This window comes from Triticum urartu, chromosome 5A (genome assembly GCF_056163025.1).
Source record: "Triticum urartu cultivar PI428250 chromosome 5A, HENAU_Tu73, whole genome shotgun sequence".
Classification (NCBI taxonomy): domain Eukaryota; kingdom Viridiplantae; phylum Streptophyta; class Magnoliopsida; order Poales; family Poaceae; genus Triticum; species Triticum urartu.
The window spans coordinates 515,081,563-515,225,741 of NC_141877.1; the positions used below are offsets into that span (position 1 = coordinate 515,081,563).

The window sequence follows — 144,179 nt, forward strand, 5'->3', positions numbered from 1 at the left end:
CATCTCTATCTTCTCGCAGTCCGCTTCTTCTTCCTGGTCCCTCCATCTTGCCGACTTGCGGGAGCAACCATGGCACCGATTAGGAGGTTTTCCGCAGCGGAGAAGGGAAAGACCCCCCCTCAAGGAGCCTGAGCTGCTACCACCGAAGAAGAGGTCTCGGTGCCCTCACGATGTTGGGGTGAGGTATGAGGTGATGTGGCCCTGTCGCCATGCCCCTGTCTGCCCCTGGGGCTCGTGCGCCCGTGCTCCAGCCTGCGAAGACCAAGGGCATGGTGCTTCTTAAGAGGGCGAGAGATTACACCGCCATGGATCAGTAAGTTTTCTGCCCTGATCTTCCTTCTTTGCTCTTGTCGTAGTATCTTGATGCCTCCCCTTTGAATGGCTAGGCCCGCACCAGTGGTGAAGAAGAAGAGGGTTGTAGTCCCCACAGTTCAGTAGCTTGTCACAGCCGCACCACCCCCGGGACAGAATGGCGGCGATGGCCCTCGTGATCCTGCGGCAGGGTTGTCCTCGCGAGACCTGGGGGCCCAGCCTCAGGAGGAAGCGGTCTCTGTAGCCAGGCCGACTCCGGAGGTACTCGCCCTCAGCTCGCCTACCGAGGTCCCAAAGGCTCTAGAGCCCCCGACCCCTTCTGCTGCTGCTAACTTGTCGATCCTGACGCCGGCGCAACCTCCTGCTTTGCCTGGTACTCTGGAGGAGTCCTTTTCTGCGCTGACCCAACTTCGCGACGATCTTCAAGGCACCGAGCGTCGCCTGGCGTCGGGTCACCTGGAGCTGATCTCGGGGTGGCTACTATCCGACACGTCCGTTAGGGCGGCATGGAGCCAAGCCTTAGCGGCCTCTGAGAATGGTGAACATGTTGCCGGCCTGGCCGCGGCCGCCCGCAACATGGTGTTGAAGGATGCTAAGGCTGCCAAGGAGCGCTGCTAGGTGGCGGAGGCCGAACTGGAGACATACGCAACGAGCGTGCCGCCGAGGCTCGTCGACACGAGGTGCAGGAGGAGGAGCGAAAGGCTCGGGAAGACGCGGTCGCTGGTCGCGACATCGAGCTGGAGCAGTCAGCGCGGGAGCAGGCCGTAGAGCGTGATCGCCTGGAGAAGCTGAAGAAGGAGGTGGAGGAGGAGAAGGTCCGGTTGGAGGCCAAGGCGAAAATCCTTGCCAACAACTGTGCCGCCTTTGATTCTCTTGAGGAGAGGTCCCGTAAGGCGCTGCGAGACCTTTACGGGAGGGGGTTGAAGAAGCCGCTGGTGACTGCTGAGGAAGGCCCCGCCGAGCTGCTCCCCCAGCTTGTCAAGGCGCTCGAGGGCGTTGCTGATGGAGTCGGCCCCATGGTGGAGGGGGAAGCCCGTGCGCTCTCCGCTTCCGCTATGACGTGCGTCTTCAGCCACCTCCATCTTCGTGACCCTAGCACCGACTTCGAAGCCTTGCTTGAGCCTGTGGACGAAGAGCACCGCACCGCCGCTGCCGAAGTCATGAAGGACCGAGTGGATGCTCTGCTGCGGAAGTTCCTCGCCATCGCCCCTGCACCCCCGACTGATGGCACCACCGAGCCCTCAGCGACAGCCGATGGTACAGGTGACGGCAATGTTGTCGATGACGGGGCATTCCTCGCGGGTGGTGGCAGCACCCAAGGCTAAAGAAGGAGCTTGCTGGCAGCGCTTTCCTCCATTTCTATTTCCTACAACATGCACCATGCCTCGTGGAGGCAATAAAACTTTATGTGTTTGTGCTTTTTAAGAGACAGTGTGTCTTGTAAGAATTTGCTAGGATTTGCGATTTCCTTCCCGCTTGCTTGATGTTCTGCATCGGCAGGGCCTGACCCCGCGCATACCTCAGCCGCTGTTGGGCCGTCTGTATCGCCAGGACGAGACCAAGGGGTGAGGGTCTATGTGACCAGTTAGGCTCCTGAGTCGTGATGCTCAGGAGTCACCCTTGACGTACAAACAGCCCGCGAGAAGGAGATGCGAGAGTAGGCCTTAGCGTTCTGCGTCGGTAGGGCCTGGCCCCATGCGTTCCTCAGCCACCGTTGGGTCATCCGGATCACCAGGACGAGACCAAGGGGTGAGGGGCTACGTGGCCAGTTAGGCTCCTGAGTCGTGATGCTCAGGAGTCCCCCTTGACGTACAAACAGCCCGCGTGAACGAGATGCGAGAGTAGGCCTTAGCGTTCTGTGTCGGCAGGGCCCGGCCCCGCGCATTCCTCAGCTGCCGTTGGGTCATCCGGATCACCAGGACGAGACCAAGGGGCGATGGGCTATGTGGCCAGTTAGGCTCCTGCGTCGCGATGCTCAGGAGTCCCCCTTGATGTACAAACAGCCCTTCATACCTTTTCTCACCGAGGTCCCGCTCGGGAGGGACGCGCGATGACCAGGTCTGAGGGACCTGGCAGGGTGGCGTACGCTAGGCGTGACCTGAGGGTATCCCCCTTGCCCAGCCCCCTCGCGCGACTCTCCCGAGGGGAAAGCGTTGCGACGGGGCTAGACACTGAGCCTGGCAGCTCCTAGAGGTTGATGCAGCCACGGGACTGCACTCAATTGTTTATCACCAGCGCGGAGCATGGCGCTTCCGCACTTGCACGGGCATAGCCGCTCCTTGACCGTGTCGACTGCCAGCGCGGAGCATGGTGCTTCCACTGGTGCTTGGGTGAGGGCTCCCTCTGAGTGGAGCCGCCGGGGCGTATACAGCCCCGCCCTGACACGTGGCTTGCATGGTCGGGCTAGACAAGGTCTGTCTGGGCACTCGTGAGCCAGCGCGGGACTCGTGAGGCCCTACCTCAAGACGGGTTGCGGCTAAATTTGATTCTTGACAGTTGTGATGACCCTGCGAGATGGTTAGACAACCTGCGCCGAATAAATCTCCTGAGATTATTACATGAGAAGGCTAAACACCAACGACCCCAGGAGGTGACGTGAATGAGAGCGACCCACCAAACAGAGCTCAGTCGTTTGGTTTATCGACACTGCAGGGGACGGACCCAAGCATAGACGTCGTGCCCAGTCTTCTCATGCAAAAATCCTAAAGAAAGACAACCAGCGCGCGCCTCCCGTGGTGACGAGGCACCATCTCGTGCGCCCTAACTTACCCGCTCTGATTAGCTCATGCGAGAACAAGGCACTAAGGGCCATGGGAGGTGACGTGCATGGGAGCTGGCCCGCGAGCCAGAGCTCAGCCACTTGGGTTTAGCGACGCTGCAGGGACGAAACCGAGCACAGACGCCATGCCCGCCCTTAATCATGAGGTGGTCGTGGGTGGGCTTGCAAGGGCGTACGACGATCATGGCAACAAAGTGCCGAACAGGCAGATGGTAATCATGAAATAACTTATGGAAGGAGATGATAATCATGTCCACTTATTCCATTTCTCGGTGTTCACACTTTCTCATTGTATCATCCATGCTTAGATTTATTTTCTTGCTTTCTTCTTGTGTGTTTGAAAAACATAAAAAAACCAAAAAATTAGTTGTAGTAATTTACTTTCTATGCATGCTTAGTAGTAATATTAAAAAGAAAACCCAAAAAGATTTCCTTGTTCTCCTTCTGCTTGTTGGGAGCTTTCTCGTGTAAATAGTTTTTCTCGTTTTTGTTTTTCCCTTATTTGCTTGTTCAAGAAAACCAAAAACTCCAAAAATATTTAAGTGTGTTTCTCTGTATTTCTTTTCTTTTTATTCGAGTTATACCGAGGAGAAGACCACGATGAAAATGTTGAGTGGCTCTCATATGAATAATTGTTGAACTAATAAAGAGCACATTTTACCTTGTCTTCTCCTATTGAATAAAATGTTTTGCAGATTCCAGCTTAGTCCATGGCACTCTTGCACTATTATCATTTTCATATCATTCGGTCGTGCAAGTGAAAGGCAATAATGACGATATTCGATGAACTGGGCGTGGCAGAGAGAAACTGGTATGAACTCGACTTGTTCTGTTTGTGTAAATATGTTTAACATAGTATCCATGCTTCAGCCCATTATGATTAAACATGTTTGCAATGATAATTAGAGATTATAGTTTCTCATGCCATGCATAAGTAGCTGGGGTTGATAATGATTTATCTTGGATATCAACATAGCGTTAAAATGATTGTGATGTAGTATGATGATATGGTATCCTCCTCTGAATGTTCAAGTGGCTTGACTTGGTACATGTTCATGCATGTAGTTGAATCAAAACCAACATAGCCTCTATAATATTTATGTTCATGGTGATCATATCCTACTCATGGTAGTGTCAAATGTTACTTATGCGTAATGCATGGTTATGATCGTTGTTGCTCTCTAGCTGGCCGCTTCTCAATCTAATTGCTAGCCTTCGCCTGTACTAAGTCGGGATTCTTCTTGTACATCAAAAACCTTGAACCCAAAGTTATTCCAGATGAGTCCACCATATCTACATATATGTGGTATTACGCTGCCATCCTAAGTAAATTTGCATGTGCCACCTCTAAAAACTTCTAAAAAATTATCCGTTTTGTGTGCCTGGATCGTTCATGGAACGACATGAGGTGGTCGGTATCTTCCAAGCTAAGCAGGTTATTCTCAGGTCGAGTGTTTATTCACTCACCATCGCACGAGAAAAGGGCGGTAATAGGGATGCCTAGTCCCAAACTTCAAAATACAAAAGGAGTTAATCGGTCGAATAATCAAACAAAAACTCCCAATGGAGTCAAAACCTTTACTTTTATCGCTTGAGAACCGCCACTAGCTTGTTTAGCATGGGAGATATTGATAACTGATGGTCGTGAAGTAAATGAGAAGGGTGCATGTCTCAAAATATCATTTATCTCTGTTTTAAAAATTGAGCTTTGGCACCTCTGCAAATCACTACTTCCCTCTGCGAAGGGACTTTCTGTTTACTTTTATGTTGTGTCATCACCTTCTAAAACAAGCGCCAGAAACTAAGTAGAGCACGGATGTCAAGATTTATGCATTGTGTGTAGCTAATGTTGGGTGCATCATGACTGGATCTCTTCTACCATGAATTGCAATGTTTAGTCGATGCTTGAACTTTGGAGGTGCTCTACATATATGTTTTGCGGTCTCAAAAAGGGCTAGTGAGATACCACTATTGTCATATTATATCAAGGTTGTTTTGACAACATGTTGCCGTTTGAGATATCTTATTATTGCTCGCTAGCTGATTATGTCATTGATATGAGTCATTATAATCTTTACGGGTTATTGTCGACATGGTTAGTTATAATGTTTGCTGAAAACATGGGTGCTGTTTAAGCTTATTTATGCAAACAAGAGCAAAAGAGTTCGTAAAAGTTTTTCTTTTTCACTTTCAGTTTATCAACTGAATTGCCTGAGGACAAGCAAAGGTTTAAGCTTGGGGGAGTTGATACGTCTCTAACGTATCTACTTTTCCTAACGCTTTTCCTAACGCTTTTCCTCTTGTTTTGGACTCTAATTTGCATGATTTGAATGAAACTAACCCCGGACTGACGCTATTTTCAGCAGAACTACCATGGTGTTGTTTTTGTGCAGAAATAAAAGTTCTCGGAATGGAACGAAACTTTGCGAGGATTTTTTATATCAATAATAAGAATTTCGGGAGCCAAGACCTGCAGGAGAGGGGCACCTGGGTGGGCACAATCCACCAGTGCGGCCCCCTCTCCTGGCGCGCTTAGGTGGCTTCTACCCACCTGGTGGTCCCACTGACCTTGAAACCAACTCTATAAAATCCAATTTTCGGACAAAAAAATTAGAGAGAAAGAATTATCATGATCCACGAGATGGAGCCGCCGCAAAGCCCTATTCTTCCTCGGGAGGGCTGATCTGGAGTCCGTTTGGGGCTCCGCAGAGGGGGTCTTCATTCTTCGTCATCACCAACCCTTCTCCATCGCCAATTCCATGATGCTCCCCACCGGGAGTGAGTAATTCCTTTGTAGGCTCGCTGGTCGGTGATGAGTTGGATGAGATTCATCATGTAATCGAGTTAGTTTTATTAGGGCTTGATCCCTAGTATCCATTATGTTTTTAGATTGATGTTGCTATGACTTTGCCATGCTTAATGCTTGACACTTTGGGCCCGGGTGCCATGATTTCAGATCTGAACCGTTTATGTTATCATCATTATATCCATGTTCTAGATCCCATCTTGCAAGTTATAGCCACGTACTACGTGTTATGATCTGGCAACCCCGGAGTGACAACAACCGGGCCCACTCCCGGTGATGACTGTAGTTTGAGGAGTTCATGTATTCAGTATGTATTAATGCTTTGTTCCGGTTCTCTATTAAAAGGAGGCCTTGATATCCCTTAGTTTCCAATATGGACCCCGCTGCCACGGGAGGGTAGGACAAAACATGGCATGCATGTTCTTTTAATAAAGCACGTATGAATGTTTACGGAATACATGCCTACATTATATCGATGAACTAGAGCTATTGCCGAATCACCCTAGGTTATAACTGTCACATGATGAAGATCATCCAACAAGTCACCGATCCAATGCCTATGAACTTTTCCATATTGTTTCTGCTAAGTTACTACTGCTATCATCACTATTACACTTGCTACAAAATTACTTATCGGGGGTTTGGTGCGACATATGCCAACGGATGGCTTATCATGGTGGGGGCGAGTAGAACGTCGCCGGTGCCTGGAAACGGGATGAGGCGAAGACATGCACGCCGGCGAATCTTACCCAGCTTCGGGGCTCTCTGGGAGATAATACCCCTACTGCTGCTCTGCAGGGTCTCCGCATGATCACTATGGCAAAGTGCTTACACGGTTGCTCCTTGAGCTGTTTTCTGGTGGTGGGAGAGGGCGAGACTAGCTCTCTCCCTCCTATATGATTTGGTCTAGAGCTAATGGGTTCCAACCCTTTGCATGGGTGCCCTGGGGGGTTTATATAGGCCTACCCCCCAGGGGTACAATGGTAATCCAGGTGGGCGCGGGCCCAGCCATCAGTGTCTCTGGCCTCCGTCTTCTCTGCTGACCGCTGGGGCCCGCCGACTGGCGGGCCCCGCCGACTGGCCAGGTACGGAGCCGACAGGCCACGTCCGCCGCGGGCGGGTCTTGCTGGCTGCTGATTACTGTAGCCGTACTTCTGATGACGCGGGCTTGATCATGAGGTCGTGGCAACAGCCCCGCCGCCTGGCGAGCGATCACTGTTGCCACTCCCCATCTCATCTTGATTAATGGTGCATGGGCCCCGGGGGAGGGCTCGGCCGACTCCCTCGGGCCGACTCCCGACGGGTCCGACTGGTGGTTCTCCCGCCGTCTCCCGAGGTCTCACTGACTAGTGGGCCCTGCTGCCTCCAGGCCATACAGACAAGCCATCGTGGGTGCAGGATTCGGCCCTGCGGTGCTGATATCAGGGCTGGCATGGCAATAGTGCCACGCCGCACGGAGATCTTCCGGGGTACGGCGTGCTGTGGCCATGCCTGCCCTTGGTGAGGGGCGGGGGTGGGCTTTGCTGTAGCCACGCCCCTGCCTCGTCCCCTTTGATGAGGTCATGGGGTTTGTTGGAGTCGCAGGCCGACTCCCCAAAGCCGGCTTCTCTGGAAGTCGTCCTTGGGACTCGGCCGTGAGCGGGCAGTCGGCCGCCTTGCCGTCAACTCCTCAGGAGGCGGCTCTTTGTCCTGGGGTCTTGAGGGGCGCAGCCTGCCCCGATGTCTTGAAAGGTTACAGAACTCGGGTTGGCCTACCCATGGCCCATTACTCCAACAGTAGTCCCCGAAGCTGGTGAGGCGCCGCGGACGATCGGTCGAGAAGCCTCAGCAGTTTCTCTTTCCGGGTGCTCAACACATGGTCTTTGATTGACTTCTGCTGGGCCGACTAGAAGGAGTCGGACTTGCTCAACTCGAACTCACTCAACTCTGACTCGCTCAGTATTTCAAACGTCGCGGCGGGATTTAAGTGGCGTGCTAGCTAAGCCTCCAGGCCGCCGCCCGTTTTTGGCCTGTCACGTGAGGGCACGTGGCTAGGCCGTCCTGCCAGCCTACGCAGGCAACGAGACAGGCCCATAGGCGGGGCCCGCCACTACCGCGCCTCGGCGCCCGAGGGGATCCGCTGCGGCCCCGGTGGATGGTTGGGATTCCCGTGGAGTTACTACGCGCAGTAACTTTATCGTGGATCGTGGGGGTCGTGGGGTTGTGGGCGTAGTAAATCCCCACATCCGCCCCCTCGGCTTCGCAGCCCACGAGGCTATAAGTAGGGGGAAGAGGGGGGCACGCGCGCCCCTCCTTCCCACTACTCCTCGTTCTCTTCCTCCTTGCTGCTCCTCACTCTACTCCTTCCTCTTCTCTTCTTCGCTCCGCCGCTCGCCCAAGCTCCGGCGAACGCTGCGGCGACAGCTCGCGATGAGTTCTTCCTCCGCCGCCGCGCCTCCCCCAGTGCGCTCCGGCACCTGGGACGGCTCCGAAGTTCATGAAGACCACATTGAGTTCCTCTGCCGGACCCGTCGGCTTCCCGGCGAGGATCGCGTGCAGGTGTGTCTTGCGCCGAAGGGGGTGTGTCATCTTCCGCTCGCACTGCCTGCGCGGGCTGGGGCTGCCGGCGAGCAGTTTCTTCCGGTCCTTCCTGGAGTTCTACGGCCTCCAGCCGCACCACCTCACCCCCAACGCAGTGGTGCTGCTGTCCGCCTTCGTGGCCATGTGCGAAGGCTTCCTCGGAGTCCTCCCCACCCTCGAGCTCTGGGGGAGTTCTTCTTCTCCAAGCTCGGCACCCATGTCGCGGGCGTGCCGGCTCAGTGCGGCGCTTTCATCATCGTGCGAAGGTCGGGGTCCGACAATCCCTTCCCCTCCATCTCGCTGATCAAGTCGGTGAAGATGTGGCAGAGATCCTACTTCTACGTCAAGAACGCCTCCGCGAGGGGAGACTGGGTCAACTTGCCAGCTTTCGAAGCCGGCCCGGCGGCTGGGCGACTGCCCAACTGGTCGTACCGGGCCAAGTCGCTGACGCCTGCGGGAGCCGGCGCCATTACGCGACTCCGAGTGCTGATGCAGTCGGAGGGTCTGACTGGTCTGGATCTGCCGGCCGCCTTCGTTTCGCGCCGAGTTCTCCCACTCCAAGGCCGCCCTCATATGATATGCCAGATGAGCGGGCACCGCGACCCAAGTCGGATGTAAACCAAGGACATGCCTCACGAATAGGTGGCCTTCATGGTGAACTACCTCTCGGACAGCAGGCTCCTGGAGGACTGGCGATTCGGCAAGGAGCCGTACTCCCGTGCCAACCCCCCGCCCGTGGTGAGTCGCCTTTCTTTTCTTTCTTTGGATTGTCTTCTTCTTGCCGGGTTTTGTTTTGACCAGTTGGCTTTGGTTAGAATCCCCTCCTTCACCCACAAGCCGGCACCTCGGGGCCGGCCCGCGAGTTCCTCGCCGACCGGGCGGAGAGCGACGTCGACGACCCCGATCTGGGGGCGGCGGCTCTGGAAGATGACGCCGAGGGAGGAGGAGGAACAGCGGGCGACTTCAGGCCTTCGGTCACTTTCGCCGACTGGCCTGACGACGACGCCGAGGGAGAAGTCACCCCTCGCCATCGGCCAGGAGCTAGCCAGCCTAGCGCGGGTTCTTCTGCCGCGCTGGGCGCTCCAAGCGGCGGGAAGAAGCGCAGGGCCGTGCCGACCTTGTTCGGCAGTCAGCCGAAGAAGCCCAAGGGTTCGGCTGCGGCGACCCGGCGGGACGAGGCAGCCGCGAAGGCCATCCGCTTCCGTAAGGAAGTGAAGAAGCCGCCGTTGGTCTCCTCGTAAGTATTCTGTCTTCAAAGTTTTATTCTTTCTTCGTGATTTGTCTCAGTCTCTGCTTGCCCCTCTTGCTTCAGGGCTCCCCTCTCTCTTGAGAGGGTCACCGCCGCCTCCGTCATGGGGTCAGCGGAGACGTCCGCCACCAAACGGCGGATTGACCCCGCTACTGACCTCCGGGAGGCGACGGAGCGGAATGCGCAGGAGAAGCGCAACGAAGAAGAGGCCCTCCGCCTGGAGAAGGCGGAGGCCGACAGGGCGGAGGCCTCCGCTAAGATAAAAACTAGCGGAGGCCGAAGCCGCCGCCGCGGCGAAGCAGCAGGCTGAGGAAGCCGCACGCCGCCAGTCGGCAGTGCTCCTCACCCCGTTGAACTCTGCGCCGCCGCCTCCAGAGTTCACGGGGCAGACTGGGGAAGCCGGCGAGGAGAACCCCGTCCTGGAGGGGGAGGGCGGTGACCCCAGTACGCCGGATGCGAACGTTCCGCCGCCGCCTCCGCCGCCGTCTGAAGGTGCCCAGGGCGAGCAGCCGGCGGGCCCTTCGGTGCCGCCGACCGAAGACGAGGCCGTGGCGAGGCTACTCCTCCAAGTCGGCTCGCCAACGCGCCGCCATCTGGAGAAGGCGACTTCGGTGCCCCGTCCCCTGGAAACCGGCGCTGCCAGCTCGGCGATCCCAGACGCCGAGGTGACGAGCACCGCGCCCATTGGGTGGGTGCGAGGAGGCGGCACAGGGCCGCTGAACCAAGCGCTTCTGGACGTCCAGGCGAAGCTTCGTGCCGAGGGCGACGCTCTCCAGAATTGCACCAAGGCGTACCTGGCGTCGCGGGCAGCCGTCCGGGTATGCTTTTCCTTTTGGCCTTTGTTTTTCTTGTTCCTCTCTGTGGGGGCGCGCCAGTGCACCCACTGGGTGTAGTCCCCGAGTTTCGGGCTGGCTGCTGAGCAGGCAGCCCGGAACTCCAATTAATGAACTTTGGGTATTAACTTTTTGTCTGAAACGTTCGTCGCAGGATTACCACAACCTCCGCGTCACTGCCTTCAACCGTAACGTTGAAGAGCTGGGCAAGCGGACCGCCGATCTGTCGGAGAGCCAGAGTAAGTCCTTTTCCTTCTTCACGGGGGCGCGCTGGCACACCCGCGGGCTATAGTCCCCGAGATTCGGGCCGACTGCTGAGCAGTCGGGCCGGATCTCCCCGGTGAGCTTATTTACTGGTGGCTTGACGCCTTCTTTCTTCCTTCTTCTCAGGGGCCAACGCTGCTCTTCAACAGCAGCTGAGCGACGCCAACTCTGCTTTGCGCGCCAAAGAGGAGGAGTGCAGCAAGCTCACCACAAAGCGTGATCTGCTGGCCACTCAATTGGCAGCGCAGAAGGAGCTGCTTGTGAAGTCGCAGAGGGAGGTGGAGGAGACGGAAACCGCCCTCTTGGCCGAGTTCACGAGCGAGCGCTCCTGCTGGTCTGACAAGGAGGCGCTGCTGTCCTCCGGCTTCCACGAGATTGAAGACATCGTTGATGGTGAGCCTCTTTATTTTCTTTCTTCGAGCTGCTGATTTAAGTCGTGACGACTCCTGGTTTTTGACTAGCTTCTTCGTTTCTTCGCGTCTTTGCAAACTTCTTCCCTGGGCAGTCACAGGCCGCCATCCAAGCCATCGAGGCTGACCGTGAAGGTCGGAGGGCGGAGGGCGCAGAGATTGCCACCGATGCCCCCTGAACTTTTGATGAACACATCCTGAGCATCGAGGCTCGCCTCCGGCCGGCTCACCGGATGCTGCGCCGGCTTCAGCGTGTCGGTGCCCAGGCGATTGCCGCCCTGTGGCCGGATATGCAGGCTCCGCGCACCCCCAGCCTGACGGCCGACTGGCTGGAGGTCGCGGCTGGTCGTCTTGAGGCCTGGAAGGGCTCTTCGGCCGAGATGGAGCGCGCCGGGCCTTGGAGTTCGTCAAGGCATGGTATCCGGGGCTGGACCTAGACCGGCTGGCCACGCTTCGGTCGGAGGCCCAGCCGGAGCTGGCGGCCGCGGAAGACGCCCTCGTCAAGCGTGCTGCGGCGATCGCCGAGTACACCGACACCAGCATCTTTGTCCCCGAGCGGTCTGAAGACGGCGAGGAGGTACCGCCGGAGTGGTTTGGGATGAACCCAGACTATGGCGAGGACTCGGCGGAGGTGATTGGCTCCAGCGTCGAGGAAGAGGGCGAGGCGGAGGATGGAGGCGAGGCGGAGGCACCAGAAGACGGAGCAGACGGCCAGCCTCAGCTCGACCGTGCCTCCAGCAACGAGCCACGTGCAACCGACCCGACTGTTGCCGGAGGCAATCAAGCCGAGACTAGCCAGCCGGCCGCCCCGACGCCTGGTGCTGGCGCCTCCTCCGACCCTCCGAGTCCGTCTGCTGCTTCCTAAGCTGCCGCTGTATCTTTGTTTTGTCTGCTTCAGTAGTCTTTGAAGAACTTTGTTAATTCACACAATTCCACCCGCGGGGTGTATTTTGAACCTCTACTCGACAATTCGGCCAAGGGCCTATGTTATGTAAATATATATATATATATATATATATATATATATATATATATATATATATATATATCTTTTCTTGCTCATTGCTCTTTTGGCTTTTTTCCTTTGCCGCTTTCTCTTAGTTGCTTGCCTTGCCAATCGGACAGCCGCTCTGCGGACTGTCGCTGGATCAAGTGCTAGGCTACTTTGGGAAAGCAAGTACTTAGCCGTTTTCAAGAGATTTTTTTTGAGCAAGTTAGATAGAAGACGGCAATCCGACTATCCAAGAGTCGGTTTGCGAGAAAGGCTGGAAGCTGTCTTGAGCTATGTTTTATGCTTTGAGTCCTTAGCCATTTTTCATGTGAATGCCCATTCTACCTTACTGCTGCCCACCGTACAGTCGCTCTGCGAGCTGCGGCTTCTGACAGGAGACGGTTTAGGCGTTTACACACTACTTGTCCGACTGCAGGAAGCATTTCATAGTGCAAGGCGGCAAGTCCCCGGGCCGACTTGTCGAGCCCAGTGCCAAACGGCATAAAAAGGAGTAACATACTCGCAGTCATATTTTTATCATACAGACAAAAGAGGGCAGTCCCCGAGCTCGCCTCGGGGGGACCCGATGTCTTGGTACTTTAATACAAGAGGTAGCGTGGTACATACTGCATCAACTGTAAAATCTTCGGAGGAGATTTGCATTCCATGGCCGCTCTGTCTCCTTGCCGGAGTTGTCCCTCTTGCGTGCTCGGGGCTTCTGAGCGTCGATCAGGTAGTAGGAATCGTTGCCCAGTACTTTGTTGATGATGAAAGGGCCTTCCCAAGGCGCCGACAGCTTGTGCTGGTCGACTGTTCGCTGGATCAGCCGGAGCACAAGGTCTCCTTCTTGGAAAGATCTTGGCCTAACCTTCCTGTTGTGGTATCGGCGCAGGCTCTGTTGGTAGATGCTGGACCGGCTGAGTGCCAACAGCCGGCCCTCTTCCAGCAGATCGACGCCGTCTTGTCGTGCTTCTTCTACTTCCTCCTCGGTGTACATGGTGACTCGTGGGGAGTCGAACTCTATGTCTGTTGGGATGACGGCTTCGGCACCGTAGATGAGGAAGAAGGGTGTGAAGCCGGTTGACTTGTTTGGAGTCGTGCGCAGACTCCAGAGGACGGCTGGCAGCTCGTCGAGCCAGCAGCCAGCCGAGCGCTCTAGAGGCTCGATCAACCGAGGCTTGATGTCGGACAGGATGAGTCCGTTTGCTCGCTCCACTTGGCCGTTTGACTGCGGATGGGCGACGGACGCTAGGTCCATTCGGATGCCCTATGTTGCGCAGATATGGGCCAAGGCGCCTTTGGCGAAATTTGTGCCGTTGTCAGTGATGATGCTATGTGGTATGCCATACCGAATTGTGATATCAGAGATGAAAGTTACGGCAGTCGGACCTTTAGCTTGATTGGCTTTGCTTCTATCCACTTGGTGAACTTGTCCACTGCGACAAGTAAGTGAGTTAAACCACCTCGTGCTGTTTTGAATGGTCCCACCATGTCTAGACCCCAAACTGCGAAAGGCCAGGCAATGGGGATGGTCTTGAGTGCAGAAGCTGGCTGGTGCGGCTTGGAGCTGAACTTCTGACACCCTTTGCATTTTTGGACCAGCTCCTTGGCCTCTTCCAAGGCAGTTGGCCAGAAGAAACCGTGTCGAAAGGCTTTGGCGACGAGCGCTCTTGAAGCCGCATGGTGGCCGCACTCGCCTTGATGGATGTCTTTGAGAATCGCTTGGCCTTGCTCTAGCTCTATGCAGCGCTGGTAGACACCAGTGACGCTGCGCCTGACCAGCTCTCTGTTGACTACGGTGTAGGCTGCCGCCCGGCGTTGTATTTGCCGAGCTGAAGTTTCATCCGTTGGCAGCTCTTTGTTCACCAGGAATTTGAGGATGGGCTGGGCCCATGAGGGTGCTGCTACTTCTTTGACTGCCAGAACTGCGACTTGGACGAGGGCGGTTGGGCTAGGAGGCGGCGGGATGGAATCAACAGCTGCTTGCTGGATTGTTGAAGTCCCCAGGCCGACTGGCGCGGTCCTTGGGACGAGTTCTGGAGTCTTCGAGTCCGCCACCGCAGTCCCCGGGCCGGATTTGGCTGTGGCAGCTTTGGGGTCTTCCACCAAAATCCTCGTTCCGGCTGCCGGAGTTCTGGAGTCGGATCCGACGTCTTCGGGAGGAGCTGGCACAAAAATGGAGCCTGATTCTGGTGAAGGCTTGATAGACGGCTTGAGGAGGCGTTGAAGGGTGACACCAGAGGGTATTGCTTGGCGGGTAGAGCCGATTCGTGCTAATGCATCTGCTTGGTCGTTGTCATTCCTTGGCACATGGAGGAACTTGCACCCTTCGAAATACCCGCTGAGTTGCTGCACGAGGAAACGGTAGCTCGCCATGTTTGCATCTTTCGCGTCCCAGTCGCCAGATGATTGCTGGACCACTAAGTCCGAGTCGCCATAACACAAGATCCGGCGAATGCCAAGCTCTTTGGCAAGCCGGAGCCCGTGAATGAGCGCCTCGTACTCGGCGACGTTATTGGAGGCGGCAAAGTGGATTTGTAGCGCATACTTGAGTTTGTCGCCTTTAGGAGAGGTGAGGACGACGCCGACTCCCAAGCCAGTGCGCATCTTGGAGCCGTCGAAATGCACCGCCAATGGGTGGAATCAGGTGCTGGAGGTAGGTACTGGGTCTCGGCCCAGTCGACGAAGAAGTCGGCTAGTGCTTGTGACTTGATGGCGGTGCGGGGCTGGTAGTGGATGGTGTAAGGAGCCAGCTCTATGGCCCATTTGGCCACTCGGCCAGAAGCATCTCGGCTACCAATGATCTCGGCAAGCGGGGCCGTGCAGACCACCATGATTGGATGCTCTTGAAAGTAAGGCTTCAATTTCTTGGCAGCAAAGTGTACACCATAGCACATCTTCTGGTAGTGAGGGTAGTTCTGCTTGGAGGTCGACAGTACCTCGCTCAGGTAATATACTGGTCTCTGGACAGGCAGCGCCTTGCCTTCCTCCTTGCGCTCCACTACAATGACCGTGCTGACTACTCGGCTGGTGGCGGCGATGTACAGGAGCATAGGTTCCTTGGGAGTCGGAGCCGCCAGGACAGGTGGAGTAGTCAACATCTTCTTCAACTGGTGAAAAGCTTCGTTCGCCTTATGGTTCCACTCGAAAAAAGTGGTCTTCTTCATGAGTTGGTACAAGGGGAGAGCTTTCTCGCCCAGCCGACTGATGAATTGGCTGATGGACGCCAAGCAGCAGGTGAACTTCTGCACGTCCAGCAGTCGGCTGGGTACCTCCATTCTCTCAATGGCCTTGATTTTTACTGGGTTGCATTCTATGCCACGTTCAGAGACCAGGAAGCCAAGGAGCTGGCCGGCTGGTACTCCGAAGACACACTTCTCGGGGTTGAGCTTGATCTGGAACCGGCGCAGGTTCTCAAAGGTCTCCTTGAGGTCTTCCAGCAGTGTCCCATGCTTTTCCGTCTTCACCACCACGTCGTCCACATAAACGTGGGCATTCCTGCCGAGCTGCTTGAGGAGGCACTTCTACATGCAACGCTGAAAGGTGGCGCCGGCGTTCCTTAAGCCGAACGTCATGGTGAGGTAGCAGAAGGCTCCAAACAGTGTGATGAAGGCGGTTTTCAGTCTATCAGCCGGGTTTAGCTTGATCTGGTGATATCCTGAATATGCATCCAAAAAACTCAACAGCTCGCATCCGGTTGTGGAGTCTATCACCTGATCGATTCTTGGTAAAGCAAATGGGTCCTTGGGGCAGGCCTTGTTGAGGCTCGTGTAGTCAATACACATTCGCCACTGCTTGTTCTTCTTTAGTACCAGGACCGGATTTGCTAGCCATTCTGGAAAGAATACTTCCACAATGAAGCCGGCTGCCAGGAGTCGGGCTATCTCTTCTCTGACAACTCTTCTCTTCTCTTCTGATAAGCAGCGCAGGGGCTGTCTGACTGGCTTTGCATCAGATCGGACATGTAACTTGTGCTCGGCGAATTCCGTCGGTACACCTGGCATGTCTTTGGGGGACCATGTGAAGATGTCCCGATTCTCACGGAGGAAATCGACGAGCTCGCCTTCCTATTTGCTGTCGAGGTTTGCACCTATGACAGCGTACCTCTCTGGGTGCTCCGGATCCAAGGGTATCTTCTTTGTCTCTTTCGCTGGCTTGAACGAACCCTCAGTCTCTGACTCTTTTGGGTTGGGCGACACCTCAGGATGCTTGCCGGCCATCGCCACAACTCGCTCAAGGAGCCGCTTCTCAGCCGCGATTACCAAGGACTCGGCCAGCCGACTGCTCTCTGTTGCGCAAGCAGACGACTTCCGGTAGTCGCCAGCCACAGTCAGAATTCCCCTGAACTGGGCATCTTCATCTTGAGGTAGGCGTAGTGGGGGATCGCCATGAACTTGGCCAAGGCGGGTCGGCCGAGTAGCGCATTGTATGCTCGAGGTCCACCACCTCAGACCAAACGGGCTCTCTATTGAAGTGATCTTTGTCCCCAAAGAGGACGTCCATCAGGATCTTGCCGATTGGCAAGCAGGAAAGCCCAGGAACAATGCCGTGGAAAACAGTTCGGCTGTTCTGAAGCTGTCTTTGCTTGATCCCTAACTTTTCCATGGTGTCCTTGTACAGGATATTGATGCTGCTGCCCCCGTCTATCAGAACTCGCGAGAAACGCGCGGCTCGTTTGTCCGTAGCAAAGGTGGCGTCCAGGACCAAGGCGTAGGAGCCCGGACTCGGCATCACCTCTGGGTGGTCAGCCCTGCTCCAGCTGATGGTCTTCTTAGACCAGTGCATGAACTCTGGCGTCTCCGACGCTACTGCATTCACCTCCTGTTGCTGCAGCCGCCTGCTGCGTCGATCATCAGCCACACTGGTGAAAACCACATAGGCTCCATGCTCTTCAGGGTATTCGTCTTGTACTGCGTCGACTGGCCTGACTGCCGGCTGTTGGGGCGGAGGCGGAGGCGGCTGCCCAGCAGGCGGGGGAGGTAGGAGGCCATCTCCCTTGGTGATCCTGGTGAGCCAGTGGCACTTCCGGGTGGTGTGATTCGACGGCTTTGCGCCGCTGTGGAACTTGCAAGGTCCATCCAAGATCTGCTCATAGGAGAAGGCCGGCAACCAGTTTGGTTTGCCGCCTTTCTGTCACTTGGGCGGGGGCTGCTCTTCTGGCTGCTGGGCTTCAACGGTCGCGACCTGCCGGCTGCTGGAAGCCGACTGCGGGGCCTTGCGCTTGTTGTCGCCCTGCTGTTGTCGCCGGCCGGCGTCTGCCGCCGGAGTTCTTGGAGCTTGAGGAGCCACTTTGCCAGTTGTGCTGATTTGAATTTCCGCCTTCATGGAGGAGTGGGCCGTGGCATACTTGTCCGCTATGATCAGCAGCTCGTCGAGGGTTTCTGGCTCGTCGCAGAGGAGCTTGTGCTTGAGGAGGGTGCCTTCCTTGCACCTGGCTGTAAAGTACCCGATAGCCTGCACCTCGTGCACCCCCTTGCAGGAGTTCCGGAGCTCGGCCCAACGCGTGAGATAATCACGAGTAGACTTGCTGGGGCCTTGCACGCACAAGGAGAGCTGACGAGGCTTGGGAGGACGCTTGTACGTGCTGGTGAAGTTGCGGACGAACGCTTCGGTGAAATCGACCCAGCTGTTGATGCTGCGGGGCTTTAGGCTGTTCAGCCATGAGCGGAACGTACTTTACGGCGACACGCTTCTTGCTGCTTGCTATGCTGACAGTCGTAGAGTAGTCGACTAGCCAGTCTTCCGGCTTCACGGAGCCGGTATACTTGGGCGTGTCTCTTGGGAGCGTGAACCCTCTGGGAAAGGGCTCGTCCCGAATGCGGGGCCCGAAACAAGGCGGACCCAGCTCGTCTTCTTCTTCCAGTGCTAAGGATCGGTGGAGTCGGTCGATCCGATGGCGGGCGTCGTTCTCTCCAACTCCCTCTCGGCGGCCAAGGCGGTCACCGAGAGTCGGATGGTCAACAGGCGGCGGGGAGACTCGCCTCTCCTTGCGGGGAGAGGGAGGCGGACAGTCGTCCCGTCGTTCCACTGCCCTTGGGCGGCCGTCTCGGTCACGCTCTATGGTAATGCGAGTCCGACTATGGCTAACAGTCGGCTCCTTGTCTCTTCTGCCTCGGCCGCCGCCAGTCGGCGTCTGAGACGTCGCGCCTTGGTCTCGGTGAAGGTCGTCATTGGGCCGTTGAGGCGCCTCCACGCGGCAGCCGGCCTCGTTCTGCGCGGCGGCCGCGTCGAGAAGCCGTTGGACTCGCTCCATCATGAGGCGGCGTTCTTCGCCCTCGAAATTGTCCAGCTCGTCCACCGCTGCCTGGGCGGCTCGGATGTTCTCTGCTGGTGTAGCGTACACAGGGCGGCTTGCCCCAAACAGGTTGGCGATGGCTACGCCGCGCTGCCGGACCGCGCCAAGGCGGCTGGGCTCCGCCGGGGCCGGCGAGCCGCCGACGGCGCGATCCATCTCCCGCTGGTAGGCTTCTGACAAGCACCTCATGCTGGCCAGCTTCTTCGCGCCTTCAACGAGCTGAAGGCGGCGCGCCTTCAACGTCTCTGTGTCAGCGTCTTCCGGAATGGGCGTAGTTAGGTCTTGCAGCGCCGCGCCGAGTGAGTCGGGCGCTCCTCCGCCGGGGAACTCGTCATGACTGATGACTAGCACCTCAGTGACGGTGCTTCCGTCGCTCTCTGCGTGGGGGAGAGGTTCGTCATAGACCACCATGTTGGTGGGGAATGCATCGAGCGACGCAGTGTCGGAGTCGACCAGCATCGGGTCGGTGGAGCCTACGGACTCCAAGTCTACAGCAGGCTCGCCGGAAACGTGGAGTTGATCGAGGAGGCCCGCGAGGAGGTTCTTGGGGCCGTCCGTGCCTGCGTTGGATGCAGGTTCGTCGGAGAGGCGGACCTCGCCGACGAGTTCGGCCAAGGAGCTGACCGCGCAGGCAATCTCAACGCCGCTAAGCGCGTCGGCGCAAACTCCATCTGGCGTGCCTGGCTGGCTACGCTCGCCAGGGAGGAAAAGGGTTCCCGTCCAGAACAGATCTCCGGACGGCGGTGCACCAGGCCCCACGGTGGGCGCCAAATGTCGGGGGTTTGGTGCGACATATGCCAACGGATGGCTTATCATGGTGGGGGCGAGTAGAACGTCGCCGGTGCCTGGAAACGGGATGAGGCGAAGACATGCACGCCGGCGAATCTTACCCAGTTTCGGGGCTCTCCGGGGAAATAATACCCCTACTGCTGCTCTGCGGGGTCTCTGCATGATCACTATGGCAAAGTGCTTACACGGTTGCTCCTTGAGCTGTTTTCTGGTGGTGGGAAAGGGCAAGACTAGCTCTCTCCCTCCTATATGATTTGGTCTAGAGCTAATGGGTTCCAACCCTTTGCATGGGTGCCCTGGGGGGTTTATATAGGCCTACCCCCCATGGGTACAATGGTAATCCAGCTGGGCGCAGGCCCAGCCGTCAGTGTCTCTGGCCTCCGTCTTCTCTGCTGACCGCTGGGGCCCACCGACTGGCGGGCCCCGCCAACTGGCCGGGTACGGAGCCGACAGGCCGCGTCCGCCGCGGGCGGGTCTTGCCGGCTGCTGATTACTATAGTCGTACTTCTGATGACGCGGGCTTGATCATGAGGTCGTGGCAACAGCCCCGCCGCCTAGCGGGCGATCACTGTTGCCACTCCCCATCTCATCTTGATTAATGGCGCATGGGCCCCGGGGGAGGGCTCGGCCGACTCCCCCGGGCCGACTCCCGACGGGTCCGACTGGTGGTTCTCCCGCCATCTCCCGAGGTCTCACTGACTGGTGGGCCCTGCTGCCTCCAGGCCTTACAGACAAGCCGTCGTGGGTGCAGGATTCGGCCCTGCGGTTCTGTTGTCAGGGCCGGCATGGCAACAGTGCCACGCCGCACGGAGATCTTCCAGGGTGGGCGTGTTGTGGCCATGCCTGCCCTTGGTGAGGGGCGGGGGTGGGCTTTGCTGTAGCCACGCCCCTGCCTCGTCCCCTTTGATGAGGTCATGGGGTTTGTTGGAGTCGCAGGCCGACTCCCCAAAGCCGGCTTCTCTGGAAGTCGTCCCTGGGACTCGGCCGTGAGCGGGCAGTCGGCCGCCTTGCCGTCGACTCCTCAGGAGGTGGCTCTTTGTCCTGGGGTCTTGAGGGGCGCAGCCTGCCCCGATGTCTTGAAAGGTTACGGGACTCGGGTTGGCCTACCCGTGGCCCATTACTCTGACATTACTGCTATCACTGTTACCGTTACTATTACTGCTATCATTACTATCAAAACTATCAAACTACTTTGCTACTGATCACTTTACTATAGATAATTAATCTCAAGGTGTGGTTGAATTGAAAACTCAGCTGCTAATACCTTCAAATGTTCTTTGGCTCCCTTTGTGTCGAATCTATAAATTTGGGTTGAATACTCTACCCTCGAAAACTGTTGTGATCCCCTATACTTGTGGGTTATCACTCCTGAGCACCTAGCACCCTGTGCCTTGTGCCCTCGTGAGGGAAGCGTGTGATGAAGCATGCCTCCATGTGGTGCCCGAGCGCCTCCCTCATGACGTTGGCTAGGTCGGAGGCCCTCCAGAAGAGAGCCCCCGAGCCCAGCCTGAGGAGGGCATCGGGCGCGCCTTCCTATGCGAGGGAGGGAGGCGCCCGATCCGTGGGCACAGGCCCTGAGGTGGTGCCGCTGGAGACTCCACTCTCCTGAGGCTCTTGGCGGAGCGGCTACTTCTTTTTCTTGGGGACAGCCCCAGGAGGGTAGATGGCGCCTTCATTGTCTGGGTCTTCAACTGCTGCAGCCTGATAGGCACGCTCGAGGGAGCACACCACGTCCTTCTCCTCGTAGGCGATCGTGATGATGTCGCGGTTCCCTGGCATCTTGAGGACGTTGTAGCCATGGTGGGTCACTGCCATGAACTTGGCCAGGGCCGAAACCCAAGGATGGCTTTGTACGGGAGGCGGATGTGAGTGACGTCGAAGTCGATGAGTTCGGTACGATAGTTGTCGCGCTGGCCGAAGGTGACAGGGAGGCGGATCTGCCCTATCGGGGTGGTGCAGCCGTCGGTCACTCCTGAGAACGGCTTGGAGGGCTGCAGCTGATCATACGACACTTGGAGGCAGTCGAATGTCTCGATGGAAAGAACATTGAGCCCCGCGCCACCATCGATGAGGGTCTTGGTGACGAGGACATTGCTGATGATGGGCGAGCAAAGCATTGGGAGCGCGCCGGCAGTCGCCGCGCACTTGAGCTGGTCGGACGAGGTAAAGGTGATGGTGCACCGGGACCACCTGAGTGGACGTGTGGCCTCGAGCGTGGGGAGGGCCGCGTTCACCTCACGCGCGAACTGCTTGAAGATGCGGTGGGAGGCTCGGGCCTGAGCGCCACCCAAGATGCAGGCGACGGCCCGAGGCTCATGGAAGCCCCCCGCCCCCTCATGCTGGTGGTGGTCTTCGTTCCTTCTTGGTGATGGCGGCAGCGGAGGGAGGCCGGCGTTGCCCTGAGGACGGTCCTCACGAGGTTGGTCTCTCTAGGCACCCTCGCGAGGCTGGCCTTGCTAGCGATCCTCACGAGGCTGGTCGCGCCACTCTTGGCGGAGGCCGCGGTCATCCCAACGCCCTCCACTTCTGCCTCCTCCACGGCCGTAGCTTCGATCGTTGCGCTCGGGGCGTCAACCGAGGCGCCTGTCGTGGATGGCCCTGAGTTCCTGACAGTCATTGGTGTTGTGGCTATGTACATTGTGGAAGACGCAGAAAGGACGGCTGCCCTTGGATGACTGTGGGTGGTCGCAGCCGTGCTTCATCTCTGGTTCAGCCACAAGCACGGCAGCCCCCTTACGCTTCACGTCCTTGGCCTTGGCCTTCTTGTCTTCTCGAGGGGAGAGGCGCCCCTCCTCAACTCTCGCGCACTTGGTAGCCATGTTGAACATTTCCAGGGCCGTGTACAGGTCCTCGTGGATGACGAGCTCCTCCTTCATCTTGACATCGCGGATACCATCGAAGAACGTCGAGATGATGGGCTCGTCTGAAACCTTGGGGATTTTGAGGCATATGCTATGTATTTCTGCAGGGTTTCCCCAGGCTGCTGCTTGATGCGCCGCGGGTCTCCCGCGGCAGGCGGGCGGGCGCGAGTGCCCTAGAAGTTGGAGATGAAACGCTCGTGCATCTCACCCCAGGAGGAGATCGATTCCGCAGGCAGATTCAGGAGCCACGAGCGCGCGCCATCCTTGAGGGCCATGGGGAACCAGTTCGCTATGACCTTTTCGTCGCCGCTAGAGGCCTCGATGCTCAGCCCGTAGAGCTGCAGGAACTCCGCAGCGTCGGGGGTGCCGTCGTAGCGTGGAGGCAGGTCAGGCTTGAACTTGTCCGGCCAGACGGTGCTGCGTAGCTCAGGGGTGAAGGCGCGGCAGCCCGCTGTGGTCACCGGGGCTCGTCGTGGATGCGGAGCCTGATCTTGGTGCTCGCGCGCCACCACTTTAGGCGGCACTCGGTCTTGATGTGGTGGTGGAGGGAGCGCTGGAGCACCTTCTTGCGGCCGCAGGATCCCCCGACAGCTTTCTTCTTCGCGCGCGGGCGCCTGGCGCGGCGGGTCATGCCGCGGAGCCACGCGTCTTGGGCCAAGGGCGACGTCCTGACTGGGAGGTGGTGGAGGCGCCCCATGGGCTACGTCGCTTGTAGCAGGCGGCGGACGAGGTAACGAGAGGAACGGTGCAGGCAAGCCCCCAGCCGCGCTGACTAGCTCGGCGATGCGGTCCAGCCAGTCTTTGTAGAGCTCGTCAACTGGGCGGTAGCGCAGGAGCTCCCGCGCCATTAGCAACGCAGCATGTGCGTTCGCCGGACCGTGACAAGCGTGGGACGACGAGCTGGCCGGAGTCAGCGACGGGGTGGCGGTGCGTCCATCCCGCCGTACGGAGGGATGCTGCGACGAAGCTTGCTGCTCGTGCCCCGCCGGGCCGGTGACGGCGTTGGCGGCATGTGATGGAGAACGACGGGGAGGTCCGCCAACGGGCGCCGTCTGGGCGACGCATGCGGCAAGAGCGGCTCGACGCTCATCATGGGCTCGGCGAGCATCAGCCATGGAGACGGTGGAGCGGCGGCGAGTCGATCGATGGAAGAGAAGCTTTGACGCACCCCTACCTAGCGCGCCAAATGTCGGATTCAGGTCTCCGTAGACCCTTGAGAGGTTCGAACACTGGGGTGCGTACGAAGAACTCCTTCTTCCCAACCTATCGGCCCAACGATTCCACAGTCTAGCTCGACGAACCCGCGGGACAAGAGACACGGCAGTTTATCCTGGTTTGGGCCACCTTGCGGTGTAATACCCTACTCCAGCTTTGTGGTGGATTGCCTCGAGGGTCTGAGAATGAACTAGTACAGTAGGTGAACAACCTCAGGAGGTGAGGTGTCCTTGAGCTCGATGAGCTAGTGAGGTGGTCAGTGTGGAATGGATCTGATCCCCTCTATGGTGGTCAAATTGTGCATCTAAATCAACTAAACTCACACGTATATACACTCCTCCACTAAAACTCACAAACCACACTATTTCTAAAGCATTTGAAATGAGCTAAATTAGCGGTTAGAGATGAAAGGATGAAGTTGCTAACCTTTTTAAAACACTGGGATAGTTGGTGCATTGCCAAACCTAGACAAATTTCGAGGAAAATGAAGCTTGGAGGAAAAACAGAGGAGAAAGCTTAAGCGTGGCTCCCGCATTTCATTAAACACCTCATGTGCATATACAGGCAAAACACAGAGTAGCCCACACCTCCACCCTTCCACGGCCAAAAAAACAAAGGAGATTGAAGGAGGGGTGGATATATATAGGCAAAACTATTGTCCCAGTTTGTGGCAAAACCGAGGCTAATGGTCTACCCTTTAGTCCCAGTTTCGTACATCAACCGGGATTAAAGGGCGACAACAACCCCTTTAGTCCCGGTTGGCGGCTGAAACCGGGACTATGTCCTAGCCGAACCGAGACTGGTCTGCCGAGGCCCGGCCGGCGTTCTAGCCTCACGAACCGAGACCGGTACTTCCATTAGTCCCGGTTCGTAACACGATCGGAGCTAATGCTCTGATCTAGCCAGGACCAAAGCCCTGTTTTCTATTAGTGTTAAAGTCAAGGTGCATTCAAATAACTGTGGCATGGTTTGTCATTTTTTTTATTTTTCTCCTAACTAATTAGAACGTGCTCGTTGGTTCCCCACATGTAATGTCTCCACCTAGATTTAGAAGGTGTGCACCATAAGAGCATCTACAGCTGCGCGTCTCAATCACGCATCATGCGTATGGGCCGGCCATCTGGTCACTAACCGGTCGCAAAAATTTAACCCAGATGGTCCCCTCAAACAACCTTCAAACACTCGGGCTAACCGGCACCGTTCATAATCTCATATCTAGGCCAAATATAGAGCGGACATGGCCACGGCGACCGGACAAGCTTCGCTTAAAGACCACTACGTTGCATGTAATGCTATTGATTTGAGATTTCTAATTTGAAATATGTGGATTGCATTTTTTGAGACGGACCGGTCAATGTCCGCGGAGCGTGCTAGGGCGTGTCTGGGGCATTTGAGGGATTGGATTTGTAGGTCTGGCTGCAGATGCTCTAAGGCCAACTCCACCGCGCGACCCCATTATGTCTGCGCGCGTCCGTTTGGGGTAAAACGGATGAACTAGACGGCCCAACGCATGGGCGCAGACGAACCAAGTTTGCGCCGCTTTTGGGGTGAAACGGACAGCACACGGACAGGCGGGCCGTCTGCGCGTGTCCTCTCCTGGCCCGCCCGTCGGTGGCACAGGGACGCCTTTTTCTATCCGCCCCTCCCTCCCTCCGGCCGCACCCCTCCACTCTTTCCCGCTCTTCCCTCACCGCCGCCGCTGCCATCCCCTTCCCCTCGGCGCCCCCGAGCTACCCAACCACGGCCACCTGATTTGCGCACCCGCCGGCCGGATCTGGGGTTGATCCGGTCGGTTTTGAGCTCGCCCGACTGTGGGAGGCCGCGTCGTGCCATGGACTGGCCGGGCACCGGGCCGGAAGGCCCTGGCAGGGCTGCAAGGCCACATGCAGGTAGTGGCTCCTTCCTCTGGCCACTCGGATCTACACCGTCAGTGGTCCGCCGGCAGATACACGAATGGCGGTCGGCCGGGCTCGGTGCTAGCCCAAAAGCTCGTCGGCGCACCGTTGGTCCTCATTAAGTGCGGCCACTGTCCAAAGAAGGTCGTGCGCTGCGTGTCTACAACGCCGGAACATCCCGGATGGTTGTTCATCAAGTGCTTAAACGATGGGGTATGTGATCTTTTTAGCTTTGGTTTGTACTCTAGATTTGACTAGTTGTGCTAACTTTAAATTTTATTGTGTAGCATGGATGCAAGTTTTGGTATTGGGAAGAAGAGTACATCGATATATTGATAGAGCGCAATTTAGTAAATGTTCGTGCACTTTTAGCAAGCATAGAGGCTATAGATGAGACTAGTGCACTTGTTGCTAGATTGGAGGCTAGACACGAGACTAGATGCGAGGAAGCAACCTCTACTTCTTTAGACTCGAAGAAGAAAGAAGCACGCAAGATCGAGCCTCCTCCGCAGATAAACAATGAATGCATCGAGAAGGCACTAATCCAACTTACAGGAGCAGTTATGAAAGTTAGATATCTTCTAAAATGTATTCTTGTGATTTTTGTTTTCTTTGGTCTTACTTTTTTAGTCTAAATTTGATCATGTATTCCTATATACCAAAAATGAATGATGAAAATAGTTAAGGGCTTGCAAAGAAAAAAAATATGTGGAGAAGATGCAGCCGGGATGCGGCCACGTGTTGGACGCACGGCCACCGCATCCAAGAAACGGTCCGAACACGACCCATTGCCCTACCCAAAAAACAAAATCTGAACAAAACGGACATCCGTCTGGAATCGCGGGATGGAGTTGGCCTAACATAAAGAAGAGTGTTGGTGCATGTCCAAGCCGATGGTATGGAGTGGAGTTCACAGCACTGTATCAGTATGCAGCCGCGGATTTCGGCACGCACGGCGCAGTGCACCTGCACGGGCATGCAGCCCGCATGACAGCGTGATGAGGGGGTCGAGGGATGCACGCGACGATCCTCACGAGACGGCACTGTCGCGACGAAAGGGGAAAGTAAAGCGGGACGATCGGGAACAGGATCCGAAGGGGCGCCGCTGCCGCTGCAGCTGCAGTGGGTGACTGCTGAGGAAGTCCGGGCCCCCAATAATGAAGCGGAAGGAAGGGGCGTCGCCTCGAGCCGTGCGCCCTTGTACCTGCCCGCCTCCCCCGAGTTGACCCCCCCTCGCTTTCTGCTCCTCCTCTCTCTCTCGTCTCGAGGCACCACCGGCGGGCACCGCGCAGGCAGACTCTCTCCGGCTCCGCGTGTCTTTCTTTATTGTGCCACGTCTGCCGCGCCTCCGGTCGGGTCTCTTTCTGTCTGCGGGCCCCCCCTGCGCGCGGGCGGCACGGCTGGGGGCTTTGCTTTGCTTGCCTACCAGCGGCCCGCACAGTGCGTGCGTGCATGCCGCGCCCACGTCCCATCGATCGACTGGCAGCAGCAGCGAGCGAGTGAGAGGCGCCGGGACGCGTGCGCCGCGGACACCGTGGAAGCCAGCCGGAGCGGCGGGCGCAACGGGACTCCGCGCGCCCCGAGCCGAGCGCGCCGCTCCGATCCCGACGCGCAACGAACCTGGCGACGTGGGGGACGACCCAGGCCAACATGCGCTAGCTAGCTGGGCGCCGTCTGCGCTGTGCGCGTATCGGGCCGGGCGTCGGCGTCGTTAATGCGCGTGGCATGGGGAGGGGGGACACGGGCGTGCGGCGTGCGGCTGCCTTCGTCCGGCGGTGCCTCGGGAGGCGTGGCCGGCTGGAGTCCAGCAGAGTCGCGGCGGGCTTTGACAGTTCCTGCCTGCCGCATCAACGCCGCGAGGGAGTGGACGGACGTGTGGGACTGGGACATTCCATTGTCTGACTTTGACATGACAGCGTGTTTGGACTGTACCCCCAGCACTTTTCAAATCGGAATGCAAGAGCATCTGCACCGGGGCTCCACAAATTCTACGTGTGGAGCGGACTGGCGTGGTCACCAGATCAAGACCCAGCCGGACTTCTGAAACCGGCCATATATCCAGATTGATCGGCACCTCATATATTCAACTCATATACGGAGGCCCGGTCGTGTTCATACATGGACCCACGTGAACACACGTCGAAACCCATTTGTCCCATGAAGGCGCATTCATGTCACTGCTCCGGCGCGCCGCCCAAGGGGCCAAATCCAGCTATTTAAACCGGACGGCGAGTCTCAACCTCAACTAGTCCCATTTTTACCCTCTGCTTTTCGTGTGTGCCGCCAATCTTAATCCACTTCGAGCTTGCATCCGCCGATGACCATGATCCGTCAGTGGTTCGGCTACTACAAGATGCTTACTGCATAGCATCGGACGGAGATCGAGGAGGGGATGCGGTTGTCTACGCACCACTCGCATTGCAGCAGTCCTGCCTTCGAACTCTCTGGATCAAGATGAGGCGAAGCACGAGGTATCGGAGCAGGGGCCGTCGGACGGGGAGACGGGGGACGAGGAGGAGGAGGAAGGCAAGGAGGATCTGGTGCCTTCTGTTGCCAGATTCGCCATGGACGACACGTTGGTCGAGTTCGAGGTCGACCCAGCAAAGGAGGCGGCGGAGCACCAGACCATCCTCGAATCCATTCAGTCAGAGCTCGATGCCGCAACAAACCACTGCTACCTTCGAGAGACGGATGTGAAGCTCGATGAACTCTTCGCGGGCGTGGAGTCCCATGAGTAACCAGAGTTGCGAGCCACGACCGACGACCAGAAGGTCGGTCGGTCTGGCACTTCCGGCAGGAGGGCATCAACATCCTCGATGACGAGTAAAACTAAGGTAGTTTGTTTTGTGTATGATATAGTATGTGGCTTAATTTTACGTTTGCATTGTGTACTATGAAAAAAAGGTGAGATTTACTTTGATTTTGGAGGTATGTGTTGTAGATGCTCTAACTATACGTTTGACCAGTCCAGCGGCACCAGTTTGTATTTTGGGGTTTAAGCTTGCAGCCAGGGCCGGCCCTGGGAAGGAGCAGGAGCGGCCGCCCCGGGCCCCCAAAGTCTAGGGGCCCCTCCCCCGAAATCACTAGTTGAGGAGTACTCGTTGCAAAGATCACTCCAACTCCCCTGGTTGCGACAAGTGGCGCACATGCAGCGCCACTTGTCGCAACCCGGAAGTTTCCCTTTTTCATAGATCCATTTATTCAAAACGTTTTATCTCTCAAACCGTGCGTCCAAATATCGAACCGCTTTCACTGTTGGATTCCTCGCGTCGAGATCTTCAAAACTTGATCCCATGTTGATAGGTTTTGACGAACTTTTTTTCACGAAAAAACCAGACGAAAAAACTGAACCGGGAGCACGGTTTTTTCCCTTTTCGAAAGAGGCACGCCCGTGCCTCTCACGAAATCACAACCGTGCCTCTCGCAGAAGCAAAACCGTGACTCTCACAGAAGAAAAAAAAGAGCGGATCAACTATCCGGCTCCGCTACCGGAGAACCCGGCCACCTCCCAGCTAACGGAGATGTTGGTCCCGGCGCCGTACTAGGCGCCGGAGAAGAAGGCCAAGAAGAAGAAGGGCAAGGAGGCCAAGGGCAGCCCCTGCCACAAGGATCCTTCGGACACAGTGTCCGAAGAGACGGAAGCCCTCTCCTCCCATGAGGGAGACGAGGAAGAAGAAGAGGAGGAGGAGGTGGAAAGCAACTCCCCTCGTAAGCGGAGGAAGAAGAAGAGGAGGGCCTCCGAGGACCCGAAGGGGGAGGCGCCCAAGAGAGGGAAGGTGATCCTCCAGGATAGTTCGGACTCAGATGCCGAACTGGTCCCCAAAAAGCCTCCTAGGGCGAAACCCCTGGCCGAATCATAAGTATTCAGATACTGACCGCTTATCTTCGGCTTTCCTATTTCCATTATGTAAGTTATTTTGCTATGTGCCTTTAAGCCCTCCCCGCGTGCTCCCGCAAACTCCGTTGTCGGAGGGGAACTCTTTGCCACCCGAGATGGCAGAGAGCGAGACGTCGCTAGCCCCCTCACCTATTACCACAGATGACACTGAGGTGTTGTCTCGAAGGACCTCTCCTGGCCAAGGGGGGTGGACGAGGCCGTCGAGAAAGTACCCGAGGTTAATACCTCGGTCGTCGAAGACCTAGGGGAGGCGAACCCTATGACAACTGACGGTGGGGACCCTCAACAATCCGGGCCCCAACCGGACACCATCTCGGAGACCAAAGCGGCTTCGGGATCGGGTGAGCAGCCCCTTTTGAAAGAGGGGGGAGGAGCATCGGCTCCATCGCGACCTCCACTAATTCGGAGGCACCGAACACTCTAGAGGAAGCACTGCAACATGCTTCCATCGTGGAGGAGCACCGCACCTTGATGGGTGCGGTGGTGGAGAAGGTTCGGTCTACAAAAAGTGGACTGAACGAAGCTTGCACCAGCCTGCTAACAGGCTTTGAGGTATGCGACGTAATGTCCTAAACATTTTTTCCGTATAGAGATATATATATATACCAGTGTATAGTCAGTACCCCTGAGCCTCTGTCCGGTTTAAAGAAACCCGATCAGAGGATCCACATAGTATTCGGGAGAGTAACATGGCGTACTATTATTGTGACAGGCTTCCCTGTTGGCAGCGACCGCTCAGGCCGCAGAAGTTTTCCAACTCAATCGGAAACTTCAGGTGGCCGATGAAGAAATCGACCGCATCACTAAGCGGTTTGACGACACGCAAGGTATGCGTATAATGTGTAAAGAGTAATTTATTGTTATATCAGAAGTGATATGCATATGTAGAGGTTAACTCATGATATGCTTTTGGTTATAATCATAGTGAGTGCGGCTGAGGTCGAGACCCTCAGAGGCGCCCTCACCTATGTTGGAAATATGCCCTAGAGGCAATAATAATTTGATTATTATTATATTTCCTTGTTCATGATAATTGTTTATTATCCATGCTAGAATTGTATTGATAGGAAACTCAGATACATGTGTGGATACATAGACAACACCATGTCCCTAGTAAGCCTCTAGTTGACTAGCTCGTTGATCAATAGATGGTTACGGTTTCCTGACCATGGACATTGGATGTCGTTGATAACGGGATCACATCATTAGGAGAATGATGTGATGGACAAGACCCAATCCTAAGCATAGCACTAGATCGTGTAGTTCGTTTGCTAAAGCTTTTCTAATGTCAAGTATCATTTCCTTAGACCATGAGATTGTGCAACTCCCGGATACCGTAGGAGTGCTTTGGGTGTGCCAGACGTCACAACGTAACTGGGTGGCTATAAAGGTACACTACGGGTATCTCCGAAAGTGTCTGTTGGGTTGGCACGAATCGAGACTGGGATTTGTCACTCCGTGTGACGGAGAGGTATCTCTGGGCCCACTCGGTAGGACATCATCATAATGTGCACAATGTGATCAAGGAGTTGATCACGGGATGATGTGTTATGGAACGAGTAAAGAGACTTGCCGGTAACGAGATTGAACAAGGTATCGGGATACCGACGATCGAATCTCGGGCAAGTATCGTACCCATAGACAAAGGGAATTGTATATGGGATTGATTAAGTCCTCGACATCGTGGTTCATCCGATGAGATCATCGTGGAACATGTGGGAGCCAACATGGGTATCCAGATCCCGCTGTTGGTTATTGACCGGAGAACATCTCGGTCATGTCTGCATGTCTCCCGAACCCGTAGGGTCTACACACTTAAGGTTCGATGACGCTAGGGTTATAAAGGAAGTTTGTATGTGGTTACCGAATGTTGTTCGGAGTCCTGGATGAGATCCCGGACGTCACGAGGAGTTCCGGAATGGTCCGGAGGTAAAGATTTATATATGGGAAGTCCTGTGTTGGTCACCGGAAAGGTTTCGGGTTTTATCGGTAACGTACCGGGACCACCGGGAGGGTCCCGGGGGTCCACCAAGTGGGGCCACCAGCCCCAGAGGCTTGCATGGGCCAAGAGTGGTGAGGGACCAGCCCCTGAGTGGGCTGGTGCACCTCCCACAAGGCCCAAGGCGCAGCAAAGGAGGAGAAGGGGAAACCCTAGGCTTAGATGGGCCCTAAGGCCCACCCTAGGGGGCGCCCCCCTCTCCCCCTCTTGGCCGCCTCCCCTTTCCCATCTAGGGCTTCCGCCCCCCCCTAGGGGTGGGAACCCTAGAGGGGGCGCACCCTCCTCCCCTTCCCCTATATATATGAGGCCTAGGGGCTGCACAAAAGACACGATTGGATCTCTCCCTGTTGGTGCAGCCCTGTCTCTCTCTTCCTCCTCTCCCGTGGTGCTTGGCGAAGCCCTGCAGGATTGCCACGCTCCTCCACCACCACCACGCCTTTGTGCTGCTGCTGGATGGAGTCTTCCTCAACCTCTCCCTCTCTCCTTGCTGGATCAAGGCGTGGGAGACGTCACCGGGCTGTACGTGTGTTGAACGCGGAGGTGCCATCCGTTCGGCACTAGGATCATCGGTGATTTGGATCACGACGAGTACGACTCCATCAACCCCGTTCTCTTGAACGCTTCCGCTTAGCGATCTACAAGGGTATGTAGATGCACTCTCCTTCCCCTCGTTGCTAGTCTCTCCATAGATAGATCTTGGTGACACGTAGGAAAATTTTGAATTTCTGCTACGTTCCCCAACAACCTAGGCCCCAAAAGAGGCGGGGCGAATAAGGCAGCCGCTGATAAAGCGGTTGCAGAACTGAAGATCGAGTAGGCTACCCGCCTCCAACACGAAGCTCGGGTCGCCGAAGTCGAGCAGGAGCTGAAGGATGCCATCGGCAAATGCAAGGCTTTGGAGGAGAAGACTTCGGCCCAGTCAACCGACCATGCCAAGGCTCTCTAAGATGCCAAGGAAGAGCGGACCGAGTCTCGGGGTGCTTGCGAAGAGATCCATCAGGCGAAGTAGATAGCGGCTGGTAAGGCCTTTTTTTGCAGAGTATCTTTGGAGGTCATAAGTATGCGTTGCTCACCCGAGTGTGGAGTTCTCTAGGCCCATTTGCAGATCTTCCGAAGAGTGCCGCCAACTCCGTGCAATTCTTCCGAGCCCAGGAAGGGAACTCAACCGAGAAGCTGTTCTGGTTGCAGTTTCTCGCGCCTCAACACCCGACACCGCTGAACGACCAGCTGAAGCAGCTAACGGAGCTGCATAGGATAGCTGGTTTGGCAATGAAGGACTTAATAGTCCAGCTCTGTCCAGTCGAGCCGATCCCTAGCAGCTACTTTGGTATGGTAAAGTGGCTGGTTGACGCGTAGCCTCAGATTGATGCTATGAAGCGCTCAGCTTGCATAGATGGTGCCCTGATGGCCTTCGCCCGCGTCAAGATGCAATGGGAAAAGATGAAGGCCACCGAAGTGGCAATCGCAGGCCCGCCCGAAGGCAAGGATCATTCGAAGCTAGAGAGATATTTCGATGACGTCCTGGAGGGAGCCCGGATATTAGAGCGCCAATGTTCTAAGGACGTCATATTTGAATAGATGTTTTCGGGTTGTAAAAACTATTTTATGAAACCATGCTTGCAATATATCTATGTGTTGCACCTTTTGTTTAAGTGATTTTTCCTCTTGTGCAGCTGTTTTACTTATAAAAGTTGCTAGTTGTCGGCTTCAGCCCCAACGTAGATGCTACGGGGGTGTTCGTCGTGACGCGTGACCACTCTTCATCCAATGTCTTGGTCCATAAAGGAGGTGTCCGCGAGGTGAACCAGGAAATCAGACTATGCGGCTTTATTACTTTTACTTAGCCATAAGAGTTTGACAGTGGGGCTAAGTACTAGCCCCTGGTGCGGGTGTGGCAATCCGAACTATAGTGCCTTTTCCACGCAGCTGGGCGAAGACCAGCCCTTCGTGTAACACAGAATGAATCGCTAACGATTTGTAGTAAGTCGCTGATGAAGGAAATATGCCCTAGAGGCAATAATAAAGTTGTTATTTATATTTCCTTATATCATGATAAATGTTTATTATTCATGGTAGAATTTTATTAACCGGAAACTTAGTACATGTGTGAATACATAGACAAACAGAGTGTCACTAGTATGCCTCTACTTGACTAGCTCGTTAATCAAAGATGGTTAAGTTTCCTAACCATAGACATGAGTTGTCATTTGATGAACGGGATCACATCATTAGAGAATGGTGTGATTGACTTGACCCATCCGTTAGCTTAGCACTACGATCGTTTAGTTTATTGCTATTGCTTTCTCCATAACTTATACATGTTCCTATGACTATGAGATTATGCAACTCCCAAATACCGGAGGAACACTTAGTGTGTTATCAAACGTCACAACGTAACTGGGTGATTATAAAGATGCTCTACAAGTGTCTCTGATGGTGTTTTGTTGAGTTGTCATAGATCGAGATTAGGATTTGTCACTCCGATTGTCGGAGAGGTATCTCTGGGCCCTCTCGGTAATGCACATCACTATAAGCCTTGCAAGCAATGTGACTAATGAGTTAGTTGCGGGATGTTGCACTACAGAATGAGTAAAGAGACTTTTCGGTAACGAGATTGAACTAGGTATTGAGATACCGACGATCAAATCTCGGGCAAGTAACATACCGATGACAAAGGGAACAACGTATGTTGTTATGCGGTTTGACCGATATAGATCTTCGTAGAATATGTAGGAACCAATATGAGCATCCAGGTTCCGCTATTGGTTATTGACCGAAAGTGAGTCTCGGTCATGTCTACATAGTTCTCGAACCCGTAGGGTCTGCACGCTTAACGTTCGATGACGATCGGTATTATGAGTTTATGTGTTTTGATGAACCGAAGGTAGTTTGGAGTCCCGTATGTGATCACGGACAAGACGAGGAGTCTCGAAATGGTCAAGACATAAAGATTGATATATTGGAAGGTCATATTCGGACACTGGAAAGGTTCCGGAGGTCAGGATAAATACCAGAGTACCGGGGAGTTAGCGGAACCCCCCGGGGGGTCAATGGGCCTTAGTGGAAATAGAGGGTAGCAAGGGAGCTGTGGGGCACGCCCACCTTAGGCCCAAACCGAATTGGTTTAGGGCTTGGGGGCGGCCCCCTCTTTCCTTCTTCCCTCCTCCTCTTTCCTTCCCCTCCTAGTTGGACTAGGAAAGGGGGAACCTACTCCTAGTAGGAGTAGGATTCCCCCCTTGGGGCGCACCCTATGAGGCTGTCGGCCCACTTCCCTTGCTCCTTTATATACGGGAGCAGGGGGCACCCTAGAACACACAAGTTGAGAATTGTCTTAGCCGTGTGCGGTGCCCCCCTCCACCATAATCCACCTCGGTCATATCGTTGCAGTGCTTAGGCGAAGCCCTGTTCTGGTAGCTTCATCATCACCGTCATCACGCCATCGTGCTCACGAAACTCTCCCCCGACACTCAGCTGGATCTAGGGTTCGCGGGACGTCATCGAGCTGAACATGTGCAGATCGCGGAGGTGTCATACCTTCGGTGCTAGGATCGGTCGGATTGTGAAGACGTTCGACTACATCAACCACGTTGTCATAACGCTTCTGCTTACGGTCTACGAGGGTACGTGGACAACACTCTTCCATCTCGTTGGTATGCACCACCATGATAGATCTTGCGTGTGCGTAGGAACTTTTTTGAAATTACTGCGTTCCCCAACAGTGGCATCCAAGCCAGGTCTATGCGTAGATGTTATATGCACGAGTAGAACACAAAGGAGTTGTGGGCATGGGTATATACATATTGCTTGTCGTCACTAGTTGATTCTTGATTCAGCGGTATTGTTGGATGAAGTGGCTCAGACCGACATTACGCGTACGCTTACGTGAAACTGGTTCTACCGACGTGCTTTGCACACATGTGGCTAGTGGGTGTCAGTTTCTCCAACTTTAGTTGAATCGGATTCAATGAACAGGGTTCTCTCTGAAGATAAAAAAGCAATCACTATACCGCGTTGTGGTTTTTGATGTGCAGGTAAGAACGGTTCTTGCTCAGCCCGTAGCAGCCACGTAAAACTTGCAACAACAAAGTAGAGGACGTCTAACTTGTTTTTGCAGGGCATGTTGTGATGTGATATGGTCAAAGACATGATGCTAAATTTTATTGTATGGGATGATCATGTTTTTTAACAGAGTTATCGGCAACTCGCAGGAGCCATATGGTTGTCGCTTTATTGTATGAAATGCAATCGCCATTGTCGGTGTCAAAACCGGCGGATCTTGGGTAGGGGGTCCCGAACTGTGCGTCTAAGGCGAATGGTTACAGGAGGCAGGGGACACGATGTTTTACCCAGGTTCGGGCCCTCTTGATGGAGGTAAAACCCTACGTCCTGCTTGATTAATATTGATGATATGGGTAGTACAAGAGTAGATCTACCACGAGATCGGAGAGGCTAAACCCTAAACGCTAGCCTATGGTATGATTGTATGTTGTCCTACGGACTAAAACCCTCCGGTTTATATAGACACCGGAGGGGGCTAGGTTACATAAGGTCGGTTACAAAGGAGGAGATATACATATCCGTATTGCCTAGCTTGCCTTCCACGCCAAGTAGAGTCCCATCCGGACACGAGACGAAGTCTTCAATCTTGTATCTTCATAGTCCAACAGTCCGGCCAAAGGATATAATCCGGCTGTCCGGATACCCCCTAATCCAGGACTCCGTCAGTAGCCCCCGAACCAGGCTTCAATGAGGATGAGTCCGGCGCGCAGTATTGTCTTCGGCATTGCAAGGCGGGTTCTTCTCCATCTTCCGAACGTTTGTAAAGCAGTGTCCGGTCCCATAAATGTTTGGACCTCTTGGCTTCTGTGCCCAATAAGGGCTTTCTCCCACGCTTCGAATGAATACGAGGCGCCAGGGCATTTTTACATTTGCCCCCCTAGCCAGATAAATAAATTGTCTATTAAAGGGATGGGGATCCTTAGATCCGATCCATACCATCCTCCCCCAGCGAGAGTCCATCAGAGCGCGTTCCGGAAAGATCCATTCCAGCATGGCCAACCTCCGCAGCTCCTCCTCCCGCCCCGAAGCCCTAAGCCCGGTGATTGGGAGAGGTGTTCAGTCCCACACAGTCGTTTAGTCGAACTGCAGACTAAGGGATTTCTCCCTCCGGCGTACATGGTGTCCGTTTGAGCCGGGCTCGCCACCTACAATGGCGGGGAGCAAGCGGAGAGCTTTCCCTGTCCCTCTATGGGGGAACGGGTCTGCCTTGTTCCTTATTTACTAAGGGGACTCGGATTTCCAATTCATCTGTTCCTCCGCAGGCTCCTGGAGTTCTATGGCCTCCAATTACACAATTTCACCCCTGCCTCCCTTCTACACATCGCCGGCTATGTTGCCCTCTGTGAGTTGTTCCTGGGCTGTGAGGCTCACTTCGAGCTGTGGAAAAGGCTATTTTGCCCCGTCCCTCACACACAGAGGGGGTCACTTTATCAGGTGGGAGGAGCCGAAATATGGTGCATCGCCGATACCGGATACCTGTCCGGTACCCCGAAGAAGTTATCCAAAGACTGGCCTTCAGAATGGTTTTATATGGAGGACGTCCCCCTTCCGGACCCTGATCGGCGGGGTCTTCCTGAGTTCAACACTGCTCCTCTGAAGAAACGCCGAAGTTGGCGCCCACGGAGCCCCCAGGCGGAAGACAATGGAGAAGTCCTCTATCTGATGAACTGGATTAAAGCACTGGCTCGATCAAGACTGACAATAATCGAAGTTATGTCGATTTGCATAATGCGGGGAGTGCAGCCACTTCAATATCGTGGGCACCCCTTGTGGTGTTATAACGGGGTGGATGACGCCACCCTTTGCGGGCATAAGGGTCCGAATAATGTTGCCGCTCTAGCGAAAATTCTGTCCGAACTGTTCAAGGGTGAGGAAGAGGAGTTCACCTGCATCAAGCCACGGGATGGATTCTCCATGTACAATCCTCCAAGCTGGGTAAGTTATATCTCCCTGCTCCCATTTTTCCCGCATTCCTTGTAGTAAGTATTCACCTTGTCACTTTGCGGCAGGAACTGCGAAAAGCCATAAAGGAGGTCAGCAGGCCTTCTCCACAACCAGAGGACCCCGACCGGGCCCTCGACTCTGGACTTGAAGAAGATTCGGTTATATTCGTGGAGCTGATAGACCGGCAGTTCTATCAGTTAAGCTGCGACGATGCCATGGTGGCCATTATGGCCGACTATCCCGGACTGCTCCCTGCATCGCAAGTAAGAAAAAACAAAAATCCCAGCTCCAAAACTAGGATCCCCTTTTATGCACTTCACCCACCATATACACATGGCATTTTTATAGGGAAGGCATTCGGGACGCCCTGCCGAACCCGCAGCAACGCGCCCATAGGAGGCGTCGAGGCTGGGTAGGCCAAAAAGGAAGGCGGTCAGGACGGAGACGCCGGCGCAAAGGTATAACAAACCCCGCTCCGTGGTCGTCGTCTTTCTCGAAATGTAATGACGCCTGTGTTTCTCTAACAGAAAAAACGCTTGCCAGAATATGTCCGGCGATGTTGCCAATCACGCTTCCACCAGTCGGGCGCCAGGACCGGACATGGAGGCAGAAGCCGATATGGGGCAGGCGCCGGATAATCCCCCTACAGAGGATGCGGATAGATTAACCGCTACAAACTCAGAAGTGGAAAGCACCATGAACCATAGGCGCCGCCGGGCCGTACTCCGTGATGCTTGTTTCTCACCAGAGGCGTTTGATGCCTTCAATTCTGGAGAGGCATACCTCCATGCTTCTCAAGATGGTCTAGCCAGAGCCATAGATCAGTATGTAAAGGATGTACGGGTGAGTAAATCTGGTGATTTATATGTAGCAGTAGCCCCTGAGACTTGAAACAGCTAGCAGAACTGATTTAAGGATCATCTTTATTGTGCAGGTTCTTACAGAGAAGAATACTAGGCTGTCACAGGAGCTGGAGGAATGCAAGACCCAACTACGGGCTGCTGTGGCCGCATTGCAGGAACCGAGAAAGTCACCTGCTGGTAACATTTACTTTAAAGAATGATGGTTACCATATAACGTGCGGCATGGCTGCAGATCTAACAGCAGATGTTGCAGATGAATCCGGAGAGAATCCGGAGGACCAGCATGTTATGCGACAGCTAGAGGCTGGCAAATGCGTGCTGACTGAGGTTAGGCAGGAGAAAAACAATCTCCAAGATGCCAATATTAAGCTGAGCGTGGAACTAAAAGACGTTCGGGGCCAGCTTGCAGACTCCGAGAAGGAGAATAAGCGGCTTCGGCGCGGCATTTTCAGTAAGTGCTTGAACGAATCCTTTTAAAGGAGTTCGGCGAAGAAGCCGACTAATAGCGTTATGTCTGTAGGTATGCTGACGGGTCGTCCCGCAGAGGAGATGCCCGGGTCTGCGGGTGATCTTTTGTCCGAGCTGTCACATCTGCACGAACAAGTTCGGCAGGCGATGCAGGGTGTTGCCCAGGCCTTGTGGCCGTCCGTCTCCCTGCCAGAGGGCGTTGCAGAGCTTGCGGAGAAGCTCAAGGGAGCACGGTGGCGCTTCCGATTATGGAAGATATCAGCCTGCCGACAGGGTGCCAGAGAAGCCTGGGCCATGGTGAAGACGCGGTATACCAAGGCAGACCCAAATCACATGGCCGAGGTCGGACCTGTGGGGCCCGACGGAAAAGAGATCCCCGTTAGCTTAGTTTATGAGCAAGTAGAATTAGCCGCAAAGTATTCTCAACAGGATTGTAAGCTAGACCGCCTGTTGGATGGTATAGAGGAGGAATTTAGTCAGTCTGCATGACTATGTAATTAAAGTGACATGTATAATGCCTTCTAGCCGGATTGTAGATCATTTGTCGTTGCGGACCTTTTCGCTTCAACCTCTGGGCCCAATAGTCCGGAGTGTATCCGAATACCCGCTCAGTTATATAAGAACCGGGGTATGCATGGAGACCAGGCGTATGGGTCATTAGTGCTTTATTAGACAAGTGCCCAACTAGTTATGTTATATTACATGGGTAGTAAGAAACATCTTCCAGGGAGAATAGTTCCGTTAAGGGTTCCTTTCCCTGGGTAAGCATGCCCTAAAGTGCATGTTCGGACTACGATAGGAAACGCAGGAAAAACATCTGGGGGCAGATATGGACAATAAATAAAAATCATCTTTTGTTCACCGGCCGAATATTCCCTTAAGAACGCTAGCTTTCGGCTTCACCCAGTCTGAGGTACACATCCGGCTGACCCGGTAGTAACAATCGCAGAGGTGCTCCCCTTATGCCCTAGCCAAATTAACGGGAACGTAGGGCATAAATACAAGAGCCAGGCAACCCATCTTGGCCAAAACTTAAGTCATATCGATGCATATAATGGTGAAAAAAGGTACATGCGGAATTATAACACATGTGTTGGGCATGAGGCCCAGATAAATAATTTAAGCTTCTGTGAAAGAAGCCCTCGGGTATGAAGAGTGCGGCTAGCGCATCTGTAATGTGCAAGCGAGGCACAAGGTGACCCTTGAAGGTCTAGAGAAATAATAAAAGGAAGAAAGAAAGAAAGAAAGAAACAAGACAGATGATGTATATGCAAAAAATGGACAAAGGGAGGGGACTAACATAGAGTCGGTGCTAGGCGTAGAATCTTCGGAGCCTGGACGCGTTCCATGGGTTCGGCTCGAGTCGACTAGTCGATGCATCCCGCAGTCAGTACGGTCCACCGGTCAGAACTTGGTCAATAATGAAGGGACCTTCCCATTTGGGCTCGAGCTTGTTCTTTTTCTTATCCGGCAGGCGTAGAACTAGTTCGCCAACGTTGTAAGTTTTGGCCCGTACTTCTCTGCTTTGGTACCTACGAGCCTGTTGCTGATAAAATGCGGAACGTGCTTTGGCTACGTCGCGCTCCTCTTCCAAGGTGTCCAGACTGTCCTGCCGATCGAGCTCGGCTTCTCTTTCTTCGTACATGCGCACTCGAGGTGAGTCATGAATTATGTCACAGGGCAAGACTGCCTCTGTGTCGTACACCATAAAGAAGGGTGTATATCCGGTGCTACGATTCAGCGTGGTCCGTAGCCCCCAGAGTACGGAGTCGAGCTCCTCTACCCAGTGCGTGTCAGACTCCGTTAAGGAATGCACTAATCTGGGTTTAATGCCGCTCATTATAAGACCGTTTGCTCACTCGACTTGACCATTGGTTTGTGGGTGATAGACTGAAGCATAATCGAGCTTGATGCCCATTTTGCTGCACCAGAGTTTTACCTAGTCGGCCGTGAAGTTCGTGCCATTGTCAGTGATGATGCTGTGGGGGACGCCATAATGGTGTACAACCCCGGATATGAAGTCTATCACCGGTCCGGATTCAGCTGTTTTAACAGGTTTGGCCTCTATCCATTTGGTGAATTTATCCACCATGACCAGTAAGTATTTTTTCTTGTGGGTTCCCCCTTTAAGGGGTCCAACCATGTCAAGCCCCCAAACCGCAAAGGGACATGTAATGGGGATTGTTCGGAGGGAGGTGGGTGGCATGTGGCTTTGATTTGCAAAGAGCTGGCAACCGGCGCAACGTTGGACCAAGTCCTGTGCGTCTGCCCGGGCCGTTGGCCAATAGAATCCTGTACGGGAGGCCTTGCTTACAAGGGCCCGGGCTGCGGCGTGATAACCGCCGAGTCCGGCATGAATTTCTGCCAAAAGATTCCACCCTTCCTCTTCGGAGATGCACCTTTGAAGGACTCCGGTAGTGCTTTTTTTGTACAATTCTCCCTCATGGACCCTGTAAGCCTTGGATCGCCGCACTATGCAGCGTGCCTCATTTTGGTCCTCCGGAAGTTCCTGTCTAGTTAGGTAGGCCAGGAATGGTTCTGTCCACGGGGCAATAATGGTCATTATTACGTGGGCTGAAGGTGTTATTTCGGTGGCAGAGCCTCCGAGTGTGTCAGAGTATTCGGTATCGGGCATTTTGGCCGGGTCCGGACTATTGTTACCGGTGTACCCTTCCCATACTACGGATGGCTTGAACAGTCTTTCCAGAAATATGTTGGGGGGGATCGCATCGCGTTTTGCGCCGATGCGGGCGAGAATATCCGCCGCCTGATTGTTTTCCCGAGCCACATGGTGAAATTCGAGCCCCTCGAACCGAGCTGACATTTTTAGGACGGTGTTTCGATAGGCCGCCATTTTCGGATCCTTGGCGTCAAAGTCTCCATTTATTTGGGATATTGCGAGGTTTGAATCCCCATGCACCTCCAGGCGTTGAATGCCCATGGAGACTGCCATCCGAAGACCATGCAACAGAGCTTCGTATTCGGCTGCATTGTTGGAGTCTATATACAATATTTGTAGTACGTACTGAACGGTATCTCCAGTTAGGGACGTCAGGACGATGCCAGCCCCTAGACCGGCCAGCATTTTAGAACCGTCGAAGTGCATGATCCAGTTGGAGTATGCGCCGTACTCTTTAGGGAGTTCGGCCTCCGTCCATTCAGCGACGAAGTCAGCCAATACTTGCGACTTAATGGCTCGTCGAGGTTTGTATGTTATGTCAAACGGGAGGAGCTCAATGGCCCATTTTACAATCCGTCCCATAGCATCGCAGTTGTTTATAATATCATTAAGTGGCACTTCCGAGGCTACTGTAATCGAACACTCTTGAAAGTAGTGTCGTAGCTTCCGCACGCCATGAATACCGCATAGGCTATCTTTTGATAATGTGGGTACCGTGATTTGCATGGAGTGAGGACAGTGGATACATAGTATACCGGCTTTTGAAGAGGGAATTTATGTCTGGCAGCTTCTCGTTCGACGACGAGCACTGCACTTACAACTTGATGAGATGCCGCAATGTACAACAGCATTGGTTCGCCAATGTTTGGTGCGGCCAGGATTGGGTTGGTTGCCAAAATGGCCTTTATTTCTTCCAATCCAGCTGTGGCAGCGTCCGTCCACTCAAAGTGTTCGGTGCGCCGAAGAAGGCGATAAATGGGTAAAGCCTTTTCTCCTAAGCGGGAGATAAAGCGGCTTAGAGCCGCCACGCATCCAGTTAACTTATGGATTTGTTTGAGGTCTGTTGGGGTAGCCAACTGTGACAAAGCTCGGATTTTGGCCGGATTAGCTTCAATACCTCTACTGGAGACAATGAAACCCAGGAGCTTTCCGGCTGGTACGCCGAAAACGCATTTTCCGGATTGAGCTTGATGTTGTATGTTCAGAGGTTGTCGAATGTGAGCCTCAAGTCGTCTATAAAAGAGGAAACGTGTTTGGTTTTGACGACCACGTCATCTACGTATGCTTCTACTATTTTGTCGATTTGTTTCTCCAGACATGTCTGAATCATGCGCTGATATGTTGCGCCGGCGTTCTTGAGCCCAAAAGGCATGGTGTTAAAACAGAAGGGACCGTATGGTGTGATGAATGCCGTTGCGGCTTGGTCGGAATCCGCCATCTTGATTTGGTGGTAACCGGAGTATGCGTCGAGGAAACACAATGACTCGTGTTCTGCGGTAGCATCAATGATTTGATCGATGCGTGGGAGAGGGAAGGGATCCTTTGGGCAAGCTTTATTGAGGTCTTTGAAATCGACACAAAGGCACCAGGATTTGTCCTTCTTTGGTACCATCACCAAGTTTGCTAGCCAGTCCGAGTGTTTTATTTCTCTGATGAATCCGGCTTCCAATAACTTGGCTAGTTCCTCTCCCATGGCCTCTCTCTTAGGTTTAGAGAAACACCGAAGAGCTTGCTTGACCGGCTTGAATCCCTTTAGGATATTGAGGCTATGCTCGGCCAGCCTGCGTGGGATTCCTGGCATGTCTGAGGGATGCCAGGAGAATATGTCCCAGTTCTCGCGCAGGAACTCTCGTAGTGCGGCGTCCACAACGGGGTTTAATTGTGCCTCGATGGAGGATGTTTTTGTAGGGTCCGTTGGGTGGACTTGGAATTTGACTATTTCATCCGCTGGTTTAAAAGAGGTGGACTTGGATCTCTTGTCGAGTTTCTCGTCGTCCCTGTCCACTGTGGAGCGTAGCGTGGTTAATTCCTCGGCCTCGAGGGCTTCGGATAATGCCTCGAGGGCCAATGCGGCTGTTTTGTTTTCGGCGCAGAGTGCTGCGTCCGGATCACTAGCGAGAGTGATGATTCCGTTGAGCCCGGGCATTTTGAGCTTCATGTACCCGTAATGGGGTACGGCTTGGAAGATTGTGAACGCCTCCCGTCCTAAAAGAGCGTGATAACCACTGCTGAACGGGGCCACTTGGAATGTATTTTCTTTGGACCTGTAATTATCCGGCGTGCCGAATACCACATCTAGTGTGATTTTCCCAGCACAGCGTCCTTCCCGACTAGGGATGATTCCTCTAAAGGTTGTGCTACTTTCCTCAATGCGGTTCCAGTCTATTTCCATCTTTTGAAGAGTTTCCTCATAGATGAGGTTTAATCCGCTGCCGCCGTCCATGAGTACTTTAGTGAGTCGAAAGCCGTCCACGATTGGACTGAGGACCAGTGCGGCTAGTGCTCGGGCTGTTCGGAATTTAGGTTCGTCACTGGCATTGAAGGTAATAGCCGTGTCACTCCATGGATTTATTGCTGCTACGTGGCCGATTCCGGCCATGCTGTGGAGTGTTCGCTTGCGCCTATTATTTGACGCGAAGGTCTCAAAGACTGTTAACACCGTATTGTTATCCATGGGATGGTGCTCTGTGGTATTCAGGAGAAGAAGATCCTCACCACTTTTGGCCACCTACCAGAGTATCCAACATGCTCTAAGGCTGTGCGTTGGTATTGTATCCGCTGTACTATGAATTTTGCAGGGTCCGTTGAGCCATCCCTCCAGTACGGTTCCATGCCCCGTAGAGGGTTTTTGCTTTTTGGTAGTTGACCCGGGTGTATTGTGATAATGCACCCTTTTATTTCGGACTGGGTTTGTATTCAGGGCCGGATTGTCCCAAAAGTTTGTTTCGGTTTTCCAGGCACTTTCCATCACACAGTACTTTCGTACTATGGACGCCAAGTCAGCGAAGCGTGTTATCTCACGGCGATTTATGGCGTTAAGGATTCCCTTGTCCGTGCAATTATTGCAGAAAAATAGGGTTGCGTCTTCCTCGCGACAGTCCTTAACCTTGTTTATTGCAAGGAGGAATCTGGCCCAATAGTGATGTACTGTTTCCTGGGGCTCTTGCCTGATGTGGGAAAGATCGCTTATGTTTGGGTGGGTGGGTGGGATTGAATCCGAAACCTTACCCGATCTGGGATCCAGGGGCTGAGGAGTTTCCAATTTTGGAAGTTCTGGTTCCGGGGTGCTACCCGATAATCCTGGCCCGCTGCCTGATTCTAGGTTCAGGGCTTGGGTAATGTCCTCCCGTAAGCGGGTATCCGGCTCGGAGAGCTCAGGAATCCGGACATAGTTAGTCCTCAAAATAGAGGAAGAGTTGCCGCATTGTTCCTCCACCACCGCAACGTGATGGGTGACCGATGGAGAGTTAATCTCCCTTTGATCGGGTTTAAGCCCAATCCGATCATAGTCCGTAGCGACTCCCAAGGCGGCGATGCGATCCAAGAGCTCGTTTAAGGAGGCGAGCTCCATTGGATCCATCTGTTCGGCGAGTGCCGATTTGACGTGGAGGCTGTTTTCGATGACCCGAGAAGTCATCGTCGGCGCGGCGGCCGAACAGGCGGTCATGACAAAACGGCCTAGCCGGAGAGTTTGGTCGACAGCCAAAGCTCCCCCAATAGTAGTACCGTCTTTAAAGACGAGACGAGACATCCTTACTTCTGGTGACGGCACAGTGGAACTCTCAATGAAAGCACCAATGTCGGTGTCAAAACCGACGGATCTCGGGTAGGGGGTCCCGAACTGTGTGTCTAAGGCGGATGGTTACAGGAGGTAGGGACACGGTGTTTTACCCAGGTTCGGGCCCTCTTGATGGAGGTAAAACCCTACATCCTGCTTGATTAGTATTGATGATATGGGTAGTACAAGAGTAGATCTACCACGAGATCGGAGAGGCTAAACCCTAAACGCTAGCCTATGGTATGATTGTATGTTGTCCTATGGACTAAAACCCTCTGGTTTATATAGACACCGGAGGGGGCTAGGGTTACATAAGGTCGGTTACAAAGGAGGAGATATACATATCCGTATTGCCTAGCTTGCCTTCCACGCCAAGTAGAGTCCCATCCGGACACGAGACAAAGTCTTCAATCTTGTATCTTCATAGTCCAACAGTCCGGCCAAAGGATATAATCCGGCTGTCCGGATACCCCCTAATCCAGGACTCCCTCAGCCATGTAATTGCTTCACTTTATCACTAAGTGGTAGCGATAGTCGTAGAAGCAATAGTTGGCGAGACGACAACGATGCTTCGATGGAGATCAAGATGTCAAGCCGGTGACGATGGTGATCATGACGGTGCTTTGGAGATGGAGATCAAAGGCACAAGATGATGATGGCCATATCATATCACTCATATTGATTGCATGTGATGTTTATCTTTTATGCATCTTATTTTTCTTAGTTCGGCGGTAGTAGTATAAGATGATCTCTCACTAAATTTGAAGGTACAAGTGTTCTCCCTTAGTATGCACCGTTGCGATAGTTCTTCGTGCTAAGACACCACGTGATGATCGGGTGTGATAAGCTCTACGTTCACATACAATGGGTGCAAGCCAGTTTTGCACATGCAGAATGCTCGGGTTAAACTTGACGAGCCTAGCATATGCAGATATGGCCTCGGAACATTAAGACCGAAAGGTCGAGCATGAGTCACATACTAGATATGATCAACATAGTGATGTTCACCATTGAAAACTACTCCATCTCACGTGATGATCGGACATAGTTTAGTTGATATGGATCACGTGATCACTTAGATGATTAGAGGGATGTCTATCTAAGTGGGGGTTCTTAAGTAATATGATTAATTGAACTTAAATTTATCATGAACTTAGTCCTAATAGTATTTGCATATCTATGTTGTAGATCAATTGCTCGCGTATAGCTTCCCCATTTTATTTATGATATGTTCCTAGAGAAAACTATGTTGAAAGATGATAGTAGGAATTATGCGGATTGGATCCGTGATCTCAGGATTATCCTCATTGCTGCACAGAAGAATTATGTCCTTGATGCACCGCTAGGTGATGGACCTTTTGCAGGAGCAGATGCAAACATTATGAATGTTTGACCAGCTCGGTATGATGACTACTTGATAGTTTAGTGCATCATGCTTTACGACTTAGAACTGGGACTTCAAAATGTTTTTGAACGCCACAGAGCATATAAGATGTTCTAAGAGTTGAAATTGGTATTCATACTCATGCCCGTGTCGAGAGGTAGGAGACCTCTAACAATACTTTGCCTACAAGATGGAGGAGAATTGCTCAACCAGTGAGCATGTGCTCAGATTGTCTGGGTACTACAATTGCTTGAATCAAGTGGGAGTTAATCTTCCAGATAAGATAGTAATTGACAAAGTTCTCTAGTCACTATCACCAAGTTACTAGAACTTAGTGATGAACTATAATATGCAAGGGATGACAAAAGTAATTCCCAAGCTCTTCGCGATGCTGAAATCGGCGAAGGTAGAAATCAAGAAATAACAAGACCACTAGTTTCAAGAAAAGGGCAAAGGAAAATAAAGAGGAACTTCAAAGAAGAATAGCAAGCAATTTGCTGCTCCCATGAAGAAGCCCAAAGCTAGACCCAAGCCTGGAACTGAGTGCTTCTACTGCAAAGGAAATGGTCACTAGAAGTGGAACTGCCCTAGATACTTGGCAGATAAGAAGCATGGCAAAGTGAACAAAAGTATATTTGATATACATGTTATTGATGTGTACTTTACTAGTGTCTATAGCAACCCCTCAGTATTTGATACTGCTTCAGTTGCTAAGAGTAGTAACTCGAAACGGGAGTTGCAAAATAAACAGAGACTAGTTAAGGGCGAGGTGATGATGTGAGTTGGAAGTAATTCCAAGGTTGATAAGATCACCATCGCACACTCCCTTTACCTTTGGGATTAGTGTTGAACCTAAAATAAATGTTATTTGGTCTTTGCGTTGAGCATTATATGATTGGATCATGTTTATTGCAATATGGTTATTCACTTAAGTCAAAGAATAATTGCTATTTTGTTTACATGAATAAAACCTTCTGTGGTCATACACCCAAGGTGAATGCTTTATTGAATCTCGATTGTAGTGATGCACATATTCATAATATTGAAGCCAAAAGATGCAAGGTTAATAATGATAGTGCAACTTATTTGTGGCACTGCCGTTTAGGTCATATTGGTATAAAGCGCATGAAGAAACTCCATGCTGATGGGCTTTTTGGAATCACTTGATTATGAATCAGTTGATGCTTGCGAACCATGCCTCATGGGCAAGATGACTAAGACTCTGTTCTCCAGAACAATGGAGCGAGCAACAGACTTACTAGAAATAATACATACTGATGTATGCGATCCAATGTGTGTTGAGGCTCGCGGCAGGTATTGTTATTTTCTGACCTTCACAGATGATTTGAGAAGATATGAGTATATCTACTTAATGAAACACAAGTCTGAAATATTTGAAAAGTTCGAAGATTTTCAGAGTGAAGTGGGAAATCTTCATAACAAGAAAAAAATAAAGTTTCTATGATCTGATCGTGGAGGAGAATATTTTAGTTATGAGTTTGATCTTCATTTGAAACAATGTGAAATAGTTTCGCAACTCACGCCATCTAGAACACCACAATGTAATGGTGTGTCCGAACATCATAACCGCACTTTATTAGATATGGTGCGATCTGTGATGTCTCTCATTGATTTACCACTATCATTTTGGGGTTATGCTTTAGAGACAGCTGCATTCACGCTAAATAGGGCACCATCAAAATCCGTTGAGACGACACCTTATGAATTATGGTTTGGCAAGAAACCCAAGTTGTCGTTTCTTAAAGTTTGGGGCTGCGATGCTTATGTGAAAAAGGTTCAACCTGATAAGCTCGAACCCAAATCGGAGAAATGTGTCTTCATAGGATACCCAAAAGAGACTGTTGGGTACACCTTCTATCACAGACCTGAAGGCAAGATATTCGTTAATAAGAATGGATCCTTTTTAGAGAAGGAGTTTCTCTCGAAACAAGTGAGTGGGAGGAAAGTAGAACTTGATGAGGTAATTGTACCTACTCCCTCATTGGAAACTAGTTCATCACAGAAATCAGTTCTAGTGATTCCTACACCAATTAGTGAGGAAGCTAATGATGATGATCATGAAACTTCTGATCAAGTTGCTACCTAACCTCGTAGGTGAACCAGAGTAAGATCCGCACCATAGTGGTACGGTAATCCTATTCTGGAAGTCATGTTACTTGACCATGACAAACCTACGAACTATGTGGAAGCGATGATGAGCCCAGATTCCGCGAAATGGCTTAAGGCCACGAAATCTGAGATGGAATCCATGTATGAGAACAAAGTATGGACTTTGATTGACTTGCCCGATGATCGGTGAGCCATTCAGGATAAATGAATCTTCAAGAGGAAGACGGACGCTGATAGTAGTGTTACTATCTACAAAGCTCGAATTGTCGGAAAAGGTTTTTGACAAATTGAAGGTGTTGACTACGATGAGATTTTCTCACCCGTATCGATGCTTAAAAGTCTGTCCGAATCATATTAGCAGTTGCTGCATTTTATGAAATCTGGCAAATAGATATCAAAACTACATTCCTTAATGGATTTATTGAAGAAGAGTTGTATATGATGCAACCAGAAGGTTTTGTCAATCCTAAAGATGCTAATAAAGTGTGCAAAGCTCCAGCGACCCATCTATGGACTGGTGCAAGCATCTCGGAGTTGGAATATACGCTTTGATAAGTTGATCAAAGCATATAGTTTTATACAGACTTGCGGTGAAGCCTGTATTTACAAGAAAGTGAGTGGGAGCACTACAACCTTTCTGATAAGTATATGTGAATGACATATTGTTGATCGAAAATGATGTAGAATTTTCTAGAAAGCGTGAAGGAGTGTTTGAAAGGAGTTTTTCAAAGAAAGACCTCGGTAAAGCTGCTTACATTTTGAGCATCAAGATCTAGATATAGATCAAGACGCTTGATAAGTTTTTTCAATGAGTACATACCTTGACAAAAAATTTGAAGGAGTTTAAAATGGATCAGTTGTCTTGCCTGTGTTGCAAGGTGTGAAGTTGAGTAAAGACTCAAAACCCGACCACGACAGAAAATAGAAAGAGAATAAAAAGTCATTCCCTATGCCTCAGTCATAGATTCTATAAACTATGCTATGCTATGTACCATACCTATTGTATACCTTAGCATGATTTTGGCAAGGGAGTACAATAGTGATCTAGGAGTAAATCACTGGACAGCGGTCAAAATTATCCTTAGAGAACTAAGGAAATATTCCTCGGTTATGGAGGTGATAAAAGAGTTAGTCGTAAAGAGTTACGTCGATGCAAGCTTTTGACACTGATCTAGACGACTCTAAGTATCGATCTAGATACATATTGAAAGTGGTTGCAATTAGCTAGAGTAGCTCCGTGCAGAGTATTGTAGACATAGAAATTTGCAAAATACGTACGGATCTGAATGTTGCAGACCCGTAGACTAAACTTCTCTCACAAGCAAAACATGATCACTCTTTGGGTGTTAATCACATAGAGATGTGAACTATATTATTGACTCTAGTAAACCCTTTGGGTATTAGTCACATGAAGATGTGAACTAATCACATAAAGATGTGAACTATTGGTGTGAAATCACACGACGATGTGAAATTGATTATTGACTCTAGTGCAAGTGGGAGACTGAAGGAAATATGCCCTAGAGGCAATAATAATGTTTTTATTTATATTTCCTTATATAATGATAAATGTTTATTATTCATGCTAGAATTATATTAACCAGAAACTTAGTACATGTGTGAATACATAAACAAATAGAGTGTCACTAGTATGCCTCTACTTGACTAGCTCGTTAATCAAAAGATGGTTAAGTTTCCTAACCAAAGACATGAGTTGTCATATGTTGAACGGGATCACATCATTAGAAAATGATGTGATTGACTTGACCCATCTGTTAGCTTAGCACTATAATCATTTAGTTTATTACTATTGCTTTCTCCGTAACTTATACATGTTCCTATGACTATGAGATTATGCAACTCTCGAATACTGGAGGAACACTTAGTGTACTGTCAAATGTCACAACATAATTGGGTGATTATAAAGATGCTCTACAGGTGTCTCCGATGGTGTTTTGTTGAGTTGGCATAGATCGACATTAGGATTTGTCACTCCGATTGTCGGAGAGGTATCTCTGGGCCCTCTTGGTAATGCACCTCACTATAAGCCTTGCAAGCAATGTGACTAATAAGTTAGTTGCGGGATGTTGCATTACAGAACGAGTAAAGAGACTTGTCGGTAACGAGATTGAACTAGGTATTGAGATACCGACGATCGAATCTCGGGTAAGTAACATACCGATGACAAAGGGAACAACGTATGTTGTTATGCGGTTTGACCGATAAAGATCTTCGTAGAATATGTAGGAACCAATATGAGCATCCAGGTTCCGCTATTGGTTATTGACCGGAAGTGAGTCTCGGTGATGTCTACATAGTTCTTGAACCTGTAGGGTCCACACGCTTAACGTTTGATGACGATCGGTATTATGAGTTTATGTATTTTGATGAACCAAAGGTAGTTCAGGGTCCTGGATGTGATCACGGACATGACGAGGAGTCTCGAAATGGCCGAGACATAAAGATTGATATATTGGAAGGTTAGATTCGGACACCGGAAAGGTTCTGGGGGTCATCGGATAAATACCAGAGTATCGGGGAGTTACCGGAACTCCCCGGGGGGTCAATGGGCCTTCATGGGTCTTAGTGGAAATAGAGGGCAGCAAGGAAGCTGTGGGGCGCGCCCCCTAGGCCCAAACCGAATTGGTTTAGGGCTTGGGGGACCGGCCCCCTCTTTCCTTCTCCCCTCCTCCTATTTCCTTCCCCTCCTAGTTGGACTAGGAAAGGGGGAACCTACTCCTAGTAGGAGTAGGATTCCCCCTTGGGGCGCACCCTATGAGGCCGCCGGCCCCCTCCCCTTGATCCTTTATATACGGGGGTAGGGGCACCCTAGAACACACAAGCTGACAATTGTCTTAGCCGTGTGCGGTGCCCCCCTCCACCATAATCCACCTCGGTCATATCGTTGCAGTGCTTAGGCGAAGCCCTGTTCCAGTAGCTTCATCATTACCATCATCATGCCGTCATGCTGACGAAACTCTCCCTCGACACTCAGCTGGATCTAGAGTTTGTGGGACGTCACTGAGCTGAACGTGTGCAGATCGCGGAGGTGCCATACCTTTAGCGCTAGGATCGGTCGGATCATGAAGACGTTCGACTACATCAACCGCGTTGTCATAACGCTTCCGCTTACGGTCTAAGATGGTAGGTGGACAACACTCTTCCCTCTCGTTGCTATGCATCACCATGATAGATCTTGCATGTGCGCAGGATTTTTTTGAAATTATTGCGTTCCCCAACAGCCGAATCGCCGACCAGCTCTCGCTTATCATGATAGTCAGGTTTTCGGCTTTCTCTACTGAGGTACTTGAACGGACGAACCAGAAATACAATTGTTGTGGTTCTCCCTTTACTACCTTAGCCGAACGAGTAGAACATAAGTTGGTAAGCACAGGAACCGGGCAACCCAACTATAGACCAAAGACATGACTCGGAGCCGATGCATATAATGCGATATCCGGGATGCTGAAGAGCCAAATACAACCCCCGGTGTTAAGGCCGGACTAAAGCACGTGTGGCAATCTGAATTAACGAGGGAATACATGTGTCAACATGAAGTAAATCAGTACCAAACGAAAGTGGTGATCAACTGTTTCCTTTATACCCCAGTTAATATGTCAAGACGTGTTATTACTGATAATGCCATATATATCGAGGCTATTTTACATGCCGAGAGTTTACACAAGGGAAGGTTTTACACGGGGCCTAAAAGTAGTGGTTTGAAGATCCCAATGATGCCCTGCCGCACGTCTGTGCCTTTTCTCCTTGGTGAGAAATCCTCTGAGAGGAGAGACCGATGGTCGTCTATAAGAAACAAGGACCTAGAAAAGAGCCCTTATACAACCATAGAGTGGGCAGGTTTTTAATGAACCTTTAGTGGGAAAAATATTGAGGTCCGAATAGGGTCAAGCCGTACTATAGACCTTTTCTGCGGTGTGCCTCTGGCGATGCCCAAGGTATTTGAAGTGCGTAATTATGTACACGCGGTATGTATGCCACAACCTTATAGGGCAATCAGTGGAAGCTAAACTGCTATTCCAGCTCCGGATCCGCCGAGCTATCGCTCTGTAATGCAGATCAGACTCGCTTAGCAGTGTCATGGGTCTTGATGACCAATGAGCTATTCGTCTTGAGGAGGCCACTATGTACCTCGGCTGCTATGGCCGCGGTGTGCTCCTCAGTACGGAGGGAGCGCTCCATATTTCCATTTACTGTTATGATGTTGCACGGTCCGGGCATCTTGAGATTCAAATAAGCATAGTGTGGGACTGCATTGAAGCGAGCGAAAGAGGTTCGTCCAAGCAATGCATGATAGCCACTGCGGAAAGGAACGACATCGAAGATCAACTCCTCGCTTCAGAAGTTTTCTGGAGAGCCAAATACTACTTCTGGTGTTAAGGAACCCGTGCAGCGGGCCTCCATGCCGGGTATCACCCCTTTGAAGGTAGTGTTACTAGGCTTGATTCATGACGGGTCGATACCCATCTTGCGGACAGTGTCTGGATAGATCAGGTCGAGACTGTTGCCGCCATCCATAAGGACCCTAGTGAGATGGTATCCGTCGATGATGGGATCAAGCACCAGGGGCGCCGAACCTCCGTGACGGATGTTGGTTGGGTGGTCCCTGCGATGAAAGGTGATCGGACAAGCCGACCATGGGTTGAATTTTGGGGCAACAGGCTCTACGGTGTAGACGTCCCTTAATGCGCGCTTGTGCTCCCTCTTGGGGATGTGGGTGACATATATCATGTTCGGGAAGAAACTTCTTCTGTCCCCCTGTGTTCGGAGGGCGGGGCTCATCGTCGTCCTCACTTTGAGGTCCTTTCCCCTTATGTTCGGTATTTAATTTACCGGCTTGTTTAAAAACCCAGAAATTTTTGTTGGTGTGGTTGGCAGGCTTGTCAGGGGTGCCATGAATCTGGCAAGGCCTATCCAGTATTTTATCCAAATTGGATGGATCGTCCCTATTTCCTTTGAACGTCTTCTTCCGTTGACCGAGTTTAGAGCCGCTGAATCCAGCGTTTACCATCGTATCCTCGGTTTCCTTGTTATTGTTCTGACGTTTATTTTTGCTGCGTTGTGGCCTTCCATTGCCATCCCTGGCCTCAGAGGTGATGGGGTCGCTGCTACTATTGCTTCTATGAGCCAACCAGCTATCTTGTCCTGCGCAGAAGCGGGTCATAAGTGCAGTACGGGCTGCCATAGTCTTTGGCATTTCCTGACCGAGGTGTCGGGTGAGCCATTCATCATGGACATTGTGCTTAAATGCCGCTGAGGCTTCGGCGTCTGGACAGTCGAAAATTTGGTTCTTTTTAATTAAGAACCGAGTCCAAAGTTTGCGTGCTGACTCTCCGGGTTGCTAGACTATGTGACTCAGGTCATCAGCGTCCGGTGGCTGGACATAAGTGCCCTGGAAGTTGTCCCAAAAAGCGTCCTCTAAGTCCTTCCGGCTGCCAATGGAGTTCTATGGGAGGCTATTCAACCAGTGTCGTGATGGTCCTTTTAGCTTTAGAGGGAGTTATTTAATGGCATGGAGATCATCTCTACGAGCCATGTGAATGTGGAGAAGAAAATTTGCAATCCATACAGCGGGATCTGTCGTTCCATCGTATGGCTCGATGTTTATGGGTTTAAACCCTTCCGGAAACTGGTGTTGCATTACCTCATCGGTAAAGCACATGGAGTGTGCGGCACCTCTATACCAGGCAACATCGCGATGGAGTTTGGATGACATCTGAGTTCGGGACTGATGGCCATCATCTCGTGTTGGAGCACGCCCTCTTGATCCATAAATTGATCGAGTCTGATCGGTTCTATTGTTCAGGTCCTGACGTAGGTCGTACGTATAGCCCGGAGCCGTTGTCTCCTTGCCTCTACGACGAGGGGGCGTAGGCTGATATTCGGCGTAAGTAGCCGTTTTGTCCCGTCCACGTGGTGGTCGGTCTTGTTGATCGGCATGGTCGTATTTTGACGGTACTGTCGCGAAGGCCTCATCACCGAATTGTGGTAGTAACCTGCGCTTTGGGTAGCTCTTTGGCGGACGCTCGGAGCCATATTCTTCGGCATCCAGGACCTTGGTCCATCTATCGTTGAGCGTATCCTGTTCAGCTTGAAGCTGTTGTTGTTTCTTTTTCAGGCTTCGCACGGTGGCGATGAGCTGCCGCTTGAAGCGCTCTTGCTCGAGAGGTTCCTCTGGGAACATAAAATCTTCGTTGTCGAGGCTAACATCCTCTTCGGAGGCAGGTAAGTAGTTAGTATCCTCCGAATCCTCGTGGTCAGCGTGTTCGGGGTTGTATTGACCTTCTTCCCTTTCATCCTGCTCGAATGCAGGCTCGACGGGGTGGTTGGGATCTTCGGCATTGTATGGAGTGTTATTATCTCCGGTGTCCATATTACTTTCCCTTGCCCGACGTGATCATGAGTGGCGCCACTGACGTTGGCTCTGTGGTGGTTCATCGATGGGCTTATCCTCATCTGGATTTTGAGGGCCATCGTCTTCCTTCTTCTCAGGTGTGTGCACAATGTATACATCGTAAGTAGAAGTGGCCGCCCAACGCCCAGTGACGGGCGGATTTTGGCCTGGTTTGGCCTCGACATCATCGTCCATGCCATCAATGTCTTCGGAGGCGTAGTCTAGCATGTCGGTTAAATCTTCAACATTGGCTATTAAGTGGGTGGTGGGTGGGACATAAAATTCCCTACCCTTAGCCCCAGCTCAAGCTGGGCGTAGTTCGGAAGTGATACTTCCGTGATGGCGAGAGATCGCATTAGGTCTAGTGTTTTGTTTAAGAGCGAAAGCTAGACGGGCGTGTGAGGACCTGCGGAGCTAGGTCCGGTAATAACCACTTGCCCTAGCTCGATGGATGCAGACCTCGAGAGTTTGGAGTTGACATCCAGAGATGAGTTCAGCTTCCCGATGACAGGGAGGGTCCCGTTTGACTCCGGGCCCGCTCGCGGCACGGTCACATCTGGTTCTCCGGAAGGAAGCTCCGTAATGGGGAAAAGTTCGACGGGGTCTATCCTCCCGTCTTCGGACAGAGCAGTCTGCCCCGGATCTAAGGCCATGGCAGGTATGAGAGTCGATCCCAAAACGGGATTTGATGATGGATCCAAGGGGCCTTCTTCATATGGGTGGGGAGTGGCGGCCGAGGCCGTGAACCCCTCAAAGATCAGATCTCCTCGGATGTCGGCTACGTAGTTCAGGCTTCCAAACCTGATCTGATGACCAGGGGTATAGCTGTCGACCTGCTCAAGGTGGCCGGTCGAGTTGGCACGTAGCATAAAGACGCCAAACATGAAGAGTTGGTCGGGAAGAAAGGTTTCTCTGAAAACAACATCGTCGTTGATGACAAGGCAAGCCATCGATCCTTCTATTGGCAACATGGTGGAACTCTCAATGAAAGCACCAATGTCGGTGTCAAAACCGGTGGATCTCGGGTAGGGGGTCCCGAACTGTGCGTCTAAGGATCAATGGTAACAAGGGATGATGGGGACACAATGTTTACCTAGGTTCGGGCCCTCTTAAAGGAGGTAAAACCCTACGTCATGCTTGATTGTATTCAATGGGTATAGGGGTTACAATAGTTGATCTACCTCAAGATCGTAATAGCTAAACCCTAGCTATCTAGCCTATGAGAATTCTGATAGCCTCTACGGACTGAACCCTCTGGTTTATATACACACCGAAAGGGCCTAGGGTTGTACAAAGTCGGTTTGCAGAGGAAGGAAATAATACATCCAGACACCAAAACTTGTCGTTCACACATACAGGAGTCCTATTCGGACACGGGGGAAAAAGTCTTCTGCTTTTATCTTCACAGCCCATCAGTCCGGCCCATATCAAATAGTCCGGACACCCGAGGACCCCCTAATCCAGGACTCCCTCAGCCCTCTCCTCCAAACCCTAGATGATAAACAAGTTTTGATGGCTAGGGAGAGAGATCAGGAGAAAATGAGCTTTAGGGCAACAATGGAGCTTGGGGGATATAGGTGAGTCTTTCTTGGGAAGAAGACCCCCTTTATAAAGTAAGACAAAAATCCAATTGTTATCTGCCCAACCTGCTGTAAAGCGGTACTACCGCTCCTAGGAGCGGTAATATTGTTCAAGGTCATAGTACCAGTCAAAAGCTAGCGAGTACAGAGTACTGGAGCGGTACTACCGTCCACCCGAGTGGTACTACTGCTTAGGGTCGCATGCCCCAGTGGAACCGCCATACTGGAGAGGCGTCAGAGCGGTAGTACTGCACGAAACGGTATTACTGCTGAACTACCGTCCTAGTTAATGTTGCAAAGGGCAACAGAGGCCCCAAAAATAAGCGGTAGTGGCAGCGGCAGTAGAATGCAGAAGTACGCAATAAGCGTTACTGCCTCTCTACTATCGTGCTACTTCCATCAATTGTGAGATGGCCAACAGAAGGCCCAAAACAAGTAGTAGTAGGTATGGGACTGGTCTGCGGTGGTACCGCCAAGAGGTACTACCGCTTGAGTGCTTCAAACTTGCCAAGCAAAAATAGTGGATTCCTCCATCTTGCCGGAATGGTTAATGGGTGCTGATGTCTACTACACAACCTTCTTCTTGTAGACGTTGTTGGGCCTCCAAGTTCAGAGGTTTGTAGGACAGTAGCAAATTTCCCTCAAGTGGATGACCTAAGGTTTATCAATCCATAGGAGGCGTAGGATGAAGATGGTCTCTCTCAAGCAACCCTGCAACCAAATAACAAAGAGTCTCTTGTGTCCCCAACACACCCAATACAATGGTAAATTGTATAGGTGCACTAGTTCGGCGAAGAGATGGTGATACAAGTGGTATATGGATGGTAGATAATAGTTTTTGTAATCTGAAATAATAAAAACAGCAAGGTAGCAAGTGATAAAAGTGAGCGTAAACGGCATTGCAATGATAGGAAATAGGGCCTAGGGTTCATACTTTCACTAGTGTAAGTTCCCTCAACAATACTAACATCATTGGATCACATAACTATCCCTCAACATGCAACAAAGAGTCACTCCAAAGTCACTAATAGCGGAGAACGAACGAAGAGATTATGGTAGGGTACGAAACCACCTCAAAGTTATTCTTTCCAATCAATCCGTTGGGCTATTCCTATAAGTGTCACAAACAGCCCTAGAGTTCGTACTACAATAACACCTTAAGACACAAATCAACCAAAACCCTAATGTCACCTAGATACTCCAATGTCACCTCAAGTATCCGTGGGTATGATTATACGATATGCGTCACACAATCTCAGATTCATCTATTCAACCAAGACAAAGGACCTCAAAGAGTGCCCCAAAGTTCTATCGGAGAATCATGACGAAAATGTGTGCCAACCCCTATGCATAGGTTCATGGGCGGAACCCGCAAGTTGTTCACCAAAACATACATCAAGTGAATCATGTGATATCCCATTGTCACCACAGATATCCATGGCAAGACATACATCAAGTGTTCTCAAATCTTTAAAGACTCAATCCGATAATATTATTTCAAAGGGGAAACTCAATTCATTACAAGAGAGAAGAGGGGGATCCCACTACACCATGACAAAAATAAGGAGGTCACCTTATCTGCCGGGAAAACCAACTAGTGGAGGCAGAAGAACTGCCGAGAATGCCTTTTGCCGGCAAATACAAACTGCCCTTGAAAGTCCCGTCGGGAAATACCATTCCCGGCAGTTATAAGAAACCCCGGCAGTACCTCTGACCTACATTGCTAAGATTTTTGCCGGCAGTTAGAACTATTCCCGGCACCTAGAATTTCCCGGCAGATTGACAATACAGGGCAGTTAGAAGAATTCCTGGCAGTGAATGTGCCCTAAAATATGTACACTGCCAACGCACAAATTCCCTTCGAATTTGACCTATCATTTCTCTCCACTCAATTGTACCATAAGCTAGAATACAATATATACACAGAACATCACACATGTAGAGTAATTAAAATTGCATCATAACATATATATCTCAACATTACATTGTGTCTGCATGCATACATATGTATACATTTGTAGGTTCACAAGTGTAGTACTGCATCACAGCATACATACAGGTTCACAAGTCCAGTACTACATCACAGCCAAAAGGACAACAATCCATCATGTATACATGCATGCATTTGTAGGTTCATGCCTCCAGTATAACATCACTAAATATAACATCTTGTTTCAGTTACAAGGTGATTCCATCCTAGAGTGCAACTTCATCAGATAGATATTAAAACCAAAAACCGAGTTAGATTCTAGCAAGAGGTCCTTTTAGATCACAAAACACAGATCCATAAACTTGTGGGTGCAAAAGCAGACCTGAAAAAAGAAGCAAACCAATTACGGCATCTTAGAAGTATTTAATCAAAGCACAACCTGGTCACTAGACTACATCGCTCCAACTAGATAGTAATTTAAGAACAACATAGTTGTAGTGATTAGCTAAGCTCTCGTCAGAGATTTTGTCCAATGGATGAAACTCTCAAGTTTAGTTTGACTTGTGATACATATACTGGTGAAATATCAACATCATCCCAAGAGACAAAAGGCAGGTTCAGTTCACAGTACAGTACGCAAGGTTAACTTGTATCACATGGCATTCATTCTCATATCTTCAAAGGGTAGTAGTTTACATATAAACTTAACTGAAAGGGTCAAAAGTTTGAAACACTTGCTCATACTCCCTCCGCCCCATAATATAAGAACGTTTTTGACACTAGTGTAGTGTCAAAAACGTTCTTATATTATGGGACGGAGGGAGTATATCATATCTCCCAGAAGGTCAAAAAAGCATCCAACATGTAGTAAGATTACCAATTAGCCATGGCATGTTTATATATGGAAATATTTTCGTCCAGCATATAATACATATAAATTACTCCCTCCGTCCCATAATGTAAGACGTTTTAGTGTCGAAAAACGTCTTACATTATGGGACGGAGGGAGCACTTATTCTCTAAATATCAAATAAATGTATTAAAAATGCCTAGTAACAGCAACAAGACTAGTACATGTACAACATGACTAGTAGAGTTTTAAAAACACACCCTTTAAGGCCTATTTCTTTAAAGCAATACACCGGGAAAAAAGTACCTAACTTAGAAGTAATTTAAGAAGCAATATTGAACAACATAGCTTACAGATGTTGCACAAAGTAACACATCCTCATTTATATTTGCAGACTATTCTTAAAAGACAAAAACAGAAATGAGTAGAAACTAGCCACTACGAAATAAAAATTACCAAGGAGCATACCAGAACACAGAAGCTTTTTGACCCAAAAGGATCTGCCAGGAGCATGAGCAGAGCACAAGCATTAGGTACCCATGCTGTTCCATAGTGACAAACAGCATAAAGTTTCCGTATGTTACAAGCCAGAGCATGAAGTACCAGTTTTTGGCATATTGTATATAGAACTATAAATGAACGAGTACCAAGATTATTGTTACTTTCAGTTTGGCATTGTTCAGCTATTTCTTAGAGAGAGCAAATACTATATGTACTGATTAGAGAACCAATAGATGTCTTTCTTAATCCTAACAAGGTGCCAAGATACTACACCACCTAGTATTGTAGTATCTACTCATTATAGAGCCAATAAAAATTAAGAACAAAGATGATAGTTTTACTCAAGTAACAAACTCACCATTTTCCTTTGGTAGCAAGCCAAGGAAGCACTCTCTTGACGGTGACCGGCGATCACATCCACTTCTGCTCTCTGAAATCACAAGAAGTTTCTTTCCGTTCTGTTTTGCACCACATCTCAGCCATCATTCACAATGCATCTCGAAAGCTTTGGACCGATCAAGTTTTCTCTACAAAGATCAATAGATTATAGGCTAAGTATAATTCTGTTAGGAGAAAAGGTGAATTTATGGCACATGGTATTCTGGTCAATTTGTTCACCCACATGTAAACTTTAGGAGAAAAGGCCATCTACAGTCATGAAACACAAAATACTAACCAGTCTCCACAACTACGAAAATATTAAAATGAATACATGTTAACACCGCTACAACTGCATCACATCATTAAAAAGCATCATCACTTTCGTAATAGCAAGATACAAGCACTCAAAAATCATGTATATCAGGTTCATAAAAGCAAAATACACAACCCAGTCTAAGAAGCATGCATGTTATCTATTCATTACCTCTTAATAGAGACATATAAATATATCTTGTTATCTGTACTAATCAAATCTATTCATTACACAATTCCCCAACTTTGTCTTGTTAAATGTAGATAATTCAATTAGACCATGTACTTTCAGGGAGGGGGCGAGCAACAATATCATATATACAAAAATCAGATATGACATGCAGTTCTCCAAGCTCCCAACCATCTTAGAAATGCAATGAAAGAAGCAAGACATCTCAGTATCTCGCAAACACACCAGGGCATAAAATGTGTGATTAAGTATAACTAAAGAACCGCATTTGAGAGCAAAATCTTCATGCTAGCTGACTCAAACTCAATTGACATGATGGCATCTAGCTACATACGCATTTGCCAGTAGCAGCTTCTAGTCAGGGCAAACCTGAGCAATGCATTACTGCACAACCCACAAAAGCCCATGTTCTGTCACTTCTATTGGCTCCCTGTATATGCAGAATTGCAAGCAAAATATTTGAACAACTAGAATGATTATTTGTTCTAAGGCAATGATGCCAGAATCAAAAGGGCCTTTTGCATCGCAAGAAGCAGAACAGAGGAACAAAAAGGTAGAAGACGGAACAGAGGAACACATGATGAGGAAAGCAGAACAGAGGTTGTGGACTCTGGACCTGCAGGTTTGCCCGAGATGGTAGTGGCACACCATAGGCAACGAGAGATGAAGGGCGGGTAGAGGGCGCCCAAGGCCAGGCTCACCACGCCAGCGCTGCCACCATGGTGAACGAATCTGCCGATGCCAACATCGACTGCGTGCTCTGGATGGAGGCCAGATCGTCAAGCGTTTCGTGGAGGTCGCCTCCGAACTCGCCGCTGACCTACGGCAGCGGCGTCAATGGGGGATGCAGAGGCGTCGTCGTGGGCGGGGGATGCGAGGGCGACGGCACTAGGCGGCGGCGTGGGCGATGAAGGGATGGGGCGGCGACGATGAGCGGTGTAGTATGGATGAAGAAGATGGGGGCGAGGCACTGGGCGGCGGCGTAGGTGGGGGATCTGGGGCGGCGGCATAGGTGGGGGATCCGAGGCGGCGGCACTGCTTGTTGTGCGAGACGATGGTGATGGTGAGTGCGGCGGCTGAGGGAAGGGGAAAGACATTAGGGTTGTGTGGCGCTTCTAGTGACTTCTACCATTCGCGTCTCCGCGGCTGTCTTGTGGGCTTTTGGGCCTGAAATTTACGCCCCTGCCAACGCGCATACCGGTAGTGCGCCCGCCCTCGTTTGCTTTTCGGGGAAGATTGCCTGACCCTAAAGATGCCGACACATAGATTGCCCTTCTAAGTTAACTATTGCCGGCAGATAGCACGCCCTGTATATTTTTTTCCGGCAGTTAAAGCTTTCCCGGCAATGTAGCTGACTCGGATTCTTTACCTTTCCCGGCAGTTAATTGCCCCCGAAGTTTTTCGTGGTGTAGTGGGAGGAGAAACATAATATCCAACTATAATAGCAAAGCTCGCGATACATCAAGATCATGCCAAATCAAGAACACGAGAGAGAGATAAAACACATAGCTACTGGTACATACCCTCAGCCCCGAGGGAGAACTACTCCCTCCTCATCATGGAGAGCACCGGGATGATGAAGATGGCCACCGGAGAAGGATTGCCCCCTCCGGCAGGGTGCCGGAACGGGTCTAGATTGGTTTTAGGTGGCTACGGAGGCTTCTGGCGGTGGAACTCCCGATCTATGTTGCGTTCTGGAAGTTTTAGGGTATATGGAGTTATATAGGTAGAAGAAGCACGTCAGGGGAGCCACGAGGGCCCCACGAGGCAGGGGGCACGCCCCGGGGGGTGGGCGCGCCCCCACCCTCGTGGGCAGCTCCTGTGTCTTCTGACGTGGGGTCCAAGTCCATCAGGTGTGTTTCCTTCCAAAAATAACTTCTCCAATTGATTTCGTTCCGTTTCGACTCCGTTTGATATTCCTTTTCTTTGAAACACTGAAATGGGCATAAAACAGCAAATCTGGGCTGGGCCTCCGGTTAATTGGTTAGTCCCAAAAATAATATAAAAGTGGATAATAAAGCCCAATATTGCCCAAAATAGTAGATAATATAGCATGGAGCAATCAAAAATTATAGATACGTTGGAGACGTATCAAGCATCCCCAAGCTTAATTCATGCTCGTCCTCGAGTAGGTAAATGATAAAAAAGATAATTTTTGATGTGGAATGCTAGTTGGCATAATTTCAGTGTAATTTTTCTTACTTGTGATATGAATATTCAGATCCGAAAGATTCAAGACAAAAGTTCATATTGACATAAAAACAATATTACTTCAAGCATACTAACTAAGCAATCATGTCTTCTCAAAATAACATGGCCAAAGAAAGCTATCCCTACAAAATCATATAGTCTGGCTATGCTCCATCTTCAACACACAAAATATTTAAATCATGCACAACCCGATGACAAGCCAAGCAATTGTTTCGTACTTTTGATGTTCTCAAACTTTTTCAATCTTCACGCAATACATGAGCGTGAGCCGTGGATATAGCACTATAGGTGGAATAGAATGGTGGTTGTGGAGAAGACAAAAAGGGGGAAGATAGTCTCACATCAACTAGGCGTATCAACGGGCTATGGAGATGCCCATCAATAGATATCAATGTGAGTGAGTAGGGATTGCCATGCAACGGATGCACTAGAGCTATAAGTGTATGAAAGCTCAACAAAAGAAACTAAGTGGGTGTGCATCCAACTCGCTTGCTCATGAAGACCTAGGGCATTTTGAGGAAGCCCATCATTGGAATATACAAGCCAAGTTCTATAATGAAAGATTCCCACTAGTATATGAAAGTGACAACATAGGAGACTCTCTATTATGAACATCATGGTGCTACTTTGAAGCACAAGTGTGGAAAAAGGATAGTAGCATTGCCCCCCCTTTTTTTGGCCTTTCCTTTTTTTATTTGGCCTTTCCTTTTTTTGGCCTTTTTTTATTTGGCCTCTCTTTTTTTTATTTGGGACAATGCTCTATTAACGATGATCATCACACTTCTATTTATTTACAACTCAATGATTACAACTCGATACTTAGAACAAGATATGCCTCTATATGAATGCCTCCGGCGGTGTACCGGGATGTGCAATGATGCATGAGTGACATGTATGAAAGAATTATGAACGGTGGCTTTGCCACAAATACAATATCAACTACATGATCATGCTAAGCAATATGACAATGATGAAACATGTCATAATAAACGGAACGCTGGAAAGTTGCATGGCAATATATCTCGGAATGGCTATGGAAATGCCATAATAGGTAGGTATGGTGGCTGTTTTGAGGAAGGTATATGGTGGGTTTATGGTACCGGCGAAAGTTGCGCGGTACTAGAGAGACTAGCAATGGTGGAAGGGTGAGAGTGCGCATAATCCATGGACTCAACATTAGTCGTAAAGAACTCACATACTTATTGCAAAAATCTATTAGTTATCAAAACAAAGTACTACACGCATGCTCCTAGGGGGATAGATTGGTAGGAAAAAACCATCGCTCGTCCCCGACCGCCACTCATAAGGAAGACAATCAATAAATAAATCATGCTCCGACTTCATCACATAACGGTTCACCATACGTGCATGCTACGGGAATCACAAACTTCAACACAAATATTTCTCAAATTCACAACTACTTAACTAGCATGACTCTAATATTACCATCCTCATATCTCAAAACAATCATCAAGTACCAAACTTCTCATAGTATTCAACACACTCATAAGAGAATTTTATTATTAATCTTGTATACCTAGCATATTAGAATTTTAAGCAAATTACCATGCTATTTAAGACTCTCAAAATAATCTAAGTGAAGCATGAGAGTTCATCTATTTCTTCAAAATAAAACTACGACCATGCTCTAAAATATATAAGTGAAGCATTAGAGCAAATGACAAACTACTCCGAAAGATATAAGTGAAGATCAATGAGTAGTCGAATAATTATGCAACTATGTGAAGACTCTCTAACATTTAATAATTTCAGATCTTGGTACTCTATTCAAACAGCAAGCAAAGCAAAATGAAATGACATCTAAGAATAGCAAACATCATGTGAAGAAGCAAAAACTTAGGATCAACCGATACTAACCGATAGTTGTTGAAGAAGAAAGGTGGGATGCCAACCAGGGCATCCCCAAGCTTAGACGCTTGAGACTTATTGAAATATTATCTTGGGGTGCCTTGGGCATCCCCAAGCTTGAGCTTTTGTGTCTCCTTAATTCCTCTCATATCACGGTCTCCCTAAATCTCAAAAGCTTCATCCACACAAAACTCAACAAGGACTCGTGAGATAAGTTACTATAAACCATTGCAAAAACCTTATCATACTCTGCTGTAGAAAATCACTAAAATTATTGTTCAACATTGCATACTAAATGCCTCTGCATATTTAATAGTCCTATCCTCAAATAGAATCATTAAAGAAGCAAACATATGCAAACAATGCAAACATAACAGCAATCTGCCTAAACAGGATAGTCTGTAAAGAATGCTACAACATCCATACTTCACTAGCTCCAAAAATTATGAAATAAAATTCCCACTGTAGTAAATTTATCAGAGATTAATATGAAAAAGGTTTCAACATTTTATCACATTCTGACTTTTCTAGGGAATTATTGCAACAGCGGTAAACTTTCTGTTTTCAAACAGCAACATGAAGACTTGTAACATAGGCATAGTAAAGACTATCAATGCCACTTTTATTGAAATAAAAGATGCAAAACATTGTTCTAAATAACAAAAATAAAATCCTAACAAAATAGATTGACGATCCAAGCAAAACACATATCATGTGGCGAATAAAAATATAGCTCCAAGTAAAGTTACCGATGAACGAAGACGAAAGAGGGGATGCCTTTCGGGGCATCCCCAAGCTTAGGCTCTTGGCTATACTTGAATATTACCTTGGGGTGACTTGGGCATCCCCAATCTTAGGCTCTTGCCACTCCTTATTCCATAGTCCATCGAATCCTTACCCAAAACTTGAAAACTTCACAACACAAAACTTAACAGAAAACTCGTAAGCTCCGTTAGTATAAGAAAATAAATCACCACTTAAAGGTACTGTAATGAACTCGTTATTTATTTATATTGGTGTTAAACCTACTGTATTCCAACTTCTCTATGGTTTATAAACTATTTTACTAGCCATAGATTCATCAAAATAAGCAAACAACACACGAAAAACAGAATCTGTCAAAAACAGAACAGTCTGTAGTAATCTGGATAAAACGTATACTTATGGAACTCATAAAATTCTAAAATAAATTTCTGGACCTGAGGAATTTATCTATTAATCATCTGCAAAAATAATTAACTAAATATCACTCTCCAAATAAAAATGGCAGCAGTTCTCGTGAGCGCTAAAGTTTCTGTTTTTTACAGCATGATCAACAAGACTTTCCCCAAGTCTTCCCAAAGGTTCTACTTGGCACAAACACTAATTAAAAGCATAAAACCACATCTAAACAGAGGCTAGATTAATTATTTATTACTACACAGGAGCACAAAGCAAGGAACTAAAATAAAATTGGGTTGCCTCCCAACAAGCGCTACCGTTTAACGCCCCTAGCCAGGCATGATGATTTCAATGATGCTCACTTAAAGGATAAGAACTGAAACATAAAGAGAGCATCATGAAGAATATTACTAGCACATTTAAGTCTAACTCACTTCCTATGCATAGGGATTTTGTGAGCAAACAACTTGTGGGAACAATAATCAACTAGCATAGGAGGGCAAAACAAGCATAACTTCAAAACTTTAAGCACATAGAGAGGAAACTTGATATCATTGCAATTCCTACAAGCATATGTTCCTCCCTCATAATAATTTTCAGTAGCATCATGAATGAATTCAACAATGTAACCAGAACCTAAAGCATTATTTTCATGATCTACAAGCATAGAAATTTTATTACTCCCCACATAAGCAAAATTCTTCTCATGAATAATAGTGGGAGCTAACTCAACAAAATAACTATCATGTGATTGAAAATTAAGATCAAGATGACAAGTTTCATGGTTATAATTATTCTTTAAAGCATACGTGTCATCACAATAATCATCATAGATAGGAGGCATGCTTTCATCATAATAAATTTGCTCATTAAAACTTGGGGGGCAAAAAATACCATCTTCATCAAACATAGCTTCCCCAAGCTTGTGGCTTTGCATATCATTAGCATCATGGATATTCAAGGAATTCATACTAACAACATTGCAATCATGCTCATCATTCAAATATTTAGTGCCAAACATTTTATAGATTTCTTCTTCTAGCACTTGAGCACAATTATCCTTTCCATCATACTCACGAAAGATATTAAAAAGGTGAAGCATATGAGACAAACTTAATTCCATTTTTTTATAGTTTTTCTTTTATAAACTAAACTAGTGATAAAAACAAGAAACTAAAAGACTCGATTGCAAGATCTAAAGATATACCTTCAAGCACTCACCTCCCCGGCAATGGCGCCAGAAAAGAGCTTGATGTCTACTACAGAACCTTCTTCTTGTAGATGTTGTTGGGCCTCCAAGTGCAGAGGTTTGTAGGACAGTAGCAAATTTCCCTCAAGTGGATGACCTAAGGTTTATCAATCCGTAGGAGGCGTAGGATGAAGATGGTCTCTCTCAAGCAACCCTGCAACCAAATAACAAAGAGTCTTTTGTGTCCCCAACACACCCAATACAATGGTAAATTGTATAGGTGCACTAGTTCGGCGAAGAGATGGTGATACAAGTGGTATATGGATGGTAGATAATAGTTTTTGTAATCTGAAATAATAAAAACAACAAGGTAGCAAGTGATAAAAGTGAGCGTAAACGGTATTGCAATGATAGGAAATAGGGCCTAGGGTTCATACTTTCACTAGTGTAAGTTCCCTCAACAATACTAACATAATTGGATCACATAACTATCCCTCAACATGCAACAAAGAGTCACTCCAAAGTCACTAATAGCGGAGAACGAACGAAGAGATTATGGTAGGGTACGAAACCACCTCAAAGTTATTCTTTCCAATCAATCCGTTGGGCTATTCCTATAAGTGTCACAAACAGCCCTAGAGTTCGTACTAGAATAACACCTTAAGACACAAATCAACCAAAACTTTAATGTCACCTAGATACTCCAATGTCACCTCAAGTATCCGTGGGTATGATTATACGATATGCGTCACACAATCTCAGATTCATCTATTCAACCAACACAAAGGACCTAAAAGAGTGCCCCAAAGTTCTACCGGAGAATCACGACGAAAACGTGTGCCAACCCCTATGCATAGGTTCATGGGCGGAACCCGCAAGTTGATCACCAAAACATACATCAAGTGAATCACGTGATATCCCATTGTCACCACAGATATCCACGGCAAGACATACATCAAGTGTTCTCAAATCTTTAAAGACTCAATCCGATAAGATTACTTCAAAGGGGAAACTCAATTCATTACAAGAGAGAATAGGGGGAGGAGAAACATAAGATCCAACTATAATAGCAAAGCTCGCGATACATCAAGATCGTGCCAAATCAAAAACACGAGAGAGAGAGAGAGAGAGAGAGAGAGATCAAACACATAGCTACTGGTACATACCCTCAGCCCCGAGGGAGAACTACTCCCTCCTCGTCATGGAGAGCACCGGGATGATTAAGATGGCCAGCGGAGAAGGATTGCCCCCTCCGGCAGGGTGCCGGAACGGGTCTAGATTGGTTTTCGGTGGCTATGGAGGCTTCTGGCGGCGGAACTCCCGATCTATGTTGCGTTCTGGAAGTTTTAGGGTATATGGAGTTATATAGGTAGAAGAAGCACGTCAGGGGAGCCACGAGGGCCCCACGAGGCAGGGGGCGCGCCCTAGGGGGGTGGGGGTGCCCCCCACCCTCGTGGGCAGCTCCCGTATCTTCTGACGTGGGGTCCAAGTCCATCAGGTGTGTTTCCTTCCAAAAATAACTTCTCCAGTTGATTTCGTTCCGTTTCGACTCCGTTTGATATTCCTTTTCTTCGAAACACTGAAATAGGCATAAAACAACAAATCTGGGCTGGGCCTCCGGTTAATAGGTTAGTCCCAAAAATAATATAAAAGTGGATAATAAAGCCCAATATTGCCCAAAACAGTAGATAATATAGCATGGAGCAATCAAAAATTATAGATACGTTGGAGACGTATCAGGTGCATATGCGTATGTGTACGTGTTGATTCTACCCATTCCTTTCCAAAGCGAACCCCCTCTTAATAGTATGGTTTTCCTACGACTCAAATCCATCGAAAAAGAAATGTGAGAAAACCGTCTTTACTCTCTATCACCGAGGGGAATAAACCGTCTTATGCCATATATAAGAATATTTGAAATGCTTAATGCACATAGTTAGTCCGCAAATAGCATTGTCATCAATCACCAAAACTATTAAGAGAAATATGCCCTAACTCTTATAAGTAAACAAATTATTAGCGCAAGCAATACCTAGCATATGCAAGGGAGAAGAATGAAACATTAATGATCTTAACACTAAGAGACGTAGCTTAGTAATATGAAGATTTCTATAACCATGCTTGCCTTGTGTAAAATATTCTCTTTATGATCCACATGCATACAAATTTTATAATCTTTCAAGATTGTGGCATTAACATCAATTAAAGTCCTGACATCTCCAAGCCTACTTTTATCAAAAAATCATAAGATTGAATATTCTCCGGACATGTGGGATTCTTTTTACCTAAAGTAGGCACTCTTCCAAACCCACTTTCAACAATTTTGCAAATATTATTATAAGTAATAGATTCATCATGAGGCTCAAATAAATTTTTAAGATCACAAGAATCGTCATAATTATCTCCCAAATCATGATCATCATAAACCATAGTAGGCATAACAAAATCATCATAAATAGTGCCTACAAGCATAGTGTCACAATAAAAAGGCGTATTTTCATCAAGTGTGTCATGTTCATCACTTGAATCATAAAGATTACCATGTTTATCCAAATCATGTTTTTCTTTTACAACCTCCTTATTAGTAGGGGGCTAAAATTATAATGTCCATCAAACTCACACTCTCCAAGCTTATAACTTTGCATATCATTAGCACGATCGATATTCATAGAATCGTACCAATATCATTGTAATCATGCTTAACATTCATGGAACTATCATCAATCACTTTATAAAATTCTTCTTTCAAAACTTCATAACAATAATCAGATTCACCATTTTCAAGAAAAACGTTATCCATATCCATACCTAATAATAAAGGGAGGAAGATTTATTAGTTCTCATTCCGTCATCCCTTTATATTCGTTAATTTTATATTAACCACAAAGATTGATGGTTGAGATTTAAAATGAGGAAGTTTTCTCTCTTTTTTCTCCTATCTATAAAAAGATATCTAAAACAAGTAATGATTTCTAATATACGTCTCATCTTTCATCAAGAACCGGTAGATGTATCAATTGATCCTTCTGATGGATTCCTTCCCGCACGTATAGATGGATATATTCATGCATCTATTCCCGCAAAAAAGAAACCCGGTCACGATCAATTTCCCAGTAGCTGCCTAGCGCACCTGCCATAAAAATTTAAAATCAAATAATAAGTCGACACATATCTGATTGATTTTTTCTTAGTGGTTACCGGTTTGTGGTGTGGAGCAGACTAGGACTACCATTTTCCTATATGCATGCATCACGAGGAGATTATACATGGCATGCGGCCATCGGCCAAGTTGTCGTAAATGGAGAGCAAGGCGGTGGTGGAGGCAGTTGCCGTGGTAGGGCACTCTGCCATCCATCAAGGCCGCAGACTGGCACAATACGACGACCTCCCGTGAGTCCGGGACATCCATGTGCGTGCTCACCTCCCTTGCCAAAAAACATGGACGTCCAAAGTACTAAGCACACACCTAGATTAATCTCGCCGTGCTAGCCAGAATTTATGTCATTGACTGAACAAGCAAACAACACAAGTGAATACACACTCGATCTGGCGCAAAACACATGCATGCAGAGGTATTAGTGCGGGGTCGTGACCACGCCACTAGTATGCTCGTCTTGCCATGCACCTAGTGCCGCTGGTGATTAGCCTCCGAACAACCCGCCCGCTATTCTGCTAGAGTCCCAAAGACGCAGCTGTTGATCGAGCGCACTCGACCTCGGAGGTGTTCCACACCACACATGTTGGTGTTTGCACTGCCGCCAGGCAATACACGTGTTCTTGTGCATGCAGACCATGAAGACATGCGGAAGTCAGGAACTGCGCGTTCAATCACTCCAACTCGCCCCACCTCGGATGAGGCTAGCAATGACAATCATGGCAATCGACACGGACAACTTGAGGAGCCTGTCTGGCGCAAGAGAAGGAGGATGCTTATACGTTTTAGTCCCATGACTAAAAGTAGTGGGACTAAAATTTGCTAGCCTCATCCATGTTTGGATCCAAATACTAAAAAGACTAAAATCAAGTTATTGAGCATTTATTATCTTTCAACCCCTCCAATCCAGAACTCGCATGTGTTAAAGGAGAGGCATTAAATGATGAGAGAGAGGGATAATACATATTTTAGTAGGTTTCTTATGACTAAAAAATTTTAGCCTCAAGACTAGTCCTAACCTCTTTTTAGTCAGGGGTGCTTGGAACTTTAGCCTCTAAAAAAAACTATTTTTAGTCAGACTAAAAATAGTCCTTTGGATCCAAGCACCCTGGAGATCACACCAATGTCAGTGTCCTCGGCTTGTGGGTGGCGTCTGAGTCGCAATTCCATGTGCGTCCAGAAGTTGTGGTTGATGTGGCATCATGGGCCTCGAGGAGGAATGTGCTGGACAGGGGTTGAGGGAGGATGGGAGACTGAGAAAGAGGGAGCCTAGGTGCTGGCTGTCGAGAAGGAGGAACACGGGCTGGCCACGGACGTTGACGATGATCTTAGTGCACCTATTAGGTGTTGGACCGACTTCCAACACCAAAATTGAGGTAGAGGAGGGTTTTGATCGATTGCCCAACATCGGTCTCCACTTTAGTGTTGAGGTAATTGATGATTGCTCCGTAGGGAAGCACGGGACTATCATCGATGTCTGAGCCACGTGACACGTGGATGAAGTGTATAGAGTTAAATACGTTGGGGGTGCCTCAACTTGTCCTGCGCGATCAGTTTAGTGTATTTGCAAAATACATAAAATAGGTGTTTGAACTTGTCCGGCCGTGCAAATACAATGCCTCCATTCGTATCCAGACATACGCCCAGCCGTGTGGCGTGTCAACGTGGTGGTGGCCGAGTTGTCGGTGGCCGGAAGTGTGGAAGTCGCTGGGTGACCCGAACATGAGGATATTTAAAGTAAAACTCAAATTTTATTTAATCACATAGGAAAGCCCCATAAATTTACGGATTATATTGCACGCATAGGCTGTCCATCAGGGCATACTGTGCTTAGTAGATATAGACTAGGTCAAACTTTATATATTGCGTTGCTATGTAAAATGTAATTTTGGAGCACCGGGACATTGTGCCCATTTTTTCGAAGGTTGAAGAAACGGATTTTTACAGCTAAAAAACTTCTAACATTTTTTGTACATGCACACATAGAAGTGTGATATATCTGTGTTTTTTTTTCAAATCTGTATTTGTATGTGAGAGATACAAAAAAGACAAATACATGCAAAAAACAGCTAATTTTTTGACAGGATTTTCGTTTTTTTTGCAGGGTATAATATAACAAAATTTCAAACAAAACTTGAAAGTCACTTAGAGCACATGCATACATTTTAGTGTGAAATTTTTAAAAAAATTATGAAACTTTTAGCCAGTTTTTAAACTTTCAAGAAAAAACGTGCTCAGTGGCCACCATGTTCAAAAATTCCTCTCTGGTTGCTATGCACCTCTCAAACATGCTCAGTTGCTACTAATGTTGGCGCTCGTATGGGTCTGCAGACTTAATTTCCAGGTTCTTTATTTTTATTTTTCGTATTATATTTACCATTTGGAAAAGAAATGTAGGAACAAAATACAACTGCCATAAACTTAAAGAAAGTGTTAGTGCATTTGAAAAATGTTCAACATGTTTTTGGAAAATGTTTCACACTATTAAAAAGTTATAATGCATTTCTGAAAAATGTTCGGCGTGCGTTAAAAAAGTTTACAACATGCATTTTTAAAGAGTTCAACGTGAGTTAAAAAATTATTGTGTAAATTATCCTTACATTTCTACAAACACAGTTTACATGTTTGATACTAGAATTTAATATTATTCCACAATAATTTTTCAATACAGTAGAATAGTTTACAAAATACAATGTCATCAATTTGTTACTAATTGGGTATTTTAGAAATATAATGAAGATAAACAATAATTGTGTGTGTTTGTTTGTCCCGAATGAAGATTCATAAATTTAGACAATAATTTCTAATATCAGTTAAAATATTTAAATCCACATAAATTAAGTTCATGTCAACCTCTTTGAAGTACACAATAATGAAAATGGAAAAAGATTTAAAATATAAAATATTTGTATATTGATAATTGTACTTTTCATATGGGAAATTTTATGTGTTATGAGACTAAACAGGAACTTGGAAAAATAAAAAGAAGAAAATTGCAGAGTGATACATAGATTGTATTTACACAGCTTTGTAGCTAAGAGTTTAATTCAAAGCATACTCCGGTCGGCTGGCCAAATCGTGCCGTTCTTGAACATGACGTGACAGGTTTGATACCCCTCCATGGAGATATGTTTTTCATGTTATTTATCGCTAGCATACAGTGTTTTTGATGGCTTTTTTATCGATTAAATAAAACGCGAGGGGGGGAGTGTAAAAAAATCCCCACATGCGGGCCACCCAGCGCCTCTTAGACACCGACAGTTGGGCCACCGCCCCGTTGGCACGCCACACGGGCTGGATGTACGTCTGGATACGAATGGAGGCACCGTATTTGCACGGTCTGACAAGTTCGAACACCAGTTTCACGTATTTTGCAACTTTATGCACTAAAGTGACCGTGCAGAACAAGTTGAAGCACCACCAGTGTATTTATCTCAAGTGTATACTTGTAGGATCCGTGTCGATGGGCAGGAAGGGTGGCAAGTGGGTCCTCACAGCTCTGTGAGATATTGTCAATTGGTACCGAGGACATCTTCGCGTGTTATCTATTGCGACCCACGGGCCCTTTCGCTAATAAATATAAAGAAAAACACTCAACTTCATTTTTTCTTTCAAAAATCTTACCCAATAGCATTTTCTTCATTATTAGCTATTGCTTTATCATAATTAGACTGTTTGAAAAGTCCAGCTCGTGGACAAGGATCCATATCAATATTTTTATTTTTACTTTCTGTTTGTGTGTGTCAAGGATAAGGATAGCATAACTAGGCAAAATAGAAAAAGTAAGTAATGTGTTTGTGTGAAGGCACCTCTTTGTTAAGTAGAATACTACCTAGGAACGATGCTAAAAATCTTTTGCTTGCTCCCGTAGGAGCTGATGGGACTACCGAAAGAGGAAGGGTGAAGCAGAACAGAAGCAAATATTTCCCTTAGTTAAGAACCAAGGTTATCAATCCAGTAGGAGTCTCCCAAGCTAACAATGTAAATATCACTTGTGCACAAACAATTAAAAACTTGCACCCAACTTGCCAAGAGGGTTGTCAAGCCCCTTGTCCTGTGAGTTACAAGATTAAATGCAAATGATAGAGATAGATAGTAGCAAAGTAGAACGACAAATAAAAGGAGAAATTTTGTAGAAGAATTCAGTAATGGAGAATAGACCCCGGGGCCATAGGTTCACTAGTGTCATCTCTCTTAAAAATAGCAACTAGCATGGTAAACAAATTATAGTTGGGCAATTGACCCAATTGCATAATTCATAACTATGATCATTCATGGCATAATTTCATATAGGCATTACGTCCGTGATAAGTAGACCGTCAATTCAACTATATCTACTATTAATACTCCACCCTAAAACCGCTATCCAGCATGCGTCTCAAGGTAAGTTTGCAAGAAACACGGGAAGAAGTCAATCAATATGGCAAACTCCGTCGTTTTATCCTTAGTGGAAACAGTACATTATGTGTATTGGCCCTTATTGTCACTGGGTTAGAGCACCGCAAGATTGAACCCACTATAAAGCACCAACCCCTTTTAAAAAAACCCATCAAACTTGGCCAAAGAAGATAGATAGATCAGAGAGCACACAAAGCTATTTAATTATGTAGCAACAAAACCTCAAAAAATTCAATTGATTTCAATGAGCACTCTGATCATAAAGTGACAATTCATCATATCCTAACAAACACGCCACTGATTACATCGAATTGATCCCGGTCATGTGAGAAGGCTCACGAGAACTTGGTATTGAAGATCCAAAAAGAGAGAGAGAACCATCTAGCTACCACTATGGACCCGTAGGTCCTAATAGAACTTCTCGCACATGGTCATGGAGGCAGCAAGGTTGATGAATTTGGCTCTGGCAATGGCCTTCAACAGGGCTCCCGAACAAGCCTCTAGATGGGATGAGGGAGTCCTGGATTAGGGGGTGTTCGGGTAGCCGGACTATACCTTCAGCCGGACTCCTGGACTATGAAGATACAAGATGGAAGACTTCGTCCCGTGTCCGGATGGGACTTTCCTTGGCGTGGAAGGCAAGCTTGGCGATGCGGATATTCAAGACCTCCTACCATTGTAACCGACTCTGTGTAACCCTAACCCTATCCGGTGTCTATATAAACCGGAGGGTTGTAGTCCGTAGGACAGAATCAACTCCATACACAACAATCATACCATAGGCTAGCTTCTAGGGTTTAGCCTCCTTGATCTCGTGGTAGATCTACTCTTGTACTACCCATATCATCAATATTAATCAAGCAGGAGTAGGATATTACCTCCATCGAGAGGGCCCGAACCTGGGTAAAACAAAGTGTCCCCTGTCTCCTGTTACCATCCGGCCTAGACGCACAGTTCGGGACCCCCTACCCGAGATCTGCCGGTTTTGACACCGACATTGGTGCTTTCATTGAGAGTTCCTCTGTGTCGTCGCCCTTAGGACCGATGGCTCCTTCGATCATCAACAACGATGCAGTCCAGGTTGAGACTCTTCTCCCCGGACAGATCTTAGTCTTCGGCGGCTTCGCACTACGGGCCAATTCGCTTGGCCACCTTGAGCAGATCGAAAGCTACGCCCCTGGCCATCAGGCCAGGCTTGGAAGCCTAAACTACATGGCTGACACCCACGAGGACTTGATCTTCGACGGATTCAAGCCACAGCCAAGCGCGCCGCACTGTCTTGATGGGCATGATATAGCTCTGCCGCCGAACAGCGCTTTGGAGGCCGCACACGCACCGGTTCCGACCATTAATTCGGAGCCCACTACGCCAATCAAGGATGAGTGGTTGGACGTCACCTCAGGGGCTGCGATCCCAAAAGTGATCGAGCCAAACGCTAGCCCCGCACTCTGCACAACCCGTGACTCCAAGGGTCCGGACTCCACCCCGGACTCCGAACCCCCCGCGCCCCTGCTAATCGAATCCGATCGGGCACCGATGATGGAGTTCACCGCCGCAGACATCTTTCAGCACTCGCCCTTCGGCGACATCCTGAATTCTCTAAAGTCTCTCTCGTTGTCAGGAGAGCTCTGGCCGGACTACGGTCAGCAAAGTTGGGATGCGGACGACGAAGAAGTCCAAAACCCACCCACCACCCACTTTATAGCCACTGTCGACGATTTAACCGACATGCCCGACTTCGGCTCCGAAGACATCGACAGCATGGATGACGATGGAGGAGATACCGACGAACCAACGCCCATAGGGCATTGGACAGCCACCTCATCTCACGATGTGTACATGGTGGACACCCCTAAGGGAGACGACAACGAGGAAAAAGGGGAGGAGACAAGAGATCGACCCCCCGAAAAGCAATCAAGGCGTCGGCGTAAACGCCAACCTAAGCTCCGCCTCGACACAAACCCAGCCATAGAGCAGGACGAGCCGGTAAACGACGGGCAGGCCTTAGAGCAACCGTCCGAACAGGGCAACACGGATAGAGAAACCGAGCATCCCTCCTCTGGCGAAAATGGCATTCCGGACGACCTCACGCCGAATAAACTCATGGAGCAGAAGAATCTCCATGAGAGGCTCGTTGCAACTGCACACAGCCTAAAAAAGCAGAAGCGGAAGCTAAAAACAGCGGAAGACGCACTCCGGATCAGATGGAGCAAGGTAATCAATGCCACAGATAAGTACGGCGACAGTCGCCGCACTAGAAGCTATCCGAAAAGAAAGCTACTGCCTGAATTCGACGAAGAGGCCCTAGAGCCCTCGCATTCGGAAAATGAAAAAGCCACATGGTCGGATGGACGACCCCATAAAACGACAAGCGGCGCCGCACCTAAATCAGCATGCGACCCACTTAAGGATTCACATCATGGCCCAGTCAGGTCCATTTATGGGCCAAGAAAGCAAGCTCTCGTAAGCAACACTATGAAGCAATCATTAGAATCCGGCATACCCAAATACAGGGGTGCCGCACACCCCCTATGTTTCACCGATGAGGTCCTGGAGTATGAATTCCCAGAAGGATTCAAACCCGTAAACATAGAGGCATATGATGGAACAACAGACCCTGGAGTCTGGATCGAGGACTATATCCTCCACATACACATGGCTAGAGGAGATGATCTCCACGCCATAAAATATCTACCCCTTAAGCTTAAAGGGCCAGCCCGACATTGACTTAAAAGCCTTCTAGAAAACACAGTTGGAAGCTGGGAAGAACTCGAGGATGCCTTCCGAGCAAACTTTCAAGGGACCTATGTCCGTCCTCCGGATGCAGACGATCTTAGTCACATAACTCAACAACCCGGAGAATCAGCTCGGCAATTCTGGAATAGATTCCTCACTAAAAAGAATCAGATAGTCGATTGTCTGGACGCCGAAGCCTTAGCAGCTTTCAGGCATAACGTCCGAGACGAATGGCTCGCCAGACACCTTGGCCAAGAAAAACCAAGAACAATGGCCGCACTTACAAGCCTCATGACCCGCTTTTGTGCAGGGGAGGACAGCTGGTTGGCAAGGTGCAGCCCCAGCGACCCAAGTACATCTGAAACCAGGGATGGAAACGGAAGACCGCGACGTAACAAGGATCGTCGCCGGACTAAGGACAAAAGTCCGAAGAGCACGGCAGTCAACGCCGGATTCAAAGGCTCACGACAAAATCAGGAAAAACCGCCCCCCCCGGGATAACAGGGACGATCCATCCAACCTAAATAAAATCCTGGACAGGATATGTCAGATACACAGTACTCCCGCGAAGCCTGCGAACCATACCCACAGAGACTGTTGGGTCTTCAAACAATCCGGCAGACTCAATGCCGAACACAAGGGGCTCGACACACCAAGCGAAGACGAGGACGAACCCCAACAGAAGAGCACCAGGAAACAAAAGAACTTCCCGCAAGAAGTAAAAATAGTGAACTCACTTCACATAACAAAACATGCGGTGCCCGTAAAGGTACGCACCACACGGCCCATCCCCAAAGGGTCCTGCCACTGGTTGTCAAAACCGATCACCTTCGATCAGTTAGATTATTCTAGGAATATCAAGAATGCAGGATGGACTGCCTTGATACTCAATCCAATAATTGGCGGACTCAAGTTTTCAAATGTCCTTATGGACGGCGGCAGCGGACTAAACCTGATATATCAGGATACAATACAGCACATGGGGATAAACCCAGCAAGAATCCGTCGCAGCAAAACCTCCTTTCAAGGGGTAATACCCGGTCCGGACACCCATTGTACGGGTTTTCTCCGGCTCACAGTCACATTCGGCTCTGCCGATAACCTCCGCTGCGAAAAGCTGACCTTCCACGTCGTCCCGTTCTCAAGTCGCTATCAAGCACTACTGGGACGCGAAGCTTTCGCTCGATTTAACGCAATACCGCATTATGCATCTCTTACGCTTAAGATGCCCGGTCCACAAGGCATCATCTCCTTGATGGGAAAACACTAAAGTGCGCCTCCCCAAGCGGAGGACAGTGCGGCCGCTTTAACATCCCCACAGCAAAATGGCCTCACCAGCCAAAAAACTCCAAAATAGGTCATTTAAAGACCACGAACGCGGATAGACGAGTTCGGTGCAAAATCACCATTGATGCAGGCTTAGAAGCCATATACCCCCGCACAAGGGGCTCCACGCATATACAATAAGAGACAATAAAGCTCAAACTTCCATATCTTACTTTATATTTTGCTTATTTTTAACTTTTTTGGCACGACCCGTTCTCAAACTCAGTTCCTCTCTTTTACAGATGAACGTCGTGCGGCGCCTGTCCAGGATACGGCACAACGGAGACACAAGCGCAAACGTGCAGTAGGGACCCGTCCTAAAGGATTCTTTTTAGATTAATACCCTGCGTAAACCTTTTTTTTACTGTCTCTTGTTGCTACACATCCCCTGGTTTTTTCTTTCCAGTATAACCAAGGAGGAGGCTGGCGTCTTGGCATGTGGCCACGTCAGAATTTTTGCACGTACCTGGACACTAGGGGCTTTTTTAATCAAGAGTGTTGTTTGGCCCGCACTCATAAAGACCGAACGCCTTAGGGAGTGTTCGGCGTCGCGAGTTTTGGCATTATATGCATCAGCTCCGAATCATGTCTTTGGTCAAATGTTGGGTTGCCCGGCTCCTGAGTTCGGCTACCTTACGTTCCGCTCTATCGGCTAAGGTAGCACCAGGAGAACTACTGCGATTGTGCCCCCGGTTCGGCCAGGGCGAGCACCTCAGTAGAGAAAGCCGAAAACTGACTGTCATGATGTAGCGTGAGACTGGTCAGCCACTCGATGACCGATCGGAATCTATCGGATTCCTCCACTTTAACGAAGGGCCGCTTCCCGGTCAGGCACATACGTGCCCCGAATTCGGACGAGCGCAGTTGCCACCAAGGAGCTACCTAAAGAGTCTCATTTCCAAACTCCTATGGCTAAGTGAAAGTGTTAAAGCATTATAGTCCGGTTGCCTGGCCCGCTGCGCTATCACCTCCTTTATAGGACCAAGACGTTGGGTTAAGTGTGAAAATGCGTCTTCTGCGAGCACCCCCGCACTATGTGCATGGGGGCTGAAGCCAACGACTGCCATCTTTCAAATTCTATACATATATATATGCTTGTGCCTCCAAGTATTGTAAACGCATAGAAGGTGTTTACAATACTTGGAGGCACAAGTATAAAAAAGGCCACTACAGTTTATCAAAATATTACTTTATAATTACATACGCTATCATAACATAGCATCTTTCGGGCACTGCGTCTCTATTACACGAGCGCCTTCAAGAACTTCCTGAAAATAGTGCTCGGAGGGTACTCGGCTTTGGTCCGAGTCTCGGGACGCAACAACGGTGGTATCCATCTCTGCCCAATATGTCTTAACACGGGCCAGAGCCATCCTAGTGCCCTCTATGCATGCTGACCTCTTAATTGCATTTATACGCGGCACCGCGTCAAGGAATTGCCGCACCAAGCTGAAATAACTCTTCGGCTCCGAACTCCCCGGCCACAGGTGACCCACGACGTACTTCATGGAGAGTCCAGACAACCTATTCAGTTTGGCCCATTGAGCCAAACGATCATCCACTGCCAGTGGATGCTCTGGATTGTGAAACTGCGACCAGAAAAGCCTTTCCACTTCGCGATCTTTCTGATCTCGAAAGTGTTCGGTTGCATCAGCAGCACTCGCTGCCAAATCCAGATAGGTGTCCTCCGCACTCCACATCCGGTCCAACGGAGCAAACTTCGGATCACAAACCTTCCTTCGCAGCATAAAGGGCTTTCCAGCCACAATCTGTTCGGCCTGACGCAGCTCCTCCTTCGCAGCTCTCATCGCAGAGCGCGCGTCCTTGGCATTGGCGACGGCCTTCTCTAAGTCCGTCTGTTTCGCCTGGTCTTCTTTCTCAAGAAGCCTGCAACGGTCGGTAGCGCTTTTCAACTTTTTGGCCATCTCGGCCATCTCCTCTTTGCTTCGGCAATGAGCAGCCTGTTCGGCTCTCAGCTCTTCAAGGGCCTTCTGGGCAGCCGCATCGCTTTTTCTGGCTTGCTCCTTAGCTCGGGCAAGTCCTGCCCTAAGATTCTCCACGGCGGCCGTACCATCTGCGTCAAGCACACACATTGTAAGACACTGGCATGAAGCTCCTCTTACCTGGCGCTGCCCGAAGAATTACATACCTTGAGCCTCATCAAGCCGCTTGTTGACAAGCGCGATGTCGGCATCTGCCACGTCCAGTTGCCGCTTTAGTTCGGCAAATTCATCAGTTCGGCTCGATTCCGAACACCCCGCCACCTAAATTCAAAGGCGACATCTTAGACCAGGGATTATGATCCTCCACGTGCCGTCATTTCTTGACAACGCGCAGAGTCTCGGGGGCTACTATCTACACAGGGCGCATCTTACTTATGCGCAACTGACAAAAGTGTACATCATCTAACATACCTCAAAACCCGTCAGCAAGCTTTTGACGGCCTCATGCAATCCGTCTTCTGCGGATGAAATCCTCTCAATCACCGTGCCCATCAATGCATGGTGCTCCTCTGAGATAGAAGCTCGCCCCAGCAGAATCTTTAGCTCCTCCAGCCGAGCACCGGACGGTGCCGGACTTGTCCTATGGCCTCTTTTGAAGGCCGGACGCAGAGAACTTGGGGGGGCCGCACTGCCACCTTCCGCCCCTGCCGGATTCGGAGAAACCCTCCGCGACGACACCTCAGGGTCGCCTGCTTCGCTAGGCGGCACTGCAGGGGGAGGCGTCCCGCTCTCCATCATCTCCGGAAGAAGATCCCCCGAAGACGAGCTCTGCTGAGAAGGGCTGAGGTCCGAGCTACAAGGTAAGATTTCGGTTAATCTTCTCAGATATAAATCAAATATTTCTCTCATCCCTCAAAAGGAAAACCTCTCTCTACTTACGGCTCACTGGAGGGCTGATCCCCTTGAGGGCATAGTCCGGCCGAGGAATTCCTCAGCGCCGGACCCTCTGATGAGGATTTTCTCCCCCGTTTCAAGGCCATGGTTTCTGGGTCGTCAGAGGCGGCTCTCTTCTTCCCCTCGAGAAAGGAATTGTCGGTTCCTCCCTTCGGGGCAGCCTCCTTCGAGGAGGCCATAGCTTCCTTGTCCTCCCGCTCCAAAGGCGCTATCTCCAGCATCCTGACTAGCACTGGATCCGGCCTGGTTTCAGGAAGGGGAGCCGGACACCTGATCAGCTTTGCCTTTGCTATCCACTCCTGTTTAAAAAGACGGCTCTTTTAGGGGCACGTTTATGATAATTATACGGATAGAAGGTCCGGGCACAAGGTTGCTTACTTGAGTATCCGGGCGATTGCAGGTTAGACCTATGTCCTCGGTTAAGTCCGGACACATCTCTTGTGATCCGAAGAAAAGTCTATACATCTCCGCGGGCATTGCACCCATGAAGTCCTGGAGAGCTCGCGGTCCCTCTGGATTAAACTCCCACAGGCGAAGGGGGCGACGTTTGCCGGGCAATATTCGGCGAATCAGCATGACCTGCGTCACCTTGACCAGGTTGAGGTCTCCTTCTAAGAGATCCCTAATGCGGCCCTGCAACAGGGGCACGTCTTTGGATAACCCCCAATCTAATCCTTTGTTAACCCATGACGCTAGCCGTGGTGGGGGACCCAAGCGAAAGGCAGGAGGCGCCGCCCACTTGGCGCTCCTGGGAGCGGTGATATAGAACCACTCTCATTGCCACAAGCCGAGCTCCTCTTGAAAGGAACCCTCAGGCCATGGAGCATTGGCATTCTTACTTATGACAGCACCTCCGCACTCTGCGTGCCGTCCCTCGATCATCTTCGGCTCCACTCAAAAAGTCTTGAGCCATAATCCAAAGTGAGGGGTAACACGGAGGAATGCTTCACACACGATGATGAATGAGGAAATGTGGAGGATAGACTCCGGGGCTAAGTCATGAAATTCCAGCCCGTAATAAAATAGCAGCCCCCTCAAGAAGGGATCTATCGGGAAGCCTAACCCCCGAAGGAGGTGAGACATGAACACTACGCTCTCGCCGGGCTGGGGATTGGGAATAGCCTGCCCTTGAGCAGGCAACCTATGCGGAATTTCGGTGGTCAAGAACTTAGCCTCTCTCAACTTTAGCACGTCTTCCTCCGTGATGGAGGAAGGCATCCATCGGCCTTGAAGATTGAAACCGGACATTGTCGAAGGTCCGAAGCGCCCGGAATCTGAAGCCTAGGGTGTTGGAACTCGAGGTGACGGGCGAACTCGTTTGAGATTGGAAAAAAGGAGTAAGGCCTTGGTCTCTTTATAAGAGGTCGAATACCAAGAGCCCTCCCCGTTACTGTTTGGGACTCACCTTTAATCGAGAAAGAGTGCTAACGAGCACGATTGGGTTACCCACGTCCGTATTGATGAGAATCCCGTGAAAGGGGGGTACACGATCTCTGCTTTGACAAGACGTGCTAAGGAAACCGCCTCGCAAAACGTGCTGAGGTGGAAAAGTAAAAACGATTTGAGTAAAGGATTTGGCTGTAATGTGATGGTGCACTGCAGAATACGTCAGTAGATTTGATTTGTGTTAATATTATTCTCTCTATGGCAATATGTGGAAACTTATCTTACAGAACCGGACACTACTCTTGGTGATTACAATCTTCTATGAAGGACTTGGAGGAGGAACCCGCCTTGCAATGCTGAAGACGATTTTGCGCGCCGGACTCGTCGTCATTGAAGCCTGGTTCAGGGGCTACTGAGGGAGTCCTGGATTAGGGGGTGTTCAGGTAGCTGAACTATACCTTCAGCCGGACTCCTGGACTATGAAGATACAAGATGGAAGACTTCGTCCCGTGTCCGGATGGGACTTTCCTTGGCGTGGAAGGCAAGCTTGGCGATGCGGATATTCAAGATCTCCTACCATTGTAACCGACTCTGTGTAACCCTAACACTATCCGGTGTCTATATAAACCGGAGGGTTGTAGTCCGTAGGACAGAATCAACTCCATACACAACAATCATACCATAGGCTAGCTTCTAGGGTTTAGCCTCCTTGATCTCGTGGTAGATCTACTCTTGTACTACACATATCATCAATATTAATCAAGCAGGAGTAGGGTATTACCTCCATCGAGAGGGCCCGAACCTGGGTAAAACAAAGTGTCCCCTGTCTCCTGTTACCATCCGGCCTAGACGCACAGTTCGGGACCCCCTACCCGAGATCTACCGGTTTTGACACCGACATGGGATCTTTCGGAACAAGAGCTTGCGGCGGCGATAAAATTCTTCTAAAGAAGTGAAAATACGTCAGAGGGTTTCGATATTTATGGGAAATTATGGTGCTGGACTGAAGTCAAGCCGGTGCAGGCAGGCCCACATGACCAGGTGGCGCTCCCCCAGGCCGTGCGGGGTGCCCATGTGGGCTCCTGGCAGCTTCTCTCGATCTCCCCCGAAGCTTTGCAGGTTTCTTGTTACCCAAAAAGATTATATTAAACTGGCAAGTGATTTTGACCTCCACAGATATTGGTTTCCTACGAAACCAAAAATAAGCAAAAAACAAGAATTGGCACTGGGTACTAAATTAATAGGTTAGTTCAGAATAATAATATAAATTGTTATAAAAAGTATATAAAAGTCATAACATAATAGCATAAAACGATAAAAAATATAGATATGTTTGCGACGTGTCACCTATTTTGCCCATGTTTGAGAACATAGCATACCAAATCGGCAATATATATTACAAGAAGCAAAAAGAAATTGTAGAGTAGTGGACAAGACATGTAGGTCCTAAAATTAGGCAGAAAATAGAGTAAAACACTTAATATGCAGCAAACTATTGTCCACTTGCATATAGTAGAGAAACATTTGATGCTAAAAGCACTGATATTTCATACATAGTGGAGTTGAACCTAGTAGCATGCCCATGTCATAGATGGGAACTAACTGGCATTCGATGTAGCTACTCCATATCATGCTTAAGATCTGAGAGGATTAAGCCTGGGAAGATGGTTTATAGTTGTCACTCCAAACATACTTATATGCAGAATGTGGTGAAAATATTATGCCTTTGAGAGACCACATAGAGTGGCAACATGTAAATGGGCCAACCATTTTGCCTCCATCTTATGAGAAGAAAGTAGGCAGGCCAACAGAGAGTAGAGAAAATTTCATAAGGAAAAAGTAGCTGGGACAAGATTGAGAAAACATGGGGTGAAAATAAACTATGGATACTGTAGAGCTCCTATTCACAACAGGGGTGGGTGTCCTAGACTGAAGCCGTTATACAGGTCGAATCAGCAGCTCAGAGGCATGCACAGGAACAAGCTCAAGAATGGTCAATGAAACTCAACCAAATCAAGACCAAGGAGGAAATGAAGAATGGTGCACAGACAAATGAGCATGCAAAATATTAATGGAGAGCCCATAAAAATTGATGAAAATGGAGATTTAGACATTCCAAAGATACTTCACATACACTTTTTTCAACTCCTTTATCTTCATTTTGTAAAGATCATGCATCTTGCATAATCTTTTGTCTTCTTCTCTTGTTTGTACACAACACATTGATGAGGTCGACCTAGATCCCAGGCTAGATCTAATGCATGTCAGATCTAGTATGGTTTCATAGCTAGGACATGAGTTAAATACAACCAACACATTTCTTTTCATGTTCTTTCATGTGTGAGCAATCCCCACATATTAATGTTCTTTTCCAACTACACTATACATGCCCCACATATTTAGATTGAAGAAGATATTCCATTCCCTACAGGGTCTGCATTTGTTGTTGCTCATAGATCTTCCATACCAGTAGCCAGGGTGTCAACAGTGACAAGAGAAGGATTAATAGTTCTTAGAGAGGGAGAAAAAAATCTAGAAGGAGAGGTGCTACTGCTAGCACTAGCACAAATGGGAATGGTGCAAGAGGTAGAGGAACTGGTGCAAGAGGAAGAGGTATTGTGCAAGAGGAAGAGGAAGAGGGACTACTGCAAGAGGAAGAGGGACATGTGCAAAATACATGGGAGCACACACTATTTGGTGATGGACATAGGTAGAACAGTGATACTACTCAGATTACCAGTCGTCAGAATACATCATTTCACTTGTCACATGAGTAGATCATATTACGAGCCGTGAGTCAGAAGAGAGAACTAGTCTTTTGTGATGTTAGTTTGTGTGATACATTAAATGATTAGTTGACCACACATATCTTATCATGGTTGTGATACATGAGTGACATCTAGTCTTTTGTCTTACTAAGCTATGGTTGTGAAAGATCAAGTAATCGATGCTTGTGAAAGAGCACTAGTTTTTATGTTCAAATGGAGTTGTTGTTCACATATCTATTGTGTTATGGTCTGTCTATCAAGTAGCTTCTATTTATTTTCATGACATGAACGATGGTAGTTTCATGGAAACAACACAACACAATATTGTCTGCCCCTCAAGTAGTTGTCATTTGTCTTTGTTTATTTTCAGAGACAATGGCACAACACAGTACAATACTACCTATATGCCTCTATTTATTTTCAGAGGAGAACAACAGCACAACACAACATAATACTGCCAATTCAAATGACAATGGCACAACACTGTTGAGAAATTAAGCAATTGTTCGATTAATTTAATCCAATAATAAATCATGAACATGACATAGCCAGTGCTAATGACATACTGAATTTTGATGATGTACGCACGTACTAGGCAGATAGTAGAAAAATCTATGCAAACTACTAGTACTGCACACATGAAAGTAAACAGTAGCGGTGTAAATGTGTTATACCCTCCAGTGGGCCAGTCGGCCGTAGCAGCAGCGGAGGCATTGGCCTCGTTTGCAATCCTCTTGTCCGCAGCAGCCTTCTCGGCAGCCGCATGATCGGAGTCAGTGCTCATGGTGAAGACGAAGGTGACACAGAAGTAGTCGACATAGATGATGTAGTTGAACCAAGGCGAGCAGTCGCGTAGGAGACGCTCCCCAAAAACCTAATCGCCTCTCTCCCGTACAGGATCTGGAGAAGCGGGGTTTCGGAGGCCTGCTCTCCCATTAGCCGTGTACGCGGTAGACGGGATGGGATCACCGAGGGCAGCAGCAGTGAAAGGAACGACCAGGGAGTAGTGGAGGTGTGAAGCACATGGACTGAGCTGCGATGTCTCATATATATAGCCAGTCGGGTAGGAGAACGGTCCAGCAATAAAACGCGTTTAATTACAGACGTTTCATCTCCATAAAAACGTGTTTAAATACAGAGGTTTCATCTCCATAAAAACGCGTTTAATTACGGACGTTTCATCTCCATAAAAACGCATTTAATTACAGATGTTTCCATCTCCACAATAAAACATATTTATTATGGATGTTTTAATTTCCGTAATGAATATGACGTCTCACATTCATTTTGTGTCTGTAATGGACTCTCCAATTTTGACCGGCAAAACATTGCATCGGCTCGGCTCAGTCCCGCAACCCGCAACCCGCGACGCGCGTCGTGACGAGGCGGGCGGCGGAGGAGGAGCGCGCGTGTGGAACACCTCTCCTTCCTTCACACCAACTCATACTAGTGGGAGAAGAGCTCACCTTATAAGTTGGTGTACACCTCTCTCAACTAGCCATGTGGGACTAAACTTCCCACCACTCAATTTACAGCATGGGCCCTTGGGGATTTTCTAAAATTGTTAAATGGGCTTGTAGCCCAACTAATATTCAGCAATCCCCCACCAGATCCCAAAGGCCCATGGTGTTGTCCTCTGTTCCAAACTCTTTTTTGATATACCAGTATTTTTAGTGGAGACCCGTTAAGGTTGAACATCCACCTAGAACAAATAGCTACACTCCTCCACAACTGAACAATGGACTAGGCCTTGAATTGTCAATTTGGCGTGAAGAAGTTTCACCAAGTGTCTTACCAGTACTAGGCTGCCGAAGGCTGACCCCTCGGGTGGAGCATATTGGTCACTCCTGGCCTGTTCATGAACTTACTAGAGATCACCCTAATCTCATAGACTATGACCAGTAGTCAGGCTCATATAGGTGTGTTCCTCCAAAGATTGCTCTGTAGGATAGCATCTTGCTTTTACAAGCCTTGGAACACATTAAGACAAAAGTCAACCTGCCATACAGTTACCGAGAGTTGTGCATCTCCAACGGAGTGGGTTAGCTAAAATACTCTCCTCAGTTAACCACTAGCTTGTTTTCCCAGGTCCTACTTCACGGGATCTCTGATCACATAGGTTGGGTCACATAGGTTGGGTTACTACCATGGCAACTCATGTGGGTCTCATACCCATCTCCCTTGATGCATTATCTATCACCACACGAGATAGCCCTTTTGTAAAGGGATCTGCCAAATTCTTAGCCGTTTGGACATATTCCAACGCTATCTGTTGGGGATATTGCTACTGGGTGTAAACCGGCCAGGAGAGGCCGGGTTAACTATTTAATGGTTCACTGTACCTGAAGCCTATGAAGAGAAGGACGGTGACGCTTTATGAAGGCCCAAGGCCCAGAACCGGTTTAAGGCCTGTAGAAGTAAATCGACATTAGTATGTAAACTTGTATTGTAAGGTAGAAAGGATAGAGACCGAGCCGGACACGTTTATGATCCGGCCTCGGGACTCTGCAAACCAGAGGGCGTCAACCTGAGTATACAAAGGAACGACCCGACATCGGTTTGAGGACGAGAGACAACAACTCGAGAGCCAGGCAAAGCGGATTTGCTCCCTGGTCAATGAAACCCTAGCAATACCAATCACAACTAGACGTAGGCTTTTACCTTCATCGAAGGGGCCGAACTAGTATAAAAACCTCGTGTCCCCCTTGTCCGGTTTAACCCCTTTAAGCTAACCCATAGCGATGGCTCCACGACTAAGTCCTTTCACGAGGACATCTGCCGTGACAAACCCACGACAGTTGGCGCCCACCATGGGGCTATCGCACGATGGTTTCGAGTTCTTAAAGGGCAGCTTTGATGGACTCAAGGGATACGGTGTGGGCCGGTTGACGAAGAGTCGTTGCGGCAAGTTCTACATCGACAACGTAGGATGGGGCCCCGAGGCCGATTCAATCGAATACGGTTACCGGGTCCCCTTTGGTGGGATTCACGTCTTCATCGGCAAGATTGGCGAACCGGGCCCTGAGCCGGACACTTGCACCAACATCATCGAGACGGCTCAGCGTGCAAGCCCTTCCCCGGTTCAGCCTGTGGCAAGGCATGTTTTTGTAGGTGTCATCCATGGATCAGACTACGAGGACGGACCGGCATCCGATGGAGAAACCGTTGTCTGCTCCAACGACGAGTCTTCTGGAGAAACCGAATCGCTATATCAGTTAGAGGATGGTGCTATGTCTTGAGCTTGCGTTGATTTTCCCCGAAGAGGAAGGGATGATGCAGCAGAGTAGCGTAAGTATTTCCCTTAGTTTTTGAGAACCACTGTATCAATCTAGTAGGAGGCCACGCTCAAGTCCCTCGTACCTGCACAAAACGATAGCTACTCGCAACCAACGCGATTAGGGGTTGTCAATCCCTTCACGGTCACTTACGAGAGTGAGATCTGATAGATATAATATTTTTGGTATTTTTGATATAAATATGCAAAGTAAAAAGGTAAAGGCAAAGTAAAAATCAAAGCAAGATTAAAGTGATGGAGATTGATATGATGAGAATAGACCCGGGGGCCATAGGTTTCACTAGTGGCTTCTCTCAAGAGCATAAGTATTCTACGGTGGGTGAACAAATTACTGTTGAGCAATTGACAGAATTGAGCATAGTTATGATAATATCTAGGCATGATCATGTATATAGGCATCACGTCCGTGACAAGTAGACCGAAACAATTGTGCATCTACTACTATTACTCCACTCATCGACCGCTATCCAACATGCATCTAGAGTATTAAGTTAAAAACAGAGTAACATCTTAAGCAAGATGACATGATGTAGAGAGATAAATTCATGCAATATGAAATAAACCCCATCTTGTTATCCTCGATGGCAACGATGCAATACATGCCTTGCTGCCCCTTCTGTCACTAGGAAAGGACACCGCAAGATCGAACCCAAAGCTAAGCACTTCTCCCATGGCAAGAACTACCAATCTAGTTGGCCAAACAAAACGTATAATTCGAAGAGACTTGCAAAGATAACCAATCATACATAAAAGAATTCAGAGAAGATTCAAATATTATTCATAGATAGACTTGATCATGAACCCACAATTCATCGGTCTCAACAAACACGCCGCAAAAAGAAGATTACATTGAATAGATCTCCACAAGAGAGGGGGAGAACTTTGTATTGAGATTCAAAGAGAGAGAAGAAGCCATCTAGCTACTAACTATGGACCCAAAGGTCTGAGGTAAACTACTCACACTTCATCGGAGGGGCTAGGATGATGTAGAAGCCCTCTGTGATGACGGCCCTCTCCGGCGGAGCTCCGGAACAGGCCCCAAGATGGGATCTCGTGGATACAGAAAGTTGCGGCGGTGGAATTAGGTTTCTGGCTCCTGTTCTGATCATTTGGGGGTACGTATGTATATATAGGAGGAAGGAGTACGTCGGTGGAGCACCGAGGGGCCCACGAGGCAGGGGGGCACGCCCTAGGGGGGCGCCCCCCACCCTCGTGACCTCCTCTTTGACTCCTTGGAGTAGGGTCCAAGTCTCCTGGATCACGTTCGGTGAGAAAATCACGTTCCCGAAGGTTTTATTCTGTTTGGACTTCGTTTGATATTCTGTTTCTCTGAAACACTGAAATAGCCAAAAAACAGCAATTCTGGGCTGGGCCTCCGGTTAATAGGTTAGTCCCAAAAATAATATAAAAGTGGAAAATAAAGCCCAATATAGTCCAAAACAATAGATAATATAGCATGGAGCAATCAAAAATTATAGATACGTTGGAGATGTATCAGGCATCCCCAAGCTTAATTCCTGCTCGTCCTTGAGTAGGTAAATGATAAAAAGAGAATTTTTGATGCGGAGTGCTACTTGGAATAATTTCAATGCAAATCTTCTTAATTGTGATATGAATATTCAGATTCGAAAGATTCAAGACAAAAGTTTATATTGACATAAAAATAATAATACTTCAAGCATACTAACAAAGCAATTACGTCTTCTCAAAATAACACGGCCAAAGAAAGTTATCCCTACAAAATCATATAGTCTGTCTATGCTCTATCTTCACCACACAAAGTATTTAAATCATGCACAACCCTGATGACAAGCCAAGCAATTGTTTCATACTCTAACTTTTTCAGAACTTTTTCAATCTTCACGCAATACATGAGCGTGAGCCATGGATATAGCACTATAGGTGGAATAGAATGGTGGTTGTGGAGAAGACAAAAAAGAGGGGAAGATAGTCTCACATCAACTAGGCGTATCAACGGGCTATGGAGATGCCCATCAATAGATATAAATGTGAGTGAGTAGGGATTGCCATGCAACGGATGCACTAGAGCTATAAGTATATGAAAGCTCAAAAATAAACTAAGTGGGTGTGCATCCAACTTGCTTGCTCATGAAGACCTAGGGCAATTTGAGGAAGCCCACCATTGGAATATACAAGCCAAGTTCTATAATGTAAAATTCCCACTAATATATGAAAGTGATAACATGAGAGACTCTCTACTATGAAGATCATGGTGCTACTTTGAAGCACAAGTGTGGTAAAAGGATAGTAGCATTGCCCCTTTTTTATTATTTTTTTATTTTTTGGGCCTTTTTTGGCCTTTTTTGGGGACAATGCTCTATTAATGATGATCATCACACTTTTATTTTCTTACAACTCAATAATTACAACTCAATACTAGAACAAGGTATGACTCCATATGGATGCCTCTGGCGGTGTACCGGGATATGCAATGAATCAAGAGTGACAAGTATGAAAAAATTATGAACGGTGGCTTTGCCACAAATACTATGTCAACTACATGATCATGCTAAGCAATATGACAATGATGAATGTGTCATGATGAACTAGATGGTGGAAAGTTGCATGGCAATATATCTCGGAATGGCTATGGAAATGCCATAATAGGTAGGTATGGTGGCTGTTTTGAGGAAGGTATATGGTAGGTGTATGATACCGGCGAAAGGTGTGCGGTATTAGAGAGGCTAGCAAAGGTGGAAGGGTGAGAGTGCGTATGATCCATGGACTCAACATTAGTCATAAAGAACTCATATACTTATTGCAAAAATCTAGAAGTTATCAAAGCAAAGTATTACGCGCATGCTCCTAGGGGGATAGATTGGTAGGAAAATACCATAGCTCATCCCCGACCGCCACTCATAAGGAAGACAATCAATAAATAAATCATGCTCCGACTTCATCACATAACGGTTCACCATACGTGCATGCTACAGGAATCACAAACTTTAACACAAGTATTCTTTAAATTCACAACTAATCAACTAGCATGACTTCAATATTATCACCTCCATATGTCAAAACAATTATCATGCTTCAATCTTTTCTTAGTATTCAACACACTCAAAAGAAAGTTTCACAAATCTTGAATACCAAGCATATTATTATTAAGCAAATTACCATGCTATTAAGAGACTCTCAAAATAGTTTAAGTGAAGCATGAGAGATAAGTAGTTTCTTTAAAACAAATCCACCACCGTGCTCTAAAAGATCTAAGTGAAGCACATAGAGCAAGATTATAACGCTCAAAAGATATAAGTGAAGAACATAGAGCAAAGCTACATAGCTCAAAAGATATAAGTGAAGCACATAGAGTATTCTATCAAATTTTAATTCATGTATGGCTCTCTCAAAAGGTGTGTATAGCAAGGATTATTGTGGTATACTAAGACACAAATACACAAATAATACAAGATGCTCCAAGCAAAACACATATCATGTTGGTGAATAAAAATATAGCTCCAAGTAAATTACCGATGGAAGTGGATGAAAGAGGGGATGCCTTCTGGGGCATCCCCAAGCTTTGACTTTTTGGTGTCCTTGGATTATCTTGGGGGTGCCATGGGCATCCCCAATCTTAGTCTCTTGCCACTTCTTGTTCCATAATCCATCAAAAGAATTCACCCAAAACTTGAAAACTTCACACCACAAAACTTAAAGTAGAAAACTCGTGAGCTCCGTTAGCGAAAGAAAACAAAAGACCACTTCAAGGTACTGTAATGAACTCATTCTTTATTTATATTGGTGTTAAACCTACTGTATTCCAACTTCTCTATGGATTATAAACTATTTTACTAGCCATAGATTCATCAAAATAAGCAACCAACACACGAAAAACAGAATCTGTCAAAAACAGAACAGTCTGTAGTAATCTGTAGCTAGCGCAAGATCTAGAACTCCAAAAATTATAAAATAAATTTCTGGACGTGAGGAATTTACCTATTAATCATCTGCAAAAAGAATTAACTAAATATCACTCTTAAAATAAAAATTACATCAGTTCTCGTGAGCACTAAAGTTTCTGTTTTTTACAGAAAGTTCAACAAGACTTTCCCCAAGTCTTCCCAATGGTTCTACTTGGCACAAACACTAATTAAACACAAAAAACACAACCAAAACAGAGGCTAAATAATTTATTTATTACTAATAAGTAGCAAAAAGCAAGGAATAAAAATAAAATTGGGTTGCCTCCCAACAAGCGCTATCGTTTAACGCCCCTAGCTAGGCATAAAAGCGAGGATAGATCTAGGTATTGTCATCTTGATTCTTAATTCTTATAGTGATGTTATGCTCGAATCCGGGAGGTTCCTTATGTTTCCCTTCATATTCAGAGATCTTGAGATCTAAAGAATCCAACCGCTTATTGCAAAGAGTAATCAACATATTCATGCGGTGAAGATTTACGCTAACGCTCTTAAGAGGTTCAAGAGATTTCTGTAAAATTTTAGTTACTTCGCAAATTTTCTCAAAAACTTGCGTTTTCTCTTGGGTATTATGGGGCCCCTTTTGTTGAGGTAAAGTTCCTACTATACCTTCTATAATTTCATGCGCGATACTGGGATCAATTTCAATACAATTGCCTTTGGCAACACAATCCAAAAGTTGTCTATGAGACATATTAAGCCCAACATAAAAGTTGCGAAGAAAAATTCTGAAATTTACTTCTAGGGTGCATTTACGATAAGATTCCATCATTCTAAACCAAGCATCCTTTAAGTTTTCTCCTTGCTTTTGTTTGAAGTGAAGGACTTCAAACTCGGGGGACAAAGGAGCAGAAAGAGGACTAGCCATGACGAAAAGCAAACTAGCAGACGAGCAAACAAGAGCAAACATTCAAAAGAGGCAAAATAGAGAGGGAGGATAGAGAGAGAGAGAGGGCGAATAAAACGGCAAGGGTGAAGTGGGGAGAGGAAAACGAGAGGCAAATGGCAAATAATGTAATGCGAGAGATAGGGATTGTGATGGGTACTTGGTATGTTGACTTTTTGCGTAGACTCCCCGGCAACGGCGCCAGAAATCCTTCTTGCTACATCTTGAGCTTGCGTTGGTTTTCCCCGGAGAGGAAGGGATGATGCAGCAGAGTAGCGTAAGTATTTCCTTAGTTTTTGAGAACTAAGGTATCAATCCAGTAGGAGGCCACGCTCAAGTCCCTCGTACCTGCACAAAATGATAGCTACTTGTCGTGGTTCTAAGTCTGACAGTAATGTAGGGGGGTAGGTATGGAGAGGCAAGATCTTAGCTATGGAGTAGTTGTAAGCACACGAGGTTTACGAGTTCAGGCCCTTCTCGGAGGAAGTAATAGCCCTACGTCTCGGAGCCCGGAGGCGGTCGACTGGATTATGTGTGTATGAATTACAGGGGTCCGAACCTTTTACACTGAGGAGGGGGGTGGCTTATATAGAATTCGCCAGACCCCTCCGGCCCTCAGTTATGTAGGGTTTCAAATACATTAAGGTCGGGCGTTACTGGTAACTCCCCTAATAAAGTGCTATGATGACCATAAAAGCTACGTAATGACCGACCGTTAGCGTGCGGAGTGACTTTAGGTCTCCTGGCCGTCGAGTGGTTGGATCTTGGACGAGTGATTGCTTCTTGGTCGAGTGTCTTCGAGTCTGTCGAGTGGAACACCTCTAAGTCGATTGAAAGGTGATTTCTTCTAGAGATGTCCTTGGGTAGGGCAGTTAGGACAGGTCCATGACCCTACCCTAGGTACATAGCTTCATCATTAGCCCCCGAATGGATCGAGGTTTGAGTGGGGAAGGAGTTGAGAACTTCTCCGACTCATTTTTCATGCCATGAGCATATCTTGTTTCGGATCAATGAACCTGAGTAATGACAGCAACTTCCTTTTCAGTCACCTTGATCCATTCTTAGTTTTTTGTCGAGTGAGTTTCTTTACTTGAAAAGCTCCGAGTGACGGTATGGAGGAGATCTTCCATCTGACAAGTTGTTCTGCTGCCCGCGGATTTCGCGGGATTCGAATTTTGGGAAGCGCGCGGGACGGGGGAGGCCGCAGTAATCAGATGGGATAGGGCGGAGCCGCCTTGATCTCCGCGCCACCTTTTTCTCCACGTATCGCGCGCGCGATTGTTACGGGATTTTACATGATCGTCCGGGCCTACCAGTCAGCCACTCGGAAGCGACCTCATATAAGGCGTCGGACCGGGGTTTCTCGAACAGTGCGTTCTCATTTCCTCTTCTCCTCTTCAGGCTTCTTCATCGCGCTCGCTCTCGCCCCAGCGCCGCCGCTCCGTACGCGTCTCACCGGCGATGATGGGGAAGGAGAAGACGGCGGCTCTGGAGCGGGCGAAGAAGGCGACGGCAAAGGAGAAGGGGAAGGCGACCAGTCGGGGTGGATCTTCCTCACGAGCCGGCCTGCCGAAGGGATGGATCCAGGGCGACTGGATCCGCTCGGCAATCCGCCGAGAAGACCTCGATGACCTAGCAGACGGAGGACTGATCTCCCATGGATTGGCGCGGCTTCCGGGGAAGGAATCCAAGCCGCAACCTCGGGAGGGTGAGCGCGTTCTCCTTGCCACCCACGTCGACCGTGGATTTTCCTTGCCTCCTCATCCTTTCTTTCGGGGATTTCTGAATTTCTTTGGGGCACAACTCCACCACTTCACTCCCAACACAATCGTGTATCTCGCTGCTTTCGTGTCTTTGTGCGAGAATTTCTTGGGTTGTCGGCCTCGCTGTGGTCTTTTCAAGCACATTTTCACCTGTCGTCCTTAGACGGTGAAAAAGGCCAATCCGAGTGACGAGAGAACACAAGTGATTCAGATGTGTGGGGGTCTTGGTGTTCAGATGAGAGGGAAAAGTTCCTTTCCGGCCATGATTCTTCCCGACTCGGTCTGCGGATGGCAGTCGACCTGGTTTTACTGCAAAGACCAGCCGACGCCAGGGCAGTCGACTGGCCTCCCTCCTTTTACCATGGACCGAGTGAGGAAACCCTTCTCTTTGAAGGTGCTCCCGGAGGAGAAGGTGAAAGTTAGGGTGCTGGTCGAACGAGTGGTCCAGCTTATCCGAGACGGGGTCACTGGTATGGATCTCTTGGAGGTTTTCCTTCGGCGGCGCATCCAGCCTCTTCAAGCTCGAGACCATCCGATGTGGATGTATTCGGGTCTTGACGACACCACTCGGATTCACCCGGAGGAGGTCGATGATGACACACTGGAGGGGTGGCTGTCGGGCATCACCGGAAACAAGGACAATCCCAGGGGAGCCAGGAGAGTTCCTCCATTCGATTAGTCCCACGAACCAGAAAAGGTCCGATTCTGAGCTTTTGATTATAATCTGAATTCACTTGCGCAGCTGTCTATACTGCATTGACTAACTTTATTCTTCCTGCTTTCTTTCAGGCCCTTATCGAAATGTACTCAGTGCCCAACGGAGAGCAAGAGCAAGATCTGGAAGGAGAGGCGAGCGGCGGCGACAGTGGCGAATGGCATTCTGACGGAGAAGAGGACGAAGAAAGCGATGACTCAAGTGACGAAGAAGAAGTCGAGTCGCCTCCTCACAGGGAGAGGCGATCCAAGCTTGACCAAGAACGACCGAGCGCCCGTGAAAAGGAGATTGCTCAGACTCTTCAGTCTTCAAAGCGTCCTCGGACATCTTCACCAACCCCAACTGAAAAAGTGTCAAAGCATCTCAAAGTTGCAGAGCAGAAGCCTCGGAAGGCGTTGCCAAAGATTAAGATTGACATCCCCGTCGCTTCTGCGTGAGTGTCTCCCTTTGTATTCACTCGACGCTCCGTGCTGTTTGTTTTTTCTTGATTTAACCAGATGAACTTTGGAACTGGCAGCGCTGCTACTTTTGGGACCTCAGCTTACAGAGATGAGGATGAGGTAATGAGGATGCAGTCACTTCCAATCTGGGTATGATTTCTGTCATTCTGTCTTTATTTGGTCGACTCAACTGCAATGTGTACCATTGGGTGATGTGATTTTGGCGATTGATCTTTGAACAGCTCCTAACATTATTGACCTCCCCGATGATGATGATGAAGAGCCTAAGAAGCCTTTGACGAGGAAAAATAGGAAAGCTCCTGCAAGCAAGGTGCCATAGTCGACGCCGATGGCGGAACCAGTCGTTCAGGACGCTGGTGATGCCAATCGGGGTTCTGTTATCTTCGCCGTACCATTATCGAGTGCCCTGCCTTCTTCATCGACTGCTCAAGCTCCTGCTGACCCACCTTCAGTTTTTGCGATCCATCATGTCCCAGAGGACGAAGTGAATGCTGCCAAGGAAGCCATACGCCAAGCGGGCATTATGATGGAGAAGGTGAAGATGGTGCGGGACGCCAGTCAGGCCGCCTATGACGCCAGCTCGGCTCTCCAAAGCAATGTTCAGGTTAGCTGGTCACCGCTTGTTCTGTTAGGATATGCTATCTGGAGACTCTCTTTCCAAAAATCTTTGCATCTGTACACCCACTGGGTGTGTCGATTGAATTTTTGGACTAATGGGGGCACGCTGAGTGCACCCACTGGGTGTAGTCCCCGAGACTGCGGTGGACTGCAGGTAGTCGACTGTAGTCTTTGTATTTTGATTCTTTCACTCGATCTGGTCTGGCCGTGTCGAGTGTAAACCGAACCGGTGGGGGCACGCAAAGTGCACCCACTCGATGTAGTCCCCGAGACTATGGTGGACTGCGGGTAGTCGACTGTAGTCTTAGTATTGATTGTCTTTGTCGTTTTTCGCTGTAAAATAACTTCCCCTCCCTGTTTGCAGAAATCTTGCGATCTTGGAGCTCGCTTTGCTGACTTGGAGAAACAGCAGATCCAGCTAAACCTTGACTTGGAATTGGCCAAGACAGAGCTGCAAAAGGCCAAGGACGACGCCAATGGTAAGACGAGCTTGTCGACTGGTTTGTCTTAGGCTTGAGTACCCTTCTGCTCTTTCTGAATCAAGCACCATTTCTTTGCAGAAAAACTGAACAAAGCTCTAGCGAAGAAGGATCAGGATTTGGCTGCTGCTCAAAAGAAAGCTGACGACAGAACCGCTCTGGCTGAACAGAAACTGGCTTCAGTCGGCCAATTGGAAGAAGAGAACGCCAAGATGAAATCTGCCCTGAACGAAGCCAACAAGGAGTGCAAGCGCTTGAAGAAAAACAATGTCAACCTGTACGAGAAGATGGAAGGCATCGCTCGCAGGAGGGACGATCTGGAGAGTTACCTGAGGAGCCTTGCCAAGAAGTTGTTCATGAAGCTTGAAGGTATACATTTTGTTCTTACTGATGTTTTTTTTGTCGACTCAGCATACGAAAATTGACTTATCCTTGGATCGTGAATGCAGAGTTTTGCCAGAACTTCGAGGAGGAGACTGGGCGGATTGAGCCAGGTTTGGACCCCATCAACTCTCCCGTGAAAGATGAAACTGCCATGAATCTGCTCCGACTGGAATCCCGCATCGACGGTGTTGTGGACTACTTGGCTCGACTGAAGGTCACCACGTCATGGATCAACACGGCACTTTGGCCAGGGGTCACACTCTAGAATGATCTCGAGTCTCTGATGACTCGACTTAACGAGATCCCTGGTCGAGTGCAGGAGTGGAAGAAATCTTCTGCCCGGTGTGGTGCTGATGTGGGTCTGTCTTTGGTTCGTCTCCACTGCAAGGAGGTGCGACAAGATAAGCTGGCAGCAATCAAGGTCGCCAACACCCAGAGGCATGACTTCCGATCTTTTATGGAGACTTTTATTGCTGCAGCCACTCGGATCACCGACGGCGTCGACCTGGACGAGTTCGTCGAGCCTGCCAGTCCTCCTCCTGCGGAGTGAACAAACTTTTATGCCCCACCTTAAATTTCCCTCAGAATGCTAAGTGGTTTTTGTAACCGTTACACTCTTTCGGGCTGAATGCCCGAGCACTTCGATCTGCGGTCTGGAACCTTTAGGATTTATCTGAACTTGGTTTATCGTTGAATATCTTCATGAATTTTCCGTCGAGTGGAACTCGTTCTTCACTCGAGACAACTTTTGTATTTGTGGCGCAGCTCCGAAGGAGAAGGTAGCAGTCGACCTGCACCTCGTCGTCCTTGTGGGTTGGGATGGAGCGCACGTTGTGTTTGTGGCGAAGCTCCGAAGGATAAGGTGGCAGTCGACCTGCACCTCGTCGTCCTTGCGGATTGGGATGGAGCGCACGTTGTATTTGTGGCGAAGCTCCCAAGGAGAAGGTGGCAGTCGACCTGCACCTCGTCGTCCTTGCGGATTGGAATGGAGCGCACGTTGTATTTGTGGCGAAGCTCCGAAGGAGAAGGTGGCAGTCGACCTGCACCTCGTCGTCCTTGCGGATTGGGATGGAGTGCATGTTGTATTTGTGGCGAAGCTCCGAAGGAGAAGGTGGTAGCCGACCTGCACCTCGTCGTCCTTGCGAATTGGGATGTGTTTCGTACTTAGGCGAGTACTGGACTGCAGCTAAGACTCCGAGTGGGAGGGTCGCTCTCCACTCGGTAGGATTTTTCAAACTTAGGCGAGTACTGGACTGCAGCTAAGCCCCCGAGTGGGAGGGTCGCTCTCCACTCGGTAGGATTTTTCAAACTTAGGCGAGTACTGGACTGCAGCTAAGCCCCCGAGTGGGAGGGTCGCTATCCACTCGGTAGGATTTTTCAAACTTAGGCGAGTACTGGACTGCAGCTAAGCCCCCGAGTGGGAGGGTCGCTCTCCACTTGGTAGGATTTTTCAAACTTAGGCGAGTATTGGACTGCAGCTAAGCCCCCGAGTGGGAGGGTCGCTCTCCACTCGGTAGGATTTTTCAAACTTAGGCAAGTGCTGGACTGCAGCTGAGCCCCCGAGTGGGAGGCTGGCTCCCCACTCGGTAGGATTTTCAAATACTTATGCGAGTACTGGACTTCAACTAAGCCCTCCGAGTGGGAGGCTGGCTCCACACTCGGTAGGATTTTCAAATACTTAGGCGAGTACTGGACTACAGCTAAGCCCCCGAGTGGGAGGGTCGCTCTCCACTCGGTAGGATTTTTCAAACTTAGGCGAGTACTGGACTGCAGCTAAGCCCCCGAGTGGGAGGGTCGCTATCCACTCGGTAGGATTTTTCAAACTTAGGCGAGTACTGGACTGCAGCTAAGCCCCCGAGTGGGAGGGTCGCTCTCCACTTGGTAGGATTTTTCAAACTTAGGCGAGTATTGGACTGCAGCTAAGCCCCCGAGTGGGAGGGTCGCTCTCCACTCGGTAGGATTTTTCAAACTTAGGCAAGTGCTGGACTGCAGCTGAGCCCCCGAGTGGGAGGCTGGCTCCCCACTCGGTAGGATTTTCAAATACTTATGCGAGTACTGGACTTCAACTAAGCCCCCGAGTGGGAGGCTGGCTCACCACTCGGTAGGATTTTCAAATACTTAGGCGAGTACTGGACTGCAGCTAAGCCCCCGAGTGGGAAGCTGGCTCACCACTTGGTAGGATTTTCAAATACTTAGGCGAGTACTGGACTGCAGCTAAGCCCCCGAGTGGGAGGCTGGCTCACCACTCGGTAGGATTTTCAAATACTTAGGCGAGTACTGGACTGCAGCTAAGCCCCTGAGTGGGAGGCTGGCTCACCACTCGGTAGGATTTTCAAATACTTACGCGAGTACTGGACTGCAGCTAAGCCCCCGAGTGGGAGGCTGGCTCACCACTCGGTAGGATTTTCAAATACTTAGGCGAGTACTGGACTGCAGCTAAGCCCCCGAGTGGGAGGCTGGCTCACCACTCGGTAGGATTTTCAAATACTTAGGCGAGTACTGGACTGCAGCTAAGCCTCCGAGTGGGAGGCTGGCTCCACACTCGGTAGGATTTTCAAATACTTAGGCGAGTACTGGACTGCAGCTAAGCCCCCGAGTGGGAGGCTGGCTCTCCACTCGGTAGGATTTTCAAATACTTAGGCGAGTACTGGACTGCAGCTAAGCCCCCGAGTGGGAGGCTGGCTCACCACTCGGTAGGATTTTCAAATACTTAGGCGAGTACTGGACTGCAGCTAAGCCCCCGAGTGGGAGGCTGGCTCTCCACTCGGTAGGATTTTCAAATACTTAGGCGAGTACTGGACTGCAGCTAAGCCCCCGAGTGGGAGGCTGGCTCTCCACTCGGTAGGATTTTCAAATACTTAGGCGAGTACTGGACTGGAGCTAAGCCCCCGAGTGGGAGGCTGGCTCCCCACTCGGTAGGATTTTCAAATACTTAGGCGAGTACTGGACTGCAGCTAAGCCCCCGAGTGGGAGGCTGGCTCCCCACTCGGTAGCATTTTCAAATACTTAGGCGAGTACTGGACTGCAGCTAAGCCCCCGAGTGGGAGGCTGGCTCTCCACTCGGTAGGATTTTCAAATACTTAGGCGAGTACTGGACTGCAGCTAAGCCCCCGAGTGGGAGGCTGGCTCCCCACTCGGTAGGATTTTCAAATACTTAGGCGAGTACTGGACTGCAGCTAAGCCCCCGAGTGGGAGGGTGGCTCTCCACTCAGTAGGATTTTCAAATACTTAGGCGAGTACTGGACTGCAACTAAGCCCCCGAGTGGGAGGCTGGCTCACCACTCGGTAGGAAATTATTTTTACAAACTTAGGCGAAACGGATTCGCAGCTAAGCCACCCACTGGGGGATTTCTCACGCAAACAAAAACAATAACAATCACTGGGAAAATTATAACGCTCTTGTCTTTGATAAATAAACTACAGAAGTTTTTCTTATTACATCTCATCCGAGTGAGAATTCAAGTATAAAAGGGGTGGAGCAGCTCCGCATTCCAGGCTCGTGGCTCATCAATCTGGCGATCGACATTATAAAGGTGGTACGCTCCATTGTGGAGGACTCTGGTGACTATGAAGGGACCTTCCCAAGTAGGAGCAAGTTTGTGTGGTTTCTGTTGATCCACTCGGAGGACCAAGTCTCCTTCTTGGAAGGCTCGACTCTTCACATTTCTGGCATGGAATCGACACAAGTCTTGCTGATAGATGGTCGATCGGATCATGGACATTTCTCTTTCTTCTTCCAGGAGGTCGACTGCGTCTTGCCGGGCTTGTTCTGCTTCATCTTCAGAGTAGAGCTCGGCTCGGGGTGCGTTTTGAAGCAGGTCACTCGGCAAAACTGCTTCGGCTCCGTAGACCAGAAAGAATGGGGTTCTTCCAGTCGATCGGTTCGGGGTTGTCCTCAATCCCCAAAGAACTGATGGAAGCTCGTCAACCCATGCACCTGCTGCGTGCTTGAGATCGCGCATGAGTCGGGGTTTCAGTCCTTTGAGAATTAAGCTGTTTGCTCTTTCCGCTTGTCCATTCGACTGGGGGTGAGCGACTGAAGCGTAGTCGACTCGTGTGCCTTGAGAGGCACAAAAGGCTCTGAATTTGTCGGAATCGAAGTTTGACCCATTGTCAGTGATGATGCTATGCAGAACTCCATATCTGAATATCAACTCTCTGATGAAACTGATAGCAGTGCAAGCATCAAGATTCTAGATAGGCTTAGCTTCAATCCATTTGGTGAACTTGTCGACTGCTACTAGCACATGAGTGAAGCCGCTCCTGCCCGTTCTCGGTGGTCAAACCATGTCCAGTCCCCAAACAGCAAAGGGCCAGATGAGTGGAATGGTTTTCAGGGCTGACGCGGGTTTGTGCGACATATTGGAGTAAAACTGACATCCTTCACATTTGTCGACTATCTCTTTCGCCATTTCATTCGCTCTTGGCCAGTAGAATCCCACTTGATATGCTTTAGCCACAATGGTCCGAGAGGTCGCATGATGACCACAGGTCCCCGAGTGGATATCATCAAGGATTATCTGACCTTCTTCTGGTGTTATACACTTCTGACTGACTCCAGTCGCGCTTTCTCTATACAACTGTCCCTTTATGACTGTAAAGGCCTTGGATCGACGGACGATCTGTCGAGCCTCTTCTTCGTCCTCTGGGAGTTCTTTCCTTAGGATGTACGCGATGTACGGTACCGTCCAGTCGGGAGTGATGACCAAAACTTCCATGATTAGGTCGACCACAGCTGGAACTTCAACTTCAATCGGATCCGTGGCACTTTTTGGCTGCGGGGCTTCTTCAGTGAAGGGATCCTCCTGAACTGATGGTGTGTGGATGTGTTCCAAAAACACATTGCTGGGAATGGCTTCTCTTTTGGAACCTATTTTCACCAAATCATCAGCTGCTTGATTTTTCAGTCGGGGTATGTGATGAAGTTCTAACCCCTCGAATTTCTTCTCCAGCTTTCTCACTGTATTGCAATAACCAGTCATGGCCGGACTTCTGATGTCCCACTCTTTCATCACTTGATTAACCACCAAATCTGAGTCGCCATAGACCATGAGGCGACGGACGCTGAGTGAAATGGCCATGCGCAACCCATATAAAAGTGCTTCGTATTCTGCTTCGTTATTGGAGGAATCAAAGTGGATTTGAAGAACATATCTGAGCTTATCTCCTCGGGGGGAGACCAATACTACTCCGGCACCGGAACCATTCAGCATTTTGGAACCGTCGAAGAACATGGTCCAATGCTCCGAGTGAACCTGAGTCAGTAGTTGTTGTTCAATCCACTCGGCGACGAAATCTGCTATTGCTTGGGACTTGATAGCTTTCTTTGCCTCAAACTTGATATCTAGAGGAAGGAGTTCAATCGCCCATTTTGCCACTCGACCAGTTGCATCTCTGTTGTTCAGGATCTCTGACAATGGAGCGTCGCTGACGACCGTAATGTAATGATCAGAGAAGTAGTGAGCAACCTTCTTTGTGGTCATATAAATCCCATATACAAGCTTCTGATAATGAGGATATCTTTGCTTCGACGGGGTCAAAACTTCAGAAACATAATATACTGGGCGCTGAACTTTGAAGGATTTTCCTTCTTCTTCCCGCTCGACCGTAAGTACCGTACTGACGACTTGTCCCGTGGCTGCGATGTAAAGCAGCAAAGGCTCTTTGCTGATTGGAGCAGCAAGCACCGGCTGGGTGGAGAGCAGAGCTTTGAGCTCTGCAAACGCGCATCAGCTTCAGGAGTCCACTCGAACTTGTCTGACTTCTTCATCAATTGGTAAAGAGGCAATGCCTTTTCACCGAGACGAGAGATGAATCGACTTAAAGCGGCCAAGCAACCAGTAAGCTTCTGGACGTCGTGCACTCGCACGGGACGTTTCATCCGGAGTATAGTACCGACTTTTTCTGGATTGGCATCGATTCCCCGTTCAAAAACGAGAAAACCGAGTAACTTTCCGCCAGGAACTCCGAATGTGCACTTTGATGGATTAAGCTTGATATCATACCTCCTGAGGTTGGCAAAGGTTTTAGCAAGGTCAGTCAGCAGGTCGGAACCCTTCCGTGACTTGACCACAATATCATCCATGTATGCTTCCACATTCCGACTGATTTGAGTGAGCAAACACTTCTGAATCATCCTCATGAATGTGGCTCCGGCATTCTTGAGGCCGAATGGCATGGTAACGTAACAGAAGCACCCTAATGGAGTGATGAAAGCTGTTTTGATCTCGTCAGGTCCATACAGACGGATCTGATGGTACCCGGAATAGGCGTCTAAAAAAGACAGTCGCTCACATCCCGCAGTCGAGTCGACTATCTGGTCGATGCGGGGGAGAGGAAAATGATCTTTCGGGCAGGCCCGATTGATATGTTTAAAGTCAATGCACATGCGAAGTGACTTGTCCTTCTTGGGGACCATGACAACGTTGGCGAGCCACTCGGAGTGGTAAATCTCTCTGATGAACTCCGCTGCTAAGAGCCGAGCCACCTCCTCACCAATAGTCTTTCTCTTCTGGATGGCGGACCGTCGGAGATGTTCTTTGACGGGTTTCACTTTCGAGTTGACTCGTAGGCGGTGCTCAGCCAGCCCCCTGGGAACACCCGGCATGTCAGAAGGCTTCCATGCGAAGATGTCCCAGTTCTCACGGAGGAACTGGATGAGCGCTTCTTCCTATTTGGAGTCGAGTGTTGTCGAGATATGAGTCGGAGCAGCACTGGGATCGGTCGGGTGAATGTGAACCGGCTTCGTTTCACCAGACGACTGAAAAGCTGATTCTGTAGCGGGCTTCTTGGCTCGCAACAAATCACTCGGGTCTGCAGTCTTCTGGTACTCCTGCAGCTCCACCATTGCCATTTGAGCATCAGCGATCTTTGAGCCTTTCTGAAAACACTCTTCTGCTTTCTTCCGATTGCTCGTAACAGTGATCACACCTTTGGGACCAGGCATCTTCAATTTGAGATACACATAACATAGTCGAGCCATGAAGCGTGCGTAAGCTAGCCTGCCCAAAATAGCGTGATAAGCACTCTGGAAATCCACAACTTCGAACATCAACTTTTCTTTGCGGTAATTCCTGGAATCACTGAAAACCACATCAAGAGCAATTTGGCCAAGTGCCTCAGCCTTCTTCCCAGGAATGACTCCATGGAAACTCATGTTGCTGGTACTGAGTCTGGACATCGGAATGCCCATCCCTTTCAACGTCTCAGCATACAGTATGTTCAAACCACTGCCACCATCCATCAAGACTTTGGTCAGTCGAGTGCCTTCAACAACTGGGTCGACCACCAAAGCTTGCCTCCCAGGGGTGGCAATGTGTGTTGGGTGATCGGACTGGTCGAATGTGATGACAGTCTGAGACCACTTCAGATAACTAGGTGTCGCCGGAGCAACCATATTCACCTCACGGTTGATAACTTTCAGTCGACTTTTGCTTTCAACATGAGCAAAAATCATCAAGGTGGAATTGACCTGGGGGTATCCAACATCACTATCTTCCTTGTCCTCCACTTTGTCCGACTCCTTTTCCTTATCTTTGGGTTGTTTGCCCTGGAACTGCTGGATCAAGAGCCGACACTGTCGAGTGGTATGTTTCGGGTAAATGAGCTTACCCTCTTCATCTTTCTTGGTGTGGATGTGACATGGCAAATCCAACACATCATTTCCGTCTTGATCTTTAACTTTCTTGGGGTTCCAAGGCCCTTTGGGTTTCCCCTTAAACTTTCCTTGAGTTATAGCCAAGGCTTCCCCAGGAGCAGCTGGCTCGGCTTTCTGCTTCTGTTTCCGATTGGAATTTCCTACTCCGGTTTCTTGGGCGACTGACTTGTGCTTGCCACTCCGGAGTCGATCCTCATCTTCACCATTAGCATACTTGGTGGCAATTTCCATCATCCGATTCAGAGACATGTCTCCGGTTCGACCGAATTTCAGATTCAGTTCTCCGTACTTTACGCCTTCTTTGAAGGCACAGACTGCTTGGTGATCAGGCACATTCTCTACCGTGTGATGTAACGTGATCCATCTCTGGATGTAATCCCTCAAGGTTTCATTCGGCTTCTGCACGCAAGACCGCAGTTCCGTCAGTCCTGCCGGTCGCTTGCATGTTCCTTCAAATGTAGTGAAAAACACTCGGGCGAGATCTTCCCAAGTGTAAATGCTGCTGGGTGCTAACTGATTCAGCCACGCTCTGGCCGAGCTCTCCAACATGAGAGGCAGGTGCTTCATGGCCACTTCATCATTGCCACCGCCAATCTGGACAGCCACTCGGTAGTCTTCAAGCCAAGTATCGGGCTTGGACTCACCAGTGAACTTACTGACTCCAGTCGCCAACCTGAAGTTGGGAGGAATCACAGCGGCCCTGATGGCTCTACTAAAGCACTCTGGCCCTGAAACATGTACTCTGCTGCTGGTAGGTGCATCTCTGTCGTGACCTTCTCGGTGAGCTCTGTTCCTGTCGACCAAACCTTGAACGAGAATGGATATCGCATCAAAGCCTGGTTCCCTGGGGTCGACTAGAATCCTTCACCCGACACTATGAGGGCGCCTGTCATCCTGCTGTCGAGGCACATACGATCCACTCCTCGGGGGAGGGGTGGGCACTCGACGTCGATCGTCACGATCGAATCGGTGATCATACTACTCACGGTTTCCGTACTGATCACGTCGGTCCCCACGTCCCTCACGCCTTGGGGGCGATCTTGGACTATGAGCCGACTGGACTGTGTCTGCAGCAATGGATCTACTATGAATCATGTACCGTGACTGAGAAACAGCGGAATTCTGGTCTCCTGCTGCCCGGAGTAACGCTCTGATCTGCAGCAAGCCTCTGCCAGCCTCTGATTGGGAAGGCTGGATCAACTCTGCTATATGGGCTGCAGCTGCTAAATTCTAAATCGGAGTTCGATATACCTGCGGGGGCGGAAAGAGCTGACGTCGACTGGATTCTGGAACCCGTTGTCGCGCACGCTCGTCGAGTGCTCGCTGGAGGTTCTCCAGTCGAGTGCGCTCAGCCAAGTTTGCCAGGCGTGCGTCCTCCAAGGCACGAGCCTCGGGGTTTTTCCAACGATAGGAGTGTGCAGTGCATCCATGTTCCGGCGACGAAGTTCTTCTCTCTGCAGCGATGTGAGAGGCTCGGGGAGATATTCCTCATAGGGATGCGACGGGTCGCCTCCACCTGCGCCTCCGTCGGTGCGGGGAAAACTGGGAGGACTGTGCGGTCCATCGACCATCAGAAACTCCGCCGCTGGATCACTGCTGTCGCACTCGGATGCGGTCTCTGCGGAGCCAGTCGAACATGCCGTAGAGGGATTCGTCGGGCTCGATCGCCGCGACTTGAGGGGTGGCCGACTAGCGTGCCACCGCATGTCTCACCCACTGCTGAAGTCTCGACCGACTGAAGCGCTTGCGCTGGCAGGAAACAGGGAGGGAGGACAACACAGGGGCCGACCGATAATGGGTCGACGGTTGCCGCAAGAGGACGCCGCAAACGCACGCGCGAAAGTGTGTTGCCCCACGGACAGGGAGTGCGTCGACGTCGAGCAGAGCCTCCTGAAGCCAAGCGGAGTCGTCGGCGATGAACGTGAGCGCGCCAAGACGGATCTCGCGGCCCTCCACCAAAACTCCGCCAGAAACCATGATGATTCGGATCGGAGAAGATCGCAACTCCTCCAACAAATCTCTAAGACACCTGCCCCACGGTGGGCGCCAACTGTCGTGGTTCTAAGTCTGACAGTAATGTAGGGGGTAGGTATGGAGAGGCAAGATCTTAGCTATGGAGTAGTTGTAAGCACACGAGGTTTACGAGTTCAGGCCCTTCTCGGAGGAAGTAATAGCCCTACGTCTCGGAGCCCGGAGGCGGTCGACTGGATTATGTGTGTATGAATTACAGGGGTCCAAACCCTTTACACTGAGGAGGGGAGTGGCTTATATAGAGTTCGCCAGACCCCTCCGGCCCTCAGTTATGTAGGGTTTCAAATACATTAAGGTCGGGCGTTACTGGTAACGCCCCTAATAAAGTGCTATGATGACCATAAAAGCTACTTAATGGCTGACCGTTAGCGTGCGGAGTGACTTTAGGTCTCCTGGCCGTCGAGTGGTTGGATCTTGGTCGATTGATTGCTTCTTGGTCGAGTGTCTTCGAGTCTGTCGAGTGGAACACCTCTAAGTCGATTGAAAGGTGATTTCTTCTAGAGATGTCCTTGGGTAGGGCAGTTAGGACAGGTCCATGACCCTACTCTAGGTACATAGCTTCATCACTACTCGCAACCAACGCGATTAGCGGTTGTCAATCCCTTCACGGTCACTTACGAGAGTGAGATCTGATAGATATAATATTTTTGGTATTTTTGATATAAAGATGCAAATTAAAAAAGTAAAGGCAAAGTAAAAAGCAAAGCAAGATTAAAGTGATGGAGATTGATATGATGAGAATAGACCCGGGGCCATAGGTTTCACTAGTGGCTTCTCTCAAGAGCATAAGTATTCTACGGTGGGTGAACAAATTACTGTTGAGCAATTGACAGAATTGAGCATAGTTATGAGAATATCTAGGCATGATCATGTATATAGGCATCACGTCCGTGACAAGTAGACCGAAACGATTCTGCATCTACTACTATTACTCCACTCATCGACTGCTATCCAGCATGCATCTAGAGTATTAAGTTAAAAACAGAGTAACACCTTAAGCAAGATGAGATGATGTAGAGAGATAAATTCATGCAATATGAAATAAACCCCATCTTGTTATCCTCGATGGCAACGATGCAATACGTGCCTTGCTGCCCCTTCTGTCACTGGGAAAGGACACCGCAAGATCGAACCCAAAGCTAAGCACTTCTCCCATGGCAAGAACTACCAATCTAGTTGGCCAAACCAAACGGATAATTCGAAGAGACTTGCAAATATAACCAATCATACATAAAAGAATTCAGAGAAGATTCAAATATTATTCATAGATAGACTTGATCATGAACTCACAATTCATCGGTCTCAACAAACACACCGCAAAAAGAAGATTACATCGAATAGATCTCCACAAGAGAGGGGGAGAACTTTGTATTGAGATTCAAAGAGAGACAAGAAGCCATCTAGCTACTAACTATGGACCCGAAGGTCTGAGGTAAACTACTCACACTTCATTGGAGGGGCTAGGATGATGCAAAGCCCTCCGTGATGACGACCCTCTCCGGCGGAGCTCCGGAATAGGCCCCAAGATGGGATCTCATGGATACAGAAAGTTGCGGCGGCGGAATTAGGTTTTTGGCTCCTGTTCTGATCGTTTGGGGGTACATATGTATATATAGGAGGAAGGAGTACGTCGGTGGAGCACCGAGGGGCCCACGAGAGGCAGGGGACGTGCCCCCCACCCTCGTGACCTCCTCTTTGACTCCTTGGAGTAGGGTCCAAGTCTCCTGGATCATGTTCGGTGAGAAAATCACGTTCCCGAAGATTTTATTCCATTTGGACTCCGTTTGATATTCTGTTTCTCTGAAACACTGAAATAGGCAAAAAACAACAATTCTGGGCTGGGCCTCCGGTTAATAGGTTAGTCCCAAAAATAATATAAAAGTGGAAAATAAAGCCCAATATAGTCCAAAACAGTAGATAATATAGCATGGAGCAATCAAAAATTATAGATACATTGGAGACGTATCAGATGGCCGGATTAACAGAGGTTCCGAGGGCAACAGTATTCCGGACTCCCTTGATCTGCCAAGCCGGGTCGCTATCTTTATGGCCGGTACACAAGCAGCGCCCCTCTCATCAACCGCCACGGCAATGCTCTCCGGTTCAGCGACAGCCACGCCGGCAGGGGCAGGGGGCTCTGTGCCGCCTCCGGCTCAAGTTCTATCTGACTTGTTCGACGCTTTGGCAACATTGATGGCTGCGGAGGTGGATGCGGCAACCCAGGATCACCACAACACGGAGATTGCAAAGGTGAAAGATCAGATAACTTGGGCTAAAGCGGACCTGGCGGCAGAGAACGCTAGGATGGCTACAGAACGGGCCGAGTTGGAAGCTCAGGCCTACCGGCTTAGGCTGGATCAGAATGCCTCAGAGGAAGTCATGAGAAGAAGATATTGATCGCATCTCCCGCCGAGTTATGAGGCAAGAAATCTCTTCAACACGCCAGGAGCAGGAACTAGTAACCAGCTAGTGTTAAACCGGACGGAGGCATCGGGAACAGGAGCGCCGGTTCAGCCGCACACGATGAGCCCGCCTTGTCAGAACAACATTGTGCCACAGTATGTTCCAACGCCCTCGGGGCATTATTCCAACCCATTGGACAACATTGTGGCCGTCGCTTCATGATTGGCGGCACTCCCAACCGACGGCGAATCACCAATTGCGATTGAGGCACGACGGGCCAGAGAGCTCCTTCAAACAGCCTTAAACCAGCAGCAGGCTTATTCGCACAGTCGTGAGAGGATTCATTCCACCCCCCGTCCAAGCCGGAGCTACAGCAGGCACGTTGAGGACGAACCGGTCATATCAAGCAGTGCACGTCGCCGTAACTCGCCGCAAGGGCACAACCCGGCTGGGGGAGGTGCTAATGCGCAGGATGTGGTGGATCATGGTCGCGCACGTCGAGAGGCCGAGTTAGCAGCTCTGCACGGAGCCCGTCAACCTACTCCGGTTCACCCTACTGCTTCAGTAGAGCCAGGTGTGGTATTCATTTCCTTAGGGGTGTCGTATCTCACCCCCGCTTTGCGTAATGTACGACTGCCCAAGGATTTCAAAGGCCCTCGTAAGGTACCCAATTACACCGCCGATCTGCAGCCAGAGGCATGGGTTGAGAGCTATGAGATGGCAATGGAGATGTTAGATGTGGATGAAGCAGTATGTGCTAAATACTTCACCATGATGTTGGAAGGAACAACTCGTACTTGGTTGAAGAGCTTACCAACTAACTCTGTCGGATCATGGGCCGAGTTGAAGCACTGGTTTATCCAGAACTTCAAAGATACCTGTAAGCAGCCTATGTCAATTGTGGATCTGGCCGCTTGTGTCCAAGAGGATGGGGAGTCCACGACCCATTGGGTGAAGTAGGTCTCAGCTATTCTTCATTTGTCGGATCGCATCAATGCAGATACCGCAGTGTTAACGTTGGAGGGCAATTGCCATTTTCTGCCACTCAAACAGAAGTTAGGAAGTCTCAAACGCCACTGCAATGATATGTCAACACTTATGGCCGCTTTGGTTAAGTATGCCGATTCAGATAATACCAAAGACCCAGACTCAGAGGAGGACAAACCGGGGAAAGGGAAAAAGAACGGCAACACCAAGGGTCAGTAGCATAATCCGGCAGGCCATGGGAACAATGGTAAGCGCAAGGCCGACAACAGTTTGGACTTTGTAGCTAACACCAATGCTCAGGAGAATGGTCAGCACCGTAAGGGTAAGCAGCCCCAGAGGGGCGGAGGTTCAGGCCCCAATTTGGAGCGGCTGCTAAATCAACCTTGTCCAAAGCATGGATCAAAGGAGAAGCCAGCATCGCATCTTTGGAAGGATTGTTATATCATGCGAGATTTCAAGAACTCCAATATGTTTCAATACTATAATGGCCTGCCCGGCAGTTCAGGAGGTGGTTTCCATGGGCCGGGTTACGGAGGCGGCAGTTCCAGTTCAGGATTTCAGGGCAATCAAACCGGACACAGCAATCAAGGGAACCGGGGCAACCAGGGAGGTTACAACCATCAGGGGAACCAGCAGCAGCAGCAGTCGGGTTATCAGAGCAATCCTAAGCAGTTAAATAGTGGGCAATATCATGTCTTCACCACTAACTTGTGTAAGCGTGATCAGAAGCTTCACAAGAGGGCAATGAACTCTGTTTTTCCGGCGGTGCCTCAGTATTTGCGCTGTCCTGAGCAACCCATTTTGGGGAGCAGAGAGGATCACCCGCCCCGGGTTGACAATCAGGGTCATCTGGCCTTAGTGGTGGCCCCTCAAGTTGGGGGATATAAGTTCACCAATGTACTCATGGATGGGGGAAGTAGTATCAACATTCTATATTATGATACCTTCCGTCGTATGGGGTTGACAGATAAGAATCTTAAACCGTCAAACACCGTTTTCCATGGTGTGGTGCCTGGTAAGTCTGCATATCTAGTGGGCAAGATAGCCTTAGAGGTGGCTTTTGGAGATGATCATTATTCAAGGTCAGAAACATTGACCTTTGAGGTGGTAAAAATCAAAAGTCCGTATCACGCTTTGTTTGGGCGACCGGCTTACGCTAAGTTCATGGCGAGGCCGTGGTATGTTTATCTACATCTTAAAATGCCAGGTCATATATAAGGGGACCATCATAGTACACGGGAGCAGGAAGATTGCTTTGGAATGTGAGTAAGGTGATGCAGCTTATGCTGAGTCGGTTTGTGCCACGGAGGAGCTGAAGTTTTATAAAGACAAAGTTGATCCAGCAGATATGACTTCTTTGAAAAAGCCGACTACGGACCATGATCCGGCGTTGAAATTTAAATCGGCCACAGATACCAAGATGGTTGATTTTGTTCCTGGTGATTCATCCAAGCAATTCAGCATCAGCGCTAACCTGGATCCCAAATAGGAAAGCGCGCTCATCAAGTTCATCCATGAGAACCGGGACATCTTTGCATGGAGACCTTCTGACATGCCAGGTGTACCGAGGGAACTCGCTGAGCACACACTTAACATTGATCCTAAGTTTAAACCGGTCCGGCAGTTTCTCCGTCGCTTCAATGAAGAAATACGCAAGGCTATTGGTGAAGAGGTGGCTCGGTTGTTGGCCGCAGGGTTTATCGTGGTGGTCTTTCACCCAGAGTAGTTGGCTAATCCGGTGCTGGTTCTTAAGAAAAATGGCACTTGGCGTATGTGTATAGATTACACAGACTTGAACAAGGCTTGCCCTACAGATCCCTTTGCCCTCCCTCGTATTGATCAAATCATTGATGCTACAGTGGGTTGTGACCGTTTGTGTTTTCTGGACGCTTATTCTGGTTATCATCATATCAAAATGGCAGTTAAGGACCAGGAGAAGACGGCTTTTATAACTCCTTTTGGAGCCTTCTGCTACGTCTCCATGCCTTTTGGGCTCAAGAGTGCCCAGGCGACTTATCAACACTGTGTTCAGAATTGTCTTCATAAGCAGATTGGGCACAATGTTCATGCATATGTAGATGATATTGTGATAAAATCCAGGAAGGAGGAAACATTGATAGATGATTTGAGAGAAACCTTTGACAACCTCCGGGTTTACAAGATGATGCTCAATCCGGAAAAGTGTGTCTTTGGTTTCCCGGCAGGCAAACTCTTGGGTTTTCTGGTGTCAAATAGAGGCATTGAGGCTAATCCGGAAAAAATCTCAACAATTACATCTTTGGCTAAACCGACGTGTATCAATGACGTTCAACATTTGGCCGGCTGGATTGCGGCTTTGAGCCGGTTTATCAGTCATCTGGGGGAGAAGGCTATCCCTCTATATCATATGCTAAAGAAAACAGACGATTTTGTCTGGAGCAAGGCGGCTGATAAAGTGTTTGAGGATCTGAAGAGGCAGTTAGCTGAACCGCCTGTGCTTGCAGCTCCGATTGATAAAGAGCCTTTACTGTTGTATGTGGCTGCTAATGCCCGAGCTGTTAGCGCGGCCATTGTTGTGGAGCGCAAGGAGATTGGGAAGGAATATCCGGTTCAACGACCGGTTTATTATATCAGTGAGGTGCTTATTGAATCAAAGCAGAGATATCCACATTGGTAGAAGCTAGTGTATGGAGTATTCATGGCAAGCTGGAAGCTCAAACATTATTTTCAGGATCATCCTATCACAGTGGTCAGTTCAGCTCCTCTAGGAGATATTATTCAAAACAGAGAAGCAACTGGCCGAATTGCTAAGTGGGCTATTGAGCTTGGACCTCACGGGCTCAAATACATACCCCGCACAGCGATTAAATCCCAAGCACTCGTGAACTTCATCAATGATTGGACAGAGTTGCAGGCACCAGAGGAAAAGCCAGATAACACATACTGGACTATTCACTTTGATGGGTCCAGGCAGTTGGAGGGCTCGTGGGATGGAGTCATATTAACTTCCCCACGAGGTGACAAGTTTTGTTATGTCCTCCGTTTAATGTTCCCCTGTACTAATAATGCAGCTGAGTATGTGGCCTTACTCCACGGTCTTCGGATGACTAAGGAGATGAACTTAAGCCGGGTTAAGTGCTTTGGGGACTCGGATCTGGTGACTCAACATGTGTCTGGCACTTGGGATTCTAAAGACCCACTCATGGCTGCATATCGACGATGGGTGGACACGGTAGCTGGTCATTTTAAGGGTTATCAAGTTGACCATATAGACCGGCGAAAGAACGAAGCGGCGGACGCTTTAAGCCGCCTTAGTTCTCAGTGTAAACCGGTCCCACCAAATGTCTTCCTTGATGTACTGCATAATCTGTCGGTTAAGATACCAACAGAGGACGAGTTGGCTATTCCTGACCCGGAGGCTCAATTGGTGGCAGCTTTGCATATCATACCGGTTTGGACAATCCTGTACCTGGCTTACATGAACCGGGGCGAGTTACCAGAGGATGGAACTTTGGCCCGACAGGTAATCCGGCGTTCCAAGTCCATGACCATAATCAACGGGGAGTTACATCGTTACAACATCACAGGGGCAATTCAGCGTTGGGTTTCTCCTCAAGAGGGTTGTGAGATTTTGCGAGAAATCCATGAAGGGGATTGTGGTCACCACGTCAGTTCAAAGTCTTTGGTGGCTAAGGCTTTTCGTCACGGTTTTTATTGGCTATTGGCTCACGCTGATGCTGAGGATCTAGTTAAACAATGTGATGGTTGTCAAAAATTCGCACGTCGTGCTCACATTCCAGCTCAGGAGTTGAGGATGATTCCAATAACTTGGCCGTTTGCGATCTGGGGGCTTGATATGGTTGGACCTTTTAAGCGATACATGGACAAAAAGACCCACTTATTAGTGGCAGTTGACAAGTTTACCAAATGGGTGGAAGCAGAGCCAGTCAGTAAGTGTGATGCAGCCACGGTGGTTCAATTCATCAAAAAGGTGATATTCCGGTTTGGTTTTCCACACAGTATTATAACTGATAATGGTACTAATCTGTCAAAGGGAGAGATGGAGGAATTTTGCCAACGTGAGCATATCCGGCTTGATATAGCATCAGTGGCTCACCCCCAATCTAATGGCCAAGCTGAGAGGGCAAATCAGGAAATTTTGAGAGGTATTAAACCCCGTCTTTGGTTCCTTTGAAACGGACACCGGGTTGTTGGGTTGAGGAGTTACCTTCTATGTTATGGAGCATCAACAACACACCCAACAGATCTACGGGTTACACGCCTTTCTTCATGGTTTATGGGGCGGAGGCAGTTCTTCCTAGTGACATACGTCACGACTCGCCCTGTGTAGCAGCTTATATTGAAGCTGATAATGAGACGGCACGTCAGGACTCACTGGACCTGTTAGATGAGGAGCGTGATCTTGCAGCAGCACGTTCGGCAATTTATCAACAAGATCTTCGACGTTATCACAACCACCGGGTTAAGACCAAAACTTTTCAAGAGGGCGATCTGGTGCTCCGGCTCATCCAGGATCAGACTGATATGCACAAGTTATCCCCACCTTGGGAAGGACCCTTTGTGGTCAGCAAGAATCTGCACAACGGGTCATACTACCTCATTGATGTTTGAGAGCACAAAGACTCACGTAAATCGGAGGAGGAGACCAAGCGGCCGTGGAATATAGCTCTTCTTCGGCCTTATTATACTTGAGCCACAGGCTCTTCTTATGTACATATTTATGACAATGTATATATTATATAATAAACCGGAGCCTCGAATAAAGCGGGTCTCTGTTCTTTTTACATCATGTGTGAACCTACAAGAGCTTCTATTCTCAAAATGGACTTTTGTTAAACCGGCTTATATAGCCGTACAGAGAGAAAGAAAATCACTAGGGGGCTTGGTCGTATCTGAACCATAGCTACACCTCTTGATCGGTTTACAACCACAAAGGGATATCACTAGGGGGCTTGGTTGTCTTCACACCATAGCTACACCTCTTGATAAGCTTTAAGCCAAAAGGAAATTATATGAAGCCAAAGAGAGTCTGTTGCATTAAAGCATATCTCAAACATAGGTAACCATCGAGCACAGCTCACATATTACCTGGGGGCTCTTTGCTTCTCAAAGAACAATGAGTTTGAACCCTTGTAATAGGCTATCAAGCCAGGCTTGGAAGACAGGTGTATTCACCTAAAACCCCGGGTTATCCTGCCTTTTTAAGTAAGCCACTCCGTCCAGGTAAACCTGGTATGACCCATCGAACGTTTGACAAGTCAATCCCATGGACCCTGAACTTGTCAAAGTTAAAATGGTGATTGGTTAAAGATTGAGGTCCATCTTAAAAGGCTTTGCAAAATGGTTTAACTCAGCGGCCTGGCAGCCCATGAAAAGCCTCGATTTAGGGCCTGGCAGCCCATGAAAAGCCTTGCATATTTCTTTTGTTTTTGCTATTTTTATGATAAGGGATTTATAAATATTCTTCTGACAAACCGGTGTTCATTACAACCCGGCTTGACTTTCAGCGCTTAGTTGTAAGTACATGATCAGATTCTAAAACCGGTAGCAAATTGCTCCGGTCTGGTTTTGACTAGATGTCACCAGTTGTATACGAACAACTCAACGGTTTTTTAGCCCAATGAGATTTCTACATGAAACGGCAAGAGGGCCAGGAGTTATCAATACTCCGGATTGGTGTTTTCACCTCTACCATCCATGCAGTTGGTCAACCAACGAGGTATGTCGCAGATATTATTTATTTTATCTGATCAGTACAAACTTTGATTATGCATCCAAGTCTTGTATATTTTTGGGCATCATGACCCGTCCAGTGGTAAACCACTAGGACACTTTCAAGTTCTTGTATCCAGGAACATAAATCATCATGGACTATGCATAAATAGATCCCACAAGTGAAACAAGTTTTCTCAATACCAAGCAACGTAAACATGCTCGATGGCATGACAGATAAGGATGTTTTTGCTATCCTATTACAAGAAGCTTCAAAACGGCTCCACTGGAATAAATTGTTTCAAGCAGTAACACACAATAGCTGGTAACCCGGCTGCCGGTTTAGGCTGCTTCGTTGGGACGACTTGACGGTTGCGGGTCATTTGGTGCAATCACCTCTTCTTCATCCCTCCCCAGACGCTGCAAATCAACCGTTGACCAATCGATCCCGGTTAAAGCTTGAAACACGGCTTCTTCATGGATAAGGCTGGAGGGGTTAATGTCAGGAGCGTAAGTATGCTTACGGATTGGAGGCACAAGTTCTTTAACTTCATGGATTTCAGCAGGCTGACTCTTGCCTTCAGCGTCGTAAACCGGCTGGAAATGAGATAAGTATGTATCCTCTGCCAGTTTGCTAGCTATTGGCCACATCTCTTTCGTCAGCCTTCGGAGATCATCATTGTTGAAGTTTGAACCATCCTCCTTCACTCCTGGATAACCTTTAGTAATGTCATCCGCTTCAAGATCCGGAATCCATGCCTTGGCCCGGATTAGTGCGGTTAGTGCTCCCGCTCTTGCGGCTGCCTTCTTCAGTTTGGTAATCTGGGCTGGTAGCATGGCCAACTTCTCAAGGGTTTCCTTTATCAGTGATGGCGCTGGTTTGTTGTAAGCTGCAGTACAAATAGCACACTGGGTTCCAGAATACAACTGTTCAAGTAAAGTGTAAGCCGCTTTAAGCTTCATCCGCATATCCGTGCCCAGATGAGCAATACGAGTGCCTGCCATGGTTTAATATCAACAAACTGGTAAATGTTAAAAATCTCATGACTCGGATAAATAACATCAGGAGATACTTAGCGAACACGGTGGAAGTCATAGCATTGATCTGCCGCTTCAAGCCGGCCAGTTCATCTACAACTGGTTTCAGAGCTGCTTTTGCGTCTTCGGCTTTCTTGGTTAAACCGGCTTTTTTAGCCTCCCAGTCAGCATGCTCCTTGTTAAAGGTTTCTTTTAATTTCTCCATAGCTGCCAAGGCTTTGGTCAGCTCCTCTTTCGCTTTTGAAGCTTCTGCTTGTTGGGACTTCACATTTTCCTGCAGATCAGCGCTTCGAGCATCTCTATTATTTAGCTCAGCCTGCAAAGGTGAAGCTATGTCAGACAACAGGATATATATTTTCTAAGTACTAAGCGTATAACACGTTATGCACTTCGTACTTGGGGGCTAATGTCTATTTGCTCTATTATCAACAAGTCTCAAGTACAATGCAAGCATTATCCTTAACACTTGGGGGGCTAATGTACATCTGTTCAAAACGGATGCATGGATTCAAGACCCGGGTTACCTCGCAAAGCTAAACCGGCCCTTAGGGGCTACACCGATGAAAGCAATATAACTACATTGATGAAGTGTCAGTTTTTCTTGTGGATTTGACATGTTGACAATCAGCATGTAAGGATTAAGGTGTTACAAAGTCCCGGTTTAAGATTGGTATCATAAAACGGCCCTTGGGGGCTACTTGGGCTAGTGTTTCAACTTTGGAATCAAGAAATAAAGGGAGATGAAAATACCTTATAGCGTTCCTTAATCATGTTCACCAAACCGGCTTCATAATCCCGGTTTGAGTGCAGACGGTTTAAAAAACCAGAGTGAAGTTCTTCAGCACTGAGATGAGCATAGCTTGATAAGTCAGTGCTCCATTTACCCTTTTCCCTGGCAGTACGCTCTTCTTTGGCACTATGTTGGGCCAAGATTATAGGATGGCGAGGAGAGCGGTGGTCCATGCCAGTAATGATAACATCATCTCCTTGGCCTTCAGTAGTTTTTGCGGGTGATGATGGAGTATCAGTACCTCTCACCGGACTAGCCCGGTTTGAAGCTGCCGGTTCAGTGTCAGGCACAACAGCATCAGCTTCTGGTTGTTCATCAATATTCTGGTCTTGAAGGGGCGGTTCATCAAAGATAGCTTCAGGATGAGGACCCTCCGGTTCACAAGTTTGGTCCAGTTCACCTATTTGCTCTTCTTCAAAAGTCGCCTGGTTTTCTGACGGATTGTTGACCCGAGCTTTCTTGCTGGGCCTGGCTTTGGCTCTGCAAAACAAAATTAAAAGAGGTTTAGCATCTTATTCAAGATTTGCAACGCATTTGAAGAAAGGGTTTGAATGCTTACCCAGCTACAGTTTTAAGAGGAGGGAGTTGGGTTGCTGTTGACTCGCCAGAAGATGAGGGAGGTGCCACCTGATAATTTGAATCGGGCGGATTAAGAGGTTGTCTGAAATAACCTGCCTTGGGATAAGAATTTTCATAAGTGGGGGAGACCTCAGATCGGCGCTTCCGAGCTGGGGTGTCAGGTAAACCGGCCGAAGTGACCTGTTGGCCGCTGTGTCGGGTTGTTCGGCGAGCTTCATGCTGCTGCGTCTTCAAAATAAATGTTGGATCCAAGTAAGAAAGAGGATGAAAAAAGCTTACTTTCCGGATCGCTTGACGGGTTTTTTGTGTTGACATAGAGTCTGAACCGGAGGAAAGGGTAATTACCTCTACATCATTAGCCTTGCTGCCTTCTACGTCCTCCTGATAAAGATCATTGTTAATGAGGTGCATGAAAAGGGAGCCAAGTGAGTCAAATTCTACCTCAACTTCCGGATCATCTGCATCTTCATCAAGTTCCATGTTGATCCGGTCAGCTGTTTTCCGCTTTGAGGTACGCTTGACGGCTTTGGTTTTGGGACGGGATGGCTTTGCCGCTTTATCTGCGGACTTCCGTTTCCAGAAGGGATCATCACCCTGTTTATACACAAACAAAAGAAAGTTTACAAGTTGAACAATTTAAAGATATCAAAGATAAAAAGGAAGTATAGTGCTTACAGTAGGCGGTTTATTTTGAGTGTAGAAGGGATTCAAGCCGGTTTGGCGACAGACTGATTCCGGTTCATTCAAAATTTTCTTAACGCTCTCAGTGACCTCTTCATCGGTCATCTGATAGTTGATGTGGCGTTGGGGGTCTTCTAATTCACTGGTATATTCACACATTAAACCGGGGCGGCGGCTTAGTGGCAAGACGCTCCAAGATATCCAGCAATGCACAAAATCAACGCCTGATAAACCATTGGCCATAAAGGCCTGGAGTTTGGCGAGTTGAGGGGCATATTTGGCCCGTTCTGCAGAACTTAGACGTTGCGACATTGGATGAGTGTTGGAAAGCCGGTGCTCACGGTAGCCTGGGAGAGGGTTCTCATCTTCAGGAGAGGTATCTATGCAGTAGAACCAAGTCTGGTTCCATTCCTTAGGGTGACTATGCAGTTTGGCATGAGGGAATTCAACTTCTTTCCGCTTTTGAATAGAGACACCACCAAGTTCAGTGTTGGGACCATTTACAAATTCTGTACGCCGGTTCAGATGAAAAAAGTCCCGGAACAACTCAGTAGTTGGTTCTTCTTGTAAGTACGCTTCACAGAAGACTTGGAAGTTGCATAGATTGGACACCGAGTTGGGTCCGATATCTTAAGGATGGAGTTGGAAACTGGCAAGAACATCTCGGAAAAACTTCGACCCGGGCGGTTTGAAACCACGGCCTATGTGGTCGACAAAGACCACTACCTCACCCTGCCTCGGGGTAGGAGGATTTTCTGTTCCTGGAACTCGCCACCGAATTTCTGTTTTTTGGGCAAGGTGCTCATACTGACCATTCCGTTCAACTGTTCATCGGTGATCCGGGAAGGATCGCGGTTGCAAGCGCAAAACTGTTTGGCCATTGTGAAATGAAAGCTGAAAAAGAAATGCCAGTTTATGAATAATTCATGGTGGTACGCAAGATGCAATGGAATAAAGATATACAGATGTGTGAAATTGCGTAAATCGGAGACAGATACAATAAAGAATAACAAGGTCATATCAAGGATATACATGTGTTGTTAAACCAGACTATTACAATGAATGTAAAGGGGGTTTGCCGGTTTACCAGGGGACTAATGGTATGAGAGAGATTGTTTCTATAAGGGAAACCGTCTACATGGTAAAGAGGATACAGATCTAAGGCGAAAAAGGCTAAGTAAGGTAAACAGATTTCACGGTTTGGCATGGGAATTTCATATCTGCCGTGCGTTGGATAATCAAAATATATTCTGTTCTAATCTCAAGTACTCAAAAGGTTCAGTGAGTTCAGATGAGTTTGATATCAAGCAGATACCTTAACAAGAAGAAAGGAGTTTAAGCTACAAAGGGCACTGAAAACAATCAGATTTAGCTGACCATTGGTGTTACTAAAGGAGGAACAGCTTCGAAGAACTATGAAGAACACTGAACCCTGATGGTGGATCTGGAGAGAGGATAAGAGGAACTTACTGGGGATGACGAAGTTGCGGAGAATCGCCGCGTTTCTCTGGTACGGTCAGGTTGATGCAGCGGCCTTTGTTGAGGCAGAGGCAAAGGACGATGGCGGCGGCGGAGCTCGCAGGTCGGTCGGTGCAAGGAAGAAGACGACGCGAAGAGGCAAGAGGGGGAAAGTGAAAGGGACCCCTTGGCCCTATTTATAATATGAATGGATAAAGGTAGGCGCGAGAACCGAGGAGTCCGGAAAATGGGATATGTGGCAGCTCTATTGCCTCGATTGTTGGAGGCCCATCAATGAAGATGGGTTATGCGCAGTTTTTAATAACGGATGACGTCATGGCGATTTATCATGTTCCTGAAAAGTGACGTCATGGCGGTTACAAGATTTCTATGAAGATGATGATGCGTTGAGGATTGACATGAACCAATTCAAATCAATCTGGGGCCTAATGTTGGGGATATTACTACTGGGTGTAAACCAGCCAGGAGAGGCCGGGTTAACCCTTTAATGGTTCACTGTACCTGAAGCCTATGAAGAGAAGGACGGTGACGCTTTATGAAGGCCCAAGGCCCAGAGCCGGTTTAAGGCCTGTTGAAGTAAACTGACATTAGTATGTAAACTTGTATTGTAAGGTAGAAAGTATAGAGACCGAGCCGGACACGTTTATGATCCGGCCTCGGGACTCTGCAAACCGGCGCGCGTCAACCTGAGTATATAAAGGGACGACCCGACATCGGTTTGAGGACGAGAGACAACAACTCGAGAGCCATGCAAAGCGGATTTGCTCCCTGGTCATTGAAACCCTAGCAATACCAATCACAACTAGACGTACGCTTTTACCTTCATCGAAGGGGCCGAACTAGTATAAAAACCTCGTGTCCCCCTTGTCCGGTTTAACCCCTTTAAGCTAACCCATAGCGATGGCTCCACGACTAAGTCCTTTCACGCGGACATCTGTCGTGACAAACCCACGACACTATCACTCTGGAGTTTCTTAATTTTCTAACAGCTTTTAATCTCATGCTTATGTGTTTGTTGGACTTCATGTTGTCCTTTAAACTCTTCACCTTAGTGATGACAGTCTGATTGTCACAGTTCATAAGGATAGCCGGAACCCGTTTATCAACCACTGGCAAATCCATCAAAAGATCTCGAAGCTATCCTGCTTCGACACCAGATGTGTCTAATGCTGTTAATTCTGCTTCCATTGTCGATCTCGTTAAGATCGTTTGCTTGCAAGACTTCCAGGAAACAGCACTACCTCCAAGATTAAACATATACCCAGCTGTGGCCTTCATCTCATCAGCATCAGAGATCCAATTTGCGTCACTATACCCTTCAAGTACCGACGGGTATCCGATATAGTGAAGTCCATAGTTCATAGTACCCTTCAGATACCGCATAACTCTTTCAACAGCATGCCAATGTACATCACCCGGTTTGGAAACAAACCGGCTCAGTTTGCTCACAGCAAACGCGATGTCAGGCCTCCTTGCGCTCGCTAGGTACATCAGTGAACCAATGATTTGAGAGTATCTCAATTGATCTATAGCCGTGCCTTTGGACTTTCGAATCAACACGCTAGGATCATATGGTGTTTGAGATGGTGTGCAGTCCGAATATCCAAAACGACTCAACACCTTCTCAACATAGTGGGATTGCAGAAGTGTAATCCCACCCTCGTTATCTCTCAGTAGCTTGATGTTCAAGATAACATCAGCCACACCAAGATCTTTCATCTCAAAGTTCTGAGACAGAAACGACTTGACCTCCTCAATTACTTTGAGGTTGGTTCCGAATATCAGTATGTCATCAACATACAAGCACGGTATAACTCCTTCGCCCCCACCATGGTGATAGTATACACATTTGTCAGCCTCATTAACAACAAAACCAACAGATGTTAGAGTTGTATTAAACTTATCATGCCATTGCTTAGGTGCTTGCTTCAGGCCATATAAATATTTCAGCAACCTACACACCTTTCTTTCCTAACCATCTATCACAAAGCCATCTGGCTGTTGCATGTAGATTTCCTCATTTAGCTCTCCATTTAGAAAAGCCGTCTTAAAATCCATCTGGTGGACGAGAAGACCATGCGAGGCCGCCAACGAGAGTAATACTCGAATGGTGGTCAGTCTAGCCACAGGTGAATAAGTGTCGAAAAAAGCTTCCTCTTCTTTCTGGTCATAGCCCTTGGCCACAAGCCTAGCCTTGTATTTTTCAATCGTACCATCGGGCCTAAGCTTCTTTTTGAACACCCACTTACATCCTAATGGTTTGCAACCATAGGGACGCTCAGTGATCTCCCATGTCCCGTTAGCCATGATGGAGTCCATCTCGCTACGGACCGCATCTTCCAGTAGTCAGCTTCTGGAGAGGCATACGCTTCTGAAATAAAAGTGGGAGTATCATCCACGAGGTACACGATGAAATCATCACCAAGGGTCTTTGCAGTCCTTTGTCTCTTGCCCCTACCAAGGGTTTCCTCATCATCCTCCTCAGGATTTTCATCATGTGTTTGTTCATAATAATCCATAGGAATGGCAGGCTCAGGAGTCTCCTCAGATTCCTGTCTAGAAGTGCTTTGCATATCTCTCATAGGAAAAATATCCTCAAAGAATGTAGCATCCTTAGACTCCATAATTGTACCAACCTTCTGGTCAGGTACCTCAGATTTCACTACTAGAAATCTATAGCCAACGTTGTTCTTAGCGTAGCCCAAATTAACGCAGTCCACATTCTTGGGTCCAAGCTTACGCTTTTTGGGGATCGGCACATTGACTTTCGCCAAACAGCCCCAAGTACGCAAGTATGAAAGTGTTGTCCTTCTCTTCGCCCATTTCTCATAGGGAGTGATCTCATTATCCTTTGTCGGAACTTTATTCAGTACATGACATGCCATCAATATAGCCTCCCCCCACCATGCCTTGGATAAACCGATGTATCTAACATGGCGTTAACCAAATCAATTAGAGTATGGTTTTTCTACTCGGCAACCCCATTTGACTGAGGTGAATAGGGAGGCGTCCTCTCATGAATAATTTCGTGTTCCGCATAGAAACAATCAAACTCATTAGAGAAATACTCTCCACCACGATCTGACCAAACTCGTTTTATTTTATTTTCAAGTTGATTCTCAACTTTTGCCTTATAGATTTTAAAGTAGTGTAGAGCCTCATCTTTAGTGTTTAAAAGATATACACAACAATATCTAGTAGAATCATCTATCAGTGTCATGAAGTATCTTTTTCCACCTTTAGTCAATACACCATTCATCTCACAAAGATCAGAATGTATGAGTTCTAACGGCGCCAAATGTCTCTCCTCCGCAGCCTTATGGGGCTTGCGAGGTTGCTTTGCTTGCACACACGAATGGCACTTAGAACCTTTGGCTAAAGTGAAACTTGGGATTAAATTTGATTTTGCTAACCGCGTCATACTACCAAAACCAATGTGACAAAGACATGAATGCCAAACTTCTGTTTTATTAACACTCGAATGAATATTGTTCACGACTTTATTACAAAAATCTGTGAGGGAAAAACGGAATAGACCTCCGCATTCATAACCTTTTCCAACAAACAGTCCATATTTCGTAACAACTACTTTATTAGACTCGAATACCAATTTAAACCCTTATCTACATAGAAGGGAACCACTAACGAGATTCTTCTTGATGGCGGGGACATGCTGCACGTTCTTCAGTTGCACGATCCTTCCCGAAGTAAACTTCAGATCGACCGTGCCAACACCATGAACAGAATCACTCACTCCGTTCCCCATCAGTACGGACCCGTTCCCTATGGCCTGATAAGAAGAAAACAATGAAATGTCAGCACACACATGAATATTTGCACCTGTGTCAATCCACCAATCGGTAAACTGACAAACTGAAAATACAGTAAACAAATTACCGTACCCAGATGGCCCACTCTCATTGTTACTCGCAATCATGTTGACAGTCTTGGAGTCCTGTCCTGGCTTCTTAAACTTGTTTGGGCACTTGGCAGCCCAATGTTCAACTGAACCACAAGTGAAACAGCCACCCTTCTTCTTATCTTTCTTGAAGGTCTTCTTGCCCTTCTTCTTAAACTCGGTATTCTGTTGGACACCAGTCTTCCCCTTGGGCTTGTGGGGGTGGAAGTTCTTCTGCACCACATTGGCGACAGAGGTCCCTTCGGTCCCTTTTCTGTGCGAGTCATTTTCCCTCGAATTCTGCTCCACACTCAGATGGCCAATGACATCCTCAACTGAGAATTCACGCCTCTGATGTTTTAGAGTAGTGGCAAAGTTCCTCCAGGAATTGGGTAACTTAGCGATAATGCAACCTGCGACAAATTTGCCCGGCAGCACACACTTGAGAAGCTCAAGCTCCTTAGCAATGCACTGTATCTCATGAGCCTGTTCCAATACAGAACGGTTTTCGACCATTTTGTAATCGTGGAACTGCTCCATAATATACATCTCACTTCCAGCATCCGTTGCGCCGAATTTAGATTCGAGCGCCTCCCACAAGTCCTTGGCAACCCGCATATGTAAGTATGCATCAACCAGCTTATCTCCGATCATGCTCAGAACGCATCCAACAAAGACGACGGTGGCCTCCCTGAACGCCTTCTCCTGTTCAGGAGCGATCGTTCGCGTGGGAGTAACACCGGCGACTCAGAACACGTTCATGGCCGTGAACCATAAGACGGTTTTAGTCTGCCAACGCTTAAAGTACGTCCCCGTAAATGGGGCTGGTTTCAGTGCAGCAGCAAAACCATGGATCGAAAATTGCCTACACATATTAGGTTTTTGGATTGTTGAGAAATTAAGCAATTGTTCGATTAATTTAATCCAATAATAAATCATGAACATGACATAGGCAGTGCTAATGACATACTGAATTTTCATGATGTCCGCACGTACTAGGAAGATAGTAGAAACATCTATGCAAACTACTAGTACTGCACACATGAAAGTAAACAGGAGCGGTGTAAATGTGTTATACCCTCCAGTAGGCCAGTCGGCCGTAGCAGCCGCGGAGGCGTCGGCCTCGTCTGCAATCCTCTTGTCCGCAGCAGCCTTCTCGGCAGCCGCATGATCGGAGCCAGTGCTCATGGTGAAGACGAAGGTGACACAGAAGTAGTCGACGTAGATGAAGTAGTTGAACCAAGGCGAGCAGTCGCGTAGGAGACGCTCCCCAAAAACCTAATCGCCTCTCTCCCGTACAGGATCTGGAGAAGCAGGGTTTCGGAGGCCTGCTCTCCCGTCAGCCGTGTGCGCGGTAGACGGGATGGGATCACCGAGGGCAGCAGCAGTGAAAGGAACGACCAGGGAGTAGTGGAGGTGTGAAGCGCATGGAGCTGAGCTGCGATGTCTCATATATATAGCCAGTCGGGTAGGAGAACGGTCCGGCAATAAAACTTGTTTAATTACAGACGTTTCATCTCCATAAAAACGCGTTTAAATACAGACGTTCCATCTCCATAAAAACGTGTTTAATTACAGACGTTTCCATCTCCACAATAAAACGTATTTATTATGGACGTTTTAATTTCCGCAATGAATATGACGTCTCACATTCATTTTGTGTCTGTAATGGACTCTCCAATTTTGACCGGCAAAACATTGCATCGGCTCGGCTCGTTCCCGCGGGTCGCGGCGCGCGTCGTGACGAGGCGACGGAGGAGGAGCGCGCGTGTGAAACATCTCTCCTTCCTTCACACCAACTCATACTAGTGGGAGAAGAGCTCACCTTATAAGTTGGTGTACACCTCTCTCAACTAGCCATGTGGGACTAAACTTTCCACCCCTCAATTTATAGCATGGGCCCTTAGGGATTTTCTAAAATTGTTAAACGGGCCTGTAGCCCAACTAATATTCAGCAAACACAGCACGGTACAACAATAACCGTGTTTCATTGCCATAACAATCTTCAATTTAGTTACATTAAAATACACAAATCACTTGTCAACTGAATTTAGTACATGAACATCATCAATTTTAACTAAAATTCAAACTACAATTTTAGCACAACACAACCATTTTCATCGAAAAAGTCCTCATGCACACAGCTGCGAGCTTGGCCAGCAAACCCACAACGGCCATCTTGATGGAGAGGAGAAGTTGTGCCATCAACCATACCATTCCAACTGGTGTATCTGTGAAGCCTGAGTAGTGTCGTAGTCGATCGTCGTTGCACTCATACACAACCAGCAACTCAGAAATGATCAGACTACGATCAACCACCCGGTCGACATGGATGATGACCGGATGTTCCACCATGCGCTTCTTAGTATGCTCTGTTGCTGTTAGCGGCGTATTCCGTTGGCGGATTATGATGAGAAATAGAATGTTGGCCGGCTCTGGCAACTAGACTTTCAACACTGTAGGCACTCTGTTAGGCTCCTTCATCCACAGTTTCACACGCAACAAAACATAGCCAATTTTGTGACGGCCGACTTGTGTAACGTAAAACCGATTTTCGTCACCGAAAATGGCCTGGTGACGTTTTTCGGCCGTCACCCCAGTGACGACCCAGACTGTGGCCTGTTAGTTAAGCAACTTGTTCTCACTCCAGATAAAACCGCAAATTGGCCTCATCGTCTTTAATGGCGACACTCATCGCAACCGGAAGAGGAAGGTTGGATCTGGAACTCACCTGAAAACCCTAACCAAGTGACTCCATCGTCGCAGTTTCAATAAGTTGGCAGGAAAACCTAGCGATGGATTGGCACTCCCATAGGCAGACACATCCATTCAGTCGGATTCGAGACAAGAAGAAAACCAACAAATGGTTAGCCGAAATACTGTTCCACCATGGCAGGTACGCGTCCTGCATGTAGCGGTAGCTGCGCTGTATCCGACCCATATGTGTGCAGAATTCTTCTGCTACTCTCTTCCCCATTTCCTTTCAACTATTAGCCTTATACCATGTGAGGTTTCGTGTCCTCTATCACATCTGGATTAGATATGGTGATTCCTCTCGACGCATCATCCCATCTTCCACCAGCCGAAGGTAGTATCACCATATCTAAACTAACGCCGGATCCATAGTGCTATGAAGTACTAGGTACCAAGCCTACTACTTAATTAGCCGGCCGTTAATCGCCGGATAGGAGACTTTGCTACCCCATAATAAACACTCTAATTAGCTGACGTATGAGAGCTAGCTTTGAGTTGCTGCACTTCACGCTGTGTGCACCCAGCAGCCGTATCCTGCCTACCTGCTACCCACAAAAGGCCAAAGCAGAGGGGATCTCTAACGAACGTGACGAATGGAACAACAAGTCAAGCACTGTAGCCATCAGGTCGTCCCAGGCACGAGCTGGAAATTGAAACCAACGTCACCTACGAGCGACAACCTATATACATGGCGAGTAGCATTGGCTCGGCTCAGCGGCACGACAGGGACGCGTCGAGAGGGATCGATATCTCCACTCCATCCATCTGTCGACCGACCGATCGATGCGTCCATCCGTCCGTCGTTGACACCGAAAGTGCCTAGTAAAAGCGAGATCACACACATACGAGTGTGGAGTCGCGTCGAGTAGTCGATTATCACCATGATTATATACACAACAACATGTTGTGTGTGGGGCTCTGCTACTGCTAGCTTTGGTGATCACGACCGGAACCTGTCGCACGTATCCTTGTGATGCTGTCTACTTGTCTCCCTGCTCCCTCTTATATAATAATATTGGAGAGTGGCTTTTGCTTATGCTTTTCTAGCTATTTATTTATTTATTTATTTATTTATAGTAAGTGCTCTGCCTTTTCATTGGTAGCATTATATGTAGATCATGCGAAGCAAGCAAGAGTGCATTTTTTCAAGGAAAAAATTCAGTGAAGGCAGTGTCTTCGTGCAATTGCCATCACGAGGGCTATATCTCGCTTATAATGAGACAGTAGGAGTTCTCGCCTGAAGCATCTATAGTAACAGTCCGGCCTATTATATATCATACTTAAAAACATAGAGTAGAAAAAGGAAGCTTGCTCCGGGATCAATCCCAGTATTTCTTGGTTGCTGCGTTGCCATGATACTCAATGAGTCACTGTCGGGTTCATGTTAAATTAGTAGAGCGCGACCAACTTGATGGGAAAGAGCCAGTTTTCCGGGTTTTACAGTTTTGTTTTCTTCTTCTTTTTTACGGGTTTTTATTCATTTTCTTTTTCTGGTTTATTGATTTTTTTAATTTCTTTATTTTTCTTTGTTTTCTTTAGTTATCACTGGCATCGTTGTTTTCTTTTTCACCTTCATTTTTCTATGGTTTTGTTTTCTTTTTCATCGGTTTTCTTTTGTTTTCTCGGGTTTTCAATGTTTTTCAACAAACATTTTTTCTATATATCCAATAAAAGTTTTAATATATGTTTAGAAAATTGCAAATACAAGATTAACATTAATTTAATACATGGAAAACATTTTCTCTATACACATCTACAATTTTTCAAATGCTACATTTAAATTTTCCAAATAGCAGATTTATATTTTTTGAATACATGGTCCTTTTTTCTATAAACTTTTTTCAAATGCTTATTAAAAAATTTCAAATACCAATTTAACATTGTTTTAATATTTGGTCAACATTTTTTCTATACACATTTACCATTATTTTTCAAATGCTAGATTAACATTTTTCAAATGTAAGTTTAACATTTTTTAATAAATGGTCAACAATTTTTGTATACACATTTAACATTTTCTTCAAATTTTTTATTAACATTTTTCAAACACAAGTTTACCAGTTTTTAATACGTGGCCAACATTTTTCAATCCCAGTATCTCCTGGTTGCTGTGTAGCCCTGCTAGCCACTGAGTTATTGTTAGGCTAGTGTCAAATTAGTAGGGTACGACTAACTTGAAGGAAAAGAGCCAGTGAAACTTTTTCTTTTCTTGAGTCTTTTCCACGAATTTTCTTTGTTTCTCTCTTTGTTTTTACTGTTTATCTTCGGTTTTCATTAGATTTTTTGTTTTCTTTTAACCATCATTTTTCTTCGGTTGTGTTTGCTTTTTTTTCATTGGTTTCCTTTTGTTTTATCTCGGGTTTTCACTGTTTTTCTATACACTTCTTTGGTATATATCGGGTAAAATTTTCTGATACGCATTTAACACATTTCAAATATCAGAATAACATTTGTTGAATACATGGTCAACATTTTTCCTATATAAGCATTTTTCAAATGGTTGATAAAAAATGTACAAATAGCAGGTTGATATTTTTAAATAAATGGACAACTTTTTTTGCATACACATTTAATAATTTTTACAAATTTTGGATTAACATCTTTGAAATATAATTTTTAACATTTTTTTTAATACATGGTCAAAAAAATTATACACATTTCACATATTTTTAATGCATGGTCAGCATTTTTTTCTATACATATTTATCATTTATTCAAATGCTTGATTAACATTACCAGGTCAACATTTTTTATCAAATCGTCAACATATTTTCTATACACATTTAACATTTCGCAAATGAGCGATTAGCATTTTTCAAATATAAGATCAAGTTTTTTTAATAAATTGTCAACATTTGTTGTATACACTAACATTTTTCCAAATGCTTGATTAAAAAAAATTCAAACGCAAGTTTGACATTTTTTGAATGGAAGGTCAACAAGTTTTCTGTACACATTTTACATTTTTTTTCAAATGCTTGTTAAAAATGAAATACTTCTTTAAAATTTTAATACGCATATAACATTTTTAAGTTACAAGTTTAACATTTGTTGAATACGTAGCAACATTTCCTATATACACATTTAACATTTGTTGAATACATGGCAACACTTTCTCAACATTTTTAAAGTGCTTGGATTGACTATTTTTAAATACAAGGTCAAGATTTTTCTATACATATTTCATCTTGTACATTTTTTGTATATGTGATAAACATTTTTCTATACACATTCATTGTTTTTAAATGCTTGATTAAATTTTTTTAAAAAAGATATGTAAAGTGTTTTTTTGTAATATATAATACCTGGAAATATAAACAAAGTAAAATAAAAAAAAAATTAAGATATGGCCTATGGTTAGCGGCGCGATGGGCTGACCCATTATGAAGCTCCCCTTCAGCGAGAGCTCCTAATTGGCAAATCCTATTCGGTGCTTCACGCGCCGGATAGAGGCTAATGGGCGCACACACCCCATCCGCCTTCGGCGGACCCATGTACATAATTTTTTTCTTCTTCTGTAAAAGTCCAAAAGAAATCATGCACTGCGGTAGAGGATCAAACTCACAACCTCGAGTAATAGTACTGACCACGGTAACCGACATGTCGCCTTACCATTTGTGACTAGTAGACTTCTTTCCTTTTTTACATATAATGCTAGAAAAAACACATGGTTCCCCGTTTTGTTTCTTTGGGGGGCGGGGGGGGGGGGGGGGGGTTGTTTCGCCCTGTTTTTCCTTTTTCCTTTCTAAAATTCTTAAAATTACTTTAAAGACCGAACTTTTTCTTCAAACATGCGAACTTTTTTTGAATCCCAGAACCTTTTATTAATACATGAACTTATTTTTTCCCAAATTAGTGAACTATTGTTTTCGACACACGTGAACTTTTTTCTTGAATCCGTGTATATTTATTCAAAAACATGATATTTTTTTCAAAATTGATGAACCAATTTTCGAAATCAATCAACTCTTTTTAAGCTTGTGAAAGTTTTTTTCCCAATTTGACCAACCTTTTTCAAAATCTATGAACTTTTTATTATTCGTTGATTTTTTTTCAACATTGATGAATTTTCCAAATTTGTGATTTTTAATATTTTGATGAACTTTTTCCAAATTCAGTGAATTTTTTTCTAAATCTATTAACTTTTTCCAATCCGTTTTTATTGCAAATTCGCAAACTCACTCCTATTCCGTTAACATTTTTCAAAATTCATGAACTTTTTTGAACCCGATTATATTTTTTTCCTAATTCGTGAAGTTTTATCAAATTCACAAACTTCATTTCTGCGAACTGTTTTCCAATTTCTATGTACTTTTTTCAAAATTCGTAGTTGTTTTTACTCGTTTTAAGTATTAGTTTTCAATTTTATGCTTTCATTTTCATATAAATTATGTTGTATATATAATAGTTATAGGTTAACTAAAGAAATGACCAAATAGTAATGTTTCCTTATAGTGGACTGCTAAATTAGCACGACTCGGTGGTTTTGGCAACAAACAACCATGTTCTTGTCCGTGGTTGGAATCCCACTTCTCACAAAATAAACATGAAGAATTTACTATATTTCTTTTTTGTGGCGTTATCTGTGTTTTAGAGCAGCTTACTTGGACAGCCCGCTACAGGTCACCTGTGAGCGCCAACTAGTCTCTGCGACGCTGAGGGCGCTGAACAGGAGTTCCCCCCCTACTAATTGGCGCTCGCGCCCGAAACCTAGCAGGCTGGACCAGCAATGTAAAAACAGACGCGAATATACAGAAATATGCTGCATCAATACGGGAGACGTGGGAATCAAACCCCACATTTCAACGTCGTTAGCCAAAGACTCTCTCACATTAACCACTGGACGAAGACAACTTAGTTGACCACAATAAAAAAAAGAGCTATTTAATACTTCTATCAGTACAATATTAACATATCATGTACTAGATAAATAATTTTGAAAAAAACGTAAATTTGTAAATACAATTCATAGATTTTTAATAAATAAGTTAACCAGCATGGAAAAAAGTTAAATTTTGAAAAAGTTCAAGGATTCAAAATAAAGTACAGGGAATTTGGAAAGAAAAGTTCATTAATTTTGAAGGAAAAGTTCATAAATTTTAGAGAAAGTACATCGATTTTTTTTAAAAAAATATATTAAATAATAGTTCATCAAATTTGGAAAAATATTCATCTAATTTTAAAATAGTTCATCGAAATTTTTAAAAATTTCATTGATTTTGAAGAAACAGTTCACAAATTTCAAAAATAGTTCACCAAATTTGAAAAATTTATCAACTTTGAAAATAAATGTTCATCAATATTGAAAAAAGCTTGTGAATTTTGAAAAAGTAAACATTAAAAATAATAAAGTAAATAAAAGGAAAAGAAGAAAATTCAAACAAAGCCTGTCCAAAAAATACGTATCAAAAAATGGGAAAAACCGGTGGGTTTCCACAAACTAAAGATAGAATAAAAAGTAAAATGGTAGTACGTATGCAGTACGGATTAGTAGGCCTAGTGGTTATCTCGTGTGTCTCTGAATGATGAGCTCCCGGGTTCGATGTTGTTGCCTGCATCATTTTTTCGAAGTTTGAAAGAAAAAAGAGAAATAATAATAATTGGGCCGGCCCATGCAGCATCGAATGAGTTTTTTTTTGGAGGGGGGGGGGGGGTGCTTCCGTTTGCGCCGGTGCCTTTAACCGGCGCAACGGGTGCCGATAGGATTTGCCTAAGGAAGACATATCGGCGCCCTATCTCAACATCTTTGTAGCGTTCGCTCTGATGAGCTGAGCTAATAGTTTTGGTTTCGTAAAGCTTCCATCTATGCTTGCTTGATTAGTTTTGGAAACCTTCCACACGGATTTGAGAAGATTCCACTGGTTTTTCTCTCTCTCTTTTTTTCTGTCGGGTTTTCTCGGTTTTCCTTGGTTGAGGTTTTTGATGCTTTTTATTTTCTTTTTTTCTTTTTTTGAATACAAGTTGACTCTTTTATACATTAAAAAAGTTCTTGTAAGGGTTGATCGAATACACACTGAACATTTATCTGAATTCATTTTGAACATTTGTCAAATACACATCGAACATTTCTTAAATGCACGTAAGAAAGAGTGAACACACGTAAAACATTTTTAAAATTTTCATGATCATTATATTTAAGTGGGAATATTTTTGAAGTTCTATGAACATTCTTTTATGCCGTAAACATTTTTTTGGATGGCACAAAACATCGTTTTCAAAATTACGCAAGTATTCATTAAATGTTATGAGAATATTTTTTAATGTTATGAACATTTTTCTTAAGAATTAAATGAATTATTTATACATATTCATTAACAGTTTTAAAAATGGCATGAAGATATTTAAGCATATATATTTCAAATGGGAAAAATCAGACCAATGAAAACCGAGGGAAAAAAGATACAAAGAATTAGATTATTTTAAATACACGAGAAGTCGAAAAACAAAAATGTAAAAAGGAGAAAGGAAAGACTTAGAACATATTTGTGGAGTCTTTTGCGACAAAGCTTAGGCCCTTTTCCCTCATGTCAAGGCATCAGGTGCGTCGAATATGAGACATCCTAAGTAGCGCCCTCAGCGCCAACTGCGTCTGTAGAACCCACTGGCCCCCTCATGGTACGCGCCCAGCGCGGCTCACTCGCTCGTGTCCTTGACTTGCTCGCCTTCTTTTTTTCACCCGCACACTTTTTTTGCCTGGTTTTCTCTTTTGTCGTTGTGTTGTTCATTAAAAAAACCAGTTGCCCATTTTTTTAAAGTTTATAATAGTTCAAGGTTTTGAAAAGTTTACTAATATTTAAAAGTGCTTAAAATTAAAAAAATGCGTATTTGAAAGAAGTTACCGAATTTGAAGAAATTTCATGAATTTCAAAAAACAAATTGAATTAAAAAAAAGCTCTTGAAGCTGAAAAAGTACACTAATTTTAAAAAGTATGTGAATTTGATTTTTTTTCACAAATGTATGAAAAAATTAAGAATTTTAAAAATTTGTGAATTTGAAAAAAGTTTATGATTTTGAAAAACGATTGTTAACTTGAAAAAAGTTCATGAATTTGACGAAAAAGTTCACAAATTAAAAAATGAAAACAAAAAAAAACTAAAAATATGAAGGAAAACTAGAGAAGGAAAAATGTAAAACCGACAAACAAATATCGTGAAATACAAACCAGAGAAAAACTAGCTCGAAAACCGAGTAAACGAAAGAAACATTGAAGGAAATATGCCCTAGAGGCAATAATAAAGTTGTTATTTTATATTTCCTTATTCATGATAAAGGTTAATTATTCATGCTAGAATTGTATTGATCAGAAACCTTGATACATGTGTGAATACATAAACAAACACCGTGTCCCTAGTGAGCCTTTATTAGACTAGCTCGTTGATCAAAGATGGTTAAGGTTTCCTAACCATGGACATGAGTTGTCATTTGATAACGGGATCACATCATTAGGAGAATGATGTGATGGACAAGACCCATCCGTTAGCTTAGCATTATGATCGTTCAGTTTTATTGCTATTGCTTTCTTCATATCAAATACATATTCCTTCGATTATGAGATTATGCAACTCCCGGATACCGGAGGAATGCCTTGTGTGCTATCAAACGTCACAACATAACTGGGTGATTATAAAGATGCTCTACAGGTATCTCCGAAGGTGTTTTTTGAGTTGGCATAGATCGAGATTAGGATTTGTCACTCCGAATATCGGAAAACTATCTCTGGGCCCTCTCGGTAATACACATCATAAGCTTGCAAGCAAACGACTAAGGAGTTAGTCATGAGTTGATGTATTACGGAACGAGTAAAGAGACTTTCCGGTAACAAGATTAAACTAGGTATGAAGATACCGACGATTGAATCGCGGGCAAGTAACATACCGATGGACAAAGGGAATTACATATGTTGTCATAACGGTTCGACCGATAAAGATCTTCGTAGAATATGTAGGAGCCAATATGGGCATCCAGGTTCCGCTGTTGGTTATCGACCGGAGAGGTGTCTCGGTCATGTCTACATAGTTCTCGAACCTGTAGGGTCCGTACGCTTAACGTTCGATGATGATATAATATTATATGAGTTATGCGATTTGGTGACCGAATGTCGTTCGGAGTCCCACATGAGATCACAGACATGACGAGGAGTCTCGAAATGGTCGAGAGGTAAAGATTAATATATAGGACAATAGTATTCAGATACCGGAGGTGTTTCAGGGGTTACCGGGTACTTATCGGGTCACCGAAAGGGGTTTTGGGCACCTCCAGAAAAAGATATGGGCCTTATGGGCCAAGAGGAAAAACGCACCAGCCACATGGGGCTGGTGCGCCCCCCATATGGGCCGGCCAAGGAGGAGAAGGAAAGAGGGGAAGGGAAAGGAAAGAGAGGAATAGGATGTTGGGGAATGCAGTATTTCAAAAAAATTCCTACGATCACGCAAGATCTATCTAGGAGATGCATAGCAACAAGAGGGGAGAGTATGTCTATGTACCCTCGTAGACCGAAAGCGGAAGCATTAAGTAACGCGGTTGATGTAGTCGAACGTCTTCGCGATCCAACCGATGAAGTACCGAAGGCATGGCACCTCCGCAATCTGCACACGTTCAGCTCGGTGACGTCCCTCAAACTCTAGATCCAGCTGAGGCCGTGCTACCTCTTGAGCATGCGTTGGTTTTCCCTTGAAAAGGAAAGGGTGATGCAGCAAAGCAGCGTAGTTATTTCCCTCAGTTTTTGAGAACCAAGGTATCAATCCAGTAGAAGACCACGCGCGAGTCACCTCGTACCTACACAAACAAATAAGAACCTCGCAACCAACGCGATAAAGGAGTTGTAAATCCCTTCACGGACACTTGCAAGAGTGAGATCCGATAGAGATAATAATAATAAGATAAATATTTTTGGTATTTTTATTATATAGATTGAAAATAAAGATTGTAAAATAAAATAGATTGGAAACTTGTATGATGGAAAATAGACCCGGGGGCCATAGGTTTCACTAGTGGCTTCTCTCAAGATAGCATAAGTATTACGGTGGGTGAACAAATTACTGTCGAGCAACTGATAGAAAAGCGAATAATTATGAGAATATCTAGGTATGATCATGTATATAGGCATCACGTCCGTGACAAGTAGACCGACTCCTGCCTGCATCTACTACTATTACTCCACATATCGACCGCTATCCAGCATGCATCTAGAGTATTAAGTTCATAAGAACGGAGTAACGCTTTAAGCAAGATGACATGAAGTAGAGGGATAAACTCATGCAATATGATATGAACACCATCTTTTTATCCTCGATGGCAACAATACAACACGTGTCGTTTCCCCTACTGTCACTGGGATCGAGCACCGCAAGATTGAACCCAAAGCTAAGCACTTCTCCCATTGCAAGAAAGATCAATCTAGTAGGCCAAACCAAACTGATAATTCGAAGAGACTTGCAAAAATAACCAATCATACATAAAAGAATTCAGAGAAGACTCAAATATTGTTCATAGATAATCTTGATCATAAACCCACAATTCATCGGATCTCGACAAACACACCGCAAAAGAAGATTACATCGAATAGATCTCCAAGAGAATCGAGGAGAACTTTTTATTGAGATCCAAAGAGAGAGAGGAAGCCATCTAGCTAATAACTATGGACCCGAAGGTCTGAGGTAAACTACTCACACATCATCGGAGGGGCCATGGAGTTGATGTAGAGGCCCTCCGTGATCAATGCCCCCTCCGACGGAGCTTCGGAAAAGGCCCCAAGATGGATCTCTTGGGTACAGAAGGTTGCGGCGGTGGAAATAGGGTTTCATGGTGCTCCTGGATGTTTTCAGGGTATGTGAACATATGTAGGAGGAAGAATTAGGTCGGTTGAGCCACGAGGGGCCCACGAGGGGGGAGGGCGTGCCCAGTGGGGTAGCCGCACCCCGTGCCTCGTGGCCACCTCGTTGGTTGCTTGACGTCCACTCCAAGTCCTCTGGATCACGTTTGTTCCAAAAATCACGCTCCCGAAGGTTTCACTCCGTTTGGACTCTGTTTGATATTCCTTTTCTGCGAAACACTGAAATAGGCAAAAAAACAGCAATTTGGGCTGGGCCTCCGGTTAATAGGTTAGTCCCAAAAATAATATAAAATTATATAAATAAGCCCATTAACATCCAAAACAGATAATATAATAGCATGGAACAATAAAAAATTATAGATATGTTGGAGACGTATTAGCATCCCCAAGCTTAATTCCTGCTCGTCCTCGAGTAGGTAAATGATAAAAACAGAATTTTTGATGTGGAATGCTTTCTAGAATATTCTTCAATGTATTTTTCTCTATTGTGGCATGAATATTCAGATCCGAAAGATTCAAGATAAAATTTTATTGTTGACATAAAAATAGTAATACTCCAAGTATGCTAATCAAGCAATTATGTCTTATCAACATACCATAGTCAAAGAAAACTTATCCCTACAAAGTCATATAGTTTGGCATGCTTCATTTTCGTCACACAAAATGCTCTCATCATGCACAACCCCGATGACAAGCCAAGCAATTGTTTCATACTTAGCCTTTTCAAACTCTTCAACTTTTACGCAATATATGAACGCGAGCCATCGACATAGCACTATCGGTGGAATAGAATATGATGATTGAGGTTGTGTGAGAAGACAAAAAGGGAGAAAGTCTCACATTGACGCGGCTAATCAATGGCTATGGAGATGCCCACCGATTGATGTCAATGCAAGGAGTAGGGATTGCCATGCAACGTATGCACTAGAGCTATAAATATATGAAAGCTCATCAAAGAAACTAAGTGGGTGTGCATCCAACTCGCTTGCTCACGAAGACCTAGGGCATTTGAGGAAGCCCATCATTGGAATATACAAGCCAAGTTCTATAATGAAAAATTCCCACTAGTATATGAAAGTGACAAAATAAGAGACTCTCTATCATGAAGATCATTGTGCTACTTTGAAGCACAAGTGTGGAAAAAGGATAGTAACATTGTCCCTTCTCTCTTTTTCTCTCTTTTTTTGGGGGCCTTCTTTTTTTTGGCCTCTTTTTTTCGTCTGGAGTCTCATCCCGACTTGTGGGGGAATCATAGTCTCCATCATCCTTTCCTCGCATGGGACAATGCTCTAATGATGATCATCACACTTTTATTTTCTTACAACTCAAGAATTACAACTCGATACTTAGAACAAAATATGACTCTATGTGAATGCCTCCGGCGGTGTACCGGGATTGCGATGAATCAAGAGTGACATGTATGAAAAATTAAGCATGGTGGCCTTGCCACAAATACGATGTCAACTACATGATCATGCAAATCAATATGACAATGATGATGTGTGTCATAATAAATGGAATGGTGGAAAGTTGCATGGCAATATATCTCGGGATGGTTATGGAAATGCCATAATAGGTAGGTATGGTGGATGTTTTGAGGAAGATATAAGTAGGCTTATGTGTGATAGAGCATATCATATCACGGGGTTTGGATGCACCGGTGAAGTTTCCACCAACTCTCAAGGTGAGAAAGGGCAATGCACGGTACCGAAGAGGCTAGCAATGATGGAAGGGTGAGAGTGCGTATAATCCATGGACTCAACATTATTCATAAAGAACTCGCATACTTATTGCAAAAATTTACAAGTCATCAAAACCAAGCACTACGCGCATGCTCCTAGGGGGATAGATTGGTAGGAAAAGACCATCGCTTGTCCCCGACCGCCACTCATAAGGAAAACAATCAAAGAACACCCCATGCTTCAAATTTGTCACATAACGTTTACCATACGTGCATGCTACGAGACTTGCCAACTTCAACACAAGTATTCATCAATTTCACAATTACTCAACTAGCACATCTCTAATATTACCACCTTTATATCTCAAAACCATCTATCAAGCATCCAACTTCTCTTAGCATTTAAAATTTATAACCAAAGTGAATTACCATGCTGTTCTAAAGGACTCTCAAAATGATATAAGTGAAGCATGAGAGATCAATTATTTCTATAAAATAGAACCACCGCCGTGCTCTAAAAGATATAAGCGAAGCACTAGAGCAAAAATAATCCAACTCAAAAAGATATAAGTGAAGCACATAAAGTATTCTAATAAATTCCAATTCATGTGTGTCTCTCCAAAAAGGTGTGTACAGCAAGGATTATTGTGGTAAACCAAAAGACAAAGACTCAAATCATACAAGACGCTCCAAGCAAAACACATATCATGTGGCGAATAAAAATATAGCTCCAAGTAAAGTTACCGATGGACGAACACGAAAGAGGGGATGCCTTCCGGGGCATCCCCAAGCTTAGGCTTTTTGGTGTCCTTGGATTTTACCTTGGGGTGCCTTGGGCATCCCCAAGCTTAGGCTCTTGCCACTCCTTGTTCCATAATCCATCAAATCTTTACCCAAAACTTGAAAACTTCACAACACAAAACTTAAAAGAAAATCTTCGTGAGCTCCGTTAGTAAAAGAAAACATACCACCACTTCAAGGTACTGTAATTAACTCATCTTTATTTATATTGGTGTTAAACCTACTGTATTTCAACTTTTATATGGTTCATAAACTCTATTACTAGCCATAGATTCATCAAAATAAGCAAACAACACCCGAAAAACAGAATCTGTCAAAAACAGAACAGTCTATAGTAATCTGTAGGTTTCGAATACTTATGGAACCCCAAAAATTCTAAAATAAATTGCTGGACGTGAGGAATTTATCTATTAATCATCTTACAAAAGAATTAACTAAATATTACTCTCCAATAAAAAATTGCAGCAATTCGCGTGAGCGCTAAAGTTTCTGTTTTTTACAGCAAGATCAAAAAGACTTTCCCCAAGTCTTCCCAACGGTTCTACTTGGCACAAACACTAATTAAACATAAAAAAACACAACCAAAACAGAGGCTAGATAAATTATTTATTACTAAACAGGAACAAAAATCAAGGAATGAAAAGTTGGGTTGCCTCCCAACAAGCGCTATCGTTTAACGCCCCTAGCTAGGCATAAAAGCGAGGATAGATCTAGGTATTGACATCTTTGGTAGGCAATCCATAAGTGGCTCTGATAATAGATTCATATGGTAATTTAATTTTCTTTCTAGGGAAGTGTTCCATGCCTTTCCTTAACGGAAATTGGAATCTAATATTCCCTTCCTTCATATCAATAATTGCACCAATCGTTCTAAGAAAAGGTCTACCAAGAATAATAGGACATGAAGGATTGCAATCTATATCAAGAACAATGAAATCTACGGGCACATAATTCCTATTTGCAACAATAAGAACATCATTAATCTTCCCCATAGGCTTCTTAATAGTGGAATCCGCAAGGTGCAAGTTTAAAGAACAATCATCAAATTCACGGAAACCTAGCAAATCACACAAAGTTTTTGGGATCGTGGAAACACTAGCACCCAAATCACACAAAGCATAGAATTCATGATATTTAATTTTAATTTTAATTGTAGGTTCCCACTCATCATAAAGTTTTCTAGGGATAGAAATTTCCAACTCAAGTTTTTCTTCATAAGATTGCATCAAAGCATCAACGATATGTTTAGTAAAAGCTTTATTTTGACTATAAGCATGAGGAGAATTTAGCACGGATTGCAACAAGGAAATACAATCTATCAAGAGCAATTATCATAATTAAATTCCTTGAAATCCAAGATAGTGGGTTCGTTGCTATCTAAAGTTTTAACCTCTTCAATCCCACTTTTACCAATTTTTGCATCAAGATCTAAAAGCTCCGAATTTTTGGACGCCTTCTAACTAAAGTTGACTCATCTCCAGTCCCATCATTATCAAGATTCATATTGCAAAACAAGTATTTAATAGCGGACACATCAATCACTTTTAGATCTTCATCCTTATCATCATAAAAACTTTCTGGTTTAGCGGCCATCTTATTAACTAAGGTGGCCTACTTATCCGAAATTTCAGCAATTAATTTTTCAAAATGAGCAATGTGAGATTTCAAACCACAAAATTCCTTAGACATGTCATCAAGCTCTTTATTCATGTACTCCATAAAGCCTTTTTGTTCCTTGAGCTCGTTTCTAAAGAAATTATTATGCTCAAATTGTAAAGTCATAAAGCTTCTGAAATTGCTTTCAATTTCTTCTAACCTTTTAAGGTAAAGATCACCAAATCTAGGCAGGGCCATAAGGGCAACAAGCAACAAGAGGCAAGCGAAAAAGAGGCGAACGGAAAGAGGGCGAATAAAACGGCAAGGGTGAAGTGGGGAGAGGAAAACGAGAGGCAAATGGCAAATAATGTAATGCAAAGGATAAGAGTTGTGATGGGTACTTGGTATGTCTTGACTTGGCATAGATCTCCCCGGCAACGGCGCCAGAAATCCTTCTTGCTACCTCTTGAGCATGCGTTGGTTTTCCCTTGAAGAGGAAAGGGTGATGCAGCAAAGCAGCGTAAGTATTTCCCTCAGTTTTTGAGAACCAAGGTATCAATCTAGTAGGAGACCACGCGCGAGTCACCTCGTACCTACACAAACAAATAAGAACCTCGCAACCAACGCGATAAAGGGGTTGTCAATCCCTTCACAGCCACTTCCAAGAGTGAGATCTGATAGATATAATGATAATAAGATAAATATTTTGGTATTTTTATGTTGGGGAACGTAGTAATTTCAAAATTTTCCTACGCACACGCAAGATCATGGTGATGCATAGCAACGAGAGGGGAGAGTGTTGTCTACGTACCCTTCGTAGACCACAACGGAAGCGTTGACGCAACATAGAGGAAGTAGTCGTACGTCTTCCCGATCCGACCAATCCAAGCACCGTTACTCCGGCACCTCCGAGTTCTTAGCACACGTACAGCTCGATGACGCTCCCCGGGCTCCGATCCAGCAAAGCTTCGGGGATGAGTTCCGTCAGCACAACGGCGTGGTGACGATGATGATGTTCTACCGATGCAGGGCTTCGCCTAAGCACTACAACGATATGATCGAGGTGGAATATGGTGGCAGGGGGCACCGCACACGGCTAAGGAACGATCAAGTGGATAAGTATTATGGTGGGTGAACAAATTACTGTCGAGCAATTGATAGAAAAGCGAATAATTATGAGACTATCTAGGTATGATCATGTATATAGGCATCACGTCCGTGACAAGTAGACCGACTCCTGCCTGCACCTACTACTATTACTCCACACATCGACCGCTATCCAGCATGCATCTAGAGTATTAAGTTCATTAGAACGGAGTAACGCTTTAAAAAGATGACATGAAGTAGAGGGATAAACTCATGCAATATGATATAAACCCCATCTTTTTATCCTCGATGGCAACAATACAATACGTGTCGTTTCCCCTACTGTCACTGGGATCGAGCACCGCAAGATTGAACCCAAAACTAAGCACTTCTCCCATTGCAAGAAAGATCAATCTAGTAGGCCAAACCAAACTGATAATTCGAAGAGACTTGCAAAGATAACCAATCATACATAAAAGAATTCAGAGAAGACTCAAATATTGTTGATAGATAATCTTGATCATAAACCCACAATTCATCGGATCTCGAAAAACACACTGCAAAAGAAGATTACATCGAATAGATCTCCAAGAGAATCAAGGAGAACTTTGTATTGAGATACAAAGAGAGAGAAGAAGCCATCTAGCTAATAACTATGGACCCGAAGGTCTGAGGTAAACTACTCACACATCATTGAAGGGGCCATGGAGTTGATGTAGAGGCCCTCCGTGATCAATGCCCCCTCGGGAGGAGCTCCGGAAAAGGCCCCAAGATGGGATCTCTTGGGTACAAAAGGTTGCAGCGGTGGAAATAGGGTTTCGTGGTGCTCCTGGATGTTTTCGGGGTATGTGAACATATATAGGAGGAAGAAGTAGGTCAGTTGAGCCATGAGGAGCCCACAAGGGGGAGGGCGCGCCTA

At 47.5% G+C, this 144,179-nt stretch overlaps 1 long non-coding RNA gene across 1 annotated transcript; it reads right to left on the reverse strand.

Moving 5' to 3' along the window:
* Window positions 1–58,507: 58,507 nt before the first annotated feature.
* LOC125556437 (uncharacterized) lies at window positions 58,508–61,737 on the reverse strand. The gene is made up of 2 exons (XR_007305094.2): window positions 61,234–61,737; window positions 58,508–60,261 (listed from the first exon to the last, which is right to left on the reverse strand). It is a non-coding gene; the product is annotated as an uncharacterized LOC125556437 (long non-coding RNA).
* Between the last annotated feature and the right edge of the window lie 82,442 nt (window positions 61,738–144,179).